Source organism: Ricinus communis, chromosome 5 (assembly GCF_019578655.1).
Source record: "Ricinus communis isolate WT05 ecotype wild-type chromosome 5, ASM1957865v1, whole genome shotgun sequence".
Classification (NCBI taxonomy): domain Eukaryota; kingdom Viridiplantae; phylum Streptophyta; class Magnoliopsida; order Malpighiales; family Euphorbiaceae; genus Ricinus; species Ricinus communis.
The window spans coordinates 20,157,078-20,268,804 of NC_063260.1; the positions used below are offsets into that span (position 1 = coordinate 20,157,078).

General features: G+C 32.2%; 17 protein-coding genes across 23 annotated transcripts; 6 read left to right on the top strand and 11 right to left on the bottom strand.

The window, feature by feature from the left end:
• Positions 1-7,246: 7,246 nt before the first annotated feature.
• LOC8286068 (uncharacterized lipoprotein syc1174_c) lies at positions 7,247-12,382 on the bottom strand. 2 transcript variants are annotated; one of them, XM_015726522.3, is made up of 9 exons: positions 11,852-12,382; positions 11,620-11,754; positions 11,403-11,519; positions 11,162-11,290; positions 10,657-10,833; positions 9,976-10,116; positions 8,714-8,896; positions 8,433-8,504; positions 7,247-7,657 (listed from the first exon to the last, which is right to left on the bottom strand). In XM_015726522.3, the coding sequence occupies exons 1-9, from the start codon at positions 11,975-11,977 to the stop codon at positions 7,451-7,453; spliced, it is 1,287 nt and encodes a 428-aa protein (XP_015582008.2). In that variant the 5' UTR covers positions 11,978-12,382; the 3' UTR covers positions 7,247-7,450. The 2 variants fall into 2 exon arrangements, with proteins under 2 accessions (XP_015582008.2, XP_015582009.1); XM_015726523.2 differs by having other exon boundaries at positions 11,620-11,749; positions 11,852-12,376.
• A 2,173-nt stretch (positions 12,383-14,555) lies between these two features.
• LOC8286067 (multicopper oxidase LPR1) lies at positions 14,556-18,398 on the bottom strand. Its single transcript, XM_002531023.4, has 4 exons — positions 17,990-18,398; positions 15,686-17,143; positions 14,974-15,084; positions 14,556-14,879 (listed from the first exon to the last, which is right to left on the bottom strand). Exons 1-3 carry the CDS (start codon positions 18,203-18,205, stop codon positions 15,031-15,033), a joined length of 1,728 nt encoding a protein of 575 aa, XP_002531069.2. The 5' UTR covers positions 18,206-18,398; the 3' UTR covers positions 14,556-14,879; positions 14,974-15,030.
• Positions 18,399-21,399: 3,001 nt separating this feature from the next.
• LOC8286066 (actin-interacting protein 1-2) lies at positions 21,400-26,218 on the top strand. Of its 2 annotated transcripts, XR_007216089.1 has the most exons (8): positions 21,400-22,304; positions 22,858-23,019; positions 23,146-23,332; positions 23,836-24,258; positions 24,684-25,091; positions 25,236-25,535; positions 25,665-25,713; positions 25,964-26,218. XR_007216089.1 is itself a non-coding variant. In XM_048374847.1 (7 exons), the coding sequence occupies exons 1-6, from the start codon at positions 21,913-21,915 to the stop codon at positions 25,491-25,493; spliced, it is 1,830 nt and encodes a 609-aa protein (XP_048230804.1). In that variant the 5' UTR covers positions 21,400-21,912; the 3' UTR covers positions 25,494-25,535; positions 25,665-26,218. The 2 variants fall into 2 exon arrangements, 1 of the variants encoding a protein (XP_048230804.1); XM_048374847.1 differs by having other exon boundaries at positions 25,665-26,218.
• A 2,135-nt stretch (positions 26,219-28,353) lies between these two features.
• On the bottom strand, positions 28,354-31,245 carry LOC8286064 (heavy metal-associated isoprenylated plant protein 37). The gene is made up of 3 exons (XM_002531020.4): positions 30,549-31,245; positions 30,301-30,376; positions 28,354-29,751 (listed from the first exon to the last, which is right to left on the bottom strand). The coding sequence occupies exons 1-3, from the start codon at positions 30,585-30,587 to the stop codon at positions 28,664-28,666; spliced, it is 1,203 nt and encodes a 400-aa protein (XP_002531066.2). The 5' UTR covers positions 30,588-31,245; the 3' UTR covers positions 28,354-28,663.
• Positions 31,246-41,658: 10,413 nt separating this feature from the next.
• On the bottom strand, positions 41,659-43,482 carry LOC8286063 (heavy metal-associated isoprenylated plant protein 20). The gene is made up of 3 exons (XM_002531019.4): positions 43,290-43,482; positions 43,134-43,209; positions 41,659-42,181 (listed from the first exon to the last, which is right to left on the bottom strand). Exons 1-3 carry the CDS (start codon positions 43,371-43,373, stop codon positions 41,889-41,891), a joined length of 453 nt encoding a protein of 150 aa, XP_002531065.1. The 5' UTR covers positions 43,374-43,482; the 3' UTR covers positions 41,659-41,888.
• Positions 43,483-53,355: 9,873 nt separating this feature from the next.
• LOC125370023 lies at positions 53,356-55,389 on the bottom strand. The gene is made up of 2 exons (XM_048373593.1): positions 55,379-55,389; positions 53,356-54,403 (listed from the first exon to the last, which is right to left on the bottom strand). The coding sequence occupies exons 1-2, from the start codon at positions 55,387-55,389 to the stop codon at positions 53,356-53,358; spliced, it is 1,059 nt and encodes a 352-aa protein (XP_048229550.1).
• Positions 55,390-55,513: 124 nt separating this feature from the next.
• On the top strand, positions 55,514-57,012 carry LOC8286062 (putative fasciclin-like arabinogalactan protein 20). Its single transcript, XM_002531018.2, has one exon. It carries the CDS (start codon positions 55,574-55,576, stop codon positions 56,714-56,716), a length of 1,143 nt encoding a protein of 380 aa, XP_002531064.2. The 5' UTR covers positions 55,514-55,573; the 3' UTR covers positions 56,717-57,012.
• Positions 57,013-57,602: 590 nt separating this feature from the next.
• LOC8286061 (pentatricopeptide repeat-containing protein At1g71060, mitochondrial) lies at positions 57,603-59,789 on the bottom strand. The gene has a single exon (XM_002531017.4). The coding sequence runs from the start codon at positions 59,478-59,480 to the stop codon at positions 57,879-57,881; it is 1,602 nt and encodes a 533-aa protein (XP_002531063.2). The 5' UTR covers positions 59,481-59,789; the 3' UTR covers positions 57,603-57,878.
• Positions 59,790-59,927: 138 nt separating this feature from the next.
• LOC8286060 (beta-glucuronosyltransferase GlcAT14A) lies at positions 59,928-64,454 on the bottom strand. Of its 2 annotated transcripts, XM_048374003.1 has the most exons (5): positions 63,314-64,454; positions 61,815-61,937; positions 61,170-61,245; positions 60,974-61,089; positions 59,928-60,870 (listed from the first exon to the last, which is right to left on the bottom strand). In XM_048374003.1, the coding sequence occupies exons 1-5, from the start codon at positions 63,795-63,797 to the stop codon at positions 60,356-60,358; spliced, it is 1,314 nt and encodes a 437-aa protein (XP_048229960.1). In that variant the 5' UTR covers positions 63,798-64,454; the 3' UTR covers positions 59,928-60,355. The 2 variants fall into 2 exon arrangements, with proteins under 2 accessions (XP_048229960.1, XP_002531062.1); XM_002531016.4 differs by lacking the exon at positions 61,815-61,937 and having other exon boundaries at positions 63,314-64,452.
• Positions 64,455-68,264: 3,810 nt separating this feature from the next.
• LOC8286059 (ELL-associated factor 1) lies at positions 68,265-70,763 on the bottom strand. The gene is made up of 4 exons (XM_002531015.4): positions 70,427-70,763; positions 69,950-70,344; positions 69,725-69,767; positions 68,265-69,256 (listed from the first exon to the last, which is right to left on the bottom strand). Exons 1-4 carry the CDS (start codon positions 70,545-70,547, stop codon positions 68,814-68,816), a joined length of 1,002 nt encoding a protein of 333 aa, XP_002531061.2. The 5' UTR covers positions 70,548-70,763; the 3' UTR covers positions 68,265-68,813.
• Positions 70,764-72,372: 1,609 nt separating this feature from the next.
• On the top strand, positions 72,373-74,273 carry LOC8286058. The gene is made up of 2 exons (XM_015726529.3): positions 72,373-72,840; positions 73,196-74,273. Exons 1-2 carry the CDS (start codon positions 72,744-72,746, stop codon positions 74,056-74,058), a joined length of 960 nt encoding a protein of 319 aa, XP_015582015.1. The 5' UTR covers positions 72,373-72,743; the 3' UTR covers positions 74,059-74,273.
• Positions 74,274-74,517: 244 nt separating this feature from the next.
• On the bottom strand, positions 74,518-80,810 carry LOC8286057 (protein BREAST CANCER SUSCEPTIBILITY 1 homolog). Of its 2 annotated transcripts, none has more exons than XM_015726527.2 (14): positions 80,641-80,810; positions 80,464-80,517; positions 80,292-80,362; positions 79,836-79,949; positions 78,861-79,351; positions 78,386-78,505; positions 77,213-78,295; positions 76,999-77,099; positions 76,318-76,504; positions 76,120-76,220; positions 75,911-76,034; positions 75,654-75,819; positions 75,429-75,547; positions 74,518-74,989 (listed from the first exon to the last, which is right to left on the bottom strand). In XM_015726527.2, exons 1-14 carry the CDS (start codon positions 80,694-80,696, stop codon positions 74,654-74,656), a joined length of 3,123 nt encoding a protein of 1,040 aa, XP_015582013.2. In that variant the 5' UTR covers positions 80,697-80,810; the 3' UTR covers positions 74,518-74,653. The 2 variants fall into 2 exon arrangements, with proteins under 2 accessions (XP_015582013.2, XP_015582014.2); XM_015726528.3 differs by having other exon boundaries at positions 80,292-80,346; positions 80,641-80,727.
• Positions 80,811-81,386: 576 nt separating this feature from the next.
• On the bottom strand, positions 81,387-83,973 carry LOC8266556 (pentatricopeptide repeat-containing protein At4g21065). Its single transcript, XM_015726526.3, has one exon. The coding sequence runs from the start codon at positions 83,723-83,725 to the stop codon at positions 81,884-81,886; it is 1,842 nt and encodes a 613-aa protein (XP_015582012.2). The 5' UTR covers positions 83,726-83,973; the 3' UTR covers positions 81,387-81,883.
• Positions 83,974-84,119: 146 nt separating this feature from the next.
• LOC8259406 (BAG family molecular chaperone regulator 3) lies at positions 84,120-86,820 on the bottom strand. Of its 2 annotated transcripts, none has more exons than XM_002531011.4 (4): positions 86,354-86,817; positions 85,566-85,822; positions 84,651-84,797; positions 84,120-84,432 (listed from the first exon to the last, which is right to left on the bottom strand). In XM_002531011.4, exons 1-4 carry the CDS (start codon positions 86,628-86,630, stop codon positions 84,292-84,294), a joined length of 822 nt encoding a protein of 273 aa, XP_002531057.3. In that variant the 5' UTR covers positions 86,631-86,817; the 3' UTR covers positions 84,120-84,291. The 2 variants fall into 2 exon arrangements, 1 of the variants encoding a protein (XP_002531057.3); XR_007216010.1 differs by lacking the exon at positions 84,120-84,432 and adding an exon at positions 84,911-85,230 and having other exon boundaries at positions 84,659-84,797; positions 86,354-86,820.
• A 3,445-nt stretch (positions 86,821-90,265) lies between these two features.
• LOC8259405 (probable mediator of RNA polymerase II transcription subunit 19b) lies at positions 90,266-93,694 on the top strand. Of its 2 annotated transcripts, XM_002531010.4 has the most exons (4): positions 90,266-90,764; positions 91,357-91,431; positions 92,687-92,976; positions 93,324-93,694. In XM_002531010.4, exons 1-4 carry the CDS (start codon positions 90,428-90,430, stop codon positions 93,498-93,500), a joined length of 879 nt encoding a protein of 292 aa, XP_002531056.2. In that variant the 5' UTR covers positions 90,266-90,427; the 3' UTR covers positions 93,501-93,694. The 2 variants fall into 2 exon arrangements, with proteins under 2 accessions (XP_002531056.2, XP_015582017.2); XM_015726531.3 differs by lacking the exon at positions 91,357-91,431 and having other exon boundaries at positions 90,268-90,764.
• A 1,414-nt stretch (positions 93,695-95,108) lies between these two features.
• On the top strand, positions 95,109-96,862 carry LOC8260312 (isoflavone reductase homolog A622-like). Its single transcript, XM_002531009.4, has 5 exons — positions 95,109-95,415; positions 95,537-95,671; positions 95,752-95,989; positions 96,081-96,284; positions 96,501-96,862. Exons 1-5 carry the CDS (start codon positions 95,233-95,235, stop codon positions 96,665-96,667), a joined length of 927 nt encoding a protein of 308 aa, XP_002531055.2. The 5' UTR covers positions 95,109-95,232; the 3' UTR covers positions 96,668-96,862.
• Positions 96,863-107,534: 10,672 nt separating this feature from the next.
• On the top strand, positions 107,535-109,278 carry LOC8260311 (phospholipase A1-Igamma1, chloroplastic). Its single transcript, XM_002531008.3, has one exon. It carries the CDS (start codon positions 107,573-107,575, stop codon positions 109,136-109,138), a length of 1,566 nt encoding a protein of 521 aa, XP_002531054.2. The 5' UTR covers positions 107,535-107,572; the 3' UTR covers positions 109,139-109,278.
• The last annotated feature ends 2,449 nt before the right edge of the window (positions 109,279-111,727 follow it).

The window sequence follows — 111,727 nt, forward strand, 5'->3', positions numbered from 1 at the left end:
TTTTAATAAGAATTTCTGACATTATTGATAATTGGGACAAAGCTTCACATGTAATTCTATTATCAAAGAAAAAAAACGTGTATGTAGTTCATTCATTTCGAAACTATTATCAGGAGAAAGAAAACCTATTAACGTGAGATAAGCATAGATTTGGTTTTTAAAAAAATTAATTTGCTAAGTATATGAAAGGCCTAAATATTAAAAAATTAATATATAATAAAATGATTAAATATATGTCTTCAATATTATTTAATTTTTGGAGTATAAAAAATAAATTTAAATAAGATAAATATAAACTTACTAATAATGTTTTTCTATCTTTATAATTTAGAGCTGTTAATGATGAGATATTCTTTCTAAGAAGACGAGAGACAATTAAAAGAGTAAATAAAATGGTAAATATTTAGAGGTAATTATAGATGTCCCTTGAAATTTTATATAATATGCAGTTACAATTTTTTACTTTTTAAAAATTTTTATTTTAATTTTTTTTATACATCGTTCTTGGTAATAGTTATTTCATTAGTAGTCTGGCAATTTAATGAATTTTAAGTTGGTTAAAGTACTGAGATATTATATCTTACTAATTTTAAAAGGGTGTTTTATTTTTATGTGAATTTATATTAAATTAAAATTTATTTTAAAATGAAAAGATATTTTTACTTAAATTAAAAAAATATAACACTTTATTTTTTTATCTAAAAATAGAATTTTATATTTAAAAAATTAATATAAATATAAAACTAAATAAAATTTATACTATTTTTAATAATTTCACACAATATATATCAAAAAATAAATAAAGAATGTAAGTTGTTTCTAAATTCTCCAAATATTTATGACAAACGATTTCAGTGGAGGAAGACTTTGTTTATGTCATCGGCTCCAACGGTAAACAAAATGAATCCACGCATCTAAATAAAAATAAATTGTTTATAATTATATTTTTTTTAAAGAAAGGAAAGGAAAAAAAAAAAAGGATGATGAAATGGAAATGGAAAAGATGGGGACACAGAGAGACATCATAATTGGTGTATTATACGAAAGAGTTCTGGTCCACAGTTGTTGTGATGTTATCCTGTCTTAATTTTGCAGTCGTTGGGAATAATTGGTGACTTCTTGTTGGAAGTTGGAAACCCCATCCGCATTTCCTACTTTGACGGAAATCCCATGTCAAAAGCCACTTCTTTACAATGTGTTCCAAAACTCAAATTTTTGGTAATCTTTATTTATTTATTTGTAAGTAGATGAGTGGTTGGATTGGAGCAACAGATAATCACTTCACTGTTTAGGGTTTGAAAATGGCAAACGTAATTCCTATCCTCATCCGAAGTAACAGGAAATCCTCATATTCGTCCTGTCAACCTAATATTAATAACAATAAATGTCCTCTTCCTTGTTTTATTTATTTTTGTAATTTGATTGTCCTTGTATTATGTGAAATGCGAACATAAAACAAACAATATATAATGATATTTATATTAAGGATTTATATAAAATAAAATAACATTTCTTTAATTTAGTCCCTGCAAGCCAAAGAAATATATGTATCTTTTCATATTTGTTTCAAATTTATTCAAAAGATTTAATTTTTTTATTATTATATGTGTTAGACAGCTCCAAATAAAATATGATTATTTTGTTTTCTGTTGTAGATGAAAGACAAACCCATATGACGTTAGAATGCGCATTAGCAGTTGACGTCATTTGCATAGATTAATGCTGCGCCACGTGTCATCTCCGTATCCTCTCTTTTTCTTTAGTTTTCTTCTCTCTTGTTGCATTAAACGGAACCAGATTACATCCTTCTCCTCCTTCATACACACCTATCAATTTCTAGGGGTCATTTACTCTAAGTTTCCCTACCTTAAATCGGTTAAATTTACACTCTTTTCTAAAATTATATTGTTTAGATTTTAATATTTAGAGATAAGTCATACCTCCCAGCAATAAAATAGATTTATTTAAAATTTTATGTTAGACGGTGTTTATTGATTTTATTCGTAAAATATTATATTTTTTTATTTAATTTTCATTGATGAATAGTTTAATTTTGATATTTAAAACATTAGACTCGTTTAAAGATTGTCCACACCATAACAAAATCGATTTACGGTTCAATGTAATGAACGAATAAAAGATATTTTTATCTATATACAAAAAGTATAACTAAAATATTAAATACAATTGTTTGGTTAACACAATCAATAAAAATTATAGAAAAGTTTAATATTATAATAAAATCTACACCAAATTATTAATAATGAAATTATACTTTTTATATCAATTTTTAAAATTTTATAATAAAAAAAAATGATATTCAAATTAATTCTGCTTATTAACATAAAAATTAGTGAGTCAATAAAAAAATTTATTATATTTAAATATAAAATATATAAAAAAGTACACATATTTTAAATTTTCAATGGTCATATTTATTAATCTAAAATAAATTATTTTTATTTATTTATTATTGTTAATCTTTTCGTAAGTATAATTGACTTTTCACATTATTTATTTTATTTTAAAATTTTAAAACTATTATTAAAAAATAATTTTAAAAATAAATTGAGAAATAAATATTTATTATATTTCTATAATTATAATTATTTTATTAAAAAATAATTTTAAAAATAATTATTAATGAAAGATTTATTTAATTTTTTTTTGAAAGAAAAAGCAGCATGGAAAGGCGTTGGGAACGAGACCCTTGCATAAAATACTGGAAACTTGCATACATGAGATGATAGAAAATTACAATTACCTCTTTATTCCCATAATTAAAATAATAATAAAAAAATCACGCAACTGTTTTTAGCTTGGATTGTCCGATGATCATGTGAATCACGTGCATGGACAGTCCACGTAAGAAATGTTGGTGAGACATTTATGTTCTTAATCTTCTTTGAAAATACGCCATATTTTACCACAAAGTTAAGGTAATCAAATTCATACTCAACTCAACTTCAGTTATTTAATTGGTCTGTATCAGAAAATATTTTTAAAAATTTCCTCTAAATTGATTTAATACATGATTACAGCTGGCCTAATGAGTATTATGTATCTTAATTTATTACTTATTTCTTTTAGACATATTTTTATATTTTAAAATATAACAATTTGGCATTCGTACTTTTATGTTATTTAATTCAATTCTACCTAAGTCTAATAAGGAGTGTATTTTATTTATATGTCAAAATGATTATATCTTAAAATATATGTACATATAGACAATCATAATTTATGGTAAATGTATTTCATTAAGGTAAGATTAAAAAGTTAAATTCAATTTTTTGAATTTTTCTTTTTAATAGATTCAATAATCATCAGCAAATCAATTGGTTTTTTTGATATATATATATATATATATATATATATATATAAAAGCGAGGATGATGACGAATATAAAAGAATATATTAAAAGGTGTTTACTAATTCTTCTTATTATATAGAATAAATTTATTACTTATTTATATAATTAAATAATATGCATTAAAATGGATTTTGATTTATATTAAGAAATAAGTTATATTATTGTAGACAGAGAAAGGAGTATAAGAAGCCTTTAAAATACATATTACAGTGTTATAAAGATGGTTGGAAAGAAGAAAATAGACCACAGCTTTTATTGAAGAACAAATGAGGTAAAATATGAAAACAACAATTGATATGTGATCCACACAGGAACCTCTTCTTCAAATACAAATACAAGTATACTTGCATAAATAAATCATCTTTCTTTCGCTTTCTCTTTATTTTCCTCTCTTTTAAGTTCTTCAATTGTTTTTCCTCAGACTCCAAAACTAAACTACAGATTGTAAAATTCATTTAATAAGTCAACAAGACAATAATATTGTTTCATCTCCACACTGATCATTATACCTTTCCAACTTTTTAGGCTATAGGGGCAAAATTATTATTAATATGCTACAGGAGGTAAAATCAAATTTATCATTATTTTACAGGAATCGAAATGGGCTTTCATTTCCAGGCAATTCAAAGTAGTCTTATTAAGTATTATAGGAAGGAAGCAAAAGCAGAAGTCAGAAAGGTTGATGAATAAGTTCTGCAACTTCCAGCAAAGAATGCATCAACTTTCAATAATACCCAATTATAGTATATTTTGAGACCTTCAACATTGAATCAATATACTGGAGACAACTAAATGCAATCCGGCTACTTTTTCTCTTAACCATTATATATGGAGATGTTTTGAATTTGACTCTCTTCAATCGTTAATATATATCAGTAGCATTTATTACTTTTTTATTGTGATAATCACGAAAGAAGGATCCTATGGAGAATTATTTCTGTTTTTTTCATTTGACGAATTAGTGAAAAAATCATAAATATATATTGAGAAAAGGAAAAATCCAGTTTCAGCAACCATTCCAACAGTAATGAGAAACACTCTTACTGCGGTTCTGGAAAATCTCAGTGCTCTGCAACAAAACTTTGAGATGCGTTCCATCAAGAGATCTTAAGGATTAGTAGGTTTAAATTTACTGAATTATACATAATGAAATTCAAGAGAAAAGTATAGAGCTTAATAATATTTATATGATGAAAAAGAGAAGAACTGTAGATATCTGTGCACGGACATTAAAAGCTACCTATCTGAAACAAGAAGTAAATCCTAAACAAAATATCTATAAAAACGAAACATTTGATTTCTTTTATGTATATATATATATATATATAGACTTTCAGAGGATGCAGTTGTTGTGGTTTGGAGTACTGCCAGTGGTTGGTATACCTAATTATATGATAATATATAAACACTTTTCAATACAAAAATAGATAAATAACGAATTGAAAAATGTGGAGTTGGTAAATATACCTACGTACGAACATATATATACATACAAACAAAATATAGAAATTGACTGTAGGCAACAAAAAGAAAAACAAAACTCATGGATAAGCTTTGCTTTTATGACTAGGAAGCCATTAAATTACACTATTCTTGTTTTAAAAAACTTTGTTTGTATTAAAATGGATACTTTATTGGTGAAAAAATTAGTGAGCAGAAAGAAGCGCAGATTGAAAAGTATAAGCGAAAGACTTGATATATGAATCATGAAGATCTCTCAGAATAAGAACATGCACAGTATTATAAGAAACTTGGCACTTGATCAGCACTCGTACAGTAAAGGGGTTGCCAACCGAGTGATGTCAACAGCACATAATTAAGTTGCCACTTTCAATTTACACAGATACATGAATATGACATTTCAAGTTGAAAGAGTGATAATGACTTTTTGACCCACTGTTTTACGTTCCATCAAAAACGTAATTACATCTTTCTGGTCTACATGACAATTAATCCATAAAAAGAAACTTCATGTTATGATAGGCTGAAATTTTGACATTTTCAGTCTATAATACAAAGCAATTGCAGTTCAAATCTCAACGTCGTTTTTCTTTGTCAGAAAATGGTCTATTCATCCACACTCATTCTTCTTTCTTGATCACTAACATTTCAGTGGTCCAAAAATATCATTTACTTGGGATTTACTGATATTTTTATATGAAGAATGGATATAAGAATTCAAAATTTTCTTTTAATGAGTTAAGAAAAATAGCAAATATAATAAGAAGGTAGGAGAGTCAGACTTCCTACTCAAAGTGCAGGGAAGTAGTTCATCTTCCTCAACCAGACAGTCGATTTCACGGGGTCCGTATTTGAACTTGTCAATTCTTACTGATGGGTTGCTCCGTGATGTCATAAATAACATTAAGTGCTCAATAAAATGAAAGATTAAAATAATTAAATAACAAGGCTTGCATGGAAAAAGACTTTACGCAGCTGATAAATGGAATGGAACCAATGGAGGAAAAGAGATAACTAGAAGTAATTTTTGTTCATGAATTTTATATATTTCGCCTATTCCACTCTCATTTTTACCCTTCAACAAACGTAATTTGTTATTTACTAATCCTTATCCAACCAAACAAAATTTGTAATCATTTGAAATTTTTCTTCATTTAACGTTTATATTTTTTTTATCTTTCAAATATATAATTTACCGTATCGACTTATATATTCATAGTAAGCAAGTTGAATGTGTCTCTACTAATGTCATCCATCAAAAAGTAAAATTTCTAATTATTCAAATAATCCCATTTTGCGTGACTACTATTTAAGCATTCTACTATTATAATTTTATTTTTTAATTATAAATTATTAACTAATATTATTTTAAATAATTTATTTATATTATATATTTTTTTACTAATATCGATTATTAATGAATTTATATATAATTTTTAATTATTTATATGAATCAAAATTTTATAGTTGAATTTTATAATTATCAGGTATCAATAATTAAATTCTAAAAATAGATAAATAATTTTAATAAATAAAAATAATATATTTAATTGACCAATAATTAAGTACTATATATAATTGACTAATCTAATATTTAATTATATTAATAAATTATTAAAATTAAAATAATATCAATATCTATAGATTTTTATAGTACATTAGAATGACACAATAATCTTAAACTTTGTATTGATTTTTCATTGTTATCCAAATACTCTAAATTTTGAATTTTAGCCGCGGAGTGTAACTTTTATTTTAAATCTAAAAATTTCCTGCACTTATTTTTAAAAAATGGGTTTTTTGTTGATGTGGTGTTGAATTTCTAAATTTGAAATAAAAATCCTAGTCTGTAGTTAAAATTGAAACAATTTAGAATAATTAGACAAAATTGAAACAGAAGTGCAAAATTCAAGATTATTTGAGTAATTAGGCTTAAAACAAATGCATAAATTGGAAAATGGCAGTTGCAGTGACAAACGTCATCTTATGGTTGAAACAAATTCAATGTTACACCTGAATTATAAGGAATTTAAACATAGTCAAGGAAAAATATATATACATTTTGGTACAAGGAAATGAAATTCATTGATGTCATATCTGATGGGAACACTTTTATGAGGACAATGAGAGAGGCCATTATTACCTATTCTGACTTGCCGTTGTCTGTTTCCATCAAATTTTTAGGCAAACACAACTATCGTAAAGAAAAAATCGCAATACCTCAAACTTTTCTGTGGTATTTTGACAAATACGTTGATGACAAAGAAAGCTGTAATCTTCAAGGGGTTCAAGTAACCAACAGTCCAGCATATCAAATATGGTTCATATCAGAGAATTCCGAATCACCATTTAAAAATCTCCTCGAGCTACCACATAAATAGATATTTCTATTCCATTCTATCAATGTGAGAATGTGCAAAGATTATTCATATATTCGTGTTGAATACTGGAAAAATGCATCACTCCGTTTACCATCCCTAATCATAGAGGAAGAAAGAAAATTGAACTTCGATCTTAAAGCCAATTAATTATATTTATTTCGCTGTGATTACTTTTTGACAATGCTTTGACCTATACAATGTCATGAATCAAAGAACGATGAGCATTTGATAAAATTTACCAAGAAAAAGAACAATTTAGTCTTGGACTTCTGAAATCATGTGATGTTCCGGATGAGCCGCTTGAAACTGCAAATCCATTTGCTGGTGTAGAGGAAGTGCTTTGAATGTTGCCGATTCTGTTTCTTCGGAGAGAATGTGGATCTATTCCTGCTTTATGAGCTGCAATAACACCAATTGCTTCCCAATAGTTTGAGACTTTGACCTGCAGGAGAGGTTCCGATTTTTCTTTTAGCAACGAGACCATCAAGATTTCTTGATTGACTAACTGAACAAATTTTCGAGAGTAACTGATCCTGACTATTAGGTGCAAAAGGACTGTTGGATTTCACTGTGACAATGTAAGAAACAGAACTCATTTTATTCTACAGTTTGGTTTCTTGATTGTCTGAAAAATTCATTAAATTACTGCATTACCCAAGCTGAAAGGTAGTACATAACTGTCCTCTTGCCAAACAAGTATTATCAAAATTTTACATTATATATGCATGAAGAATACACCAATTCGAAGAAGATAGACCCTTCTACATTCTAACAATAAGAGTGCTGGATTCTGTGGAAGGGTGAATATTAGCAAGTAAAGCTGATGGCCTAATTAACAGTAGCATATGCCTGGCTGCCCCTCGAGAGGGAATTTAGGCAAAGGAGATGAAGTGGTGGAGTCTAAAGACATGTTTGTTCTTGTCATTTGTTTGAGAAAGTATATTACATGAGATAAAGTAGGGAAAAAAAGGAAAAGGAAAATGGATAATGGTGACTAGTAGAAGTAATCCTTCCATGTAAATTTTCTCATATACTATGTACAGTCCACGGTCAAAGTCATTCCTAAATGCAGCCTCAGCAGCATTTTCAGATAAAATAAGTTAGGCCCCATCAAAAGGTAAAACAGTTGAAACAAACAAGCATCAAAACAGAACGGCAAACAAATACTAGCTAAACCAGAAATAAGTTAAAAATTAATTCCTGAATTCATTGCATACCGCTTCAATCCCAAGCTTATCTGGTGTACTGTCAAGAACTGTTACATTTTCCTCCACAGCAATTATAAGAGGCTGAAAAGCGAAACCATAATTTCAATTATATCCAATAATCAAATACAAACTGCTTACTCTCTAAATTATGAAGACAGTAAGGCAGACCAGGTGATAAGTTAGAAGCGAAAATGCAATCATGCTAATCTGCCTTTTAAAAAGAATTGAGTGGAAATTTTTTTTAGCAGACCATGAAATATGCTATGACGCTTGTGCTTTTGAAATTCTACCTTGTTTTGTTTTCTTGCAAAAGCAAGAGCACCATCTCCTCCGCAAGCATCTATTGGTAAAATAACACTATCAACATCACTGCCTACTAGGCAACCCTTCTCGAAGAACTGGGAGTCTTTTGCCAAATACTGTGGTGCTCTGCTTAAACCAGCAAGTACACAGGGCAAGAATGTGTAACCTATCTGTTGGAAAGGACTTTTAATGAAAAATGTATATATACAGAGAAAGGGATTCAAATAAAATATCGACCTACAAAATATCAAAGATATTACAAACATCCATATGTTTACGTTTTTTCGAAACCTTCCACTGCTACAAATTTTATGTCTTCATATCAGCACAACAAAAACTACTATGCTAAACTACTCCTTACTTACCTCCTTGTAGTAATAGTCACTGAAGGACCAACTACATACATATTTCATCTATTAACTACAAAGAATTTCTTTCCAAGGTCTGCCTGTATCAACCTGCCTTGACCCCTTCTCTCTCTCTCTCTCTCTTTTGATTTTCAAATTAGCATGAATATCAAAAATAAAAAATCAGTAAAAGTAGTATGTAATTTTTACATAGCTTTTTATTGGAGACAACCTATGAAGACGATAATCTAGGATAACACCAAATAATCAAAGTTAAGTGCCAAATTAGTCCTCACCAAAATGTAGCTTCAGAAGACAAATAATGTGACATCAATATATTGCCAATTTAGTAATCTACTCATCAATCCTGCCCATCCTCTTATTTTTACTTCAAATTTCAGCTACGGAGCAATGTAATTAAGTTTCACCTACGACTTCTAGATCATTTCTTCTTGGCTCTAGTGACCTCCTTTATTTTCACTTGTCTGATTTTTTTTTCATTAATCAGAAAATGACACAGTATAAGTCCCAAACATTATCACATAGCAATTCTTAATTTTACCATGTCAATAAATACTACCCTGCAGAATATAGGTAATTAAGTTGAAAAAAAGCACCAGAGGACTGTTCGCCTCTGAACCTGTGTTTCATTCAGTATCCACCTGTTTAACACTACAAGATGCATGTTCATTGTAATTTATAGAATCTCCTACTCAAAAGTTTATGTCTGTGATTCCATCTGTGCCTCTCATTGCCTATAATTGTCCACGGGTGTGCAACCTTAAAGTTCTCACATAAACGATTAAATGCAACCTGGCATTCATATGATCATACAGAACATCGAAACATATGAGTTCCTTAGGAAATCCATATCATTGCCAATTTTGTTCAAGTTCACAAACCTCCTCAGCAGCTGATTTGGGACACAGAGATAGGGTCAAAGGAAGCGGCAGCATTGCAGGAGCATGTGCACAAGGAATCTGGAATTCCTTCACCACTAGATGACTAATAACTGCTTCTACTCCTGCCAATACATCTATTCCCTGCATCCAGAAAGTGACAGAGAAACTTAATAATACATATCAGGCGAGTGATAGAAGTTGAATGTAGCTGATCATGGTGGCAAGTTCTTTATTTGAACAATACAAACAAATTAATAGTAATTTCATAAAGAATAAAAACTTCAGACAGGATGCATGAAACTAATTGTACTCTGGGAACGGGAGCAAGTATGAGAACAAGGTCAGCTCAACACTTCACTCAATCGATGAGAACAATCAACAAGTTAAGGAGAAAATGATACTCTAAATGAGTACAATTGAGGATCCTTTGGTGCAGAAGGGAAAGTATTAGAAAATGAATTTTGAAAATGTCCAATAAGAGGCTCCTTAATTAAATTATTGTTATCATATTTCAAACAATATATTGCTTTTCTGATCCATGAAAGCATTGTAGCAAATTTTTTGGAATCCTTTTGCCTCCATAAACTCGACATGTCCGAAAATGTCTAATCATGCAAGTAGTGGTATGGTTAAAGAGAAAAAACTATTCATACCATATTAAAGAGAAAAAACTACTCGTACCATCCCTTGTCGATACTCATCAACATCTACAACATCATCATCTGGAAAACGTGCAACAACAGCAATAGCATTGACTTGAGATTGGTTAACTAACGTCTGAACAGCTCTCAATAGTGAGCAAGGATGCTTAATCCGTCCAGTTGATTGCCCACTCTTTGGATCAACCCACTTTTCAACCTGTACCAAACAATGAGCTTTAAACTCTTGTAATCACTTTGGTTTAAAAGATTTACATTCCTTTCTTTTGCTAGATAATCCTTAAGACAAGTTCAAATTTTTTGCCTATATTGAATAAAACAATATAAATACTGCATTAAACATGCAAAAAAAATGATATATTTATCAATACTTATTATTACCTATTGGGAAAAAAAATAAAATAGAGTATTCATGAATAAATTGCAGGAAATGGAACAATTGAATCTGAATTTAATTGCATAACACAGATTTGATCACTTAGACCTAAAAACATAAATTGAATATAAGATACAAAAAACATTGTTACCTCTAATGGAGTATCGGTGACAATATACTCAACAACAGGCAAACCAAGGGAAGCTCTAGTGGCATCAGCAACTTGTAAATGGCGAATTCGAAGCTCCTCCTCTATTCCACTATCAAGAACCAATCCTACCTACTTCAATATCACATATCCAATAGAATATTAAATTATTTAACATGCTAATCACCAATTAAAATAGTTCGATATTGATAAAAGCAAATTTAAATGGACATTATATGTTTACCTTATTTTGATGAACAGGTTGAAGAGCCCACAAACTTTGTGCAAAACGATCAAGGGCATAACCTTCAACGTATAAGACATTAGCCATAGGCCAGTATAACGTTGCAGCATTAAGCACCTGTTGTAAATAAATATTGTAATTATTAATCAAGCATGCTCGAAGTCTTATTAAAAAATGGACTTGAACACATCTTAGGAAAGTAATAACAAACATATACATTAGGATGTGTAATTAGACAATCAACAACGGAAGCTAAAGCGCGAGCAACTGGTAAAGCGTCGCCAGCGAATCCACCAATGGATGCTCCTACTCCAGTCGGGACTATCATTACGCTTGTGTAGTCCCTCCTGCACTGAATCACTCCCTCATGAATCCATTGTTTTTTCAGAAAAAATAAAGAAAAATGAAACTAATAGAGCTAGAGAGAGTGGAGAAATTAAGTGAATGACCTTGGTTGAATAGTGAGGGGAGAAACAGGAAACTTTTGGTAACGTGGAATGTCGTAATTTGGCGGTTAACGGAAGGTATTGGCGGCAGTAATTGAAGGGCGTTGTTGTTATTGTTGTTGTTGCCATAAGTGGGTAAGGTTTGTTGGTGTTCGTTGCCGTGTGTTCGTTTTAATCGTTTTTAGGCTCCTGCCTACCGATGCTAAACAGATTTATGCTTCTTGTTTTGACGAGTTTGCCCTTCCTTTCCAGAACGGCCGGAGGTTTTCTTTTCTTTATTTTGCATTTTTTTGATCAAGGCCCATTGGACTGAAGAAGATGGACCAGACCTAGTAGAAATTTGAGTCAATTACACCATTTATCTATTTTTCAAAATTATAAAAATATCCCTGTTTTTTTTTAAATATCTCTATTATATTTCTGAAACTACACATCCTTTACCTTCTTCATCTTTTTTTTTATTTTTTCAAAATAAATTTCAGATAGTTTACATATAGCTAAATTATATTATATCTTAGTAAACATATATAGTTTGATGTTGCTATTTGAATTAAACTTTGTTTCATTTTTAAAAAGTTTCAGATATTCAAAATATACTATTATTTGACAAATATGTATCTTTTGACGTTCAACTTTTTTGAATTTGTATTTTATTTCATTTGAAAAAGATTAAGATATCTAATATATACTTAATTTATAATATTTTTTGTTAAATATATACATTTTACTGTCATTTACATTAAAAATATATTAAACATATATATTTATTTTAATATGTACTGAATTTTTTTTATCTTGCAACAATTTATCTAATTTTTCAAATATGATACTCTTAATACATCACCAAATCTTTAAATAAAAAATATTTTAAATTTATTTATTTATTTATTCATCATTAATATCATAAAATCAAAGAAAATGAAACTCACAAAAATTAATATGTTTTAAATTTGCTATTTGTCTTATATATTTTTTCTTTAAAATATATCCAACACATATCTTTTCATCTGAAAAAATCAAATAGAATATTTTCATAAATAAAATTTTATTTTAGAGTATTTTTATAAATATAATTTTATTTTTTGATATTTTTATTATGAGAACTGGTTATGGGTATTCTTATAACTATTTTACGTGTTGGTGAATTTTTAAAAGAAACCCTAGAAATTTTTGACTAACTTGGATATTACATTACAATATTTATTTTATTCATTTTTATTGTGTTAGGATAAAATATATTGTATAAAATTTAGTTTATTATATTGAATTGGCCATAAATAAATTGATGAAAAAATAAGTTTAGGGTATTTTAATTTAATATATCTTTTTATAATTTATATTTTTCAAATATGTGCTTAAGACAAATTTTAATCAATTTGATTTTTTCAAAAATAATTTTTGAAATTTAAAGAATAAAATAAAATAAAAATTGAGTTTTAAAAATTATTTATTTTAACGAGCTCACTTTTCATTTTCCTGGGCAAAATCTATTTTTTTTTTCTTTTACTTTTCATTTTTGTAAGGGCCATTGGGCTCGACCTAGTAGAAGATTCTAAGTAACTTGGATATTAAATTACAATATTGATTTATTTCATTACGTTCAATTAAAATAAATTTTATAAAATTACTTTGTAATATAGAATTTACCGTGAATAAATTAAGCAAATTTTAAGTGGAAATAGTTTCATTATTTAATAATAATAACATAAAACATTGACGCGATCTACTTTTATTGAGTTTTCATGCTACATGGCTTCATAAAGATATAATTATTATTTTTGATAATCGTTTCATAAAATATTAATTACATCCTTATGAAATTCATAAAATCATTCAATTTAAAGAAAAATGTTAAATATTTTAGAATAGTATTTGTGAAGATTCTTATCCACTATTGACGACCCATTCTCTCTTTCGATTGAAACAACACAAATCCATTTGTCAAATTCCTCCTCGTTATCCCTATTCAATCGAAACAAAACAAACCCATTTCTCAATGTTTTCTAACTCGTCCTTTTTGTCTTATCTTCTTCTCCAAAACTTGATCCTTTTTATTGTAATATACATATATATATAAGAAGGAAAGACAAAGAAGGGGGTATAGCTTTGACTTCACAAGAAGGTGAAGTTGGTTTTTTCGACACCACCTCATAACCAGCAATTGAACTCAAGAAAGCAGGGATTAAATTTCCCAGGTTTAGTTTATCACTTTGGCTTTTAATAATTGGTTGTTTTTGCAATTATAATTTGTATTTAGGGAGATTTTGCTAATACGATGAGTTGGAGAGTTTGCCTAACATCTAAACTAAACGTGAGATGATACACAGTTAGGCGGGTTCAAATTAATCATAATATGATTTAGGTTATAAAGATCTATTTGTTTATAATATATCAAAATTTAGAGTTAAATGGATTAATTGTATAACCTAAAATATTATTAGACAGCATGTCTAATTAAGTTTTTTATGTTAATATAATATTAATTAATTTCTTTTAGTTAGAATTATTTTTAAATTTAAAATAATTATTTTAAAAAATATTAACTGTAAAAAATAGAACCACATAGAGTTAAAAGAGAGTGAATTTTACACACACCTAACTGCAAATAGGGTTAAAATAACCTAGAGATTCAAATGTCTGGGTTAATAAAACCGTAAAGGGGAAAGGGGTTAAATTAAGCTCGTTAGCAAAGTTCAATGGCCAAATCTGATTAAATTCCTACCAAATATGCATTGCAGGTACCAAATTAGATACGTAAGAAATTCAACACACATCATTCGTCCCCAACAAAGCCTTGTTCATGAAACGCAGAGTCTGTTTACATTTCCTTAATCAATGTTGCCCTCAGTTTAAGAAAAGAGGAACCCCAATAATAAACTGCCAAAAAGCAGAAACTTTTTCAGAAAAAACCACTGTTATCCTGTGATGTACCAGTATTTCTTTGCAGTAGTATGGGTAACGTCGTGGGGACATTAATTTGACACCTGGTCCCCTCTTATTTCTCCAGTTGTTGAAGTCGCAGATTCCCATCCTGCAAGGATCAAAATATTTAAGTCCAAAAGAAAAAACCATGGAGAAATGCTTTAGTTTAAAAGCTAACATAAAAGTTTAAAGAAATGAATGACCTTTTTATTTAATTTTACTTCCATTTAGACAGTGGAATATGTTCTCAGTTCGCCACCTCAACGAATTAACTTCAACGGTCTCATCATGACATTGTCTTCATGATCCAAAATCTGCATACACATGAAAACATCATTTAAAAAAAAAATATAATGCCGCATAATAATGCATGCATAAAATGATTTTCCTTTTTTTCTGTGGATTAAACGAAATAGAAGACAGCAGTAGCTCATGAATGGAAAGCATAATAAAACATCGGCCGCATGAGAAAGAATTGCAATGCTCCAACAGAAAAACAAAAAGATATATTGGAATACTAGACTTATCAATAATGGCGGCATCTTTAGATTTTCTTTTCTGATAGCAACGAGACGTATTTGGAGACACTTTCCATCCTCAATAACTTTGAGATGCCCGTGACTAATAAATTTTCGTTTAAATGGGAAAAATTTAAACTCTCTTTTCTATAATCATTAGTTCAATGATTGTGAAAATTATAAAATCACCTGTTTGCTCTAAACCCAGCGAAAAAGGTCCCTCAAATGGCATCAGATTTAAGAAAACTGGTCTAAATTGGTTGATAAGTCGTTGCAATTTAAGAAGTTTGGCGGTATTCCCATCTAACAAAATGTGAAAAAGATTGGTGCATTTGCTTTGTATCCAAAAGCGCTATTATGGAAAGGGGGGAGAGGGAGAAAGAAAAGAGAAACTTACGTGGCAATGGTAGACATAACCAGGCTCGGCGGTTGCATCAAACGCATAAGATACATTCGAGTGTATATAAGCAAATCTCACTAAAATCTTTGTCACATATCCGGGAGTCATCTTGTACACATTCTTCCACCCTTTCTCATGGGCCGGCACCTCTAGCTTCTTGCCCCGTGCGTATTTGTCTATTTTGCACTTAATTGCATCGTTCAATTTCGACATACAGGCTTTGAATTCCTCCACATTGATCAATCCTGTATGTTCCATCACCACAAATAATCCCAAATGAATGTGCAACGGATGATTATCCTCCGTTAGATTGATCACATTCCATATTTCTGTGGTTCCCTCTTTTGGAGTCTCAGTGACCAACTCATCGTATGATTTACCATTAATGTAAAGATGAGTTGGCTCGTCAATATTACTTGTATATTCATACATAGCAATATATCGTATTTGCGATGCACTAAATAATTTTGGAGAAGGATATTTTATTAATTTTTTTGGTACTTTCCACGTATCCACCTCATGATCCTTCTTGATAATAAATTTCATCACTTTGCCATTGACTTCATTGACCGGGTCCCCAGATGGATAAGGATATGGTGCATCATTGGCTAGAATAACAGTGTCAGACTTTGACTTTGAAAAATCAACAACCACATCAGCAATTTCAGATGGAGCGAGGAGTGTTCTATCAGTAACAACCGGCTCTTCAAGATATACAGAATCAGCTGCCACATGGATGAACCTTAAACCATTGGTGAAAAAGAATCTAAAAAATCTAGCATTGCTAGCATTTATAATACGAAATCTATATTTACGACGTCGTACAATTAAACGTGGCCATGCTTTGCCGTTAACAATAATTGCATCGCCAAAATACTCAGGTTGCCATTGCGGGTGAATAGAAGGATTATTTCCAGTAGAGCTCATGTATAATGAACCATCAGTGCGAAAGCTTCTATCAAATACAACCAACGTCCGATCAAACTCATCTCCATAAGGTAATCTAAGCGACGCCTCAACATCAGGATGGCGAATTATATAGCCTCCAACCAAGCCAGCCAATAAGTTGACTCTAGTCAACCCCATGGCATGGTCATGGTACCATAAGTTGCCAGGTTGTTGAAAATTAAGGTAATGATATGTTTTCTTCGTCCAAGTGGGTCCCTTCTCTTGAAATCTATTGGTGAACCATGATTCTGCATGTCCGTCACTCTCAGGTTCACCAATGCTACCGTGGAGGTGCACTACAGTAGGAATACCTTTCTTTGTGGAAGGTATAGCAGTCGGGATTGTTGGATCCCATGGAAGTATGTGCTTCGAAGGGAGGTGATTCTTCCACGTCACAAATGTGTCAACGCCATGAATGGCCTCAATTGTTGGACCAGGGACGGTTGCGTTTTGCCTCGATACACCATAGGCAAACACTGGCGTTGGAGGCAGATTCCGATGGAATTTCTGCAAACAAAAATCATTTAGAAATAGTAAAGAATTAGAGATATTTTTAGTTAATCTGAGTGGATAGCATTTTAATACTGGATATATAATAATTTAAATATGTATCATTCTTTTGATATTGAATGTAATATATTAAAAAAAAAATAGCTAATAACTTTTTAAGGACTAAAGATATTTATGTAACTCGAAATAATATATGTATCAGTCTTTGTATATATGAGCATTTTAATGAAAATTCAAAAAAAATTGCATTATGTAGTGCACGAGTTGTATCTCAATCCTAAAATTCAACTAGTTTGAAGATATGAATGAATCATTACGGATTTTATTAGTCTAATTGATTCTATATTGTAAGGAAACTAATAAAAGTAGATCTTTAGGTAGGAACAATTGCATAAAGATTTGATATCTGAAGTCTACGTAAATAGACGGCTAGCAAATTTTTAGACAGACAAATCAATGTTGTTTCGATACATGAATACTTTAAGAAGATAATTAGTACTAAAAAGGTAGTAAAAAAAAAAAAAAAAGAGAAGGAATAAATCGAATTCTGTAAAGCAAAAAAGGGATATATTCCAGAGCATCATCATGGAAACACATGGGGGCTTGCGGTTCAACCTGGAATAGAAAGAAAGTGGAAATGACCCAAAAATAGTTGAAATGTTCAGGATTTGTGGATTAATTAACCTACTGATTAAAACCCAGAAAAGAATTAACTAAGGGAAATTAATCAGCTTGGTATTCTCAAACTGGAGAATTTATCAAGCTTGATATGGAATTGCAGCAATATCCGGAAAACAAAAGACCTGGTGATAATAATGAAGAAATAAAAAGAGATAAACTTACCCATTCCTTCTTGAACATGCCAATCCTAAGCCGCTTGGGTTTAAAAACACCGTTCACAACATCAAAACCATGGATTTTAGGCATGTCGAGAAGCTCATCAACAAACATTTCTAACTTGGTTAGATTTATTAGCTTGTCTTCTGCCCGTGTTGCAGTAATCACTAGAAGGAGATATAAACATAACACGTGAAAAAACAACAACAAAGCTCTATCCATGGCGAGAAAGAAATAGGTTGGTATAGCTAGCAAGAAAGAGAGAAAGGAAAGAAGGGAAAGAAAGAGAGAGAAAGAGTGAGTGGGTGAAGTGATACTCAATGGGCAAGAGATATAGTGAGAGCTTTTTGGAGAGTGTTTAAGATAATAAGTAATCAATGGTGGGTGTGAAACGTCAAAAGAAAGAGTGTTTGGCCTTTCTTGGTTGGCCTCGATATCTCCTATATGAATTTTACATATTATATATATATTGGCACTAAATAATTTATATATACTTAATTATTTTAACTTAAAACATCTCACTCATTTAATCTAGTATATAAATAGAGATATATATTTGAAGGAGGCAAAAGTGTTCATGGATTATTACATTCACTTCTGTGAATCTGAGTAACATGTTTTCTTTTCTTCTTTGTTGTAAATATTTGGATATTTTTAGGAACAAATAAAAGCGGAAAAGATACAAGCATAATATAAAATCAGAGTGATAAATTCAAATTTCATAAAAATAGTTGTGAACCAATTAATTAAGAAGAAATAATTTATATTTTACTTACTTTTAATATTATATTTTATTAAAATTTATTAATTAAAAATTTATTTTATTTTAAAAAATATATAAAATAAAAATGATAAAGTTAAAAAAATATTTTAATATTTTAAAATATATTAACAAAGTAATGCGTAATTTATTTGATTGTGTTAAAATTTAGTTTAAATATACCTAATTTTATATAAATTTAAATATATAAAATTTTAAATTAATTTTTATTTTATTCTGAGTATATAAATTTTATAAATATTTACCAAACACAGGCGTATAGTATTCACTTTTAATTTTGTTGTTTTCGATTTAATGTAGGTTTTAAAGAAGAAGTGGCAAATATGTAAAGATATGCATATTACACAACAGAAAAATCTTTTTGCATGTGCCTTCACCAGTTAGTACCATTTTCTCACTCGTACCGAAGACCAGGTCAATATTATTCAGCTCCAGATTAAGAACTTCTGATACTTGGTTTTATGTTCAATCGGTGTAATTCTTGTGGACTTCACCCCTAGTAATTAAAACTGATAAATAAATAAATGTTATATCCTATAGGTGGTGGAACAACATTTCCAAAAATAATCATTTTTTTTTATATTCATTTAATACAAAAGTAGAGAATTAAATTTTATGAATAAATGCATTTACTATTTAAATTAGTCCTCAAATAGTATCTTAACCACTGGGTGATATCATTTTGACTATCTTTATAAACAAGAAATTTTAAATAAGTTTAGTTTATCACATCATAAATAGACTAACATAATTCCATGATAATATGTGATTGTATTTTCATTAATTTTATAATTAACAACTATTATTCAAATTCAACAAATAAAAAAATAACAATTAATAAATAAAATCATATATCACAACATAATTAATTTAGTCTAAGTATATTTAAAAACTTTTCTTGTACCAACCTCACTTGTTGGTTCAGTTTTAGATAATAATAAACTATCAATCTTCGTTCTTTTTTCAATAATTTGCTTTTATTACTAAATTAACCAAACATTACTATAACTATACTGTTTTCCTTTTGTCATCTAAAATAGAGGACCAGATACCAATTGCTGTTGTAGTGTGAAGATCTACGGATCGATCCAGGAAAGTATCATTACAAGTCTTTTCCTCTATCATCTCTAAAAAGAAAACCAATTATTATTGTCTAAATTAAGACCAAATGATTCGCAATACACAAGAGGAAAATAAGGAAATTTGTTTTGCCATCTAGCAACTCATATTCATATATATAAACAGAAGTGTCATATATGTAAAGAACATTTCACGGTTTCCTCTTCAATCTTGAATGTGAACACTTAAAAAGGTAACTATTATTCTCTATATGATAATTAAAGAATGAAAATAGGCCACGTAATAGGTTTAAAAATATCCAATGCAATGGGACCGTATTCTTCTTATAGATGCCATTTCTCAATCACAGACAAAATACTAGGCCAGAAAGACTATTATATCACATCACCTCCTAAAGTCTTCCACTACTTACATGGACTTGACTTTAGTTTCATTTTTAGAACTCATCAGTGTGGTGCGGATGACATTTATCTAACACATGTATCTGAGATTTAATGGCTTCTCTTTCTTTCTTTTTCCCTTTTCTTTTTTCTGACTGTTACTTCAAAAGATAAAATATAAACATGTGTCGGAAATGATAAATTTCATGTGTACGAAGGCTGTAACCAACGTATATGTATATGATAATTTTGCACTACAGATTATCAAAACACTTTTAATAAAATAACTCAAACTGAAGCACAAGGCACCCATGACAGGAAACCCAATGATTCTTTTGAGAAGTATTGCATTGTCATTAGAAATGTAGTTGATGTGGATCTCCAACTTGTAAAGCACTTACATGCATGCTAGTGGTCAGTAAGTGACTTGCTGGGCTAAGCATTATCTAAAAAGTTAGTTTATCTAATAATGAATCATTGTTTAAGAAGTAGGCTTACATGATAATGAGTTCATTCTTCACCCTTTATGGGACCAATATTTCTACCAAAAACCATGTTCCATTAGTGCAATCTCGTATTGCACTTGGTCCCTTGCACAATTAATATCATATTCCACCAAAATAAGTTAATTAACTAACCAATATCTAATGCAAACCAACTGGGAGTTAAATTTAGAAGAATTTTTACTGTGTTTTGAAAGAAAAGTTCTTTTTACCGTCAAAAGAAAAATCACCGTTTTTTTTTTCAATTTCTTTTTACTATTTTTTTTGAATTTCATCAGAAAAATATAAAAAAATATATATCTATAAGATATTTAAAAGATAATTTTTTTAAATTATATTATTGTGACTTCAATTTTTATTTTACATCTTTTTCATTTTTTCAAAATTTTGTCAGAAAAAAAATATTAAAAAGAAATATATCTAAAAAAAGAGAGATTAAAAGTACATTTAAAAAATATCGAGAATATATTATTTTTAATTTATATTATTATAAATTCAATTTTTATTTTAGATCATTATATTTTTTTATAATTTTGTCAAAAAAAACAGTAAAAATGTACCTAAAAATATTTCGAAATCTTTTTTGTTTTAATTTGTATTATGATGAAATGAGGTATATTTATCTTTTTTATCTTATATCATTATATTTGGTATTCGTAAATTGAATAATATTACATATTTTTTATAGCAACTACTGCGTTCTAATGACATAAATATATGTATTTCAAAAAATATACCAAATAGAATTTAAAATATATAAATATATAATTAAATTAAAATTAAAAAATATATTTAATGATAAAACAAATACTAAAAAGATACCAATAAAATATCAAAAGGATATTATAATGTAATTTCAAAAAAACAAAATCACATAAATAATTTTTTTTGAAAAAAAAAATAAAAGAATTGTAAAAAAAATAATCACCGTAAAAGTAAAAATTTGCTTCCGCTTTATTGTAATCATGTAATTGTCCGTTAAATTTATTCTTGTTTAAGCTTTGGGCTTAAAAGCCTTCTAAAAATAAATTTGGCACAGATCCATATTACAAGAATACCCGACCCAGCCCATCTATTCACCCGCCAACTTGTTCAAAAATCCAGACCTCAAATCGCGCATTTTTCTGTAACTACCAAAACAGACACACTTTTAAACTCTGGCTCTTCACTTCTCAATCTCTAACAATGGCAGATCTAATAGAAACCTTCGCATGCGCTCCTTCAACAGAGCGCGGCCGAGGAATTCTCATCTCAGGCGATCCAAAATCCAATTCCATTCTCTACACTAACGGTAGATCCGTTATTATCCGTTACCTCAACGATCCCTTAAAAGTCCATGTGTACGGCGAGCACGGTTACCCTGTCACCGTCGCTCGTTACTCCCCTAACGGAGAATGGATCGCATCGGCCGACATTTCCGGAACCATTAGAATATGGGGGACACACAATGATTTCGTCCTTCATAAAGAATTTCGTGTCCTTTCCGGTCGGATCGATGATTTGCAATGGTCTCCCGATCAGTTAAGAATTGTTGCGTCTGGTGACGGCAAGGGGAAGTCTCTTGTTCGCGCTTTTATGTGAGCGGCCTCTCTCTCTCTTTCTTTTTCTTTTAATTTAAATTATATTTGTTTATGTTTCCTGCAATGTAATTTTCGCGGTTCTGGTAGAGAAATGATCGCTGTAAACAGTCATATATGAAGCAACTGAAATGATATTAATAGAAATTGAAGTAATATTTGATAAATTTTTTTTTTAATTCTAAAAGTAACTTAAATAATAGCAGGTAATACGTTACGATATTATTCGTTGCAATGAAATATTACATCTATAATCGTAGGCTTGCGAACTTGTTTTGGTAATTTTATTTTTATTTTTTTAACACTCATATCTTAGAATGCATTTCTTTTTGCTAAATAGTAAGTCAGTTGCATTTATCAAGCTCAATTTTCCATTTAATGCAGTTAAAATGAATTTAGGTAGGATCTGGACTTGAAACACATCACATTGAAAAAAAAAGTGAAAATTTAAGTTTAGTATTTGTTTGTGTATGTATTTCTATTTTGCAAGTAGATTTTTCTCTTAGCTCCTGTTCTTAAATGATACATTATGATTTTGGGGATGTGGTTGTAGGTGGGATACAGGAAGTACTGTTGGGGATTTTGATGGCCATTCCCGGAGGGTTTTAAGTTGTGCTTTTAAACCGACAAGACCATTCCGGATCGCCACATGTGGAGAGGATTTCATAGTGAATTTTTACGAGGGTCCACCTTTTAGGTTCATGCTGTCTCACAGGTTGCTGATTAAAGTACTTTGCAAATATTATCTTCGTTAGTATAGATTCCTTTTAGTCGCTCTGTTTCATGGCAATAATTGATTAATATTGAATCAATGTTTAGTATTTGGTTTTTGGATTTACAGGGAGCATTCCAATTTTGTCAATTGTGTTAGATTTTCTCCGGATGGCAGCAAATGTATAAGTGTAGGCTCAGACAAGAAAGGGATTATATACAATGGAAAGACTGGAGAAATAATTGGACACTTGTCTCAAGAACAGGGTCATGCATCCAGTATATATGCTGTTAGTTGGAATCCTGACAGTAAACAAGTACGTAAGCATTTGCTTGAACACTGGTAGAATCAATTACAAAATTTACTTTTACCTCTTTGTATTGCCCGTGCAATATATATTTTATTTCAATTTCCTGGATAATGGGTTTTACATGGCCCACATCAATATTTACTCATTATGTTGATTGTGAGTTGATGAAATGTTTTAATCCTCCATGTTGTTTGAGAAAAAGCTTTCTATGTATGTTAAACATCTTGAAAGAATTTTGCATTTTCTGCATGCTAGTTCATTTATAGGCATGGGAAATAAAGAAATGTTGTTCATATTAGTAGTTAGACTCAGGTGGTACTAATTAAGATATTGACATTAAGCTAAATTGTTCCGGAAATTAAGGGACATTTTGATGGAATGGCATTAACCCAGCATATAATTCTTCGTTTAACATGCATCTCAATAATCTTTGATTTAATGCTTTTATTTGAAAATGTATGTTCCTGTTTCCTGCTCACCGATTCTATTCCATGTTTCATAAATTTCAGGTACTTACTGTCTCAGCTGACAAGTCTGCAAAGATATGGGAGATTTCTGAGAACGGTGATGGAAGTGTGACGAAAACGTTGGTATGTCCCGGTTTTGGTGGAGTTGATGACATGCTGGTTGGATGTCTTTGGCAAAATGATTATCTTGTTATCGTTTCCCTTGGTGGCACAATTCATTTATTTTCAGCAACTGATCTTGATAAACCGCCAGTATGCTTATCTGGGCACTTGAAAAATGTCAACGCATTAACTGCAGTCCAAAGTGAGCCAAAGGTCATTTTGACAAGCAGCTTCGACGGACACATTCTTAAATGGATTCAAGGTCATGGGTACACTGGGAAAATAGAGAGAAAGGATAATGCTAAACTTAAGTGTTTAACTGCTTCTGAACAAGAGGTTGTTGCATCTGGATTTGACAACAGGGTGGGTAATTGTATATGATTATTATTTCGTGAAATGACGAGGGAGTATTTTGTTTTCTAGATGTGCATTCTAACAGAAACTACTGACCTTTTTTGGTTCCGATTTATATGTTCATTTTCTTATTTTTTGGTCCATAACAGTGGATAATCCTCCCTGGTAAGTGGTAATAGCCAGGATACAGTCACTGCATAGATTTTCATTTCCTAATTCTCTAACTCTAGAGTTAAGACTAAACAGAAAAGTGTGACGATTCCTAAGATATCCTTACATGTAAGTCTCAAACTTTTTAACTCTATTAACATAAGTTCACTAGCCTGCAATTAATAAGAGGAGTTTATAGTCAACATCATAAGTTACCTGATTTTTTAGAATGTCATGATTCTCATTGGAAGACAGCTTCTTGAATGTTAATTCATTAATTCCAGGTACGCAGAATTCCTCTAAATGAGGATGGAAGTAGAGCAGAAGAGAATGTTGATATTGGCAGTGAGCCTAATGATTTGAGTCTCGCCATTGATTCTCCTGGACTAGCTTTAGTTTCAACTGAGTCAGGTGTTGCCTTGCTTAATGGTCTGAAAGTAGTGTCAAACACCACTCTTGCATATACTGTGACAGCATCTGTAATCTCGCCCGATGGAAGTGAAGCCATCGTGGGGGGCCAAGATGGCAAGTTGCACATATATTCGGTCTCTGGTGAAACTCTTAGTAAAGTAGCAGTTCTTGAAAAGCATAGAGGTGCGATCAGTGTAATAGGATATTCTCCAGATCTCTCAATGTTTGCTTCAGCTGATCGAAATCGTGAAGCTGTTGTCTGGGATCGTGCCTCTAAAGAGGTATCCTCTATCAGTTCCAGTTATTTTACAAACACCTTTAAGAATGTCAAATTCTCCTTATAATTTGGAGCTACAAATGGTTTTGCTCATCATACTTCCTTTAAAATATAATTTTCAAATGTGTTTCTTTTTTTCTCTTTGCAGATTAAGCTTAATAACATGTTGTACCACACTGCTCGTATAAATTGCCTCGCATGGTCTCCTAATAGTACTATGGTGGCTACTGGTTCATTGGACACTTGTGCCATCATTTATGAAGTTGGGAAGCCTGCTTCAAACCGTGTAACCATAAAAGGAGCCCACTTGGGTGGAGTATACGGTTTGGCATTTACTGATGACTGTACTTTGATCAGCTCAGGAGAGGATGCCTTCATTCGTGTGTGGAGGTTAGCACCACAGTAGGATGCATTAGACACTCCCTGCAGGCTACAATATGCAATGCAGGTACTGCACCATGTGCAATGTCAAAATAATTATCATATAATTCCAGATATCCATTCTAAAATTAATATGAATTCTTTATCACGTATTTGAGAAAATGCTGAAGTTGAACTATGCACTTCTCCTTGGCAGGATAACTTGCAAATTATAAGCCTAAAAATACGAAAGCACAGCACAGCAGGTAATTGATATAATTAATGTGGACATGTACAATTGAGTGTGTTTTGATAATGAGCTAGAAACTCCTGTCTCTCTGTTTCCCTCTACCCACAAGTAATGAATTTTATTTGGTTAAAATTGTTAGCAATATTTCTTCAGTTTGGGACGGTCATATAGGAGACGTCTACTTTTATGTGTATATAGCTAAACGAGCATAGTATTCTTTCAGATGTAATTTTTTCTTAATTTTTATTTTGTGTTGTTTATTTGAGAGCCTACCAACTGAGAGGCAGAGACCAGTTGTGATGGCATAGAGGCTCCAGCAGAGCAGGTATTGGAATAACAAAGCATTAGAGGGAAAGTTTCGAATAAGACATTTTCTGAAAGTGGAGGTGAATCTCTGTTCTATTTTGTCTTTTTTTTAATCTATTTTTAAGGAACTCTGATTCCCATTTTGGCAACAGTACTGGTTCCACTTTGTTTTCTCATTGTCCATTCTGAAATAAAAAGAAAAGATGTTTCATGCATGAACTCTTTTACTGCATATAGACCTTTAAACAGGAAAAGATTAAACTTTTCGCAGCTGATATTGTTTCAGTTGATTGCTTATAGGTGAATAAACAATTCTCTTTGGTTTCTTTTTTATTTTATTTTATTTTTGCCTTCACTTTTACCACACTTTGAATTTCTGGCATAGGCATCCACCATTCTCAACACCTTCTGTTGTCTCTCAAAAAAGTATAAGGTTCTCATTTCTTTTAAAGTTGGTGGTGCCAATGCAATCATAAACACACTACCCTTTTTACCTATAAAGGTGCATTGAGCAGTACTGTTGAGTTTTCCTTTAATCACCTCTGCCGGCCCTTTGCCATACCAACATTTCATAGTGCACAATGAACTTTGTTGTGAAGAACACCCTTATCCTGCTTCTCTATTGCCTCGGTGAGTTTTCACTGAGTCAGAATATGGACTTGGTTCCGGACATTTTTATTTCCACTTCTTTACAAAGTGACAATCCTTCGAACTTCAAGTCTTTGCTTTTCTTTTTTTTTCTTGGTACGGATTTTATTCAAATGTAATCAAGTCCGTTGTACAAATCAAGTCACGTGGATATATTTAGTCGCCTTTATGGTACAATTTTATGAATCCTATGCTAGTCACAAATAATTGCGTTCTCGAAAGAAATCTTCAGTTAAATGCTATTAGTTAATTTTATGTGTGGATTCACGCAATTACATTAAAATTTTGGTTTTCAAATATGCAAGAGTTTTAAATAGCAAATGATAAACTATTATTTCAATTTCTCATTATCTAGCCTCTTAAACTCATTCTGAAATTATTTCAAATGTTTATTAGTACGAGTCCATGTCATGTGGTTCTGAAACAAAGTATTTATTATAAATCTGAATCCACAAATCAAATCTTGACATTTTATTTAAGCATAAGATTTATTCAGAAAATTTGAGGTCCTACTGACAAGGATATTTTCTTTCAATGGTTAAAGACTTGTGCCCACCATACCCACAGGCTTTTTAAATCACTGGTGTTTTCAAAGAAGAGTAGCTGGCATTCTTAAAGCTTCTTGGGTTGGCTCATTCTGCTCCCATTTTTCGCCTTAGTGCATAGGTAATTTTAGAAGAAATCGATACATTAACGTCCAAGTGTTGTCTGTATTTGCCTTATGAATAAGGATGCCATTTATATAATATTTAGGGAAACTACCTTGTATCTGCTGGCATTTTATTATACAAAATTGTGAGGAAGTTGAGAGCATTATGATGTTGGAGTTACTTTTTGACTCTTTATAGGTTACAGACAGACAACTACCATTCACATCCTAGTTAGTCACAGCTAATCCAGCCCTTCATAATAAACTAACTACCTCTATATAAAGAAACTACATCCTCACAAAGTATATTCATAATGAGATACTGAGGTACAGTGTAGGATATCAAATGTTATTATTGTATCCATTTTGTGATAATAATGATAGTAACAATAATAGTACCATGATCTCTTTTCCCATCCCTATTGCATTTCCTTCTGCAAAAGTAATGCCTCAGATTCAATCATGTCAAATCCATATGAGGGGATCTTCATTTTAGACAACATTGGATCCATTGCTGCTGCTGCTTTCTACTGTGAACCTTTCAATTGGAACTAATGATATACTTACTATACAGTGGCCTCCTCCCTCCTATATTGCGTACTCATTCAGATATTATTTTTTTAGAGTGTTTTCCAGGAAAATTAGTACACCTTGTATAATTTAATTAAGAGTAGTTATCAAGACATTCGAATAGAATTTGGATAAATTTCAGGCAAGCATGCTAATGGTTATCTATGTTTGAATATATTTTTACCTTAGCACCAAACAAACTAAACCAATCACTTTGGAGTTTACAAATTTGCTGTGGTCCTGTCGGCGAAGCTATTACATATATTTAATGCACGAGAGACACGTGCAAACATACCTAACATGCACACAACAGATTCAGAGCACGAACAAATGGATGTGTTCATGATGCATTTTAAAACCATCTGGCAACAAAGTGCCATTATGTCTCTGTACAAGAACAGCGCCCAATGTCACCTTGTCCGTTGTTTGAATATAATTAAATTAATCAAAGATAAGCTTCAATTGAGCATAATACACCAAAGATGAAATTATTTTCTTTCTCAATTATTTACTAGTAGAAGTGTGGCTTGGCAACCACTAAAAGCAAAGACAAATATGGAAACAGAGTCGGACTTCTGAAAAAGAAAAAAGGAAGAAGAAGAAGAAAGAAGAAAAGAAATAAAAACTTAATCCTGACAACTACACAATACACTGATAAGATTTTACTAAAACATCCCATCCCAACCCAACCTCCTGAAGACATTCACCAGAGGATACTGACAAAGCTACTGACTCCGCTAAAGATTTCATTTTCTTTTAGTCAAAACCACCATAGTCCTACTCTCTTAGTATTTTACATGATTGAACAGCTGCCTGTGTTTTCATCACTGAACATATGGGTAGTTGCAGTAGAGTTGTCACCATTGTGATTGGTGGGTTGTTCAGTGTAGGAGGGGTAAGGGGCAGGGCTATAGTTATAGTAATAGCCAGTGTTAGGTGGAATAAAAGGTGATCTGTGATACATCATCTGAGGTTGTTGATGCTGTTGTTGCTGTGGCATGGCATGCCTATTTTGCATGTTCATCATCATGTTTGCTGCTGGATGGTTATACCCATTCATGTTCATAAGCATTGTTGATGGATATTGACCTGTTGTGAATCCAACAGTGGGAAATCCTGCTGCAGAAGATCCTTGATACCCAGTATTTGATTGAACTTGTTGAAACCCTCCTAAACCATTGGGATTGCCTCCTAAACCACCACCAGCAGCAGAATTGGCAACATTAGCACTATTTCCATGGAAACCAGCTAGATTCATCATAGCAGCAATGTCATTTCCCCTTCTACCAGCTTCCCCAGGATTGATGTTTCCACCTCGTAATGAGGCATTGTTCATTTTCAAAGCTGCCATGGCTTTTTGATCAATTACACCACCTGGATTAACCTTCATTCCCATGTTCTGATTCGGGTTCCCTTTCTTTTGACCATTTCCATTTCCAACATTGTTGTTCATCTTATTACCCCCATGGTTGGGACCTGCTGCTGCCGTTGCTGCAGCATTTTTCTTTGCATTGTTCCCATCAACTTGCTGCCTGAATAAACCCAATTGCCTTGGCCTAAGAAACCTGAGCTCATCTTCTTCATCCTCCTCATCATCGTCATCATCAAAGAAGTCATCATCATCTTCAGAGCTGAATGCAGGAAACTTCTGCTGATTCTTGAAGGCTTCTAGGCCTTTGATTATGCCTTGCTTTTGACCTTTGTTGTTCTTGTCATCTTTGATGCAGTCGTTCTTTTGGTTTTGGTTTTGGTTAGACTTCTGTGACCAAACCTCAGCATGTTTACCAGCTCTGACTAGTTTTTTAATCAAAGTAGCAGAATCTACACTTCCTGATATGGTTACCTTCTGTTGCTCTGCATCTATGCTTACTTGGTAAACCCCTGTAACAAAAAGCTTCAAGATTTTAAAAGAATATTGGCCCAAAATATGAACTTTAAGTGCCCTTATCTCTAGGACAATACAAAAGAATATAAAAGATCGATGGCTGAATAAATTAGTCAATACAGAGAATCATCCATAGTCATTACTTCAACAGAAATTATTGACTTTTCTTGGACAAAATCTTTTCTAAGTAATTTTATTCCTTTCAACCAAAAGCAGGTAGTCAAAAGATAAAAAAGGACAGCAGTGAAAAGAAGAGAAAATTGAGAAGACTACTACTAATGCTACAAACTCAAAAGAATTCAAAGGAAAATTTAGAACTGAGTTGAACTAATTTTCTTTGCTTTCAAGAGAAGAAACGAAAACGTTGATGCTCTTTTCCATTAAATTTTCAGCAAACAGAAATAACCACAGGAGAAAGAATTATTGACTAAAATAGCTGAAAGAAGAACAAACTCCAACAGCAAGAATTATAAAAGAAATGACAGAAGATATATTTAATGCAAAAAGAAGCTTGGAATGCAAAAAGAAGCTTGGAATGCAAATACCCTCAATTCTCTGAAGTAGTTTCTTGACTTTCTGCTTACACCCATCGCAATGTATGTTCACTTTGAGAACACAAGTCTGTAGAAGAAAGCAAAACAGCAAAATTCAAGAAGTCTTAGAAGGGAAAGAGAAAACCACAATCAAAGTTAGCCTTAGAAATAGAAACAATAATAGTATAGTATTAACGGAACATATAATCAACTTAAAAAAAAAAATAGAGACAGAAAGAATGTGGTTAAGAGAGAGAAACCTGGATCTTGAGGAGTTTAAAGTCTTCTTCTTTAGTCATTTCTTCACTGCACTTTGGAATGAAAAACACAGACACACACAGTCTCTCTCTCAGCAAGAAAAGAAGGCAAAAGAAAATGAAAAAGTTAAGACAAAATTACCTAATAATAATAAGCTAGTGGTAGTTGTTGAAGTAATAGTAGTAAGTTGAAAAGGGGGAGAATAGCATGTGAGTTTTCCTAATTAACAAACCAACTATAGAATATTGGATGTTGCTTTCTTTTTCTTGGTTCCTTTCTTCTTCTCTTTCAGTTCTCAAAAATAACCAAAACAAAAGCACATGGATGTTTTTAGCTTCAAACTTTTCAAGAAACAAAAACAAATAAATAAGCACAAAAACAAGAACCAATGTCAAGACAAAAGAAAGAAAGAAGAGGAATGCAAAGCAAAAGCAAAGAGATAATGAAAATGTCAGAAAGAGAAAAATAAGGGGTTGCTGATGAGATGGGTTTGGTTTTTTTCTTTCTTGTTTTGGTTTTTGTTGTTGCTGGTCTGCAAATCTGAAATGATGTGATTTAACGTTAAATAGTGAGTAAGAGAAACAATTTATAAAAAAAGAAAAAGAAGAACAGCGACTTGACAGGCCGACTTCTATCCCTGCCCGCTTTGTCACATGTATCTATGCTCTACAATTACTGGTATTAATACTCTCTTTCTTTTCCTTTTTCCAATTTCTTAATTCTCATTCTCGAAGATGAGACTTCAATTTATTATTATTAACTGTATTGTTATTCCTTCAAATTTATTCTTGATGAAGTAAACGTGAGTTCTTTTCCTTGGTTATTGGGCCCAACGGGCTTTTAATTCCTTCCCTCCCACTATTCAATTGATACTTGAAAATCTTTTATATCTTCTCCTTCAGCCATGCACTGAAGGAGTCCAGTAGTAGAATGAGAAATTGAAAGTGAATAGAAAAGGTATTACGAGAAAGAGAAAATAGAGGGAAAAGGATGATATCTCGAAGAAGAAGTAAACTGGTATATCCCCGTGACTGGGTGGGGCCTACGTCGGTCCATTGTGGGATGCACGACAAATAGGTTTCAGTTTGTTCACTTACCTTTCTTTTTCCTTTTTGTCTTTTACACCTCCTAATTTTTAATTATTTGCAAACTTTCCCATCAACTTTTTTTGTCTCTTTTTCACCCAAAATGATGGTTTCTAAAGGTTAAATAATAACCAGACATGGCTGTTTGTTGACCAACACTTCAACCATATCATAACATTCTTTCACTTATATGACAACACATTTTATTAGGATTCTTTTAAGAGTAAGAATATAGACGTGAGATCTTGGTTTTAATATTTTTCTTAGCAACTTACTTACGACCTGAATTGAATAAAAAGTTTTCAAATAAATTTATTTTTACTTGTATGAAAAATTAATTATAATAAAAGTATAAAATTTCAATAAACTAAATAAAATTCTTTAATACAACTAAAGATAAAAATATAAAGACTCAACAAAATAAATTAAAATTTTAAAAATTCAATAAAATAATAGTAAATATTAATTATTTTTAATCAATATAAATACAACAAAACACATTTTATCTATATGATGACTACAATAAAAAGTGTATGATCTAACTTTGCAAAATTCAAAGTCTCCAAGATTTGAGGAACATTAATTATCGATAATGCAAATTATTAGAATCAACTGCGTTGACTGGCATCATGGGATGGTACTGTCTGGAGGAAAGGTATGAGTGAATTAGAGGGGAGGGGATGAATTGATGGAAAGTTGAGCAGTTTGGACATTTTCCGCTTTAATTGAATGCATTTTCAGTTAGAAATTAACCTTCTGATTTCATTAATACAATATGTCTAATTAATACCATAAACATCTCTACTGGGTTTCCAATACCAACATATCATCTCATTCTAATTTACAACATACTTTAATGGTTCTAACACATACTTCACCCAAGAAAAAATTATGAGTTTCAAACAAATTAATAAAAGAATAATATAAGATAATTAGTGAAACAAAAAGTTATAGAATAAAATTTAACAAAAATAGAGGGAATGTAGATAGCAATACCCACTTAGAAAGAGATATATTCCTATTCAATTAGTCAGTTAATTTGATTTTATTTAATAATTTAATTTCATTGTTTATATTTATTTCAAATTCAACTAATACTATTTATATTTATAAATTTTATTATACATTTGGAACCAAAAAATAATTATTCTATTTACTTAAAGTTTATTCGTATAAAAAAAATTCAATACTGAAAAGAATATCTATTTAGCAAATCTGTTTAGTATATAAATATTGATGAAACTAAAAGATAAATATTAAATATAATAAGAACATGTTCTAATAAACCTTTTAAAAAAAGTTAACAAAAAATTATAAATTGAGATAAACGAAATAGAAATTAAAATATTATTATTAAGTATGCATAATTCATTAATGAATATAAATTTTAAATTTTATTTAAATTTTTTCAGTTAAATTTAAATTGATAAAAATAAATTATATATTATTTGAAAATACTCATCCTTTGCCATGCGAAAGAGAACAAGGAAAAAGAAAGTGAACTTTTTAAATATATATATTTTTTCAAAGGGGAAATGAACATTTTGAACTTGACCGTAGTTGAGTTGAGACAGTAGTAACAACGGGGATTGAGCTTTGAAAGTGGGAAGGAGGTAAATCATGGGTCAACTAAAGCAAACATAAAAAGGTCAAATATATTATCCCTTTTTAGTACTTATTTTATCCTTTTGCAAAAAATTGATTTTTGCATCTCACCACAACAAATTGGTGGGTTTCTTCTTCTCCTTGGGCAGTGGGGGAAATATACTGTGTCATCCTGTTGGTTTCATTGTCCCAACCAAGCCAAATGATCTGTTTTTAATTGGTCAGTTTTTATAATGAGAAGCTGCACGCAATCACACAAAGGTTAAAGTGAAAGTTAAGGCAAAAATAAAGATGGGTATGAAATTTTAAGCCCTAAAAGGGGAGGCGAAGTGTTAGGTCCATCATTACTTGCTCCCTACCACCTGCATCCTGTCTCTCAACTCTCAAACCAAACCCTTTATTTATTACATTTGCTTTGCTTTGCTTCTGTATCAAGTCTCTCTGACTCTTTTACATCAAATATTTATTACTATTACCATCATTATATTTACCTTAACTGCCACTTGCTTTTGTGGGTTTGTGTGCTTCTCTATTGAAAACAGGTCTCAATTCCCAAAAAGAGGTAAAATTCTGTGAGATCAGCATATGAGGAAAATCAAAAGAGGCTACTAGTATGGTACGATTTGATGGGTTCTTAGGACCATCAAAGATCTTGATCAAGAAAATGAGGCTGCTTCTTTTTATTATTGTTATTATTGTTTTGGCTGGTATTTTAGATAGGGGTCCACTTTCCTTAGGATCCCATGGCCTGTAGCTATGATCCAACTCTAATCTTTCATTGGGACCCACTTTCGATCTTCTGCACATCACCGCATCTTTCTTTCTTTGTGTGTGTGTGTGTAATGTCTGTGCTGTAACCGAAGGAAAGCGACAGACACCTTCAGTATTGTGCTTCATTTGAAGCCGATAACATAAGCCCATTGGCCTTTTATGCCTCTAAACTTGTAGGAATTTTTTTACATAAATATGAAAAATCAACTGTAAAATTTTATATTCATTAGTCCCTCGACTTTTATAATTGCTAAATTATAGCTCCACCAATGTTGACGATTTTGGCAAGATTCATCATGTCCAGCACAATAATATCTAATATCATTCAATTAATCGTGTTAAGATTTTAAACTTAAATATAAACCTATTTATTAAGCAGACTATACATAATCTGTATAATCTTATTAATAAATTATTTTTTAATAACGTATATTTAATCTTACAAGTTATTCTTTTTTTTTTTTCAAAAAAAAAAAGGGTAATGTTTCTCTCCTTTTATTAGAAGAAAAATTTACTTTTCCTTTTTCTTTTAAGCAATTATGATTATTCTGTATATATTTGTTATTATTTTTAAATTTATAATTATATATACATATAAATTTTTTATTATAAAGATTTCATGACATATTAAAATTTAGAGTTCATTTTTAACATATTTAGTATTAAAATCATAATTTCAAATGCATAAAGTTTGTTAATTATTAGCTTATTCGTGTGTATTCACGGTGATGCATAACATGTTATTTATTTAATATGTCAATCTGAATAATTAAACGTGTCATTTTATATTTTAAATGGATTAAACAAATTAACTTATTTAAATTTAGTTTTCTAACATTATCATAAATCAATTGATATGTTTATAATTTAAACACATTTATGCTAATTCAAATTCGTTTAGTTTCGTATCATCTCCTATCGTTCGAACAAATTGTATCAAAAATTGCTAGCTTAAGTTTTCCCACTGTTATTGAAGTATTACAACGAATTTGATTTAGGAGATTGCTGAACTAATTCCTTATTTGAGTAAATAATGCTATACTTAGCATATATAATATTTAGAGTGGATTTAGAATGCTAAAGTCTCATCAAACTAATGAAATCAACCTTATTTAAAATCAAGCATCCCAATTATTAGTGTTACTAATTCCACGATTTATAAAAGTCTAATTCTTGAAATAGCTTTACATTTTTATTTTTTACTTCGTTTATTCAAAGTATCCTTATACATTCCATTTTCTTCTTTTATTTTTTGCTTTTTAATAAAAAAACTAAAATAAATTGGTTTACTTCATGAAATTTTTTGTTAAAACAGTTGGTAGTATTTTTTTACTAACATAAAAGGTTAATATTACAAAAACTAATAAATATATAAGAGTAAAGTGGTATTCAAGCTGAAGACCGTGCAAATTAGACAAAAAGATAACAGACTTTCTGAGGAAAAAAAAAACAGAAAAATATGATTTTATATATGGAACGTGTTCAATTAATATGAATATTTTTAATAATTTATCTTACTAGTTAAATTTCTATCAAATGTAAGATTAAAAATAGAATAATAAATTAAATATTCATACCAAACAAGTTTATATTTCTGCCTAAATGAGCTATGTGGTTGCCAAATACAAGAATGACCAGGCGAACACATTAGTAGAGATCAACCGCTGTAAATATGAGGGACGCGTGACTGTGTGCTATCGAACAACACGTCTACCACTCCTTAGAGAATAACAAACAATCACTCCACTGCTCTAACCCATTATGGCTCAATTTTTATGGGACTTAAGTTTCAAAATTTGTCACCGTAAATGTCTTAAAGACATTTCAATAACAGGTATGAACTAAACACTCCGCCTTTAGTCTTAAATAGCATACTAATTTAAGCATCATAATTGTAATGTGTGGTTAGCCAACTCAGTTTCCGTTCAAATTCGTATCATACAAAAACTCCAATGGAAAAGAGACAATAACCCAACTAAAACAAATAGAAACCACTTCTACACATGCTGTTTGTCGTTGTTACTTATTTTTAGGTATCTGCTGGAAGTTTCACTAACAGCAGCTACTGTACTTCGACTCCAATCCCTTAAAATTTTGATGAAAATATTGTTGTTTCCTAGCTACCCATTTGACATTTATTCTTATGGAAACTAGCATAATAATTAATATACCTTTTTGATGTCCCGTTTTGCACCTTCTCAACGTGACAATCCAACAGCTAAAATTTTGACTGCCCAGATATAAAGTCAAGCTCATTTAGCTAAATTATATTCATTAAGTGCCAATGAAGCCTATGTTCTCTCATTTGTCGATATGGAAAAAGGGGAATAACATTGCTGCAACGTAAGTTACATAATAATAACTCTTATACATGAAAATGTTTGTGTTTGGAAGTCCCTACATGCTGTGGTCTTTTTGCATAGTTGAAACATTTGCAAATTGACTATGACAGGGCATAGTTTGGTCTCAAAACTCATAATGTGGATAACTTCAAATAATCACAACTCTCTCTTTTTTTTTTTTTCTTTTTTTTTGGTTTTTCCAATGTGCCTCAATCTTCAAATATTAACTGAACTAATCTCAAGAGATAATCCTTAAACTGATTAGTAAAAAGACATTATTATGTGATGGTATTACGTATGTGTCTTCATTTTTGGTCAGCAGTTCAATTTTATGTCTTATTAGCATCAATACAGTATAGCCTAACTCATTACAAACATCAATAGATTTCGTTTTGTTGTCTCCTTTTCCGTTTGTTTTATTTCAGTTTGTCTTATTTATATTCTTAACCTGTTTCTGTCCTCCTATCACTCGTGCCATCACCAATTTAGGGTAGAACCCATGGGCTTCATTTATCAAACATGGGCTTCATTTGGACTAATGATGCTCTGAAGCACAAACCCAAGATGGAATAGATTTCATTTCAGATTTAAAGTGAACCATTTATTTCTATTTGAATCAAGATTTTAAGTTAACATCTCTCTCTCAAAAAAAAGGCACTTTAATAGCTTTAAAAACTTGTCTTGAAAAAAAAATTAGAAAAGCCACTTTAATGAAATGGGAATGCTTTTGATTATTCGGATATTGTCAAATAATCTCTTTTGGGGATTCTTTTTGTAGGATGTCATGGCATATGTGAAATTATTTAGGTTATTAAAAAATAAGCAAAAGCTCCTCCATAATTAGATACTATTCTCTATAGCACTCCCTGCAACACACTAAATATAGCTTATCAGAATTTGTCATAGAAATGCTTTTTATCATCTTTTTTTCTTTTTTTTTTTTCCTTACAAATGCCGACTTGATAAACTTTCTACCCACTAAGATTTTAATGTGATTCACTCACCCCTAAATTAAACAGTAAAATTGCTGTCGCATTAATGTATATAACAATTTACTTTCTTTTATTTACATTTGAAAATAGCAATTTAATTGTGAAAGTATGATGATTGCCTTTTTTGTTTCATCTGAGATGATGTATGAGTATTAAGTTGAATATCATTTTAAATTCTTATAGTCAAAAGCTGACCGGTGGTTTGACACTTTTTTTGGTCAAATTAGTAATTCAATTTTTTTTTTTTATAATGGTTATGATATTCTTAAACTTTTCCAGAAACTAAATTAAGAAAAAAAAATATTAAGGTTGCTTTCTTTTATATTCTCACTTCTATATAAATTTTACACATGTGAGAATCAATTCTGATAAAAAAAAAAAAAAGGAGTTCTTGTTCTTACCAATAGAATCGATTTCATTGCGTAATTGAGTTTAATTTTAAAAGTGGCATTCATATTTAAAATTCTATATTTAGGATTGTGTTATTTTAAGTTTAATTTAGTACCTTTATCATATCTACCGTATTGTAATCATATGATATGAGGCTGCCATAATAATATCTCTTGGGATCCTTTAATTTGATTGTGGATGGGGGCACGTGCCATTCAAAGCAGCTATGTTGAGTACCTTTTTTCTTTAATTTATACGTACAATGCTTAATTTTGCAATTAAGTTGATCAAGTAACAGTTCTTTGCTAATGGAGGGAATTACGTCCCTTTATTCTGTCGTTAAAGACGAATAAAAGAGATTGCAAAGCATATTAACAAAAGTAACCATCCATTTTGTCAATGTTAAGCTCCTCCCTTTTGGAGAATATAATTACATGTCTCTTTCCTCTCTCAACAACAAATTAAAGCATCTCTTGGCTCTTTTTCCCTTTTCAAATACCCAAATAAGAGATGAATTCTAACACCAAAATAACCAGACAACCCCCTCCAATCTCTCCCCCTTCCCCTTTTGTCCTTATTTGTTCTTTAAATGTTCCAATATTCTAATCTTCATGAGGAATCAAACTTGATGTACAAAAAATCTGTCTCACATTTGATGCCATTCACTCCATAACCAAAATATTTCATAGTCATATACATATATTCAAATTGCCTATTAATAAACCAAACGCTAATTTGCACAAATTCTTCCACATTATTACTTTTTCGGCAATGCTTTTTCTTTTTCTTTTTGAAATACCCTTAAAAAAAAAAAAACCACATAGTCACGAACACAACTCTCCTAGGTCAATCGCCCCAAAAAGGATACGCCAAAGTCCATTAGGTGGATGATGCAAAATCATAAACCATCCGGCATGCTTAATACTTTACGGCTCGAGTCCTTTCTCTATACACCTGATTAATAACACGTCGATTCAAAAGCTGGTGGCAAACATGAGCCATATTGGAGTGAGTGCGCCTTAATGATTACAAAAAAAGGTTTTGGAATCTAAAGTTTGTGAGGTATGGCTATTAAGCAAATAACTCAACGGTAAATACAAATTTTGTGTTTTTATTTGACTAATTGGAGGAATTGACTAGGGTAGACACGTGTAAGGACTGCTTCTTACAACTTTCAAATTTTATTTCATTAAAATCTTTAATTTTTTTATTTTATTTTATTAAACCATTATATTTATATTTTTATTTTTATTAAAAATGATCGAATCATTAATCAAAATAAAAATAAAAGTATAAATATTTAATAAAATAAACAAAAATCTTATATAATATATATAAGAGGTCTTTCATTTAAAAAAAATTAAAATAAATATATAAGAGTTCAATATAAGAGAATAGAAATTCAAAAGGTCAATAGAATACCGAAAAATATAAGAGCTTAATAATAGTGTTTGTCTTAAACATTTCACGAATTAAGCTTGTGATGCGGTAGCTAAGATTGCATATATTACATGCATGTGGGAGACAGGGGGAGTTAAAAAGGACCTTAAAGGTGTCCTGCAACTTGAGGCTACTTTAAGCTTTATAAAACTTTCGAACTTGCCGATCGCAATCAGAAAGTAAAAACCGAAAAATGAATTCCCAATTATTAATAGTTGATCAGAAAGGAAAAGTTTTTGTTCCTTGAAAATGCAGATATATACCATAATTCCATCATTGGCGAAGCTTTGTTCTTTCAGTAATAAAGTGTTTGTTATATATATATATATATATATATAGTGTTTAGACCATTTAACTTGAACAGTAGCTGACAAGTTCTATACTAATCCCATCCCAGTTGCGTAATTAAACATGTATAAGGTAAAAGATCTTTTTCATTATTGATGATATGTACGTATTGTGTTGATGCAGCAATGATAAATTGACCATTAAAATAAAAGTAAATCATATGCCTCAGTTCCAACCAGATACCCACAAACGTCATATGCTTTCTTCTATAACTTGAATAATTATCCACTGTTACGTAAGGTTATATTATATATGTTTTAACCTCGGAAAGTCCTGCTCTAACTCATCGGTCACCAGGGTTGGTTGCGGATTAACCATTGAATGATTTTTTGGTCAATTATGCGTGGTATATATGTGTCCGTTTCAAGCGATGACACCAATTCCTTGGCCAAATTTCAAAAACTTGGCAAGTCTTTTTGTGTGTGTGTGTGAGAGAGAGGATGTGAGTTGCTTCTAGCCTATCTTCAGAACCAAACGCGATGACGTTTTTGGTTTTAATGATTTAGAACTGGGAAATTATATGGAACTTGCCTTTAAAAAATATCATTTTGTTTACCATATAGCTATCCACTTCTTGATTCTTGTTTGCGAAAATTGGAGCAGGATCTGAAATTTTTCTTTCAACGCCAACAGTACCATTTACTACATGTTTGGGCCTGCAACACGTGGCAAACACCCAGATGACTGGAACTCTTACCATACTATCAACAGCGAACGGGATCAATTATATGATGCAAAATGTTGACGTGTTAGTAGGAAGATTTATAATGGATCAAATCGTTGAAGTTTCAATTATTGGACGTGCACAATTTGCTAGGAATCTTACATATCAAATTCAGATTATTCCTTCCGAAGTTTCCCCAAATTGGGTCAATTACATCTATAGTCACTCAAGTCGTTCATTATAGGGCATATTAAGATCAAACCATATATCTAGGCAAAATGATTTGATTGGCAATAGAAAAAAGAAAAGTCGAGCACTGAGAGAACTTTATTAGAGCTTAAAATATTTGGATTTGTTAGGAGCAAGAAAATCGGAAAGGTGGCAGTCATTGAATTCATCTAAGCAAAACTAAGAACAAGAGATAGGTCTAATGATTCTAATGAGATACATGCCTTTGTATATTAAATGATAGTGCAAAATTATAATTAAAAATGGATATGATGGTTTATTGTCGGGTTACACTATGATTAATAAAATAACCTCCAAAAAAGAATGTTTGTGCTTTTGGGTGAAGCTTCTCTCGTAGTGCTTGCCCCTGTCCTAAAACCAAGTATTCTATCACTTTCATGGAGATAGATTTATCTCCAGTACCAATTAAGAATTTTAATTTATTCTTAGCAGCAGAGTGCTTAGACTAATGGAGGCCAATATCTCGACCTTTTTCTGTTCTTAATATGATTGCGGACATTCATTAATGCTCGATTATTAATTAATTAGTCAATTAAGACCAAGTCCATCCCAGTAATCCCTAATTAAATTCATACACAAATTGACATCCATTTTTGATAATCTGACCTCCGCAGATGCCGATTCTCTTTCAGTTAAGGAACAGTGATGTAATTATCATAGAGAATTATTGGTAGCTAATAGAGAGGTTGAAATTATTGATAGATATATTTTAAAAATTGACGATGGTAATATCAAATGTAATGATTAATTAAATGTTCATAAAATAAAATAAAAAAAAGTGACTGAAATAATCTAATATGACATAAAAAAAATAATTATACAATTAGTTATTATATAAATATATTTTTTTTAATATAATTACTATTTAGATGCAACTCAGAATGCATTGGTTTGATCCATGTTTATAACTAATACTAGAGAATTTCATCATTATTCGCATGATTTTGGAATTACTTTTTAAGGATTAAATGTATTTTTTTTTTCAAGTTATTTATTTATTCATATAGAGCTGGAAAAATGAACTTTTAAATCTTTCTAGCGATTGTCTAATTTTCACACATAGCATCAAAGTCTATGTTCACGATCCGATCAAAAGGAAATCATCCATGTGAGATTGGAGAGAGGAAGAGAGAGACCAGACAATATCAAACAATCAAACCCATTAGTCCTCATCAACAGGGGAAGAACTGGCAGGCAAAGCCTGATGTCTGCAAGGCACGTTTCACTAACAATAACAAAGAGAAGTTAAGCATATATTTAAGTACAGAAAATGAGAATATATCTCTCCTTCAGAACGTACATTCAGAAGTACTATTTCAAATCCTACGTTCAAAATAAAAGCACGACTCAAAACTTCTCAACTGAAAAACACCTAGTTATAGAGCTGAACTGGTACTCCTACTTTAATTGAAGCTGAAACATAAAATGTATACAAATTATTTTCCTTAAAGTTTGCCTACATAATGGAACATGCATGTGGATTCTCATCACTGAACATGGTGGTATACTTCTCATCTGGTGCATTAGGGCTAGGAAGTGCTTGAAACACATTCTTAACATAACCAGATGGTGCCTTCTTATCATAAGCTTGAGCAACATAAGGATATGCCACTAAATTGTATGGAACATAAGGCCAGAACTCGGCTCTTTTTCCTGTGCTCCTTACTTTCTTTAGGACCTTGTTTGGCTCTATATACCCACTAACTACTACTCGGCTTTGCTTTCTGTTTACCTCCACTGATTTCACACCTGATCGGAAAGATAAAAAAAGCAAATTAACGAAACTAACCATTATTAATTAGTAATAGACTAGTAGTTACTATTTGAATTGACTAGAGGTAACTAAATTATCTGGGTTGCTGGTTCATTTAGAACCTTAAGTTAAAGGTTGTGTCTGGTGTGCTACATTTATTATGGCCAGCGGACAAGCTTTAATTCAATGGTTCAATTATAAGTGGGGAGATGAAAAAAAATAAATTATAATGTCCTTTTCGTGTCAATAGAATGCTAGCTGCAATAGAAGGTAGCAAAATTTTTTGTTATTTGAAAGTGTACTTTTTGCTTGTCGCAAAGAGCGCTTATTTGGGCTAAAGTGATGAACTTTGCCTGATGTAAAGAGAAATAGCAAAAGGGTATCCGGAACTAGCAATATCTCTGCAAAAAATTTATGATGTCAGATTTTGTAAGCGTACTTCAATCAGAGAACAGAGTCAAGCCCATTGTTATGTCTCTTCCATTTCCCCAATATACGAGGAAGTCCCTTCTTTGACTCCCCCACTTTTTCTGCTCCTTTTTTTTCTATGAAAAATATTATGGGCTTTTTAAGTCCTGAATTAAATATGCATGCTTATATTTTGGCCAAGAAGAATTGGCCGGAAAAGGAAAAAATAAAAAGTAGAGAAGAAAAACATGAAAAGGTAAATAAACAATAAAACAAATTCTTTATATTAATGCATATGATACAGGACTTCTCCTTTTCGAATTGCTTCAATGGCTTTTGTGTGCTATCAAAGCATAACTGATTTCCTTAAGCTGAATTAATGGGTGTGCAGTTATAAAACTCGGTTATTTACTAGATGTTTAGTCCTATTCAAGCTTGAACACTTAGTTTCCCTTGCGCATCATCAGATAATGCATCCTTGCAGACCAGTAAAGATCTTATTTGTAAAAGTAGTAGAAGATTAAGCTAAAGAAATAAAACCTTTAATGTTGGAAACAGCATGTTTAACTCTTCTTTCACAGCCATCGCAATCCATTTTCACTTTAATCTCAACAGTCTGGAAAAGAAAGATCATGTTACTATAATGTTAAGGATCGAGTAAGCAAAGAAGCTAAAACAGACATGCATGTGAATTACCTGCATTGGCTTACGCTTTCTCTTTTTTCTGGCGTAGGTGAACAAGTCTGAAAGGTAATCTGAGAGATCGTCAAGAGCACCCATCTTTGCTTCTCAAAGCCAAAGTAGAGAGTCTCAGTTCAGGGAGAGAGAGAGAGAGAGAAAAGAGAGAAATGGAGGGTTACGCTATATGGAAATAAATGTAGCGTATTGGGGTGTATATATATATATATATTATATATAATAAGGTAGAGTTATGATTGATTTGAAGAGGAACCGTGTTGGTGCAAGTTGTCCTTTTTCTTTTCTTTTTAAATTTAAATTTAATTCAATTTTTGAAACTAAAGTTAGTGACTTGTGTCCCTGAATCATGCCATTGCCATCTCCAAAATATCAAGCCACCCAACACCAACTAGGCTCTAGGCTTTTTTTAATAATAATATTATATAAAATAAAATAAAAAAAAAAACAATTCTGCTCGGTTCAAAAAGTCTTATATATTTAAATAGAAAAGAAAGAGGAAAAAATGGAAGGAGCTGCTTGCTTGGGTGATGGGTTATATAAATAATAGGAGCTGTTTGGTTGCTATTTTCTTTAGCCCAAAGAAAAGGAACTGTCATAAAGTGCTATTGCGTTTCTTTTGATTTCTTCACCAGTGGACTGCACCTTGTCGTTTTATGTTCTTCTTTTTTAATGTAATCATATATTTTAACTGTTTAGATATTAGTTTAATGCAGATTTAGGCTCTCAAATTTTGTGGGTTTCTATGATTGTATAGTTAAACTTGATTTGGTATAATTACATCTCCCAACTTCATATTTTGTTATTTTTAAGTCCTATTAATGTAGAAGAAATTAATTTAATTTACAGAAAAAATATATAAAAAAATTATCATTTAGCAATATATTTGCAATTATAATTTTTTTGATATTTTTCATATTTATCAAATTTTCTATAAAATATTAAATTTGTAAAATGATTTTTTTTTGTAATATCATTTATTTTCTTACAACTAGTAACATTTTGTGTGATGAAAATAAAATATCATCAGGTTGTCGATCAATTTTATTTATAAAATTTAATATATAAAACTTAAATAAATTAAAAATTAATAGTATTTAAAATAAAATAAAATAATTTTATTTTAAATAAAGTTACCACTCAAAACACTTATCTAAAACGTATTGAATTATTTTAAATATTAATTTTTAAGTATTAGAAAGAAAAAAAGAATTAATCATTGCTCACTTGAAACAAAAGAAGTATTTCTCTTTGTTTTGCCTTTTGTCGTTCTTTTTATTAAAAAAATTAAATAAATAAATAATCATCTGAAATGATTGTTTTATTCTCATAACTAATAGTATTAAGAAAGGAAATTTCTCTCAAGTGGGTTCCATTTTTATTTCTTGACTATTATAACTAATAATATTAATATGAAAATGACTATTTACTTCAACTGCTAATACAAGGGTAAAAAAAAAATTAAGAAAAAATTAAAGTTGAGAGATTGAATTAAATCAAAATAAAGTTTAGGGTCCAACTACATGAATCCATAAAATTCAAGAGCCCAAAGTGGATTTAGCATAAGATATTTGATAAGGTTTAACACATTGATTGTGTTATGGTTTGATGTTATCTTGCATGCAAAGCAAAATAACCATTAGATACATGAGCCTATATATACATATTAAAAAAACATACCAATTATTGCCATGATTATCATATATTAGATTGTACAACCATCAATGGGTCAAATTCTCTGGTATTATAATAGATAGAAAAATGTTTGTTTTTCCTTTTTTATTCTTTTGTTGAATTACTTCTCATAATATTAGTGGTGAAGTTTCCATAATGACAACTTCTTCTAATTGCTGTACTGATGGAGATAGTTGGTTTTCTTATAATTTATATATACAAGGAGTTGAAAGGATTCAAATAATTTATTATCTGGAGCCCATCTGTCCTTCATCATTGCTATAAATGAAAACCAAAAAACAAAAAAAAAAAAAGTTGATCCATCCAGCCAGGTTTTCTCCTTTGCCTTTTCACTTTTATACGCGGCATTTTAGTTGTATTCTACCATGTCCATCCATGGAATAGTTATAAATTTTTATTTAGATTGGATATATATATATATATATATATATATATATATATATATATATATATATATATATATATTATAAGAAATAAATTTATATTTTAGAATTAATACTTAATATATATATTATTATTTAAAATTAATAAATATATGTCTATTATTTATTAATTTGATGTATTAATAGAGATATATATTAAATTTAGTGATAAAATTATTTATATTTTTATATTTTTATAAAAAATCAGATATAAATATAATATAATAATCTATTTTTCCAATTAATATATAAAAACCAATTTAATTCAGCTGCCTAATAAAATTTAGAGAGATTTATAATTATATCAATCAAGTTAGTTTAACTATTGATCACTTAAAAGAAATTAATTATCTATAAAAGACTGGATAAATCACATGCTATACAACATAGTATATAAATGAAGACTTAAACTCAAAATCTATATCTTTTAATAACATTTAAGTTAAAATTTACATGTCACACACTTATATTCGTAGCTCTTGTAACTACAATACTACAAAGACCGAAATTTGCACGAGTAATTAACTGACATTTAAAAGATCTTTAAAATAAAGTAATATAACATACTGGCGTTAAATGAGATGGGTCTATATATATTATTATGACGAGACTCGGGAAGATGGCAATAGTTGCAATCAATCCCAAAATATGTACTCTTTTTTTTTTTTTTTTTGTGTGTGTGTGAGAAGAGTCTAGTAAAATAAAAATTGGTACCCACATAAGAGAAATTTCCGTGGCTTGTAATGCAGAGAGCATTCATTATTATTCTATATGTCATTTTCTTTATTTCTGAATTTTGGTTCCACTAGTTATAGTGGGTTTATACAAGCTGCCACAAAGATTAAATAAGAAATTACAATTAAAGAAAACCCAGATTTTGTATCCTCCGGGATTTCTGAATTGCTGTTTTGATATAATATCAATAGCGGCAATCCTAATTATACCCTACCCATATTATATAGCTACGGACAAAAAAGAAACAAAAGAAAAATAAAAAGAGAAGGAAAAGGGTTTTGTGAGAAAAATGAAGCCTAAAAAAGATATAGCACGAAGTAGGGTGTATGAAATGCATTATTGGGTTAGTTCTAGCGTCTCCATATGAAAAGGACTTGAAGCTAAGCTTCTTGCCTAGCAAACAAGGTCCGGTCGTATCTAACCAAAATCAACCACAAAGTACTGTGTATTTGTAAACATCAAAATCCATTACTATTTCTACCTTTCGTAACAACCTGAGCTAGCTAGGGCCAGCCAGCAGCTACAAATTTCTTTACACACTGCTTAAGTTACTGCATATATGCATATGATGATGCTTGGCTGTCCAATTTCAAATCTACATTGTTCAAATAATAAAATAAGTTACTCAAGTTCTAAATTTAGAAAGAGAGAAACAAAAAGAACTGATCAAATTAATTACAAACGTAACTTTCTGGTCCAACAACTCAAAATATAAGAAGCTTTTCACCATGGGGCCATTGAACGCCTGTATTTCTGCTTTACAGATGGAAGAATGTTATTTAAGATTACTAAATTTCTTAAACTATTATCATAAGCAGGCATATGATGATAAGTTCTGTTGTTAGCTGTTCTGATTTCCATCGAAATGATTGCACGAACCAAAGGAAGTTGACGCAGCCTACTAAGTTTCCCCTCAGTTGGATATTTGATTGATTCACATCAATTGTGAAAAGGGTTTTGAACAAAAGACTTGATTACAGCCAATAGATCTTGAAATTCCATTGGAAAATAAACCTTTGGGCCAGGCCATGGAAAGTTTTGAATTAGATGCTATTCGACCAACTGGGCAGTATTAGTTGAAGTTTTGGTAAACGTCTATTTGTTTCTTTTTTCTTTTCCTTTTTATGTAATAGAGTCCCAAAAAATAAAAATCTTATGCTTAGAGCTTTCCACATCAAATTTTCTGTATTACACCAATAAAAGTTAGCACCATTCATCATATAATCATAAGTTTCAGTTACACCATACATGTCAAAGCCTACTATAAGATACAAAGAACAATCCATTATATTAAGGTACTGTATAATTAAGAATATGTTAATGCCTTACTGTTATATTAATATTCTCCTTAAGTGTTATGAAACAAAAATTAACTACTCTCTCATGAGTTTCTCGAATCCATTTAAAGTCATGTCATCATCATTAGTGTCAATGGCCTCTTTTAATTTTGATGTGTGCATATATGGCTTTTATAATTTTGACTTTATCAAATGTATCTCCATCAAGATACTTTAATTTTATTGCAACTCTGTATATGTAAATAATAAATAACAAATTTATGTGTTCATAACCCAATTCATAAATCTAGCTTGCCGTATCTCAATGGCAAGAGTGTGCCCATAAACAATAAATCTGTCTCATTGCTATCACAAATGTCATGATCAGCTGTGGAATTAAACAAACATATTAAACCATGAAAAATTATATTAGGCATTAAGAAATGCCACGTAATGCAAATCATATGGGTCACAAATTATAAGTATTTATTTATTATTAGAAAGTAGCAATTAATTGTATATAGTATGAAAAATAAAGATTTATACGTAAATGGAAATTTACGAGAAAATAAGAAACAGGAAACTTTTATTTTATTTTATATTATGACATTTTTCTTGTCCCACACTTAATATTAATATTAACTTATTACGTATACATACATATATTCATTGTGTGACATAGAGTTGAATTGACCGTTGATCATCTATGAATGAGGCTAGCTCAGCTGGAAAGGGTCATGATTATAGAAAATACAAAACAAAACCAATAAATTAATTTATGATTTATCGTCTTTCTCTGGAATCAAAACTGGGCCGCCACAGATAAATGTATCAGCGCCATTAGTATTCATAACTAACGAAAAGCGGGCTTGCACATAAATATTAGGCCGAGTTGGCCTGATTTTGTTAACAGGATCTCGAATTCACAACCAAAAGTGGATTGTCATTTATCATCTTTTGCTTCTCCTTTCATATGATTAGGCAAATTATAAGATGGACGCCTTATGCATATAGCTTTATAAATTCAGGAATTCATCTGGTTCCATTTTGTTTATAAAAAAAATATATGTCAGTCTTTGACGCGTGGGTTAGACGTTGAAGCAATTTTTTTTTATTTAGAAATATTATTTATTAATTTTATATTCATTAAATATGTGTTAAATATTTATTATTTAAACGTAAAATATTCATTATTTATTAATTTTATTTTATTAAAAAGATATATGTACTACAATATAATAACTTTAGCTTGATGTTTTTTTTGCTTACCAACTATGTTATATATATTCATTTGAATAAATTAATGGGTATGATTTTTATTAATGACGAATATCCATTGATAAACTAATGAATATTATGCTTCTAAATGATAAATTTTTCTATCAATCATAAAAGAATTTCAATATGAATCACAAAAACAATAAAAGTTTTTATAAATAATACTATTTTTATTTGAGAATATTGATGAACATTATATATACAGATAATGAACATTAATATTACCACTGATGAATAATATACGAAACAAAATGAACATTAACATTAACCATAATTAATATCAAGTTTACATATAATGAATATTTCAATATAGAGAAAATTAATTATTATAGAATATTACATCTTATGGACATTATACATATAGAAAATAAATATTTTAATACATGTAAATGAATAAGAAAATATTAATATGTATTTGGTCTAATAAATTTTTTTTGACACATGTTACTATTTTCACACATAATTTTTAAATATGATAGATGTATTTATTATTGACAGGTAGAATTCAAACTTATGTATAATTTTATAGTTTTTTCTATTAATTTATTGATAATTTTTATATTATTGTACTAATAAAATCTTTTAAAAAAAAGTAATAAAGACATTAAAATATTTAATTTATTTATTTTTAAATATTCAAGTAATTATAAAATATTAAAAAATCTATTTAATTTTATATATAAACTCAATTATATTATTATTTATAATCAAAATAACTACGACGTTCATACAACAAGCGGGTAAACAACTAGCTTTTATAAATATATAAAAAATTTATTTAATTTTTTTTTAATAAATATTAATTTTAAAATTATTTTATTAAAATAAGAAAATTTAATGTGTCAAAATAAATACATATCAAAATAAAAATATTTAAATAGTGACAATAAAATAATTATAGTAGTCGTATAACAAGCGAGTAAACGAATAATTTTTATAAATATATAAAAAAACTTACTCAATATATAATATTTTTATAAATTTATTTTATTATAATTTAAAAAAATTTAAAAACAGTATAATTTAAATAAAGAAAAAGTGAAGAAACATGAATAAAAATTTGTGCATTGTACAATTTGAAAAGAAAGAGTATTGTTTTGCTCTCTCTTTCTCCAAACACGTATTCTGATCCGTATAGAATCATAGATCAAAATCCATATTATAAGCATTGACATGATTATGAGTTGGTATACATACCATAATTTAAGCCCCCACTTCTCATCCATAACAGGCCGTTCACTATTTTTTCACTAATGTTACTCTGCTAAAATCACTTCAGAACCCTAACTTCACTCATTCATAACATATCATTCACTATTTTTCCATTACTATTACTTTGCTAAAATCACTTTAGAACCCTAACTTTACTGTAGAGTGCCATTCTGGACACAAAGTCCAGTGACTCGCTGACTGTTCTTTGGTGATTAGCACAAAACTCACATCCAATCCCGAGCAGGCTCGAGGGAAATCCATAAAAAACGAATGCCCTGAATGTGCTCACCCACGATGAGCTTCTCCAGAAACTGAGATCTGTTATGAAAGAGGGACACTAGATGATAGACTAAAAGATATGCAGTAACCTCGTGCATTTGCTATCTCTCTGAATGCTTATGGTCTTGATGGGAATTTTCTTGTGGAAGAGATGTATCAAAAACTCTAGATTCTTCATCTAATACCAGAAGTAACTCTGCTAATGCAGTATCAGATATAAGCATATATGCTTTTAAGAATCAATTTTTTTTGGCCTGTAGAGATGTTGAGTATTGTTGCATTATTTTATTTTGAAAAGCTTGTTTTGGTTCTTACTGTTAATGCTTCCTGGTGAATGTTGGTTGCTATACCTATTCTCCTCTGTTGCCTTTGAGTTATTCAGTTGCGGCAATATTGTATTGCAGCCAGCGGTCGCCGTTGCAGGATAATAAGTGGGGTTTTATTCTTTTTATTTGTTTTATTTTATATAACGAAGGAGCAGAAGCACAAAACTGCACAGAAACTAAACGGGAACTACAAACATCTTCCTAAGTTTATTACATAATTAATTAATTTTTTTAATTTAATTTTAAACAATAATATTTAATTAATTAGTTATTTTTTTAATCATACAGTAACTTTTAATTCTAAAAACTTGTATACTCGTTATTATATTTATTACATTAATAAAATTCTAAGAAAATCAAAAAAATTTATTACAAAAGATATTTAAAAACCATTTCTAATAGTATTTTTCAATTAATTTATTTTATATTATAATTTAGAATTAAAATAAATATTAATAGTGAAATGTATATGACTAGGTGGACTAAAAACAAAAATACTATCTATTTGAACTAGGATTGCTTGCCACGTAATGCATGTAATTCGTATTATAAAATTTATAATATATAAAAATATTTAGTAAATTATCATATAATATAAAAATATTTTATATATTTTCTTTTCGGCGTATAGTAAGATTTCATAACATACACTTTATAAATTTAATCAACAATCAAATTCAAAATAAATTTAATTAATAATAAAATCTAAAATAAATTTATATAAAATTATAAAATATTTAAGTTTTGATTTATTATCAATACTAAGTTTTATATGTCTAATTTATTTAATTATATTTTTATTATGATTATTATAAAAACAATTTATTTAAATTGAATATTAATTTTTATTTATTTTCTTAAGATTATTTAATTATATTATTTTAATATTATTAAAATAATATTAAAATAATTATTAGTATCAAATTTTAAAAAATCATTTGAATGAAGTATTATAATAATCAACACTTAAAATTAATATACCAATAAAATAATTCTAAAAATATCATATATTTTTTTGACTTTGTGCTTAACTTTTTGTAAAAATTTATATTGAGTTATTTAAATTTCATTATAGACATATAGTATATGATATAATAATTCTTAATTTCTTATATGATTAGAATATAATTAGATTAATTATTAATTATTTTTATTAGAATTATTAGATTAAATTAATCACTGATTAATTATATTATGATCAAAAAATTAAATTAGTTACATATTAGAATCAAAATAAAATTGATAATTATTGATTAAATCGAAGGTGTTTTAGTCGGTTATTCATATTTTATATTATATGGGTAGATATATAGATTATAGATTTGAAGATGAACTCAAATTAGATTCCGGACAACAACAACAACCTATTCATATAGGATTAGAATTTGGAGGTGGACGTACTCAAATAGGATTCCAAAAGCAAAAGTCGTTTGTGATTGTATTTGTAATTATAACTTACACTAAAATTAAAAGAAAGAAAACGATGGAGCTGGATGATCTGTTACCAGAGCTTCTCGAGTACATACTTTCTTTAATTCCCTTGAAAAATCGTACCAGACTTAAATGTGTTTCAAAGAGATGGTACCGCATAATAACCCTTCTTCGTCGCTCTATTCCCGGAGTTTTGTGTCTATAGTCCCACTACGAAGCAACGTCTGATCATTCCTTGTGCTTCTTGCCCTAATGAAATGTCATCGGATGATTATATTGCAGCCATCGCTTTTGATGGGTTGGAAAACCACAGCTTTTAAGGTTATATGCATTAGAATAGACTATTCTTCTATGTACAGGAAGGTGAAGTCAAAAATCTATGCTCGCACTGAAGGAGAAGACTGCGGTATTACGTTCATGTCTGAGGAAAAGAAGAAGTTCATTGGTTTTAACGAAGACTTGCAGTTATTATATATGCGGATATCAGATAGCATTTTTTTCTTATAGCTTTGAGACTAAAACACTCGCTCAGGATTTTGTCCGTCCTTGTCTCGTGGACAATAATGTAGAATGTGCTATGTTTTCTGTCATGTTCAAGCCTGTAAATTTGCAGTCCATGAGTAAGTAATATTTATAATATAATATCATCTTAATTTTATATGATATTGTATCCGTATGATTTAATGTTTTCAAGAAGCCTTGTGTTAAAACTAGATGATGACGATGATCCCTTGTAATTCTATTACAAAAGTGTTGAATTTGACATTCAAACAATCGCCATCGAATAGAACTGCGATGTTAACACGATTATGATTGTTATAAGTAATTTCTTTATTTATATTTTTTTATATTTAATATTTATTTTTATTTTTTATATAAAGATATACTTATTAATTTTTATTAATAGAATATATATGTATTTTTAGAAAAATATTTTAATTGCAAGAATATTAATAAAATAGAAAATCTTTTCTGTAAGCTCCTCAAATCTACTATACTTTAGTAACACATCCATTAAAAAAGTTAATATTATCATCAACTGTAGAAAAATCTATATTTATTAAATAAAATATAATAATATAAAATAAAAAACTAAAAATTATTGTTATATATATATATATATATATATATATATGATTATTAATATCATCAAAGGAATTAAGTAAAAAATGGAAACTACGCTAAGATAAGAAGATTGGATATAGGGAAAAAAAAAATGGAGCTAATCAAATAAATCATATTTTTTTTGACCTTGTAAAATCTTAATTCTTTAAATCATTCAAAAGTGCTTTTGTTACAAACTCAAATGCTATAGAGCTTTCTAATCAAATAGGCATAGAACATGCTACCTTTGAAATCATATGGGCAACCGTATTCGTTGATTGATAAACAAAAACAAGATTACATCTATTTAAAACTCTAAGCAAATCCTGACAAACCTTAGCAAACAAAGCAAATATAAATTCGGATGCAACTCTTCCTCTAGCAGCTTAATGTTTCGAAGGCAATCAATTTCAATTTGGACTTCTTCCATCATTTTCGCATGAATCCAGGACAGGGCCTCTTTTAGTGCCCATGCTTCTGCTACATCCGGATTGGCAATATATGGTCTAGTGATTAAGACACCTGTTATCCAAACTCCCGCACCGTCCCTTAGAACAAAGCCTGCTCCTAATTTTCCTCTTTCAGCACTAGAGCTCGCGTCAACATTTAGTTTGTATTTCCCTATTGCTGGCTTCTGCCATAAACAATCTCCACCTGCAAAATGCCTCCCTAGCTGTTGATAGTCCGTCAACTTCCTTGTCTTCCCCCATTGGAAAAGAAAAGAACTAGCTCTGGATGCTACTGCTCTCCAACTCAGTTTCTTCCGGTTCCACACAACATCATTCTTATTAGTCCATAAACTCCAACAGAGTACCAAAAAGGATGCCACTATACTATCATCGAAACGCTCAAAAACTGATCGGGCACCTTCAAACAGATTTGGAGCTTGAGTTAAGACTTGATACAAATTGACATATTTCCGGCTCTGAGTTGCTACATCACACAAAATTAAAATATGCATAATGGTTTCAGGCTCAAATACACAGCAAGGGCAGCTACTATCCTCAGTTACTTTTGTCATCACCAAATTCGTTCGGACTGGCAGCCGATTTGTTAAAGCTCTCCACATAAATACTTTACATTTAGTCGCAATATTCAACTTCCATAATCTTCTCCAAACAGCAACATCAGAAGGGTACAACACAAAGAAATCAGGTTGTTGGATGCGGTACGCATCCTTAACAGAAAATTTACCTTTTAGATCTCTGAACCAAAACAACTGATCTGTACCAGCTGTAGGACTAAGAACAATACTGTTAATAAGGTTTTTATCTCTTTCAGAGAATAAATCATTTAAAATCTCTTGATCCCAATCACATATTCCTGGCTTAAGAAGACTATAGACAGGTTGCAGCCTTAACTCATTTGGCAGGTTTAATCAAACAAATCACATAGTTATTCGTTGTTAGCAAAAGAAAATGTATACTATATATATATATATATATGCTAATTAATAGATTAACAATTAATAATATAATTTTTAACATTATCAAATTAGTATAAGAAATAAAGATAATAATGAAAAGTCATATGCTAAAATTATTACCGCCACTACCATATTATTATTTTAAATATAAAATCAAAAATCAAAATGTCATATTGAAGGATAAGATGAAAAATGTTTTTTTCTTTTATAAGTATTTTTGCATTTTTCTTAACTTACTTATATTATATATAAAATACTATTAATCTAGTGTCGTAAATACTTTTAATTAAAATATAGTCTATATTAAATTAGAATAACTATTGTCATTTTTTATTTATTACAAATTTATTTTCTTATGATGAATAACTAATTTTCTATTTCATTAATCTTAATTTATTAAATAATCAAAATATAGAACCTAAATAATTAGTATTAATATTAATATTAACATTGTAAGTTACTGTCAAATTAAAAATAGAATTCTAGTTTGATTTTAAAAAATTTAATCTATAATGAAATATAAATTAGATGTTTTATTTACTAATTCATTAGATATTCCTCGTTTATTAATATTTAAAAAATAAGAGATAAATTAATATTTTTTAAGGAAAAATTAGATAATTTTTATAATAAAAAAATCATTGTAAATAAATTAATATTTTGAGGGTTTATTCTATCCAAGACTTTGATGTTGTATTATAAATTTATTATAAATAGTAAATTATCTATTCCAATTTAATTAATATAATCTTATTGTAAAAGACAGTATATCTTGACTTGCTTTTTTAATTAAATAGTAATTCTTTATTTTGAAAGATATTTAATTTCCTTTAACAAATATAAAATTACATTATATATATATGAGGGGAAAAAAGAATCTGCCTATCCAACGCTCATAACAAACTCAGATTCCATGGTACAAATTAACAAATCAGACTCGTCCACGTGTGATGAACGTTTCCCGCCAAAACAAAAACCTTCCCTTCTATAACTAACCGCCTGGGTCGCACTTTATTGTACTCGTCCACTGTATTTTTCTTGAAGCTAAATCCAGAAACTAAAGAAACAACACGAAGCTCAAAAAAAAAAAGGTTGATCAATGTCGACCAAATTTCTCTTGTTCTTAACTCTCTTTTCTATTCTCTTCATCTGCATTTCCACACTCACAGCCACTGGGACCCTTCCAGACAACGCCATCACTGTCCTCTCGGATTCAGGCTATAACTCAATGGCTCTGATTCTTGAATTCGGTTCAAGATCAATATTAATACCACCATCTCCTTCTCTCACAATCTTTTCTCCTTCTGATACTGTTTTCTCTAAGTCAGGCCAACCCTCTCTTAATCTTCTCCAGTTTCACTTCTCCCCACTTTCTTTATCTCTACATTCACTCAAATCTTTGCCATCTGGTTCCAAGATTTCAACTTTTTGGACTAATCACTCGCTTATTGTCACTTCTGATGGTGAAGATAAAGTTGAAGTTAATGGAGTCAAGATTAGTGGGTTTCCTGTTTATGATGATGGATCTTTGGTGATTTTTGGAATCGACAAAATTCTTGATCCCAATTTTCAGGTTCTTGATTCTATGAGGCCACCTCCTTTACATAATCTTGACTGTCCTGCTTTGGATGCTAATGGTGACGGTCATATAGACAGGGGTCACTCGTTTAAGGAGGCAAGTGAGGTTTTGAGATCAAGAGAGTATTCTGTTATGGCCTCTTTTCTTGATTTGCAATTGACTGAGTTCAAGGATCAAATGAGATTAACTATCTTTGCACCAACTGATGAATCTGTTCAGGGTTCTCTAGGTCATATCAGTGAGTATAAATCAATCTTTCTTAGGCATTTCGTGCCCTGTACGCTATCCATGATTAACCTGATTGGTATTGAATCTGCTGGAATACAGTTGCATGCTTACTTGGACGGGTTCCTGGTTAATTTCACTACACATGGTGACAATGTGAGGGTCAATGGAGTTCAGGTTATAGCTCCTAAGATTTATAACAATAGTTGGCTTGTGGTTCATGGTCTTGATGGGAGTTTGATTGTTGAAGAGATGCATCAAGAAGCGCCACATTCTTCATCCGATAAAATAAGCAACTGTGCTGATGCGGTACGCGGTTGTGTGTTCTTCGTTGCCTTTTGGCTTCTATTTCTTCTCTTCATCGTTTATGAGAACACTTTCACGGGCGTCATATTCCTCATTCTTCTGGGTCTTCTCAGTTCTCTTCAGCTTCTGTAAGAACGCTTAAAAGTGCACGCCTTCATTCTTTTTTCCAGTCCTTTCTTGTGAAAGATTCTGGAGTTCTGGTAGTTTTGATGTCGTAAACGGCATTCTATTGCTTACTGACTTGGTTTAAATCAAGAACCCTAATATGTTTGTAAAGTCCTTTAACAATTTCAAGTGCTGATCCATTTGTTAATATTCTATATGACGTCTAATTCCGATTTCCCTTGATAATTGATTTTGTGATTTTCATTTGAATATTCCTTAGCTTGCGCTAATTTGCACAAGTTGTTCAATGATCTGATGTGGTTTAACAGAGCTCCTGAAAATGTGAGAACATATCTAGCTTTTGAGATACGAATCTTGCTACATTTTTGCTGTTTCTTAGTACAGTTTCTATTACATAGTCCTTTTTAATTTCTTTTTTCTATAGAGATGATGAATGTTGTAGCATCGATTCAGTGTCAGGATATTGTTTGATCCTTGCTGTCAACGTTCCATGGTGAATGTTGTTACGCCTATTCTCCTCTTTTGTGTTGGTTTTCACTCTATTATTTTACAACTTCATTCAGTTGCTCTTAAAACCTGGCTGTTGTTAATATTAAAGTGTCATTGGTAGCATGGGGGTTTATTCAAGACCTTTAAACCAATTGCATTTAGAAGCTATTCCGATAGCTTTACCAGCATTTAGATGATAATAAACCTCAGGGCATAAATGAAGAAACAAGAAAAATTGTTAAACCCAGTATTTGTTCATCCTCCATTTGGAAACCACCATTTAAGAGAGAAAAAAGGAAAAAAAACTTTCTGCACGTGATGCTACTAGGTGCAGCCAAAGCATCTCTATGGAGAGCCCTACATAGGTAAGCCACTGATAGGCATATGCTTACTGTCCATCAGATAGGAAAGCAATATGAATCATGAACTGTATCTTAGAATTTAGACACTTATCTGACGATTTAAAAGTCGGTAACATTCTTGATCACCATGAATGTTAGGGAAAATAGGATACTAAATTTCGTAACATTAAGCCAGATGTACACATGTTTTGAACCATGTTACAGAGTCCCCATCAAATATCATCTTAGGTGAACCCAAGTCCACTGAATGAGCTGTTTTTGGAAGTTGCCGATGATCTAGAGGTGCATAGTTTGACATGTGGCATCTCTTACTGAACTCAACAAACGTACGGAGTTTTCCTTAGCTTATCAATCTTCTGAGCCAAAAGCACAACAGTGTCCTTCCTTCCATCCTCAATTAAAGCTTGTTTCAGATGACTAAATAAAGCAGCTGGAGGCCGAATACCTACATCCAACATCTCCTGAAAGTATTTGCAAGCTATATCTAGCTTATTCTCATGGCACAAACTGTTAATTAGTATAGAGAACATATGCATACCAGGATGTACTCCCTTGGCCTTCATCCGATCCCAAACTTTTATTGCCGATTCCACTTTGTCCATGTTGCAAAACATCCTAACTATGATATCATAGGTGCTTACAGTGGGCTCACATTCCTCCTCGCTGCTCATTTTCTCAAAAACCGAAAAAGCCTCTGTTGTCTTTTCAGCCTTTATCAAATGATGAAGAATTATATCGTAAGTTCTCGAATTTGGACCAACCCCAGATTTCCTCATCTCATCAACCATCCTATACGCATCATCTATCCTCATTGACCAACAATAAGCTCCCACAACCGCATTGTAAGTAGGTGTCTCCGGGGCAAACCCACTAGCCTTTGATCGACGGAAAAACTCAAGAGCTTCGCTCAACCTCCTAACAGAACCTAACCCATTAATTAAAGTACAAAAGATATGAGGACTAGGCTGGCAATTCTTTGATTCCATCTCGCGGAACAACTCAATTGCATCATCATACTTCCTAACCTTACAATATGCATTGATAAGAATACCATAAGTCACAACATCAGGTTCAAAGCCCTCATCTTTCATTTCCCTATAAACCTCATCTAACTTCAACAAGTTTTTCTCTTGACCCCAACCCTCTAGCAATATGGTATAAGACTTGATATCAGGCACAAACCTTCTCATTTTCATTTTATCAAACACGTTTTGTGCGCTCAGCACCTGCCTAGACTTGATCAAAGTATCAAGCAATCTATTAAAATCTGTTGATTCAATCTTCAATCCAAATTTCTCCATTTTCTCAAATGTATTCATTGCTTCTTTAACTTTTCCCGATCTTGCATATCTCCGAGAAATCAATGCAAAAGTCTCCTTAGTTAATACCCCTTTTCGCTTCATATCATTAACTAAATTCCATATCATATTAAACTGCTTGATTTTTCCCAGAGAATCAATCAAAGCATTGTAGCTCTCGGTGTTATACATGAAACCTTTTTGCTTCTCTGCCCATTTAAAGAAAGACAATGCAAGAGCACCAGCATTGCTTAATCTCTTTAATACCTCTAATACCAAAGCTGGTGATACCTTAAAAGAAGCACCAAGGAGCAATTTCTCGATGCTTGAATTGGGATTTTTTGATAAAAGTCTGCAGATATTCCTGGTATCTTCAATGATTTTATCTGTAAAAATTTCTGGGTTTTGCTCCAAATCAGCATGAATTGATCGTTGAAAATTAAGATGAGGACTTAACAAAGCTCTACCTCTTGAGTTACGAGTGAAAGTTTGATTTTTGATGACCTGCTGCAAATTAATAAATGACTGGATAATGAGATGTTGAGAACATAAATGGGTTGAGTAATGATCGTGTCTTTTTAGTGTTCTTGATAGAAGATACAAAGATCGAGGGTGACTCATTCTGCGCGAGAGAAAATCAGGTTCGGCTATCCCAGTGAAACATTTTTGGTGATTGATGACGGGAAGAAGTTAAAAGGGTCATTATTTACAAAGCCTCAACAGTTGCTTACTTGCTAGGCTCAGTTGGGACTTTCAATATCGCTTAAGCTCTAAATTCCTTGACATGAAATTGGATTGAAGTAATGGTTCAAGGAAAAAGGTTTACTTTTCTAGAGACAAAAGGTACTGTTTCAATAATAAATAGGATCAGGACCGTCAAGGATACAGTAGCGAGTTTTAAAATCTCAGTCGGAGTTGAAATCAGTTTAAAAAAGAATATTGAAGTAATAGCTGGCCCAGAAAACCTATATCTAACATTTATTATCACAGCTTCATTTTGTTTCCCCATTATCTCCTCTTCCGTAGAAGTAAACAAGTGACGATACTTGTTTCATCAACAAACAAGCATGAAGAGAAGCATCATATCATTATACATGGTTAACTGAGCATAAATTGGAAACAAATGAGTGAGCTTCTGCTACAGAGTTGGAAGAATGCTAAACAACAAAAGAACTTTAACATACAACAACTTGCCAAGGGCAGCACAAAGAGGGAGATGTTCTTATTGATTGAAACTGTCCAACTGTTGGTGGCTCTAGAAACAGATACTACCGTGACAGTATACAACCAAAAACCCCAAGCGAATTCACTTGCTTATCCCTTCAACTCTGCCACTTCTATAAACATTCATAGCGTGTAATTGAATCCCCCGTGAAATGGACCCAAGGACCAAAGAATCAAAGATCAAGGGATGGAAAATCTTTGCATTGATGGAAGAAATTCAGATGCAAAAGTCTTGCACGATGTCTTGGACAATAAGCCTTTCAAACGCAACTTCATTTGCACTGGTTCATCTGTGAATTCCACTCATCAAGAAGGTTTCTGATAGTGTCTTCAAATCTTTTGGCCTGCGGACCAGGCTTAACCACATTTACATCGCCCCATTGGGAGCAAGGATCCATCCACCAGCTCCTCCTGCCAGTGCACCAAGCACCTGGAGCAGCTTGGTTATATCCACGCTTGAGGATCTTCTCGTCAACCATGTCTAGTATAGGATCATTCCTCTTGAACTGTCTTGCAAAAGCTGCCCCACTTTGAACCATTTGATCATAATCAGAAATGTTCAAGAAATGTGGTTCCATCTTTGGAGGATTGTCCCAGACCATATACCGCAGATCACTGTTCACGGTAGTGTTCTTAAACTCTGGTGCATTGCATATGACAGAGTGGAAATAGCCTTCTTCAGATAATATCATGTTGTTGAAGTACATAAGAAGGGTTCGTGGAAGGTTATCCCAACCAAGAATGCAAAATTCAAGAAATGATCGGCTCAAGATGACCCATGGGGAACCTGCAAACAGTTATTGCATGCAGCATCCCGTAAAAATAATGAATACCCATAACTTGGGTTGTGAACTCTGCATAACAGCATACTATTTGAGAATGGACATTACCTGTGAATACCTTGAAAGCATCAGGTGTTCCACGCTTCTGCGTGGCATGAAAAATCTGGCTCCTTCTTGCAAGGTAAATTCCTGGGTCAACAACAATAGGCTGGAATCTCTGAGATCTGCATGAAAGTCAGGCAGATAGGAATGAGATCACTATTATTTCTGCAACATACAAATTTACCAAGAAAGGGTAGCCTACTCTTTCCACCCAAGATCACTGGTGTGATCTATGAAATTAAAGTCTCTGCTAATGGAGGAGAAAACATGAGACAAATCTGGAAGCAGATCAACATGAGCAAACATCAAAAAGTTAGAGAATTCTCACCAAGGAATATGGAACAGCAGAACGAAATCATAAACAAAGGTCGATGGAATTTATCTTTCAATAACACAATAAATTGACAGCCACCAGGCCCTAGATACTAAAGGTTTGCTAGCAAAGTATGAAGTTGAACAAAATAGAATTTGAAACCATTATTAAAAAAAAATGCAAGGGCCACACATGCCAAAATTTATAGAAACTCAAAAATGATGAAAAGCATGTAAGATAGACCATATCCTTATATGAACCTAGAAAAAAAACCGATTCCAATCTTCTGGAATTAAACTATTAAGGTTGCTAAACCTGTTTATCATGACACAGAAGAGGTCAGGTGCCAAAAAAGAATCATGAACTGTACATAATCTACAATGATTTTATTGATGATACTTGTTCATTAGTGGTAATCTAACCTAGCATAGATGAAGATTCCATGGGTGGAAAGAAGATATATAGTTGAGACTGCTAAATACTGTAGTTTTTAAAGAAGATACGCCTGATCTCAGCAATGTCCAGAAAAATTACCAAGTATGATGAGTTCTGAAGCCATAATATCAATCAATGAAAAATATATGCAGTGCTTTTGCCAGCAATGCAGCAGATTAGGCAATTGCGAGGACCTACAACAAGGGAGGAAGGAGACACATCCTGCTACAGTCAATAGAACCTTCTTTATGATACTGTGTATCTGTTATAAAGACATATCAGGGTAGTTGCATAATCAGCAACCCACATCACAACTATCATCTGGAAAAGAAGGGGCTCCAATTCGAAAAGAGATAAGCTAAAACCAGCTTATTAACAAAGATCTCTCTGTCATGCACACCCAGAGTTATCAAAACCATATTTTTTGATATGATATAAACAACTTTATCTTTTAGGACCTTCCAAACACAATTTACAATCTTCTAACTTCTAACTTCAATTACAGAATTGTTCCAAATGTAGCATTTGTTGCGTATATTTTGCACAGTGGTATAAAATTTCACTCATTCATCTCGATATAAGACCCTTTACTGCATGCTCCTACAAACAATTTTTGTTCTCTCTGAGAGAATGGGCAAATAATAATATCTCCAAACAAAGCTTAAACATGGGCTGATCCACAACATTTTTCCTCATAATAGATAAGCAGCACTAGGGCTAACTGCACAATTTCACTAGTTTACAAGGTTTATCACAACCACTATGTTATTTCTAGAATCTATGCCTAGAAATACCCCTTTGTAAAGAAAACTTTTCCCAATACCATACCTGTTAAAAGTGCTGCTTATAGGGCCTCACCACTGTAAGACTACAGGTTCCTTGGTAGTTGGTAGTTTGGTGATTCTGTAACTAGCCAACTTCATTAGATAATAAGGTTCAATAAAGCAGCTAGCCACCCAACAAATTTATTAAGCTTCATTGGCTTTGTTAACCAAACAGAAAAGTCAACCAGGATGAAACAGAAAAAGAAATGCCTTGTTCCATTCCTTTGAGTTTTATCCAAATTCCAAAGCTTTCAATGGCTAGCTTTGCAAACCACAGTAACAAATTTCTCAGAGATCAAGAACTCATGCCATCAAATATGTCAAAGAAACAAAATCTTAATGAATATGCAGAAAGGGAAAGTAAATTTTGATGTTTCCATTGAACTTCAAGAATGATAACAGCAAAGGAACTCAGCATCAAGAGTTAAAAAATGCACCCGTTAAATACACTGACGAGCAAAAATGAAACATTCATAAACTACAGATGGGCGTTATAGGCTATCCAACTAAAATCTTGCAAAGCAAAGTAACAATATGCCTGTTTCTTTTCAAGCATATTCATCATAAGAGTGGAGGAAGAAAATAAGAGATAAACAACAGAGTGCTCAATAAATAATTTGATAAACAAACACCATAAACAGCTATCAAGTACTCCTAAAAGATTAACTATTCAAAATTAGGAAAAAAAAAAAAAAATCAATATGGAAACGACACGCCAGTCACATGAATTCATAACAAAGAAAACTAATTGCTAAAGAAGAAGGAAAAACATACCATCCTGAGTCAACAAGGGATAATCAAATGCACTCAGTGCGACAAACCAGTTCCATCCTGATTGCACCCTCAACAGAATGGCAGCAGCACGCAAAGTTGCAGCCAAATTAGACGAACCCATATAAACAAGCCGACTAGGCTTCCCAACAACATCAACATTAGCAAATGACCTGATTGCAGGCACTGCATTTATAGCCCAAACAAGTCTCGCTCTTTCCTCATCAGATGCATCAGCACCCAAATGCAACAAGTAATGGTTCCTTGGGTGATATACAGCCAGCAATAGCCTTAGGATCCGGTCCCCATCACCACGGCCACCGGAGATATAGTAGGCAAAAGCAGGAGGATAGTGGGTGCCATGACGGACTATAGAAGGGAAAGATTTTGGAGAACTAAGAGCAGAGATTGAGTAAAATAAGAGAAACAAAAGAGATATAAATGCTGCAGAGAAGAGTGTAAAAAGCCATCTTTTCTCTGCTCCCATAGTAATAACAACAGTAAAATCCAATCTTGTTCCTGTTCCTGTTCTTGTTCTCGGTGGTTAAATTGATAATGGGGCATAAGTTGGCACCCAAAAAAAAAAATCAAATCAAAGTTCAAAATCTTATGCTAAATTTCATGTTTAAAATGAAATAAACATATGGATTGATGAAGACTCAAAACATACCTTTTTGATTCTGATGATTATAGAAGAAATGGGTAATAATCAAAATTAAAATTTTTTGAGGGTAAAGTTCAATTTTTAGGAAAAGCAAGAGATGGGTACTTCGTCAAATGAAGATTTTGGAGTTGAATTTTGGATTTGAGAGGGAGTTGACAAATGGATGTTTTGGGATCTTGAGATTAGCTAACATTGGCACTAACAAGTTGAAGAGAGAGAGAGAGAGAGAGTTGTTGTATAGCACAAACTAGATCAGAAAAAGTGTCAATTTTTCCTTTATTTCTCTTTTTATGTTTTAAATCTCTGCCTCTATTTTACTCTCTGTCTTGTCTCTCTGACTCAATTTATTTGCATATACTGATATCCAAATCTTTCTACTTCTTTCTGTCTTCAAATGCTAAATATTGGCAGCTTAGGGTTAGGGTTTTCAGGTTAGATTTTGTTTTTCTTTCTGAATTGAAACTGAACATAATGGAAAAATTAAAATCTCCGTCATGATACTATTTTATTTTTCTGATCTGTACGAGTAAGAACAGCTTTGGTCCACGATTTTTCACTTTAATACTCATATCATAGCGAGTGGAAAGTCACTCGCTGTGAAGAAGAAACATTTGTCCATATATAGATGCGTGGCCTGATATTGTTAGTTGGATTTAAAAGGTATAATCCACGCTCAATTTGAGGAATGGAAACAGGCTTTTCTTTTTCTTTTAATAGATCCTGTTCCATTTCGTTTTCATATTGTTTTATTATTGACCGACTGATCTTTGTGGGCCATCTGGAAGTTCTCATCTTCATTGTAATTGAAAACTGTTTCCTTTTAGTTTTCAGTTTCACCATGCATTTTGCTACTGATAAATCAATGGTTTTACTAATGAATTTTCTCTGGTAAAAAATAAAGGAAAAATTACATTTTAGTGTTCAAATTTATTACAAAATAACGATTGAGTAATTAAATTTTTAAAATCAATAGTTGAATGTGATAATTTATAAAAAAATATTAATAAATTGGTATTTTTAATAGGTGACATTTCAGATTTTTTTCAAAAATTTTAATAATATAAAAAAAAGTAAAAATTATAAAAAAACTAAAGTGAATTCATTAATAATATTGTATTTGAATAAATTTTATTTATATAACTCTTTTTCTTTAACCTCTATTAGTCGTCAATTTAGTAGTTTTAATATTTAATTTTTAATTCATGAATCCTAATATTCATTACTATGAAACTGTAATGACTCGATAAAAATATATTTATATATGATGAACAAGTTTATTATTTTATTATTTTTACAATACATTTTTATTGTATGTCTCTTATTTTATCTCATTTAACATAAAAAAATTCATATTAATATTTAAAATATATAACCTGCTAAGAATATTTATTCTTTTTATAACTTACTATACTTAATTATTAATTTTAAGAGTTCAATTACTATATTGATATTTTTTGATAAATTTAAAAACAAAAGATATTATTCCTAAAACAAACAAAAAAACTTGAATTCCTAATATTCTGTACTTAAAGTTGAACACACTATAAAATTTATGCTAGTTTATGAAGGTTTACTAATTTATATAATCAATTATTTTTTGAGTAAATTTAGAATACTATAAGTGCAGCCTATGGATAATTTGTTTTATTAATAAAAATTAGATAAATGTTTCTTCGAACGGTTCATTCTAATAAAATTAAAATTATAAAATTATAAATTCAATGACTTCGTATTGTAGGAATTTTATAAAATATCTAAAATATATAAAAGAATATAATTACAAATGAATTATATTCAATTGTTTTAAAATTTTAAAATAAATACTCATATCTTTATTTTTTAAAATATTTTTTAATAATAACTTTTTAAAATTTTACAATTAAAAAAATGACATAGCAAATTAACATACTAAAAGAAAATTTAATAAGTTAGCAAAAGAAAAATATATTTAAATGTATAATGTGTGAAATGATACACATATACGAGATAAATAATAGTTAAATTGTTAAGCCCATGACATTTATTTTTATTAATTGATAATTATTATTCTTTTAGTAAACATAGTCGACTTGTCAAGTTATCTTTCTTACTATAAAATTTTAAAAATTATCATCGAAAAGTATTTTAAAACAAATTTAAAGCATAAGTATTTGTTTTATAATTTTAAAATAATTAAATAAAAATTATTAAAAGTGCAAAGTTTATGATTTAATTGGTAATTAGGCATACATATCAAGTAAGTATTAGTATAAATAATCATACTTAAAGTAATTAAATTAAATTAATAATAATAATAATAATAATAATAATAAACAATAATAATTATACTATTTGATTTGATAAACAAACAATAAACATATCATTTCAACTTAAATAAAAATAAAAATTTAGAATAAATATGAATATGTGCCTAAATATATAAAGTTTTTATAAGCATTGAGAAGAATATAAAGAAAATAATTCAATTACCCTGCAAAAGAGAAAAAAAAATTCAAATAAGAAATTATATATAGTTAATAATATAAGTATTTTTTATTATTATTGGAGTATTTAGTAATAAAATAAATTTAAATAAATCAAAAATTATAGTTATTAATTGATAATTAATGAGAAATTATCTAATTTATTTATTTAAGTATTTATGATAATAATACAAGAAAATTTATAGAGAAATTAAGTTGAAAACATAGTAAGAAAAAAATATTTTATGAGTATTAATAAAAATATATATAAAAAAGTTATTTATATTTTTAAAGTGAAAATATTCCAAATGAAGAGTTGTATAATCAACAATATGAAAAATATTTTGCATAATTGTTGAAATATTTTAATAATAAAATAAAATAAACCATTAAAATAATAGTTATTAAATGATAATTAATGAAGAGTAACGTAATTCTTTTATTTAAATATTCTTAGTAATAGATTAATTCACCAAAATATAAAAAAATAGAGAAAAGCAAGTTGAAAAACTTGCTTTCATGTATGTGTAAATACCATAACTCATATATTTACATATAGTCTTTTAATAAATAACGCAAACAAACATATGAATTAAAGATATGATATACTGTTTTACAAATTTACAATAATTATTATAAAGTTATTTTCTCATTTAAATTCAGTTGATCACTTAAATATAATTTTTTTTTTTTTATCTATAAAAGGGCATGAAGTGCATAAGTGATCTTCTATATTATGTTTATCTATTTATATGTTAGCAATAAAAAACTAAAAAAAATGATCGATAATTGATGCTGCTATGTAATATATAATTGGAGTTTTTCATCAATAATTCACCGGCAATATAACATGCAATAGCGTTCAATCATTACGCACATTTAGAAATGGGGATAAAAGAAAGGGTAATTCTAAAAGAAAAGGAGAGAATGTGTATTAGGCTAAAAGAAGAGAACAAATAGATGAATAGTATTATAGCAATTACACGATACTGCGCGTTTAATCAATAAGTCTGTCTTTAGAGAGAGGTTTATTGCTGGGAATTTTGAGATCTTTGTATTATGTTATTGGATGGCATGGACTAGACGTAATAACACGCTGCATGGAGTACTTAAATTGAGGCCGAAGTGGTTTATCCATGGGCTGAGATAACATGTAATGGTGAGGGATCATGAGGAAGCCCTGATTGCGGCGTCTGCTTGAGGCTTTTGCTCTTCTTGCTGAATTAATGGTTATCAGGAAAGCCTTAAGTATTGCTTTGGATTGTGGTTTCCTGGATGTATTCATAGAGTCTGATTCAACTAATGGGATTACTTCATTGCATGGAGGTGACACGTATTCTGAATATAGATGATATTCATAATTTGGTTCTGATGTTTAGTTCTATTCCTTTTACTGCTATTAGTAGAACTTGTAATAGTGTTCACATTGTTTAGCCAGTTTTGGTTTGAAATTTGATACTTCGAGTGGATTCTATTCCTTTTATTGCTATTTGTGAAGCTTGTATTACTATGACACATTCTTTAGCTGGTTTTGTTTTAAAATTACACTCATTGTGTTCGGCTTGAGAATCAAATCCCTTCATGGATCGGGCAGCTTATATTGGCTGATATGCCTCAATTGTATTGTGCTTGCTTAGCCTGATTATAGTACATTCTTTTTCCTTCCAAGGTTTTTCTCAATTTGTATACTTGAAAGGTTTTCCAGTGAGGAAGTTTTCTAACGAGAGACCCAAGCTACAGTACCTTTTAAATAAATGCATGCTTTTTCTTTAAAAACAAAAATCAAAATCAAAATTAAGTAAATAAAAAAAAAAAAAAAAGCTTCAAATTGGAATCAAAAGGGATCAGATAAGGAATGTTATTAAGGCTGACCAAACTATACCATACACGGATGAAAATTAAAATTCGAAGATTCTCTCGAACCAGGTATTAAAGATTCGTAACTCAAGAAAATGATTAATATTAGTGATCAGCTTCCATGCCTCTCTTGCTACATTTTCACACATTAATGCAGCCACTGCATCTAAACACAACCAATTCTTATTCGAACAGCCAAGTGAGTGAAACCAAAATCGCTCAGGCAGACTACCTCTTCTTTCAGAGACAAATAGGCAATCAGAAGGTGTGTTTCCTAACCCTCTACTCGGCAAAACTTCAGCACTGGTTCGATTTTTGACAAACATGGCTTATATTATTTGCACACTGTAATATAGCATCATCAAAAAAATTTAATAATAATTATAGCTTCGCCTTCCCATCAAAACCAGGATGGTTTATTTCTTTACTGTAACTCGGGAATATTTTGTAGGACCAATGTGGCACTCTCAAATTGTTTTTAAATTGTTTCCTTCCAAGTCTTTGAGAGTCCTTCGCACATTCAAATAGAGTTAACTGAATCTTCATCACTACCTTCACTGTCACTGCTACTGCTGCTTCCACTGCCTCCACTGCCGCTTCCACTTCCGCTGCTCCCACTTCCGCTGCTACTGCTTGAACTAGAAGTCTGCTCATCCCTTTCTTCAGCATTAACCTGGGCTCTAAGGGCTTCTGCAGCATTGCGCCCCTTATGTACTTCATCACCACTATCATCCACATCAGCAATCTCGTCATCAGTTTCATTTTGCCGTGATACAATGATATCCAAATCCCCATCACCTTTTTCTTCAGCTGTGTTATCATCATAAGGGGAACTAGAACCAAATATGTCCTCAATATCTATATGATCTTCAGCTTCATCATTCTTAGGGCTCGGGGAAGAGGTGGACACATTTGGCAGATTAGTTGGATGCTCAGAGATCCCCTTACTGGGAACTTTTGCACCTATCATTCCAAAAGTGCATTACAATGCATGAAAAGAGTTTATCGCAATGTGGCAGTCTAACATGTTATCAAACCCTGCCGCATTTATCCTCAATAATTCATATAAAGAAATTACCAGCAGATATGCTCTTTCCCACTTGCTAGAGGTCATTTATTAATATTAGCATCTATACAAGTGCAAGTGAAATACACAGAAGTTGGCATACAAATTCAGAATGCAGACAGTAATCTGTCCAACTTGTTTAGACAAAGCAGATTATTAGGATATAAAAGGTCTAGCATACAGTCTAGCAGGGACTCTCACATTAATATAAATCAATTCTGCCGTTAGTCGAAGCTTCCACAAGAAAATGCAAATAAAATTCAGATGATTAAAAATGCATTAGTTATCAAAGATAAGTGTTTTAACGTTTCATATTAATGACCAAAGGTATTAAAATAGTTTCAGATAGCTTAATGAAAACATACCAGAAATTTGTGAATCAGCAACATCAATTCTTTCCACCTCGACCTGCACAACACGTCAAGTAAAGATAATTATTTGTTGAGAGAGCTTTAGATAATAAACAGGACTAATTACTATTTCAGTCTTTTGCTTAAATTGGAGCGGAAACTAACGCTTGTATAGAAAATAATGAATAACCAAATAAATTGAGAAGCTTTATCAAATAATTGAGTGAAATTACAACTTACGGGCAGAGGAGGAAATGCTGTGGTGCTTCTAGGCACATGGATAGGTTTTACACCTTTACCAACGGGAGGAGATAATCGAGGAGGGGGCGGTTCAATTCCCGGGCCTGCTTGAGCGGCTGATGTGGCAGTAGGAGCAGCTGAAGCAGAAGCGGATTCACCAGGCATTCGAAGGTGGCGTAGCTGCTTAACAGCACGATGAAGTCTTTCCAAACGAAAAGTTTGACCATCAAAAAACAAAACCGCATCGTTTTCTTTGTAATCTTCACTACTTCCTTCAAATGTAACTTTAGGTTTTCCTAATTGATTGTTTTGAAACTCAACTGATACTCTGTTCTCTTTATTTTTGTGTAATGTCCCTGCCTTTGTTTTATCAATTGATGCCGGCTTAAATTCATCTATATATAACAAAATCAGAACATGCATTTTTTCGAGAAACAAACAGAAATCAAGGAAAAAAGAAAAGAAAAGAAAACTTACAACGCAAAGTGCAGTATTTGTTATTGGAGGTGTCGTCTTTGAAGGAAGGGCCAAGGGTCAGATTATACCATCGATCGGGTTGTGGACCGGTTTTAGGCTCTTCTTTGGAGTTGTGGGCCATGTTTTGTTGATGATCCAATATTAGATGATTGGATTTGGCGGGGGAGAGTCCATATGGGACCCGCTTATGGATAACATGGCGAGATCTGATGTTGTGGTGGTTCCGGCGGTGAAGTTCCAGGTGGTGATTTTCCTTTTAGCTGCAGAGCAGCTAATTTGATGTTAGGGTTTGGTTTGTATTCTTTTTGGTTGATGAAGAAGACACTGAGAAAATATTTCATGTGTGCATGTCTATAGTAAAGAGGAGATTGTGTTGCGACACGTGGTTAGAATATGGAGTGTGATGTGACCTGGGCGTCTATGTGTGTGGTAAATTTGCAGAATTAGACGCACTTGCGCTACACGAACGGGTCCACATTACTCGCATTTCTGCACGTGCCACAACCGTGCTTACGACAGGTTACGGCACGGCGTCGTACAGACGTTTAGATTTCCCTTAATATTGTTAGGCAAAATATAAATTAAGCCCTTGATTTTCACACCCAAAGTACAAATAACTATTCAGAGTTGATTTAACTCTGATAAATCGGGTAAATTAAACCGAAAAACATGCTTAAGCCAGCAACTTAGGAAGATCAACAATATATATTAACTCATTTGGCCAACCTTAAGAACTAAATTAGTGAATTAATGTCATCCTTAGTAAGAGTCAACAGTTCAATTTAGATATATAATCATTTTTCGTACATAATTAGTTGAACTAATAAGGCAAGACAAGCACTTACTCATTCTTCAGCAGCAAATGTAAAATCAGATTAGTTTTTCTTGCAAAATTATTGATTTTACAATAAACTAAAACATTTGATTTGATGTTTCAAAAACCGGTTTTCACGAACCACACAATTAGTAAAGTAATGATTTTTAAAGAAATGACATTATAATCAAAAAGAAGAATTGGAGATTTTTTTCTTTTTCTTTTTATAAGAAAGAGAAACATTGAAAGGCAGAAAGATTACAAATACTGAGTACATGTTGGTGGAAGAAAAGAAATGACTGAAATTGCAAGTTACTTTGAATACAAAATTTACGTAAAATAGATCCTCTGTGTGTGTGTGTTTAATTAATATGGAAGGTAGCATCAATCTCTTACAGCTGAGTGTCTAATTACTCAGCAAGAAAGAAACATCAATGAAACACATTCATTATTGTAATTTGTGTGATGATTAATTTTACATTTTCTTATGTCTGAAATTGAATATGATAAAATAAAAGATAAATAGTTTTTATTGGATAACAAAATTCAATTATTAATTTGAATTAATAGTCAAAATTATCTAAAAATCACCTATTATATTCAACTTGAACATAATACATTTTAATTTTTAATTTTCATATTTAAAAATCATAAAATATTTGAAATTTAATTCTAGTGGTAATAACAAAATATTTTAAATTTTTAATAGATTTTTTAATTTAATTATGTTTATATTAAATAAATTGATTGATAATCTATTCAACCCTCCATGCATACCTTATATTTATGCAGCATATGCCTATTTAATTAGCAATACTATTGTTGAGGAGGTAGATCTGGAATTTTAACGACAATCTAATTAAACCGTATCATTGCATCACATGAAATTATATAAACAAGTAGTTGGGGAAAGAAATGGGACGTGGGGTAGAAATTAGGTTTTTAGGACAGAACAGAATGTATAATAATAATAATAACAATTGAAGGAGCATTTTGTATTCCCATTTTAGTGTAAGAAAGTCAAAGGAACAAACGGCCAATGAAAAAGTCAAACCCATAACCAATAATTGCGCATGAATTCAATTAAGAACCAACCATTTTATGAAATCATACAATCTTATAACAAAAAATTCTCAAATCTTTTAATCCCCCAAAACCCATCACAAAGAGAGAAATAAAGGAGGGAGAATGCGAAAGCAGTCTCTCTTTTTTCTGGATCTCTCAATAACCACAAACCAACACATTATGGTCTAGAATCTCTGTTATATCTGTTTATTTAATTTTATTTAATTTTTTGTTTTTGTTTTTATTACAAAAACAAGTTTCTTAGATTTAAACAAACAAACCAACCACCTTTTTTTGTACCATTGTTTCCCTTTTCTTTCTTCCTCAACCATTAGCTGAATTCTTTCTTGGTTGATGCCAATTCTATAACTTGGAACAGAATACAGCATCCTTTAACTTCTCTTTTGTTTATTCTTAATTGTGACTATTAGTTTCATTATGGAAAACATTACCCGAGTTCGAGCATTTTCATCTCCTGAATTGGCACCTTCTCCATCTAGTCCAGCTATTCGGCCAGAAGATTATAGTTTGGAAGGTGACTCAATTTCTGGCTTCCTTTTTTTTTTTTCAGTTTTTGAATTTTGCTTTTTCCTGTCTAATTTATTTATTTTTTCTTTTACATTCTTGAATCTTGAATAAGCAAAGTAGATTGTTGATATAACAAGAAATTTAATGCTGCATATGACAACGGTTTGATATACAATGTGTTTAATATTAGAGTGACGCAAAATGCAGGGCCTAGAAGATGCTCAGTTGCTAAAACAATAACAAAAAATGTCTATAGATCTTTCATGTTGTGACTCAGACAATTTCTTTTATTATTGTTTCTTGGATTATTTATAAAATATATGTATATATATATATATATATATATATATATATATATATAGGTATTGCCACAAACGTGAAGCTATTGCTAAAACTAATCCAAGAACACAACGGAGCAAGCACTATCGATGACAGGAAAACGCAGAGGATTGCTGGCATGATCACAATCTTAGATGATGTTAAATCAAGGATAGAAAAATCACAATCTGCACGGAAAAGATTAGCAGAGCTAAGGAGATGCAATACAGAACTTAGGCCTAGTCGCACCCCAAATACACCAACAAGGGACAAGAAATCTCAAGAATCATTAGCTGATGATAATGAGAAGTTAAAGAAACAACTTAGTGCAAGTTTGGCAGCAAGAAAGAGTCTAGAGATTATGTGTTCAAGCTTGGGGAAGGAAAAAGAAATTATGGCTAGAGAGGTTGCAAGAAAGGTTGGTGAATTGAATGGCATGGAGGAACTTATCAGTGATCTTAAGGCACAAAATGCAACTTTGTTGGCAAAACTACAATCTCATGCAGCGGAGCAGAAGGAAAAGAGAAATAGCGGAGGAGATGTTCAAGGGAATGCAGCACTTCAGGATCGGAACAAGGCTCTTTCAGATCAACTCCTCAAATCTCTTGACAGTTACCGATCTTTGAAGAGGAAATACAAGGATGCAAAAGAGGAAAACTTTAGAATTCAGACAACACTGGAGGAGATTGGAGTTGAAGTAACAGCTGGATTTGAACAAATCCAAAGCTTCAGGCAAAGAATGGGTTCATGCAAAGATCAACCACCAGATATAGAAAAGGAGATTTCAGCATTAGAGCGAATGTTCGAGCAAGTTAACATGAAAATCTGCAAGCATGAGGAAAAGAATGCCGAATGTGCTAGACCAAAAGCTGAGATTAGTGCCAGCAAGCGTTCTGTTGTAGCATAAGAAGGGTGTCTGAGGTCAGAGCATGGAGCAGCCTGCTCTGGAATTTTTGCTGCTTTTTTCCGTTTTGATATTTTACATTATTCATTGACAGAGGAAGACATGATTTGCAGATATATTTGGATTATTGTGAAGGGGGAAGCAGTTGTAATGTGTCAAAAGTAGAAATCATTAGCCACATTATGTGTTCATGCTCAATTGACTAGTTCAGTTACATAGCGTACTGTCTCCAAATAGTTTGTTAAACTCCAAAATTCGTTTATTTTCTGTCTTCTTGGTCAAATGATGCTGAACCTTACATTCCTAGTGTTTGTTTAGCAGACTTGATTTGTCTGGAGGTATATAGTTCAATACCATTCGTTCTGGTTATTGATAAACCTTCAGTTAGTGATCTGAGCTCCTTCAGAGCTATACTGTCTACAGAGCAATACTGAATAAAATTACTCCATACTAGATAAAATATCTCCAAAAGTCTTTTTCTTTTTTCTTCTTATTCTGTTTGCGAAGTATATGCATGTTTACAAAACTAAGAACCTCCTAGCTCTAGATACTTGTTTAGACATGTACAGGGATTCTTCAATCTATATATAAATCAGCATTATTGACTGAAATCCTGTAATCTGCAAGCTGCAATGGAGTTCAAAACCCAAGAATTACTTACTGCCTTGGCTTCAGTTCCACTCGCCAGAGCTTCAGCATCAGCCTTTCTCCGGTTCAAAATCATATCCTTTTTCTTGATATCACATTTATCAGGTAGCTCAGTGCTGTAAATTATGAAGGTTGAAGGTGACGAGGCCCCTTCAGCTCCAGGAAGGGGTTTCCTATGCAGAATAGTTCCTCCACCAGCAAATATAAGATCTTGAATATATCCCTTGTAAGAAGCTACAAAATCTCCCATGAAATAGAATTGAAGCCCCTCGAAAATTTTTGGTTGCTGCAGAAGATGAAAAAAACTAGTGACTAACTGTGTGTACACATACAAGCATGTGAGCCAATGCATGATGTTACGAGGACTATTCTTAACATGTGATAGGCCTGCATACAATCAAGATAGTGTTGAGAGAGCCCTCCTAATGAATATATAATGTAGAATGTCTAAGATGATGGGATGAACAATCTCCCAGTTTGAAGGAATATTAAATATGCGTGTGTGTGTGCACGCTATTATCACAAAACAATCCTATTAGAGATAATTATAACAGAAAAGGAAAAGAGAAAAAAAAAAAAAGAAAAACAGAATAAAGCCCCACACGGATCAAACATGCACAAGCATATAACTGATGAGAATGATTCCTGGATTACAGAATGGGAACCAAGATGAGAACAATTCCATAAGGTGAAAATGAGACTTGCTAGAAAATTGGAACAAAAACCTTTTTCAAGATCCTAATCCTTCCAAGTCGTGGACCATCCCTGATTCCATGAATATCAACCAGTACTTCGAATGGATCCTCCTGAACAGGTTTCATCGCATTCATGCAAGCCTTAACCCCTACAGAAAGGTACAAAAAAGAAAATCATTACATTACTTCTAAATACATGAATATTCAATTCATAATTCAAGCAAATAAAAGCATCCAAAGCTAGAAGGCACTAACACTCTATATTTAGTATCCACTTTCCCTCCAAAATACCCATCAAAATTTTGAGGGTTCTTTTGCATGCTCCATTTACATCTGTTGATGCAATGACATGGGTGACGCTCAAATCCCAATTTTTAAATACAGTCACTCCAGATAATCTCTGAAATTCGGAAACAATTTCCTGCAGCAACCAATGAGATACTGAATTACTGTGTTGTTTTTCTTTGTTGGTTTAAATAATACCGAGCAGAAAACTGCATGCAGATTCTCACCCTTTCCTCAACTGTGAGACCAGAACAACAAAGAATCAAGTTGTCTGGTGTCAAACTTGAATTCCAACTGGGACATGTGCTGACATCTTTTAAATCAACTTGATTGCACTGATTGGATTGCTGTCTGGATGAGGGAGAGATTTCAAGTTACAGTCTATAGTCAAACTATTGATGAATATTAAAATTAATTCAAGTGAAGACTCGTAAACCTTTTTGGAATGCATTTCTTTCTTATTCTCTCTTGAGTTAATGAGTCTTCATTAGGCAACTTAGAAGAAGCATGAAGAGGACACAACATGACAAAGTTGTCCTGTTGCAAGAGAGTTGAGAGATCAGAAAGTGTCAGAAATAAACACACTGCTGCATTTGAATCCCGAATTAAAGAACTTTAGTACAAGATACTTAACAGTATCCCATCGACATTGAGGGATCATCTTTGCACATGTGACATGGAAACTCTTGCGACAGCTCTTCTCATAACATCCAAGAGCAGCACCTTTGAGTCCACAGCAGCAGCACTTTATTCTCCTGCTTCTAGTTAACTCAGCTTCAAGATTAATTGCAGTATCATCCTCAAAATAAACATTAGGTGCCCTGCATATATGATTCTAAATAATTAAATAATGTCCACTATACCAACATTAGATGCGGGGGGGATAGAGCACTATGGGTTTCAAAGATGCAACTCATCAGGCATTGACGTTTACCAAATATATATGGAAGCACATGATTTATGTAGCCAGATTGTATGCATCATAACAATAATATCTGTAAGAACTGTCGGAAAATTTATAGATTATACAAATATCTTATTAAGTGAAACAAATCGCTAAAAACAGCTTCTGTGCGACATACTGCCTTACAAAACACAAATATCTACAGAAGTACAAATGCAAGAAAGTAATTTTCTAGCTATTTCTGTGGAAATTATGGCATCCTTAGTAGCTTTATCTAGTAGGACAAAGCAGCTGACTAACTCTATATTTTGTAGAATAAAACAACCAATTACATGACTTAAATTTATAAATGAATAGATCCACAGAATACATGAAACTTCCTCTGTTAGCTCATTTGAAGAATAATCTTACCACTCAGCACAATTTCTATGAGAGTGTATGACCTTGTATCCCCCTCCATAACTGGCAGCTACAGGCCTGCCATTGTAGTAGTGGACCATCTCTCCTGAGGCCTGCAGTTAGGTTTGCACATTTAGAAGTAGAGTAATTGGAAAAAGAAAAATAGTTATCAGAGACATAGAAAGGAGAAATTTGGAAACTGTGAAACCAAGGGAGCAACAGATACCTCCGATTCTTCTGAAGAAAGACAGAAAGAACATCGAGTTTTACGAGAAAGTGCCTGGCAACTTTGCAGAGCCGCTCCATTTGCTCGATCAAGTTTCCCTAGCATTACTGGATTATTTTGTATTCTTGAACCAGGAATTATTTGAGCCTTTTCAATGAACTGAGTTTGTCTTGTAAAGACATCAGTAACCATTTCAATAGATTGGGTTTCCTTTGTTGAGGTATTACTCTGACCCTCCTGATGGTCAGTAAGTATTCCATCTTCTGAGATACCATGAAAGAAAACTTTCATGTTCTTCTTCTGTCTTAATTTTCTATTGTTTTCTGAACTCAATGCAGAGCTATGTAGCTGGCATTTTCTCTTAACTTCTGAGACGTTCTTACCATCAATCTTAGAAGGGCTTTCTTCTTCATCCTCTGGGTTCTGAACTGCGTCATTTTCTTCAATATCATTGATAATAGATTCCAGTTTCCGTTTCTTCGACCTCAAAGAGTGAGCCCTCCGGCACAAGGTGGAAATCTTCCCACAGATTTTTGTAATGTTCCTTTTAAAATCTTTATCACATTGATTTTCACCTACTGAAGACGGCAAATCAGCATCCAATCTTTTGTCACTGAGATTCAGTGATTCTCCTCTAAGAGAAACAGGAAGAACGCTTTCATGTTTTAACTCAGTTGAAGAGGTACCAGAAACAGTCTTCTTTCTGCTCTTCCTATTTTTGTTGAAGTCTAAAGAGTCGCCCTTATTCTCATGCGCTTCCTTCTGCATAGTTTCTTTAGTTTTTCTTTTCAAATTAAAACAAGCCTTAAGCTCTTGTTCTACATCTTTCTTAGCACACTTCTTTAGCATTGCTTTCCTAGCAGTCCTACCTCTCCTGTTGGATTTATCATTCACAATTTGAGTATTTGTACTTTTGGGTCCCAGAGTGGATGGTATCGATGAGTCCTCATCTGCAACAGTCATTTTATGTTCTGAGTTTAAGCATTTTTTGTTTCCAATACTGTGTTCATTTGCATTTGAATTCAATAAGGATGCTTCTTGTCTTCTTTCTTGAATTCCATAAATTTCACCAGCATTCTCGTCCTGCTTATGACATGAATTTTAGCATAACCAAATGATTTAAGCAAAATAAAAAATCTTAAATAGTAAAAATTGCATTAGCACTATGAGTACCTGCATCTTAGAAGAACTAAAAGGAGTAGAATAAAGTTCAGGGGAACAAGCTCGCTGCGTCCATTCAAACATTTCACTATCAAAAAAATCTGCATCGTTTGACTTTCCACACACTTCCTCCTGCATAATGTTGGAAAAACACAACATAATTTCATGGCTTAGAACGTAAATGCTAGCTAATTAAAGTCTGTGCACAATATTTACTTTGCTCAAGTCCAATTTGTTTTAAAGCAAGCACTGGTTATTGTCAAACTTAAACAGAACTATAAGCCTCGAATGGCAACTTGAGCATGTATTTGAAGGTAAATTCTAGGAATAGCAGATAGTGTATACAGAATCTCGATCAAGTATAAAATATTAAGACTACACAACAAGAGGGACATTCATAACTTTGAAGATAATTACCATGTTCTGGACGTTTGACTATGATTTTAGGATAAATTTGAAGACAGTATTAAATCAATCAAGCACTTACTTCTGGGGATAATTTAGAGGGGTACTCGTCATCTGAATCCTTGATGTCGCTAAAAGCAGGAACATGAGGGGGTGTTATATCCAAAAATTGACTGCCGACAGTATGCTGACTTAGCTTCTCTATATCTTCCTCATCTCTCAACCAGAAGAAAGGGGAAAACACAGGTTCACCTTTTTCACTGGGAACAGGATTCTCATTTTGGGCCAGTGAACTGTTCTTGAATCCATCCCTGATGTTTTCATCTGATTTAATTTCTAACTTCTCATTTCGTGTTGGGGTTTTCGAAGGAAGAGATTGTGGCACTTGAACTCTTTTCTTGGTTGGGAAGGAAGGTTTTGCAGCAATAGGATCAGAAAACTCCAGATTGGATTTAAATTTTTTTCTTGACCCTTTTCTTTTGCCCATTCTTTGATTTTCTACTGTGTCCTGACAAATCCTCTGGATATCTTCTCTGCGACAATTTGTATTACCTTCTGCTTGTTTCTCTACGTCTATAAGATGGGGAAAAAAAAAAGAACAAGAAAAACAAATGATAGCCCACTTAGTTGCAATCATCATAGGCTCTAATGCAATTAACAGATTATCTGAGAAACTTCATTAAGTATAGAAAACTTTAAGCTCCAGATGAGGAAGCAACATGAGTATAATGAACACAAGAAAGTTATGCCGGAAGAATAAGCAATTTGGAAATAGAAAGTATCAGTTTACTTGCATTATTATGACTTTATAAAAATTGACAATTAAAAGTTCGGCAATTATTTTTTTCTCAAGTACAAATAACAAGGAAAATTAAACACAACTTAATATAGCAGAAAGCATGGGGATGGAGCAGTAAATGTATAAGAATAGTAGATACAATTGTTAAATAAGGGGCATACATTGTCTTTATCTTTTTAGTCCCAACAGCTTTTTATGATGATGGCATGATTTACTTCACATTATGGCATATCCAAGGTGTGCCTCTTGTAACATTACCTAATAATTTAGTTGATGGAGGATCTTGAGTGACAAATATCTGAAATCCTGAAGCAGCTTCCATACTTTTGTAAATATTCACTAAATTATCCATGTGTGGAGCAGCTCGAACCTCTGCAGCAGAATCATGAACAAGCTAAAAATATAAGGAAATTACTCATTCCATTTTCCTTCATTTTAAGACCAGATATCCAATTTAGATTCTTAGACAGATTATTATTTATATGTCTCAAGCCAATCAAGCAACCCCAGAAATCCAGCATTCTTTAACATAAACGCTATGCACAAGAATATCATGCTTCCTAAAATGCAAATTTAAGTAGACAAGTAAGGTATCTTTATCTCTATATTTTGCGATAAAATATGATTTTGAAAACTTTAAATCGATACCCACATAGTACTAGCTCAATAAATAACAATTCATATCAATTTATGTAAAATGAAATCAACGCGTACCTCTACGCTGATATGGCACTTTACAAACGGGACAGTTGGAACCTGATTTCATCGACTTCACAATACAAGAACTGAAATAAAATCAGAACATAATAATTCATTTTCCCGTTTTTCTTTACTATTTTTAATAAGAAATCTTACTGAAAAGAAAAATAGAAAGAAAAGAGCTTACTTGCAGAATATATGGTTGCAGGTAAGGGAAACAGCAGAATTAAGTAGACTCAAGCTGCAAACAAATTAGGAAGAGCAATAAAATGCATATCCTGGAGTTATAGTTTCTAAAAGATAATTTAAACAAACAAACTGATGAATCAAAGAACTCAATAACCAGATTTGAATGTAAAATTACCAGATGGGACATTTAAGCTCTGTTCCCATTTTCTCGAGGTGAATTGGATCTCCCATTTTTAGCTTCAAAAGTTGACACTGCTTTCTTTAGAGATTTGTTTTATTTGTTTCTAGAGAGAAAGAGAAGAGAGAATATGGGATTTGGAGAAAAGAGAGGTAACTATTTCTTTTCTTTCTAATTATTTTTTGAATTCTATGTGACCCGCCAAAATTTCCTTACTTTTGTGTTATTTGGCGGGTTTCTAAATTTTTCTTTTACTTTGAGAGATCCGGCTTTATAAAGTATTCCACTTCGCTGAAGCCCATTTAATTTAGAAAGTTTCAGAAATATCTTAAAATTCATAAATAATATTATTTTTACTAAATAATTTCTTTTAAGAAAAACATTATTATTTATTTTATTTTTTGAAAGATATAGTAAGATTGTTTTCTAATTATTTTTTAGTTGTTTTACTACAAAACAACTAAAGAAAATCAAAAATAACAAATATTATATTCAAAAAAATTATATTTTAATATTTTTACAAAATAAAAATATTTAAAAAATACCCTACTTTTTATAGAAAAATAAAAAAATTATGAATATTTCTGTTGTTTTTTTAATTAATTTCTCACATTACCAATAGGTGGATACAAAAATTTTAATTTTTTTAATTCTCCGTTTGTATATAAGATCAAGTAAAGAGTTATAAATAGTTGTGCTATAGATTTCTTTAACCTTTTTCCTGTCAATTTCTTACACGTTTCTTTTAATTGTAATCTACACTTTAGTTTCTGTAGTTATCATCTTTCAATGCAGAATACAAATACAGTTGAGAAAATTAATTATGTGTACAAATCTTGAGTTCAGTCTCCACGATAAAAGCTTTTCATTTATCTACTAGTCAAAAACAAATGAGAAGATCTTCGCGATGCTGCATCAGTATTTCTGACCAAATTGATCACTGCTTGCTCTAACTGCTCATCAACAACATACAAGTCGTAAAAGGAAGTATTGCGCTTTGTATTCTGCCTTTGAATTGCTTCATATCCTGGAAATCATACACATCTTTTATGATCTCTCAAAGAAACTTGCACTTTCAGTTCTTAAGAAAGTGCATAAATTATTTGACAATTAGACAGATTTTGAATCTGCAAAAAGAAGGATTATCCTTATGTAAAATCTGATGTTAAGAACTTTATTTTTCTTAAATAACTGTAAAGTTAATAAACCTGGTTTTGGAGTGCTCTTAAATCACTCAATTTTACCAATAATCTTTACATGAACAAGAACCATCTCTAAAATGATGAAATCGACTAGGATCTCTCACAACAATTTCTCTATTGTAAATCTTTGATATGAGTTTGATTGCCAAATGACAATCGGCACATATTCTCAAATTCTTGACAACCCTGATTGGGGTTCCAGGAGGTGTATTGATAAGCATATACGCGACTGCAATCTTCTCGCTGTGATAAATCAAGGCATTTTCCTTTTCTTCATCCTCTATATCTGCAAGCACGTTTGATGTGCAAGGCACATAACCTTCCAATTTCAGCTTCTTTGAGATCTCTACCAACATCCTGTATATTGCCTCGCTTTGAGGGTGAGTCCTATCGTCCATAACAAATTCATGAACAAGATTTCCAAGCTCGACTAGGCTATGCCCTGGAGTTTTTCTTATTCCTTTATGAAGCATGGTCCTTCTCAGATTATGCACATCTGACCAGCGTTGCTCCGATGCATAAAGATTGGAGAGTAGCACATAGTCTCCACAATGTTTAGGCTCTAACAGCAATAGTTGGGCTCTTGCAATCTCTCCTAAAGCCAAATGCCCGTGTATCGTGCATGCCCCTAGCAAGGTCCTCCAAATGACAGCATTAGCCTGCAATGGCATATTCTGAATATATTTGTATGCATCGATCACCAAGCCAGCTCTACCAAACAAATCAACCATACATCCATAATGTTCCATTCTAGGCATTATATTATATTCTTCTTTCATCCTTTTGAAGTAATTGAACCCCTCATTTACCATCCCACAATGACTACAAGCATATAAGACACCGACAAAAGTAATCTCACTTGGCACCAGTCCTTGTTTCTCCATCTCCTTAAAATGCTCAATTGCTTCCATTCCAAACCCATTAACAGCCAATCCAACAATTAAAGAAGTCCAAGAAACCACATTTCTCAACTCCATCTCATCAAATACCTGCTGTGCATCTCTAATGCGTCCACACTTTGCATAAAGGTCTATAAGGGAATTATTGGCATGTAAATTCTCATCCAACCCAACTTTAACCATATAAGCATGAATCCTCCTACCCAAGGCCAAAGCACCGAGCTCAGCACAAGCAGACAGCAAGCTAACCAGAGTGAACCCATCTGGCTCAACACCCTCTAAACCCATTTCCATATAAAGTTTTAAAGCTTCATTGGGTTTCCCATTAAGAGCAAACCCACTAATCACTGTATTCCATGCTACAAGATCTCTATCAAGCATAAACTCAAACAACTTGTGTGCACTCTCGTATTGCCCACAAGCAGCATACATATGCATCAAACTGTTTTGAACAAACACTAGTGACTCAAACCCATTTCTTATACTAATGGAATGTATCTTTTCACCTACTCTAACATTCACCATTTTAGAGACAGCCTTTAAAAGGAAAGGGTAAGTGTGTGTATCGGGTTCAATGGAATTGAAATGCAAGCGGTGATACAACTCAATAGCTGGTTTTGGATTTTCACTCTCAGCGTGGCCTCTAATCATAGTATTCCAAGTGAAAATGTTTGGGTTTTGGATCAGGGTAAAGATATTGTGAGCATAAGTCATGGGGGCTGAAACTGACACAATAGAATATATAAGGTGCTTGCCCATGTCTGGGTTGTTGGGTAGGACACCATGCCTGATGGAAAAAGCATGGATCTGTTGTAGTTTGTATTTGGACGAGGCACAAATTTGCAAAAGGGCAATGCATTTTTTGACAATGTAAGGAATCGGGTTTTCTTTAGAGGCTGGTTTCGGGGCCGTGAAGTAGGTTATAGGGTTTTGGGAAGAGTGGAGAACCAATTGTTGGTCGGTCGGAGGAGTCGAGTGCATGAGAACATCTGATTGGTAGTAAATGGCTATATGGGATTAATGGGCATATGAGAATTGGCGACTGCATCAATTAGGTTATATATGTAAATTCAATCACCCTCACACATCGCAAAAGGGTGTCTACCACAAAATAGTGTTTGCTTAACAAATCTAAAAAATGGACGCCTTCGGTGCTTTTATTCTTTGCTTATCATTATTATTCATGTCTGGCTAACCACAAATAGTCTAAAATAAATCTGATGTCTCTGACCCTAGACATATAGGAAGAAATGGCACGAATGATTCTTCTTTTCATTCATTTTCTCATTTGGGGTCAAAATAAACATTAAACTTCCCCCACGCATGCACGGATGATCATCCACGTTATTCTAATAAAGTATTATGACGCAGTTTGTTGGACAAAACTCCAGTCATATTAAACTATGATCACCAATGAGCTTATTGGCAAAGTTCAAGGAGAGCGAAGTGATAAGTACAAGTGGAGAAGCTCGCTTATGTTTATACGGAGCTAGATATACATATGAGAGTGAATAGAAAAGTAAGAAAAGGAAAATTGTGGGACGAGATCAATCAAAGATTTCCCACTGTGCTGAGACTGGAGGAGGATCAAAGATCTCCCATTTAGTTGTGACAACAACAGGCTTTACTTTCGTATTGGATATCTTCAGCACATCAAGAGTTTCCACACACTTCTGCACTCTCTTTGCCTGCATAAATTGTACCAAAATGTCATTTGAACTTCTCAAAGTAGATGTCCAAAGCATATCTATAGCAAGAGCATCTACGAATACAAAATCAAACAAGCACAATATAATTTTCTTGTGTCAATATGGACACTAATTGACCAAGGATTGAAAAATATTTTATTATATTGTTGGAAGGCTTAAAAGACCAAATAAAGAGGGAAAGATTTTGCAATATGTACCTGCAAACTCTTCAGAGAAGTAGCATCTCCTTCTGCAGCAATGCTATCTAGCTTAATTGCTTGTCTCATGAGCATCTCAACTAATGTCGTGATCTGAACTTCCGGCACCTTAGTTCCATTTGAAATTGATTTCTCAATTGCAGAAACCTGCAGAGGGACAAAATTAATCCTCAAGTTTATATACTACATAAAAGATTTAGTTTTAACTTTAATTGATTTTATAAAGTTGCTAGGGTCATAAGAAAAAAAAAAGGGCATACTTCTTGTAAAGTGATAAGGACAGTATTTATCTTCTGATTTCTACTACTAATCAATAACAACATGCTCTAACCACGCCCATAACTGATAAGTAATGAGTGGAGAGGACAGTGGAGCTTTCTTGGACAACTCGATTGATTGTACTTAGACTTATTCATAAAGGCCATGGCGCTACATTGTACCAACTTGACGATGTGGAGATTCTTGAGTACTTGATGATGACATAAAACCCTTTCTGGAAGTTTATGCCATGCTTTCTCTCAATATACAGCTGTTTGATGGAGACACTCACCCACTCTAAATTTTGACCTAATGATGATACCTAAATTTTGCAAGACGAGCAAAAGAACTAAGCAAACATAAATTCATATTGTGGCAGCTAAGGAAACTTATTAAATATCCGTCTATCACGTTATAAATATATTAAAATAAATACTTATATATCTTCTCTTTCGTTAAATATTGTATTTTATTAATTAATTAATTTGTTATACATAAATATGATAAATAATTTTTTAAGCATTGCCACTGTCGAGTTTGAGGGGTTTGCCATTGGACTCGGCTTTTGTAAAGTTAGATTCAATATGTTTTAAAGCTAATCAACACCATCTGACCTTTTAAATTAAAAATTAAAACAATAGCTTTAGTATCTTTGACCTGTTCTGCGAGTTTATCGACCTCCATAGACACACAATGGATGGCACGATGAGCACTCTGGATCCTGGCGTTTTTGCGCATTTCATTGTATCTCTTCTCTATGCTTGCTGGGTCCTGTATTAATATGACTTTTGATCGATCTTTGACTCCACAAATGTCCAAGTACTGTCCGTTTTCTCTCTCTTTTCCCTTGTAGATCAGCCTCTGTTCATCAGGCTGCAACCCTGTCTCCACCATCAGGAGCTTCTTCAACTCTCCTGTCAGTCAAGGATCAAACCCCACATCATCAATTACCATGCATTTATTAATTTCATTTCATTTTACTTCTAAATTGTTACACAGGGAGGGTACGATTGCAATATAAATATACAATTCATGCTCTTCTGTCCAGAGCGGTGGAATTTCTTGCACCAGGTATAAGATCAGAATAATCATTTTCTTGCCACACTCAAATACCGCACCCCTCTGAACGGGACTCGAGAGCCACTGAGCTAAAATTTATGGCAGAAGAAAAACTATTGTCGTGCGTAACCTTATTTCATATTTCAATATACCAAAGAGATTAACACCAGTGAAAAACTCAAATGTACTTCACAAGTATTTCAGCTTGCATTTTAAACAAAAAAAGAAAAGTATCATAAAATTAATTGGAGGACGAAGAAAAAAAAAAAAGAATAAATTGATAATAACAGTATTAATAACAAGAAAAACAAAACAAAAATCAAATATGTTAACTTCGTCAAGAACAAAAAGAGTTGGAGCTATATCTGCATGTATCATTTTCATACCAAAAGTTGCTTGAGAATTCACGGAGATCTCGTAGCGGAGAGCGCCGTAAGCAATTCGGAGACGGAAAGTAGTTAAAGGAACACTGCTGAACTTTTCGTTACGTTTCTGTACCAGCATTCCTCCTGGCCTCATCTCCCACTCCTCTTCATGATCTCTTAACGTATTACTACCAGAAGAATATGACGAAAACGTCGGCGTAGCAATTGTCGTCGTCAAGCTATCACTACTGCTCATTCTACTACCGTCCATTAACATGTTCGATCCTCCCTTCATCATCTTCACGTATCGAACAATGAATGAAGACTTAATTTTACAGGCTAAAATATATGTGTGTGTGTATATATATATTTTCTCGAGAAAATGACAGAAAATATCTACTGGTTCTTACTTGCCGACACATACAGGGTGTAATGCTGAGGGGGTGGTATAGGAGTGTTTTGTGGTGGGGTGGGGTTTTAATAGTTCTTTTTCCAATTGCTTCTTTCTTTTGTTATATATATTGTGGTGTTGTATTTTTTTACATGAGGAAAATTTACAAGAAGGTGATTTGACTAAGGAGAATATTGCCACGTGTTGGATGGCTGTCAAGTTGGTTTGTAGTGACAGCTAAGCAGAGAGTTGCCGACAATTTAATCAAGCAAGCAAGCATCCGATATCAACAAAAAGAAAGCGTTACTCACATTAGGACACCAAAGGGGAATTTCCTTTTCGATTATACTAATAGATATCTTTTTAATTTTTCAAATGCTACTTGCGTATAAATTAAATTTGAGCTGCATATGTATATTTAGCAGATGTATATTGCAATTTGAATAAAATTTTAATTATGATTTTTTTTTTTTATTTATAACTTTAATAACTCAAAGTAGTAAATCAAATGAAACAGTAACATAGATAAGATCATTATGGACCGTTTTTACGGGATTGGTTTTAATTATTAATCAGTCTAAGACCAGATTAGTTAAAATCATTTTTGGTTTTAAGAAGCTCAAGTTAAATGGAATCTATTCAAAATACGGTGAGAAGAGAATACTTGTTGTGTGTATTTGGCCATTTGTAGTTAATTAATTTGGTGATAGGTGACTGATGGATGAAAATTATAGAGAGTATTGAAGATTAATAAATTATTGCATGTTGCTTGAGTTAGTTAAATACTATATTCTTAAGTGATAATTAAGTATTAACAACTTGCTTATATCAAACCATATATGTATAGTCTTACCAACTAAACGGTTAATGTGGGAAAACTTATAGGTGATTAAGCCTTTGACCCAAAGGATCAATGTGATATAGATAGGGTAGGGGTAGCTCATGAGTCATGACTCGTGACAATGCCATAGTTTCCATATCAAACAATTTGATACAGATACGTATTATTAATCTGATCATATCCAAGTAGTAGATAGCAATGCACCCATAAAAATTCCATGATTTTATCACTTGGTGATTTGAAAATGAAAAAGAAAAAAGACACACTCGCACTCAATTCCAAAGGACACAAGTCCTTTAGCGTGCAATGCAGGGACTAATATCACATGGACATGGCCTTGCACAAAGATTAATTTGATGGAACGGATCAGGGCAAAGGTCCACATGGCAGTTACTGGTGATCGGATTCGAACAATAACTGGATGCCACGCGGAGAGGAAGTGACGCACCAAGCCAGCACACACTCTTATGATGGTTAAGCTAACTGGGGCCATCTCAAATTATTGTTAGCCCAACGGAGCAGCTGTGATCACATGGTCTTGAGCCCATATATTAGACAAGCTTGTGGCCCAGTTACTTCAGTGTCTCCAATCTGATGCCAATATCAACCAAGAAAGAACACAACATTCCTAGAACTAGAAGGCTACAGAACACAAAGTGTGGAAGATGTAGAGGTGACAATTCTATTTTGGTCCACTTTCTTTTTGCTTTCAAATATTGGAGGGGACTGAAAAACTTTGTAGCTCACTTCTAAATATTGCCTCCCCTCACTAGGGGTGAGAGTTAACCAACCTGTACTGATAAAAAAAACATTAATAGCCTAGTTTTTTTTTTTATCAATTTAATTTTTTAACTAAAAATAGAATTTAATATTTAGTTAATCGTTAGTCGGGTTAATTAAATATTAAAATTATATTTTTAGTTAAACATTAAAATGAAAAATAAAATTAGATGATTAATGTTTTCTTTTCTATAAGTACGATTTGATTAACCGAACCGCCTCATCCCTAGTGAGGGAAGATTAATTAAAGATTGACTTATAACCATGATTAATTAAGTATTCCAGAAATATCATTTTATTTTTTTTCATTAAAAAACTATTCAAATTCTAAAAGTTTTAAAAAAGTTACACCAAAAGTGGCAAAATTGAAAACTGTTTAAATAATTATTCGGTCATCGGCACCAATCGATATATTAATTGAAATATATTAGTTGGAATTTTTCTTTATTTATATAAAGTCTATAAATTTCCAAAAATGAGTTCCTTTAAAGATGGGAAGTCATTTTCCTTGAAAATAGCTCAATTTTCTTTTAACTAATAAAATATTTCCTACTAATTAGGATACCAAACACAGAAAAATGCAAAAATATTTTTCGTAAAATCATATAAATCTCCTAAATTTTCTGTAGTATTGAGATAAATTGTATGGAATGGCTACAGATTAAATAATTTTGAATTCAAAGTATTTTATTAGAATGCAAATTCTTCTTTTCTAATTCGCAAATTGTTTTATTTTCTATTGCATTATCACTATACTCCAATTTATATAATTATCTTCTACAAAAAAAGGGTAAAATATGCTTTTCTTAAATATCTTTTGTATCTTTTTTTTAAATCTAACTAGATAGATCATCCGTATGGTTTCATTCACTATCTTTTTTTTTCTTTTAATTTTATCTACTAACTTTACAATAAAAATAGCATTGAAATATTAGACATTTAATTGGAAGATAGCATGAAAACATTATAGATATTTATCGTACATATGAAAGTTCTTAAAAATACTTCGTCCATAATATATTATATGATGGTAATTTGGAGTTACATTTGAATCTTGAATTTTTCCCATTATGAATAATCGTCTGAGAATTTTTACTGTGAGTTTGGCCTATAAATCTTTTTATTAAGTAATTAGTATCCAATAAATTAAAATATTTTAAATATAATTTCTTACTCGGAACATATGTTTTTACTGGTGATTCTTAATTCGGACAATGGCATGTCTTTAATGTAAGTAATAATAATAATAAAAATAAAAGTAGGGAAGTAAATTTTTAAAAAACTGAAAGTACTTGTAATGAAGACTCAAAAAGTTTGAAATACTTAAGACAGGTACTTGAAAATGTAGAAGACAGCGTGTATTCAAATTATCTGCATGAGAGCAGAATTATCAAATTCAACAGTGTATGCTCTCATGCAGATAAAAATATTAAGGCTTATGCTCTGCATGAGTAAATTGAGACATGTCTTCAAGCTCTTGAAGCACGTGGAGAAATCACTAATGGAACAAGTTGAATTAGATGTGCGATTCAATCTATTGCGGCTTCAATTTTTGTCAAAATCTTCATCAATTTTTCATATTTTATGTTGAGACTATAAAATCTCAACAGGTCATCACAGGACTGTTTCAGATCATCCTATTTCTCGAATTTCATAATACTCCAATTTAACTTAAACAGAAATATAGAGAAAAGATGAGCAAATGTTAATAGTGGAATTCTGCCACAGACAAAGACAATAACATGGTAAGTGAAAATGGTTTTACCGACCATTTTACTCTAAACGACATCGTCTCAAGATTCCCGAGGCACTTTAGGGTCATTAGACACACAAGTCCCGTTAGAATCACATATTGCCCCTTCAAAATGTTGCCATTCTGCAGGAAGAGACAGTCAGGCGATGTGGAAGGTCTCGCTTTCCATGAACCCGTTTTCTTATGCAAAAGTAAAAGACTAAAAATGCCACAATAAAAGGACTGTTTTTCTTAAGAATAGTATGGCACATAAAGCGCATACGTCTTTCTCCAATGTGCACGGGGTGAATTTCAGTCTGCGACACCTTTGGCAGTCGGACATGGACGGTAATGCCACTTCAAAACTGCATCGTTTTGTTGGCCAAGCGGTTTGTTGTAAACTCTGGCGTTAAGGGTAAATTAACAACATCCAAATTTCTTGGTACGTATCCCATTTCATGGCAGAAAGACAAAAAAACCAAGCAGAGCGGCGTCGTTTTCATGGCTGGGTGTGAGGCAAGTCAAGGTCACGCAAGTAAATTAAAAGCTGAAATCAATTACATAGTCTTACTGTTCATTCGCATAAGGCTATTATTGTTATACAATCGATTGATTTATCCCGAGTCAGAACTTAAGCTTGTTCAGGCCAGAATCTCTGTTCTACTGTCGGACTGTTTATCGCATCCAGGTAACCCATCTCTCTTTACTTATACACGATTGGGTTTAATCCATCGAATTGAATGAATCTGGAGCTATTTATGCTAATGCTTTTGCTGTTGTTATTTTTCTTCTTCCTTTCCCCCTTTAATTTGAAGCTCAATGATTTGAGCTCGGTAAAAAGCAATATCCGAGATTTCTTTCTTTTGTTTTCCATTGATTCTACACATTTTAAATTCATGGGTTAATAAGTTTTCATTTGATTGTAGAGATTTTTATATTAGCTTTGTAAAGTATGCATCTTTATGCTTCATCAATTAGGAAAAGGGGGATGACTATATTAAAGACGTTGCCCAACTGTATAGGACCTTCCTACTGTATAACGCTCGAGTAATGAACATGTTAGGTTACTTATTTTGAATATTTTGTCTCATTTATCTGTGTGTATTCTTTTTGTTTGAGTGCATACGTATACCTTTTGCTAGTTTTCATCTAGTTAGTAGCTATTTTCTGTTGCAAAATGATGTGTTTTGAGAACTAGAGTATCCGCTTCTTGATATTCTGAGTAATCTGTCTCTAAACGAGGGTTTGTGTAATTTCTTTTGTATGTTTTTTTCCTTTAGTGATTGATGAGGATAAGCCTGCCCTCGATTTCCTTGTTAAATTGATGGGTTTTGAAGGCAAGAAGTTTGGAGGCGGTAAGATGTTTCAGATATTAAGTCTTCATTTATTGTTTTTCGCATTTTGGGGTTACTCTCCTCTCACCATTTAGAGTCGGGAAACTCTTTTTGGAATGTCAAGTTCTCAATAAGAACTTATATATGTTGCAGAGATATATTTTTTGACATTATTCGGCTTTTCACTTTAGGATAGAATTTTGTTAACTAAGTATGAGACTTTGATAACCTGGAGAAGGGAACACATAAAGAAAGGGTTTTCTGTATTGTAAATTGTGCTTTAGAATGGAGGTTTGTCACGCCTTTGAACGGGGAAATAATGCAATCTGTATCTTCTTTTTGAAGTTTATTGGCAGGTTAAACAACTTCTGAATTCTTTCTGTCACTAGTCTTCTTGAAACATGCCTATTCTTTGCTCAGTCTCTTTAGACTCTTGAATTACATGATATATGACTAAATAATTACTCAGATTTTCATCCCAAAGCTGCTATTTTCTCCATTTTTCTGGACACCTAAGAATTGAGATGGAAATAAATCTTTTTCCCCTTTTTCTTGGGGTAAGCTATCATCCTGCACCTCTCTCTCTTTCTCTTTTTCCTGCTCTTCTTCTTCCTTTATCTTTTTTTTTCTTTTTTTCTTTTTTCCCCCTTCACAGCTGTATCCAAGGCCATAAATTTGACTTTTTCAATCTTGCTGGATGTTTTCAGTCATATCCAGTATGCGATAAGATTTGTATTCTGGTTGTACAAAAACTTTTGTTGTATTTCAGTCTTATTTTTGTATTCACTGCCTATTGGAGCCTCATGTTAGAAGTGTTCATGAGGTTTAAACACAGTGATATATCAATTAGATGTTCACTGATCCTTCTGGTCATGAGATGATCACTTGGAAGCGTATTGAGAAGGAAATTACTCAAACATTTAAATTCCCTGTTTCATGTGTATTTGCTTCTTTAACTCATTCTTACGAGTTTGCTTCAATGACATGGTAATAGTTTACTGGAAGCAGTGTTGGTCGCAGATTAAAGCAAAATTACATTGAATAATTGGAAGAAGGATGAAAATTCATAAGAAACATGTTTTTGCTCGATAATTAGGCATTTGATTTGCCGTATATGCAAATAAAATGGCCTTCCAACCAAGTTTTCCCTTTACAAAATTTATTATTATTTCGTTCTTTCTGTGGAGTACTGTCTTTTTTGTTTTTCTTTTATACAGAGAAGAATATTTCATTGCTGTTTAATTGTTTTTGACAAGGCTACGTCTGAAATAATAAGGGCTGAAGGAGCTTTGTGGCGCTGTTGATCTCGTAAATCAGTTCAAGCTTTGGCCTCACCATGAATTTTTTTGCAAGAGGTCACTCCCTTTGTCAGTATCTCAGACTCATTACATCCAGAATGTGGTGGGTGACACGGAAATCAGGAAAGGTGAAGGGATGGAATTGGATCAGCTCTTCCATAATACCCCATATATGAGACAGGGAAAAGCACACATACATACTTTTGATTTAGGCGTACTCAGGGAAGCCTTTTGGATGAGAGACTCTACTCCTATTGACCTATCTTCTGTAAGAAATAGCTTTTTCCCTTCTTCATTATGTTATTTTCTTTGAATCTTTCAAATGGTATTAGAACTTACAGTACCTGCTGTTTGTGTAGAATATCAGTTCAATGAAATTTTTTGCATCTCTCTATAGTTTTGGGATAAAGCACAAACGTTGTACAATTGTTGGATATTCATCCAAATAAGAGATTGCGGACATTATTTTTTGCTAATCCCTTTTGGGCTTAAGATTGGCACAAGGAATTCTATGACTGAAGTCTTAGTTTTGATTTGTTAATTTGTAATGGGTAGGCGTATAGAAATGTTTAATTTTCTAAAAGTGGAAATTTATGGTTGGTCTGCTGTTAACAGGTAGAGAAAGGAATGCCTATTCCAGCAATGAAGGCAACGGATGACTCTACAAAAGATAAGGAAATGAAGCACAGAATGCACAAGAATAAGAACAAGGATCATAACAAGAATAAACATCACAATGACGATCAGAAGCATAGAAAACGAAGTAGAATAGAACTTGGTCCTGAGATTTGAAGCAACAGCATAACAAGGGTTTTGCATGAGTTCTTGTTTATAATGCACTGAGCATTGCATGGTTTATATTGGCTATGTGCCAACTTTTGTTAAAACTACTTGCCCTTTCTTTGCATGGTTTATGCTGAGCATTTACTTCGTTAACCATGATACTTCATCTATTAGCTGCTATTCAACCACTTCCACTTTCTTTATATTGTTAGCTTAATCTACGACCAATGGTATATGTGTTCATGTATGTCATTTTTGTGTTCCAAATCATAATGTGGTAGGAGAAACATTGCTCGATTATGTTTGCAAAAATAAGAGTTTCCCTCTAGAGATGCATAAATTTCTGGAGCCATGATGCTTTCCTGAAGTAACTTCCATTGCAGCCACAGCCTTAAAGATGCAAAAACAATCTGGTATATGTTTGACTGTTAAAATGCACCTAAAAGCACTAGTGTATTTCTTTGGCAGCGTTCTCGTCTCTTACGATTTGTCAGTCTGTTGGGCTGATTGCATTTCCTTTTCCTTTGTGAATTATGGCATCATCAGAATTCTAGATGATGCCTGACGCCTTTATGGTTGCGATTTAACACAGCAATTGTAGAAGGGAAAACTAGGAAAAATAATTTTGTAATTCTTCACTTGGTACATCAACCAATAAACACGAATAATAAAGAAATTACATCCTAAAATTTTTCACTTCTTTGTATTCTCCATTTTGTAAGTAATTCCCCAGCTCTGCAGCTAGTAAAAGTCATTAATACTCGAGGAGTCGATCTCTTTCCTTCCAGTAAATAATCATCAGCGAAACCTGGCAGTTTTCAAGTCCAAATCCTTCTTTAAAGAGAGAACTTGCATCTCGCATATTATTTATAGAAAGTTGTCCCTTAAAAGCAAGTTGACATTCAATATTTAGATATAATGGCTTCATGGGGACGTCATATTGTAATTCCCCTCTTGAATTGATGTCAAATAGACTTTCTGGAATCACTAGTTTTATTGCCTTCCAATTGTCCCATCTTTAGCTCTGTCATTGGCCTTTTAAACTGGTGAAGCCATCATTAACCCATCCACTCCATCCGTTTCCTGATTTCTATAATATTCCCTCATCAGTTAATAGAATGATTGAGTTTAATGATTCAATTAGGATATATATCATTAGATAGAGTATAGGTTTTAGTCAATCTGAAAATGCAAAGCTGAAACTTGGTTCATTAGTCAAATCTGACACCTGCTTCAGGCACCTTTCAGGAACGTAAATAAGTAGAGTTTGTGATGATGGATGTCATTTTGGTTAGGGTTCCATTAGTTGACATTTGACAATGATTTAACTAAGTGATAGCTAACAGCCAAACAGAAATACAAAATTGAAGAGAAAAGAAACAAGACAATTCTTTTTAGCGCTAGGAATATGAGAAGTAGAACTGATCAGATGAGGTAGTATCATTTTAAAGATTCTTTTGATTTTAATATGCAAGTCAGAAGTCAAGCTATACAATCTGTTCAACACAGATAAGTTTAGACAATTCTTAGAATAACTAATGTATTACTTAATTTATGTTCATTGATGCTTGGTTCGCTGACACAAATCTTTATTAATTAGTCTATTACCTCTGAACTTAGGACTTTTTCTTTCCCTTTCTTTGTATATAAACCAGCTCCAAACAAGCACCAAAATGTAGCTCTAATATTACTAGCTAAATTCCACTGCTTAGTTTAGCTTTCTTTTAAAAAATTATTTTCCATGGCCGAGAAAAGCAAGATTTTGGTCATTGGAGGGACAGGACATATCGGAAAATTCATAGTAAAGACAAGTGCTAAACTGGGTCACCAAACGTTTGCATTGGTAAGAGAAACTGCAGTTTCTAATCCTGAAAGGTCTGAAATCATTGAGAGTTTCAAGAGCTATGGAGTAACTCTGATATATGTAAGTATCTGAAATTAATCATTTATAACATATATATATATAACAGGAACCTTTTTCTTTTTTGTGGCGTAATTAACTAGTCTTTGTAGTTACCTTTAACATGATCTGTGGGTTTTGATAGGGAGATATTCATGATCATGAGAGCTTGGTGAAGGCAATCAAGCAAGTAGAAGTTGTAATCTCCACGGTAGGAGGATTGCATATAGCTGAGCAAGTCAAGATTATTGCAGCAATAAAGGAAGCAGGAAATGTCAAGGTATATATTCCTATGCCACCTTCTCTTTTTACCACTGGCTACTCCATCAATTGACACTGTCAAATATTGGTTGGATTTAGAGATTCCTGCCGTCAGAATTCGGAGGCGATGTTGATAGGAGCCATGCAGTGGAACCTGCTGCAAGTTTTTTTGGGCTTAAGGCTAAGATCAGGAGAGCTATTGAGGCTGAACGGATTCCCTACACTTATACTGTGTCCAATGGATTTGCTGGGTACTACCTGCCTAGTTTGGGACAACCAAATGCACATGTTCCTCCCAGAGACAATGTTGTCATCTTTGGAGATGGCAATCCCAAAAGTATAATGTTACTCACAACACAGAAACCTTCTTGTTTTTCTATCTGTTTCTGGCTAGTTTGTTTTACAGAAATCTACATACATGTTTTCAGCAATTACAGTAGCGGAAGAAGATATTGCAGCTTACACCATAAAAGCAGTGGATGACCCGAGAACCTTGAACAAGATCTTGTATATGAGGCCTCCCGCCAATGTTTTGTCCTTCAATGAGATTGTCGCCATATGGGAGAAGAAGATTGGCAACACCCTTCATAAGATCTATATTCCAGAAGAACAAACTCTACAGAAAATTCAAGGTCAAGAATACTAATTTTTCTATTAGGATCATTTTACATTAACAGTGAAATTTGGTGCAATAGTACTGAAACTGTCACCAGTGCTACTCAATTATTGATTGAAACCCCGACTATACGAAGATCCAATTTTTTTTATTTTTTATTTTTTATTTTTTAAGAGAAAGAAGTTAGTTTGGATTTAATATTTTGACTTGATAAATTTAAGTGTTTGTGCAGAAGCTCCTTCTCCTCTAAACCTGATGCTGGCTCTTATCCACTCTGCAATGGTGAAGGGAGATGCTACAAACTATGAGATTGAGGATTCTTCTGGAGTGGAGGCTTCTGAGCTTTATCCTGAGGTGAAATACACTACGGTTGATGAATTCCTTGGCAAGTTTGTCTAAGCTACAAAATGTTTTAACTCAGTTCCCTTTACTTTTCAGTCTTATTTGTAAACTCAGTGCATCTGTAACTACATGTACTTTGTTCTTAATTTGTGCATGTCACGTGAACATGTGTCTCCTTGGAAGGAGTTAGGGGGCAGTTGTTCTAAGAAAAATGTAATAAAGAAAATTAACTAAATTAACCAGCATTGCTAATTTCTTTTCTAAGTTACAAAAAAAGAGAACTCCAATTTAAAAGGTTACTTAAATTGAGATATGAACATACACCTTCAGGCTAAATTCATAAATGCAGCAAGCCACTGCTAATTAATTGCATATCTTGTACTTAAATTCCAACTTCTGTCATTTGAAGTTCTTGCTTATCAATCCAAATTTCTATCAATATTATATATAATTTTTAATTCTTATCTTTCGTGTTGCTAGAGAACTCACTCTTTTTGCCCTCTCAAACTACTTCCTAATTAATGTTTATCTAATCAATAAATAATTGCGGCTGAACTTATGTAATAAATTAATCATGCACAAAATATATTCATAAAAAACTAGTATAAATAATAGATAGATATAATTAAAATGCAATCCTCTTAAACGTGAATAAATATGATAATTAATATTCGAATGATCTTTAATTTTTAATTTTAAATCAATGGCTTAAATCTTAATTAAAATTAGCCATAAGTTTATTAGATAATAAAATCTCAACTGCTTATTTTAAATTAAAAAGTTGAAATCACTTAAACATTAGATGATTTTGTTTAGTTTTATAAACCACCTAAAATTAATTTTTTCAATATTTAGTTTCTTAAAATCTTTCAGGGTGTTTATTTTCATTTTTTTCTTATATCATTTATTTGTTTTCTTACATAAAAAGTAAAATGTGTTTGTTAGAATTGCTCATTGCTTAAAAAATTCAATTTTTTGAGGAGACCACTATCAGTTATTTTTATAAGAGAAACTATGCTTTAGACTTTTCAATTTTAATTATATTAGTGTCTCTATTATTTTGTATTTAGTATAGTGTCTAAACTCAATATATATATATATAACTAATAGTTGCTACGATATGTTTCTGGTATGATCCAAAAGGGTTAACTCGGCTATCGAAGTCCAAAAGAACAGAAAGACCCTCATGGCGTGGTGCCTCTTTGTGGTCTTAGCTTGAGGATACTTACATGCCTTGAGTTTACAGCATGAGAACTATACCATGAACAGCTCTCGGCTACCTTTGGTATCAGAGCCTTGGTGACAGAGAAGAGAAATCCAACCACAATGACTTCAGAAATCATAACCCACACTTCAACCCTGCAACTCTCTCCTTCATGTAAGAAAACCGTATCCAACAAGATAGACGATCTTGTAGAAATTTCTCACATACCTGAGAATGTTCAAATAGAAAACACCCTTGTACCTATTATGAACCCATACAATATCTTTAAAAAATAAAACTTTGTCAGAAAAACCTTTAAGCAGATTATCCATAAACAACCCCTTTCTGTAAAGAAATATGTTCAATCTTCTTCCCTTTCTCAATATTCTCTCACTGCTACTACACAGGAGTAGTATGTTACTCTCGAAATCCCAACCTCCTTCATAGAACAATGGAGAAAACAGGGCTATACACACCTCCATCTTGGAGCAGTTAGACTAGTCCTATCCTATCATGGAAGGATGGGTCTACCGGTCACAGCCCGTATGTCGCTATTGGACACAAGATACCTCAAGTATGAGCATGCAGTGATCGGAACGATCGTCACGACACTCAACACAGGAAGTGTTGTCTTGACCTTCTTCCCTAATTTCAATCTATCCCTCAATGATCCTTATCTTTCCACTACACTAAAAGTTCAAGTCCAGATAACAGGAGCGAATCAAGTCGATAACGCTCTCTCTGCAACCCTACACCATCAGATAGTCTATAGACTACAGGATCATGCATTGAATCTACAGATCCCAGGCTTTCAAGCCTCCTCTGATGCGTTGTACATTATGGCTGACTCTGGCCAGATCCCTACTATTGTCCAGGCTCCCAGGCAACTGGAAAAAGAAGATCTATAAAAGCTGATCCCAACAGAATGGGTCACTAACTATGAGAAGCTTCAGGCATCCCAAACTAAGCCTGTTCAAGCTACAGACCCTCTTTTTATCCAACAAAGAGACGGGACTGTTAAAACGATCTTCACAAAGACTGGAGAAACTTTTTCAGCTCCATCCATTTTTCAAGCATCCATGATACAACCAATATCAAGGCCAAGGGAAAAGATCCCTATTCATTCATTCCAGTCCTCTGGACACCAGATCTACGCCGCCCAGGTCAAAAGACACTTTGTCTAGGATGTTGCCCCAGAGATGTGCCATCCGGGATGCACTTGTGATGATGACTTAGACTATACTGAATCTTGCTTTCGGCATCCAAAGAAGAATCCTCGAAATATGTCACCGGACACTCCATGTTTAGAAATAAGATCGAAGCCGGATGACCGAGATCCAGATGATTCCCAGAAGCAACAGAAGAGCAAAACACCACTCCCAATGTTTGATGAGGCTATCAAACTCCTTGCAAAAGAAGGAAAAACAGTCCTTGATATCTCTTTTGATGAATTCAAGATACTGTTGGCCCAACTCAGTCTCGAATTTGGGAAATCCCCTTCTGCAACCTGCAGAAAGGAGCTCCAGCCAGATCTACCAGTGGTACAACCATTAATTCAAGGGTGCTACATGTTCCAGCTAGATGATTTCCCTCCTTTAGGGAAAACAGAGAACAAGAGATCAGAAATTCTTCCTTCAAGGATTTCTCCCTCTGGATCTACAGAGCCCCTGACACCTCCATAAGAGGTGCTAAACTGGCAAACCTCCAACTCGATCGTCCAGAATACTTATCTAAAAAAGATAGATGGGAAACTGGACCAAGCTTTACACCTGGCTCAAAAACTGGATCATAAGTTGGATACTTTCTCACAAGAAGTACTCTAGCTCCATTCATCGATCACTACAAAGTATCAAGCTCTAGATAGAGAGCTTCAGATACCTCAGCCCATTACTCCCGCCTTCGTGCAAAAGGAAAAAGAGATCACACGGCTGAAGAAACAAATAGATCAAATTGAGCATGATCTTCGAAGAGACCAGTTTACCATAATTCCATCCTTTACTTCAGCAGCCTCCACATCATCTGCTATTGCTCCTTCGTACTATTCTTCATTCCCTTTTCTTTCACAACCAGAACAACCACAAGAAACCCTTTATCAGCCATTTGACACTTTCTCTCATCTTTACCCAAAACACTCAAAAAACCTAGAAAAGAAAACCTCTCCTCCTCCTCTAGCCTGTAAAGAAAAAATACTAGAGCAATCTCTCATCAGTCCGTATGATTCAGAATCCTTTTCAAATACTTCAGAGATGGTGGACATCACTGAGATTCTCATGAACACTTCTGCTACTGATCCCAGTCCAGAAATAGTGGAACCTGAGGATGAGGATGCATAGTCATTCTTTGCTCCCACTGGAGCTCCAAACCCAAGGTCAAAACCAGCTAGCACGGGACCTTGGTTCACTTTTGATGACCTACCCCCATCGAGATGGAAGGACAAGTTTTCCGAACTCTTGGCATGGATTGATCTTCAGATGACCCTTGAAGGGGCCACACTCAAAAAGGTCCTTGCCGAATTTGTCACAAGATTTACCGGAAGCTTAAGAGATTGGTTTCAGTCTCAGCCTGAGTACACCAGGCTTCAATTTGTCGCACTGCCAACTCCATCAGCAGCAGTAACAATCCTCCATAACCAGTTCCTTGGGAGTTATAACCTTGTCATAAGACAGCAGAAACAAGAGTTCTTTGATCGAAAATGCTGTTCATTAAAAATGAAGGATCTGGAAAAGCACTATTCGGCTATGTCCAAACTCTACTGTGTCATTGGAGGATATGATGGTGATGATACACTAAATTATACCTTCATCACCTCTCTGCCGGATGAAATACAACCTGAGGTCAACAATATTATTGCGGCAACAAAGAGACCAGTCACCTCTATTACACTTGGCGAAATCTGGCAATTCACACTCTCTTCCATTAAGAGACTGTGTGATCAACAAGAGTTATTCAAAAGGTTATCTCAAAGGGACTTGATAGTCCAAAAGGCTTGCAACAAGAACTACCTTAAGATTAAGTGCAAAGCCGCCAACTGCGTCTATTCAAATCATAAGAAGAAGTCTGGACATCATTTCCAGAAATACACGCGCAGCAACAAGGAGTTCAGGAAAAAGAACCCAAAGAGATTCAAATACTTCCGTAAGAAACGGAATCAAGGGTACAAGTCTGACAGATGTTTCATCTGCAAAAGAAAGGGACACTATGCAAAAAATTGTCCTAAGAATCCAGAAAAGTCAGCAAAGATAATTCAACAAGTCAACATGTCTTTATCTCTTCCAGACTCTTTTGAAGCAGAAATAGAATCTTTACTTTCAGAGCAAGAGGATCTTACCCTAGAAAGCTTATTTGGGTTAGAAATGGAGTTCTCAGACTCCACAGAGTCCTTACAAGAATCTTCTTTAGACTCAGACGATAGTGAGATACCAATCTTGATGATTGGTCTGCACGAAGAAAGTCAGGAGAATATTCTGGAAGATGTAATACAATATCCTCTCTCTCCAACCCTACTGTCTTCTTTCTTTGCTTCTTCTCCACCTCCTGAAACTTTTCAATTTACTACAAAACCCCCTCCAGTTCCATATATTCCCATACATATCCTACCTTCAAAATACTCCAAGCCTGTACCAGTAATAACTTTCTTTGACACTGGAGCACAAAGAAGCATGATGAATCCAATGGTTCTCCTATCAGAGTATTGGAAGCCCCATGATCAGTTCTTTAGGGCAGCCAATGGTCAAACCTTCAAAACCACTCTGATCACAAGACAGAAGATCGGAATACAGTTCTTTCCTGATTGCGTGGTATGGACACACATCATTGGTTCGGATCTTCCAAACAAGGATATCCTGATAGGGTTTGATGTTTATCATCAAGCTCAAAAGCTCCAAATTCTCCCAACTGGCATAAAGTTCAAGAGATAATTTCGGCCATACACTAAAACTTTAAACTGCTTTCCGTGATGTGATAGCCCACTATTCCTACCATACACGGGAAAAATTCCTTCGATTCGTAATCTCATTCACATTTTCAGCACTCTCTTCCTCTGTGGAAAAATTCACAATTCTATATCAGCCTCCCCTTCAAACTTAATGAAGACATTAACCCTACTAAAACCACACACATGGGAATATCACCCACAGACCTAGCCCTTGCCCAATCAGAATGCTTGACACTGTTACAACAAGGCCTAATTGAACCTACTACTTCACAATGGGCTTGCCAAGCCTTTTATGTGGAAAAAAGGTCTGAAAAGATTCGGGAAAAAAAGAGGCTTGTCATAGACTACAAGCCCTTAAACCATTTCCTTCAAGACAACAAATTTCCTCTTCCTCGGATCTCAAATCTCAAAGTCCATATCCAAAAGGCCCAATACTATTCCAAATTTGACCTAAAGGCGGGTTTTTGGCAACTCGGTATCCAGCCCACAGAGAGATACAAGACTGTATTTTGTATCCCTAATGCCCAATACCAGTGGACTGTTATGCCCTTTGGGCTCAAGACGGCCCCATCTCAATTCCAGAAGACCATGATTAAGATTTTTGGGCCTATCCTTTACTCTTCTTTGATCTATATCGATGATATTCTCCTATTCTCGGAGACAGTAGAGGAACACCATCAACTGTTACAACAGTTTCTCACCATTATTCAGAAATATGGCATCATGCTGTCAGAAAAGAAGAGCACTATTGGCCAACGAGAAATTGAATTTCTCGGTATGCATTTCAAGAATGGCCAATACACATATGGTCCCCATCTGACGAAGGAACTTCATCACTTCCTAGAAGAAAATCTTTCAGTGAAACAAATTCAACAGTTCCTTGGAATCCTGAACTATGTTTGAGAGGCCATTCCACACCTGTCTAGTTACACGTGCCACCTCTCAAAGATGCTCAAGAAGGACCCTCCTCCGTGGGGAGCGAAACAAACAACAGCTGTCAGAAAGTTAAAAGAGCTGGCCCACAATCCACCACCTCTCACAATCCCGTCCACAGGAGAACTTATTCTTCAAACTGATGCATCTGATTATGCATGGGGGGCCATCCTCCTAGAAAAGCTCCACGACAAGGAACAATTATGTGGTTATGCATCGGGTCAGTTTTCCTCCTCAGAAAAGCACTATCACACGATCTACAAGGAAATCTTGGCGGTAAAAAACGGGATAAAGAAGTTTGAATTCTTCTTGATTGGACAGCATTTTCTGGTTCGGATGGATAACTCCTCCTTCCCAAAGATCCTTGAATCCAACTAGAAGGTCTTACCTAAGCCTCAGCTCTTACGGCTCAAATCATGGTTCAGCAGGTATGACTTTACAGTTGAGCATATAAAAGGGACAAGAAATCTAATACCGGATTTCTTATCCATACTTTCCAAACCTTAAAATCAGCCTATAGTCCTTCTCACCTCTACCATAAATCTTCCCATAATTTTTATAGCTTCTTCATCTTCCAGAACCAACCTGCAACCTCCTTCACCACCAGATCTTCCCAACAACCTCACAACCAAACAAGTCACTGACTTTGCCCGGAACATGATGTTCCATTATCTGGCAACTTTTCAACAAACTTCTCACTCCCAATACAACCCAACTTCTTCTTTCCAGACCACCCCTGGTGTCTGATTTATCACTTATCTCCTGAACATCCAAAGCATGAAAGTGAGTTATGGTTCCTATGGTGCCTATCTACAGTCTGTCATCATGCTATAGAAGTGCCCATTATGAATCTTTTACACTTCTTCAACAATGAAGCAAACTCGGGGTCATATCCATGGAGATTCCTTACCTGGTTCAAAACTCCATATCAATGGACATGAGATCTCCTTAAACTTATCCATGAGCGTCGGTTATTCTCAGACAACATTTTCAAAGCTTCGGAATACCATGCTATTTTCATATTACACAGGCCCTATCTCCGACTGACAGAAAGCACATATGCAACCCAGAATATCTGTTACCATTAGAGAACACTTAATAGTTCTCTACATCTTACTTCGCCAGTAATCACAGAAGACCTAAAACAGGCCCTGTAATACATAAATGAATCAAGGATGGCTAATGTCTCAACACCATTAGTATGCACATTCAATGGACATCAATCAACTGGACAATCCATTGAACATTTCTGTTTCTCTGATCTTCCGACCCCACTGGATGATCCTACCTTAACCAGGGCACAGCAAGAAGCTCTCATGCAAGATTTCCAGCCAATGGATGATGATCAATATGATCATATTTTCTAAGCATGTGAAGTTGTCGGCCACTCCTATTACTTTAAGTGAATTATTGCTTTGAGAGTGGAGTTGTCATTGTTGCTTTAGTAAGAAGAGTGTATTATTAGGCATATGAGTGAATTATTGTATGTTGTCCTATTAGGCATGTGAGTGGAGTAGTGGAGTGAATTATTGTATGTGAGTGGAGTGAATTATTAGGTATGTCTTTGGCTGATATTCTCTTATTGGAGTTGTGACTATGTATGTGAAGATATCACATTTGCTTATGTGAATTCCATGTAACTTATCGTGTATTAATGTGAGTATTAACGTATTAAACACATATATTTCTTTTATTATTATTATTATTATTTATAAAATTCTTTAAACACATATGAGATTTAGGGATTTTAGTATCTTTTTTCTTCACTGCTCTCTCCTCTGGCTCTGATCATGTCTCTATTGATTGTGTGGATGAAGAGTTGAATTGGGTTAAAGAAAGTTAGTTGTCCATCATTTATCACCTTATTCAATTTTTAGTCACCTTATTCAATTTTTAGTGAAGATAGGTAATGGGTCAACATTGGACTTATTTTTACAAATATGGTCTAGTTTGGTAATTTTAAAAGAATACACCCAATTGCATTAAGTAGTAAAGGTTCAAGTTCTTTCATAATTAACCCATTAGTGTAATTATCAATTAAATGAATACAAAAATATTATTATTTTATATCTACTATTATAGGTAAAATAAATTGTCATATAACACCGAATTAAAAATCTATCATTCGGGTTTATTATTATTTTTCTTGAAATTGAAAGTGTTCTGACATTACAAATCTATCTTATAGAATTGTTGATGTCCTAAGGGTTATATATCTTCAGCAGGTCTGGTAGTGTATATATCTCTATGGTGGTTCCAACGGTTGCTTTTGAACCATAGATTATTTTATCTCAAAAATATTGAAATACACAAGTTGCTCTACCAAGATAGCTATTGCTTTTATCTACTGCCACTTGGCAGCTATAATTATTTGATTATCTGTTATTTAAAAATGAGAAATTTTAGTTCGCTGCATTAATATCTGTCCTTGTAACATAGTTAATACAAAGTGTTGTTTTTTTAAAAAAAAAAACATATTTATTATTTTCGAACAACAAATTTTTTATTTTGAAAATAATGGAATTAATTAGGTGTAATCACTATTTCTTTAAATTTTTTTTATGTTATATTATATTCTATTCGGTTTATCACTTCTAAAGTTCGTATCATAAATTCACTAATTTTAATGAATATAATTCTTAAATAAAAAAATTATAATTTTTTTCTATAAGTTGTATATGTATAATGGTAATAGAATTATTATGTACATTTTAGTCTCCCCTAATGATGCTAGATTAATAAGCTGCGTAATGTACGAAGCTGGACTTTAATTTCTACATGCAACTTGCACAATTTCATTATATAAATGCACCAACAACAAGCCTCAATCAACCTCTAACCCTCTCAAATTCTCTATCCTTTCCATTTCAAATGAGTTTGAGCAGCCTCGAGAGTCCTGCCTAGAATCATTTGAAGAAAAATCTTTATGCAACAATGAACCAGTGAATCCTTTAGACTCCGAGGAAACTCAGAAGGCAGGGCACATGATTGTATATTTTATTGCTAACCATTATCAGAATACTGGATATCATCACCAGCTGCAACTGAGCTAGAAAACATTCTAAAGGATTGGCTCGGAGAAATGCTTAAGATTACCGAGTTCCTCTTCTCAGGAAATGATGGCGGTGTTATACAATGTACTACGTGTGAAGCCATTTATGCACTCTCGTTGCTGCTAGAGATAAAAAGCTATAAGCCATGTAGGAAAGGAGAGAATTGCTGGAATCCATCCTGAGAATTTTCGCGCCATTGAGACAAGTATGTCAGCATCGTTTGCTCTATCTCCAGATTCATTATTTGTTCTGAATGTCAAAGCTGGTTTCATCTTTGTGCTACTGTAGGGACAACTGAAACAACAACTGTTGATCTACTGAAGCCATTATGCGATGTGAGCAAAAGAACATAACATAGTAATGCTGCTTATGCCGGAGAGGCCTGTGTTTGTCCAACACAACACAAGTGGTGGACTATTAAGATTGGCAAATAGCATTAAGCCGAAGATTTGGATCCATGAAACAGTGGCTTGTGTTGAGAAGTTATGGTCGTTTACCAAAAACTGAGGAAAAACAACTTGGTCGCAAAACTAATCCACAGTACCATAAGTTCCCAACTCCAACAAAAAGGATACAACAAAGAAAAATAAAGAAATAAATAAAGACAAAATTCTATGGCATATCAACTGAATCTATATAGATTATGAAAGAAAAAACAGAGAACAAAGCTTTAGTATTATAAACATTTGCGGAGTTGCACACTCACTTTGCCACCTAACACATTTTGCTTCTTTCTTAAGAAATTGCATTGATTCGCTCTCACATCACTCGAAATCAAGAAAACCAAGAGCAGTTGTGCAATTTATATAAATTATAGCCTCTTGAATCTTATTTACATCAGTTTTAGAACCAATGCATTATATTTTTGCTAATCTTTCTTTAATTAATGAGATGGCCAACCCTGTGAATCTGTCTCTTCTTCTGACTATCCCATTTAAATACCTTTTAATTTGAGACTTTCTCAATCCAAGAGTTGACTAGTCTTATTCATAATTTCTTCGTTTATAGCTATAGAAAGAAATGCATCATTATTATTTTATAGTTATAAAAAGATACACATATATTTAGTAAAATATATCATTAAGTCTTTGAATTCTTAATTTTATTTTATTCACCTTCTAAATTTTTTTTTTATTCTATTCAATTCTCATACTTTTACTTTTGTTTGAATTATATTAATGCATTTTATCTGGAAGGCACAAATCTAATATGCAGGCATAACATAACACCAACCAAAAAGAAGAAAAGAAAAAGGGACTCAGAGACATCCTAATTAAAACTTTCTAAAGCCTTGCATATTGAAATTTCTTTAGGATGCTCATCTAGAAGTTAATTAACTAATTAATTAATTTAATTAACTAACTACAAGATTAAAGCCATATATATATATACATTTACATTACATACAAATGGTGGCTGCTAATTCGTGCCTAATTAGTTGGAAAGTTCTGATAAAAATAAAAAGAAAAATAGTTGGAAAAGTCGCCATCGGTCTAAAATGAGAATATTTGGGTCAAATTTGCCCGGTCTTTCTTTAAATAAATAAATCCTCAAATGTCGTACCGGTCCAACTTTCTGCTGCTATTTCCGGTTCCGTACCCATGACTTACCACTCTCCCTACGAATGAAACATTTACGGAGAAGAAGCCAATGATCAACTGTGTCCGTATGTTTATTTGGTGGTCTAATCTTGAGGGTCACTCGTTTCCGAGAAAGAGCGTAAGCCATCGTGCTTGAATTTACAAGTCAATCACGCTCTCTACTTGCTACTTTATAAACACGACCTTCTTTACTTCCATTTCCATATTCTATACATATTTCTGAAGTTAAAATCCACCATGGAGATGTCACCATTAAGACAACCTGTCGCGACAAAGAAAACCATGTCCAGAAAAGCTAGAAGGATATGGAAGTTGAAGCTTACTGTCACATGGCGAGCTATCAAGAAGGCTTTTACAAGCAAGCATCGTCTTCGTTTAAGCTGTACAGGCAACATGAAACAGCTTTCCACCTTTAAACTCCATCAGGAACTAGCAACGAAAACAAAGAAGAATGGTGATTGTCATCCCCACAAAACACTAGCACATCTTCTCGTGCCCCGTACGGCCTTGGATTTTATCGACCGAGGAGATCAAATGACTCCTACATTATCTCCCAAAGAGAACATATCCTCAAGATGGCAAGAAATTCATGGTTCTCGCAATTGGGAGAACCTTCTTGACCCTCTCCATCCTTGGCTACGACGAGAAGTTGTCAAGTACGGAGAATTCGTCGAAGCAACTTATGATGCCTTCGATTTCGATCCATTATCCGAGTACTGTGGGAGCTGCTTGTATAACCGGCACAAGATCTTTGAGGAACTAGGCCTTACAAAACATGGCTACAGAGCGACCAAGTACATTTATGCCATGTCCCATGTTGATGTGCCTGAATGGTTTGCTAGGACGCATACTACATGGAGCAAAGATTCAAATTGGATGGGATTTGTCGCGGTGACCAATGATCAGGAATCACAAAGAATTGGGCGGCGAGACATAATGGTGGCGTGGCGGGGCACAGTGGCACCGACAGAATGGTATAATGACCTGAGGACAGATCTTGAGTATTTTGAGGAAGATCAAGATCATAAGAAAAATCATGTTAAGGTACAAGAAGGGTTCCTTAGCATATACAAATCTAAAAGTGAGGAAACGAGGTATAATAAGTTAAGTGCATCTGAGCAAGTTATGAAAGAATTGAAAAAGCTAGTCAATCTTTACAGAGAAAATGGTGAAGAGGTTAGCTTAACACTTACAGGTCATAGCCTAGGAGGTGCATTAGCACTTCTCAACGCATATGAGGCTGCAACTTCAATTCCCAATGTTTTCATTAGTGTCATTTCTTTTGGCGCACCAAGAGTTGGAAACCTTGCATTTAAAGAGAAGCTTAATGAGCTCGGGGTAAAGACTCTTCGCGTGGTTATTAAGCAAGATATAGTCCCAAAACTTCCTGGGATTATAGTGAACAAAATTCTTAACAAGCTTAGCAAAATCACTCATAAATTAAACTGGGTTTATAGGCATGTAGGAACCCAATTGAAGCTTGATATGTTCATCTCACCTTACTTGAAGCAGGAGTCAGACATGTCTGGGTCTCATAATTTAGAAGTATACCTTCATCTTTTGGATGGATTTTTAGGCAAGAAATTGAACTATAGATGGAATGCTAGGAGAGATTTGGCATTGGTGAATAAGAGTACTAATATGCTGATAGAGGAGCTAAAAATACCAGAATTTTGGTACCAGTTGCCACATAAAGGACTTGTGTTGAACAAATATGGTAGATGGGTTAAGCCAAGTAGAGTGGCTGAAGACATTCCTTCTCCATTCAGTTCTGAAATATCCAGGCATGATCTTTCATTTTAGTTCATATGTGTCCCATGGAATGGATAAATTCTCCATCTCCTTCATTTTTTTTTTGGGTTGAATGTAAAGGTCCTTAATTTGATTGAGCTTTTTCCTCATAATAGTAATTGAGATTGATTTCATTAAATTATTGTACAAAATTCAGTTCCAAGTGTTTTTATTTTAGTTTGGATTATCAACGCCAAGATTTTTATTTTTTATTCACTAGGCGATTGGATTAGGTGCGAGTCAAGAACTTCTGGGCCATCAGGATAACAGCAATCAAATGGACGCCAACCTGAATGAACTTTTAGGTAATATTTGGGCAAATGCATATTTGGAGACGAGTATTATTTTAATTTTTTAATATTTTATATAATTTAATAGATATTTTAATTTACTTTTTTATATTTAAATATTTTTTCACATATATTTTCATTTAATATATTCATATGTACTACTCATAAATATTTAAATATTATTAAAAAATAAATTCAAGTGCATGTTAAATAATTCAAAAATTTAAAGTGTGAAGTTAAAAGATAAAATTTAAATAATAAATTAAATTAAAAGTTAAAATATTAGAATAACTACATTATCAAAATTTAATTATTAAATATGCATTCCGCCATTTACAGCGGCCACTCCTTACCTTTAGACAACCATAAAAGGTTTTACAACAAATTTACTTAATAAGATAACTCCAAAAAAACTTTATGCTAAATATTAAATAACCATTTATTTAAAAGATTAATCATTACTTAAGATTCAGTTTTATATTTCCAATATATTCTCAAACATAATGTTTCTTCAAATTTAAAATGTGCATAAATATATATCCATTTATTTTTATACTGAAATATTTAAAACATTTCATTGAGAGCAATTTTAGAAAATTTATTCAGTTTTGAACAATAAAATTAATATAAACTAAGGATAAATATGGAAACTAAGAAAAACTAAAGAAAAAATTAATTATTTGGTTCCATAAAAATAATTATTAAGAGAAAGAGAGTGAAATTAATTAACTTTAAATTCTTTTTATTACAATAATAGAGATAAAAAGGAATATTCAATTAGATTTTAGTTTTTGTATGAGGTGAAACTTTTTATATTTTTAACTGGGCAATTGATTCTATGCCTTATAATATCGGTGCCACAATAATTTTACCTCTAATAATAAGTCAAACAGGTTAACATGTAATTAAAATTAAAAATATGGATAAGTCCTATATATATAATAGAATTTATCTATTTAATTTAAACTAAATTTAAATATTTAAATATTTTTATCTAATTTTGTTAAAATATATAAGTGTTTAATCTTTACTAATTTTTTGTTCTTTTTATTTTATTATAAATTTATTTTAAGAAATCCAATTAATTTTTGTCAATTTGTATCCTGTAATCAAAATCTTGTTGCCAAACCAAATTTCTTTCTTAATATATATTTTTTAATTTTACTAATAGATATACCACTAATAAAGTTTTTTAATCTTTTTCCTAAAATTTTTTTATAAAATATTATCTAATATTATATTGGATAATATTTCAAATAAATCAAAATATTTACATAAAATTTAATATCACACTGATTCAATGAATATCAATCATTTTCCTAAGATTATTATTTAATATAATTTTAGCACTAAATATGTATTAATAGTTTAATATTATATATGTCCTATTATTACTCTAGTAATATTTTTATTGACTATTTTTGGGTTTACAAGATAAATGCTTATTTAAATATTACTTATTACTATTCAAAAGATTAGTATGTACAAAAAAAATATAAATATGAATATCTTCAATAAATTTAACTAAATCACTTATCATCTATTTGTTGTTAATATATAGTTTTAAACAAATCATTCCTTTTTCTAAATGTCAAAATTTTAGACAATTTATATCACATTTAATTTCAAGATATAAAACTAGTCTAACACAAATATGAGTTAGAATAAGATAAGAGAATATATGATCTATTTTATTAAATTTAAAATTCTTAGATAATTTGATTCAATATTATTAATTTAATTTAATTTAATTTAGTCTTTACTAATAATTTGTGATTAAAGATTGATGGTTAACGAATAATATAATTTTTTTTAAAAATATAGCTTTTATTATATTTTAACATATTAAATTCTAAAATTTAATTCAAATTTAAACTTAATCTATTTTTGCACATTTGTGTTTCCATATGGGAAATTTATTTTAAATTCTTTGCAGAAAATTTGTATGCCTATAATAATTATGTTAATTTAAGGTCAAAAAATATATTTAATGATAATGAGACAATAATTAATTAATATATTTTAATATCAATTATTGTCAAATATATATCATATCAATTTGTTAAATATATATAACAAATATACTAAACAATTAATTTGAAGTATTTGATAAAGTGTGAAGTAAGCTTTGAGTAATAAGACATGAAAAAAATTCTATATTAAAAATACGCTAGTCAACTTTTAAAATAAGAAAAATGAATAAAGTCAGTGAAAAAAAGTATTCATTACTTTTATAATTAACTTGAATTAGTTTTATTAATTAATAATATTTTAAAATATAAATGTTAAATTTTATTAATGATAATATATG

What these genes read in the sequence shown, in the direction of transcription:
- LOC8260312 (XM_002531009.4), top strand. Translation starts at nt 95,233, where the DNA reads ATGGCCGAGAAAAGCAAGATTTTGGTCATTGGAGGGACAGGACATATC. An exon ending in ATGGAGTAACTCTGATATAT is followed by an intron (nt 95,416 to 95,536) that starts GTAAGTATCTGA and finishes GGGTTTTGATAG; the next exon opens with GGAGATATTCATGATCATGA. An exon ending in AGGAAGCAGGAAATGTCAAG is followed by an intron (nt 95,672 to 95,751) that starts GTATATATTCCT and finishes GGTTGGATTTAG; the next exon opens with AGATTCCTGCCGTCAGAATT.
- LOC8286066 (XM_048374847.1), top strand. Translation starts at nt 21,913, where the DNA reads ATGGCAGATCTAATAGAAACCTTCGCATGCGCTCCTTCAACAGAGCGC. An exon ending in CATCTGGATTTGACAACAGG is followed by an intron (nt 24,259 to 24,683) that starts GTGGGTAATTGT and finishes CATTAATTCCAG; the next exon opens with GTACGCAGAATTCCTCTAAA. An exon ending in GGGATCGTGCCTCTAAAGAG is followed by an intron (nt 25,092 to 25,235) that starts GTATCCTCTATC and finishes TTCTCTTTGCAG; the next exon opens with ATTAAGCTTAATAACATGTT.
- LOC8259405 (XM_002531010.4), top strand. Translation starts at nt 90,428, where the DNA reads ATGCCACTTCAAAACTGCATCGTTTTGTTGGCCAAGCGGTTTGTTGTA. An exon ending in GGACTGTTTATCGCATCCAG is followed by an intron (nt 90,765 to 91,356) that starts GTAACCCATCTC and finishes TTTTTCCTTTAG; the next exon opens with TGATTGATGAGGATAAGCCT. An exon ending in AGGCAAGAAGTTTGGAGGCG is followed by an intron (nt 91,432 to 92,686) that starts GTAAGATGTTTC and finishes TGAAATAATAAG; the next exon opens with GGCTGAAGGAGCTTTGTGGC.
- LOC8286057 (XM_015726527.2), bottom strand. Translation starts at nt 80,696, where the DNA reads ATGGGAGATCCAATTCACCTCGAGAAAATGGGAACAGAGCTTAAATGT. An exon ending in TGCAACCATATATTCTGCAA is followed by an intron (nt 80,363 to 80,463) that starts GTAAGCTCTTTT and finishes ATTTTATTTCAG; the next exon opens with TTCTTGTATTGTGAAGTCGA. An exon ending in CCTCTAAATTATCCCCAGAA is followed by an intron (nt 78,506 to 78,860) that starts GTAAGTGCTTGA and finishes AACATTATGCAG; the next exon opens with GAGGAAGTGTGTGGAAAGTC.
- LOC8286067 (XM_002531023.4), bottom strand. Translation starts at nt 18,205, where the DNA reads ATGGATAGAGCTTTGTTGTTGTTTTTTCACGTGTTATGTTTATATCTC. An exon ending in GCATGTTCAAGAAGGAATGG is followed by an intron (nt 17,144 to 17,989) that starts GTAAGTTTATCT and finishes TTTTGTTTGCAG; the next exon opens with AAATTCCATCGGAATCTGCC. An exon ending in GTTATGTCTACCATTGCCAC is followed by an intron (nt 15,085 to 15,685) that starts GTAAGTTTCTCT and finishes ATGTGTATGCAG; the next exon opens with ATTTTGGATCATGAAGACAA.
- LOC8286060 (XM_048374003.1), bottom strand. Translation starts at nt 63,797, where the DNA reads ATGGGAGCAGAGAAAAGATGGCTTTTTACACTCTTCTCTGCAGCATTT. An exon ending in TCCCTTGTTGACTCAGGATG is followed by an intron (nt 61,938 to 63,313) that starts GTATGTTTTTCC and finishes TGACTGTAGCAG; the next exon opens with GATGTGTCTCCTTCCTCCCT. An exon ending in AGTGATCTTGGGTGGAAAGA is followed by an intron (nt 61,090 to 61,169) that starts GTAGGCTACCCT and finishes ACTTTCATGCAG; the next exon opens with ATCTCAGAGATTCCAGCCTA.
- LOC8286062 (XM_002531018.2), top strand. Translation starts at nt 55,574, where the DNA reads ATGTCGACCAAATTTCTCTTGTTCTTAACTCTCTTTTCTATTCTCTTC.
- LOC8286058 (XM_015726529.3), top strand. Translation starts at nt 72,744, where the DNA reads ATGGAAAACATTACCCGAGTTCGAGCATTTTCATCTCCTGAATTGGCA. An exon ending in AGAAGATTATAGTTTGGAAG is followed by an intron (nt 72,841 to 73,195) that starts GTGACTCAATTT and finishes ATATATATATAG; the next exon opens with GTATTGCCACAAACGTGAAG.
- LOC8266556 (XM_015726526.3), bottom strand. Translation starts at nt 83,725, where the DNA reads ATGCACTCGACTCCTCCGACCGACCAACAATTGGTTCTCCACTCTTCC.
- LOC8286064 (XM_002531020.4), bottom strand. Translation starts at nt 30,587, where the DNA reads ATGACTAAAGAAGAAGACTTTAAACTCCTCAAGATCCAG. An exon ending in TTAAACTCCTCAAGATCCAG is followed by an intron (nt 30,377 to 30,548) that starts GTTTCTCTCTCT and finishes TTTCTTCTACAG; the next exon opens with ACTTGTGTTCTCAAAGTGAA. An exon ending in ACTACTTCAGAGAATTGAGG is followed by an intron (nt 29,752 to 30,300) that starts GTATTTGCATTC and finishes TTTTTGTTACAG; the next exon opens with GGGTTTACCAAGTAAGCATA.
- LOC8286063 (XM_002531019.4), bottom strand. Translation starts at nt 43,373, where the DNA reads ATGGGTGCTCTTGACGATCTCTCAGATTACCTTTCAGACTTGTTCACC. An exon ending in GAAAGCGTAAGCCAATGCAG is followed by an intron (nt 43,210 to 43,289) that starts GTAATTCACATG and finishes TTTCTTTTCCAG; the next exon opens with ACTGTTGAGATTAAAGTGAA. An exon ending in TGCTGTTTCCAACATTAAAG is followed by an intron (nt 42,182 to 43,133) that starts GTTTTATTTCTT and finishes CTTTCCGATCAG; the next exon opens with GTGTGAAATCAGTGGAGGTA.
- LOC8259406 (XM_002531011.4), bottom strand. Translation starts at nt 86,630, where the DNA reads ATGATGAAGGGAGGATCGAACATGTTAATGGACGGTAGTAGAATGAGC. An exon ending in TCGATAAACTCGCAGAACAG is followed by an intron (nt 84,798 to 85,565) that starts GTCAAAGATACT and finishes GTCCCTCTGCAG; the next exon opens with GTTTCTGCAATTGAGAAATC. An exon ending in CTTCTCTGAAGAGTTTGCAG is followed by an intron (nt 84,433 to 84,650) that starts GTACATATTGCA and finishes CAATTTATGCAG; the next exon opens with GCAAAGAGAGTGCAGAAGTG.
- LOC8286068 (XM_015726522.3), bottom strand. Translation starts at nt 11,977, where the DNA reads ATGGCAACAACAACAATAACAACAACGCCCTTCAATTACTGCCGCCAA. An exon ending in AACCTGTTCATCAAAATAAG is followed by an intron (nt 11,291 to 11,402) that starts GTAAACATATAA and finishes ATATTGAAGTAG; the next exon opens with GTAGGATTGGTTCTTGATAG. An exon ending in ATGAGTATCGACAAGGGATG is followed by an intron (nt 10,117 to 10,656) that starts GTACGAGTAGTT and finishes TTCTGGATGCAG; the next exon opens with GGAATAGATGTATTGGCAGG.
- LOC8286061 (XM_002531017.4), bottom strand. Translation starts at nt 59,480, where the DNA reads ATGAGTCACCCTCGATCTTTGTATCTTCTATCAAGAACACTAAAAAGA.
- LOC8286059 (XM_002531015.4), bottom strand. Translation starts at nt 70,547, where the DNA reads ATGGCCCACAACTCCAAAGAAGAGCCTAAAACCGGTCCACAACCCGAT. An exon ending in CAAATACTGCACTTTGCGTT is followed by an intron (nt 70,345 to 70,426) that starts GTAAGTTTTCTT and finishes TGTTATATATAG; the next exon opens with ATGAATTTAAGCCGGCATCA. An exon ending in TGCTGATTCACAAATTTCTG is followed by an intron (nt 69,257 to 69,724) that starts GTATGTTTTCAT and finishes TTGGAATGATAG; the next exon opens with GTGCAAAAGTTCCCAGTAAG.
- LOC8260311 (XM_002531008.3), top strand. Translation starts at nt 107,573, where the DNA reads ATGGAGATGTCACCATTAAGACAACCTGTCGCGACAAAGAAAACCATG.